The following is a 144,179-nucleotide window of genomic DNA, read 5'->3' on the forward strand; positions in this document are numbered from 1 at the left end:
GAACTCTGAACATGGCAGTGCTCTAGGGCTCACACTTGGGACCTCATCTTCTTTGCAGTATACATTCATTCTTTGGCGATCTCATCTGGTCCCTTGATGCTGAATACCTTCTATATGTCAATGATCGCCAAATTTCTATCTCCTGATCCATTTCCCCTGAAATGCAGATTCAGATAATCCAATTGTTAACTCTGCATGTTCACTTGGGTATCTGATAGAAGTCTCAAATTTAAGTCATATAAAACTGTACCCTTGATCTTCCCCTCAAGAGTTTTCCCACTTGCTCCCACTCTTGTTCATCTCAATAAAAGGTGACATCTCTCTTCTTATTGCTCAGTCCCAAATCCTTGGACTCAGGCTTGACTCTTCTCTTTTTCTCACATCACGCTATAATCTACCACAAACTTGGTCATGCTACTTTCAAATTAGATCCAGAATCCAATCATTTCTCACCACCTCCCACCATAGCTACTCAAGACCAAACCACTATAATATCACCTTTTTACTATTGCAATGACTATCCAAGGGCCTGCCCGCCTTCACCCTTGTCCCCTCAACCAGCTGTCCTCCACATATGGTAGAATCAATCTCTTTGAATACAGTCAGTTCACGATACTCCTCTGCTCCGAGTTTTCAGATGGCTCTATCTCCTCCAGAATAGAACTCAAAGTCTATATGCTATTCCTAGGCCCCGAAAGCACCATGAACTATGATGTATGCTTTGCCCTTAAGGAGCCCATTGTTTATTAGCTTAAATTCCAACTTTACTTCACTCTGTGACCCTCCTGCAAATACACGGTTAATCACAAGAAAGACTGGGGTGAGAATATGAATAATGGATTATACAAATCTAAGAACAAAGAAAGACAATTTGTGTGCAGCTGAAATCCTATTAGTCAGTTATGAACTGAAGCACGCTGCTTAAGGGCAACATAGTCCCTTTGAATGTATTGAGATGATTTCATTTTGGCTCCACTGACATCATAAGCCGACATCAAATCATATCTAATTTCGAACGTTCATGGCAAACACTCCAAATATCTTGAATAAATGAATGCTTAGGAAACAAACTTATTTTTTAGCTGGGATGATGGTGATGAGAGCTAAACTGTGTGATGTGAACTGAACATATACTCTGTGAGGTCTGGTATTTCGTTTATGTACAATTTTTTTTTAAATATTTTATTTATTTAATTGACAGATGGAGATCACAAGTAGGAAGAGAGGCAGGCAGAGAGAGAGAGAGAGGGAAGCAGGCTCCCCACCAAGCAGAAAGCCTGATGTGGGACTCGATCCCAGGACCCTGGGATCATGACCTGAGCTTAACCCACTGAGCCACCCAGGCACCTCCATAACTTTTCTTTTTATCCCAACTTTATTATCTCCATTTTAAAGGTGGAATTAAATGTCTTTATCAAAGTATAAGCGGCAGAGCTCCAGACTTGAACAGTGGTCTGAGTGGCTTCAATGCCTGTGCTTTCACCACAGGTGTCTTGTGATAAGTCACTCTCCTATCTCTGTGACTTTTTTTTCCTTGACAACTGATAATCAATTTATAGCAAAAGTAGATTCAAGCATCTGCCATGGTGATTTCAACCTCAAATCATATCTCCACGCTGACGGGTCATCTGCTTACCAATCTCATAAGGATGGTACAAATCAATGGTCCCTTGTAGAACCTCATCTGAGAAGGATCCCAAGTCTGAGAACCTTTTCTTGTAGTGACTCTCAGAGTCTTGGTGGGCCTTCATGATGAGATTCTTCTCCTTTGTGCCTCTGAGCAGGTCAGCACGTATCTTCTCCAGAGATTTTATGTTGTGGCTGGCTAAGGTAATTTGAATTTGGAAAATTGCCACCCCTGGTTCCCTGGGTGTCTTCCTCATGTCTTTAAAAGCTTGCTCCTTGGCAAGAGGGAAGAGTGGTGAGTCAGGAGCTGGAGTGAGGCACCCAGAGTTCTGTTATAGTTGCAAACACATCTTCCTCAAAGTCGTGTCTCTTCCTCTATGACTCTTTTTTTTTTTTAATTATTTTTATTAACATGTTTTCTTTGCCCCAGGGGTACAGGTCTGTGAATCCTCTGTGACTCTTTAAACATGATTTTTTAAAATTTATTTATTTATTTGAGAGAAAAGGAGAGAGAGATGGGGAAGGAGCAGAGGGAGACGGCAAGAGAGAATCCCAAGCAGACTCCCTGCTGAAAGTGGAGTCCCATGTGGGGCTCCATCTCATGACCCTGAGATCATGAGCTGAGGTGAAATCAAGAGCCAGACGCTTAACCCACTGAGCCATCCAGACACCCCAACACTTTTAACGTTAATGCTTCTGTCATTATTACTACCTCCACAAACCTCCAAGATCACTGAAAAGTGAGAGGCAGATCCTCTGTTCTTATTTTGTGGATGGGCATGCTAAGCTCCACAGAGGCTCAAGGTAAAGTAATGAGACAGAAAGCACAATCTCCTGCTTTCTTCTCTCCTGACCTTCTCATGTGTCTCATGCTACCTCTCCCATAGATTTCTTAGCTAAGTGCATTGTACCCACTGACACTTTAAGTTCCAAAGCAGATCTTCTAGAGTCTATAATCTCACATCTTTTATAGTTTATTAATCACCTTTCTCATAAAAAAATGCTTAAAAAAGCCAATTCCCCATTTCCTGGAAGGTAGAAATGTAACAACACTATTTTCTGAAGATGCTCTCAAGCCCGTGGGAAGCTGAGTCCAATTTATCAGTCTTCCAATGTCAAATTTCAATCGGGTATTTCCTTGTCATATGAAACACACCACAACAAATTCAAAACTTCTCCTCATGAACTTGTACATTCTAAAATAATCAAATTAAGAACCATATTCACTTGAAAATGAAATCCCTTAAATTTCGCTATTTTTTTGAGAATCAAATTTCTATTAACTACTCATGATTTACCCTATTCACACAAAAAAACACCCCCTTTTGTCAGTAGTCTCTGTGTTGAATGATCCTTCTGTGGTCAAGGGGAAGAGCCAAACAGGAGAATCCTATTAAGGAAACAACAGTAGAACGATGGTGGGTAGACTCTGCCTTCTAAAAGACTGATCTTCAAAGCCAAGTTGAAGCCCCAGCTGGCTCAGTGACCAAGATAAAAGTAGAGTTATTAGAAGAAGCATAGCTTCATTTTGGTTCTCCAAAGCAGAAAACAGTAATTCATACAAAGTTCTGTGATACAGTCAACTCCATGGAATGAATAAATGAATGAAAGATCATTCAGTCATTCAAGAGGTATGCCTGCTGTTTTCAAGGTGCTGTTGTCAGTGCTACAAAGGGAAATTCTTTGTGAAATGCTCCATTGTAAGTACAAGTTGTATATAAATAGCCACTTTCATTGAGCTTTGCTCCTAGGCACTTCAGTCCTTATAAAGCCATACAACCTGCTGAAGGAAAACCCTACTGGGAAAATATTAGAATGGTAACAATCCCTCCAGTACAGACCTCAGAAAGGATTTTAACACATATGAGTACACAATCAAGGCAACAAAAATAGGTCAACCTCTTTTAAATGAACTGCTAAGATTATAGGCTACTTAGAAGAAATATTTTGAGATAAAGACATGTCTAGTGGTTGCTCCAGCCTATGGTCCAGGACCCCCAAATAAATGCATTTTTTAAAAGTAGATTCATTCTGGGACACCTGGGTGGCTCAGTGGGTTAAGCCTCTGCTTTCAGCTCAGGTCATGATCTCAGGGTCCTGGGATCGAGCCCCACATCAGGATCTCTGCTTGGCAGGGAGCCTGCTTCCTCCTCTATCTCTGTCTGCCTCTCTGCCTACTTCTGATCTCTCTTTGTCAAATACATTTAAAAAAAAAAAAGTAGATTCGTTGTGATTTGGTTTACTAAAACTAATTCTGGAGCTGATGTTTCAGAGGTCAATTTTCTTAGGAGAGTATACCCTAGAAATACAGTTGATGTTATCACGTTCCTACAGTTAATGTGCTTTTCCTCTAAGTATTTTCTGCCTATGACCCATGATCAAGGAATTCCTGAGGGTAACATTGGAGGTGATTTTTTGGGAGCCTTCTTATCTTCCAGAATTTTATTAGTGCTTATGATGGAAAGAACTCTTACAGGAAGTCCAAAATCTGAATCAGTGGCCTCAGCAATGGAAACACTTCTATGGAACGGCAAAAGGTTACCATGACAGCAAAAACCAAGGTCATGTGTATGTCGGGGAGCTACCAATCACACAAGCCAGAACTAGTAACTTTTTAGTAGATCCAACCTGATCCTCCTGGTACCTCAATGAAGACTGTAGGACTCTGCAGAGAACAGATTGAACACAACTGACCCAGCCTACTTCATTTCTCAGAGCGAAACTAAGCCCAAGAAAGACAAAATGCCTCTTCCAAAATCACATAACCAATTATTGCTGAGCTAGAACTAGTTTTCTGATTCCCAAGATAGCACCTTTCCTCATACCAGACTCCTCTTAATTTCAGAGCCTACTGCAGTCTCCCTACAGCAAAAATTTCCTCTCTATTTCAGGCAACCAGAGCAGGCCAGGTTGGGTCTGAGCCACCCAAGACCATTTGTCAGTGCCAGTCTCCCACCAGGCAATGCCAACCCCAGCATCTGGTCCTGGTCCCTAGGACTTATGTTCTCATAATTAAAGAGCTGGCATATATAAACAAACCATAACCAGAGCACCGCATAGTCAGTGAATAGAGGTCAAACGTGGATGAGGGCTGACTCCCAAGGTGAGAAGGAGCCAGTTCCCTAATTTCCAGTCTTGTTTGTCTCTGGTGACAGGTACATAAATATTGCAATTGTTACAAAGAGCCCTTTATAACTCTTTAAACCCCAAATATCCCTCAACTCCACAGCAAGTTAAACAAAACTTACACTATCGCACTTTGGCTAGGTGGGACTCTACGTGAGCCAGGGGGTTGGAGTTATTTTCAGGTTTGAGTTAGGGCTTGCTTATTCATGGAGACATGCTGGGGGCAGCATGGGGAGAGGCACTCTTATGGCTCTTGAAGGAACACCAGGACAATTTTGGCTCAGACTACATATAATTCTATAGGACGTAACCACTCCCTTCCTGGGATAGGTACCACTCCCAAGAGACCCCACCCAGACAAGATCTGAAAGGTCTGCAGCAGTAGCCAGAGGATAATCTGAGACTTGTACTCTTTTCCCTATTGCTAGTGTGCTTGCGGTCATTTTGTTGCACTAACAAAATGTATCTCCCTCTTTGTGAAACAGTCTAGAGACAGATGACTCAAATTGGAGTCTAGTGCATCTGCCCCACTTGGGAGTTTTGTTAAACAGGTGTGTTCCCAAACCAACTCCAGATCCACTGAATCAACACCTGTAGTTTAGTAAGACCTCCAGGTGATCGGCATGCACCTTAAATTTGTGAAGGTCAAGAGATGAAGACCATGACTCTCCCGTTTGCCATTAGCCCCATGTACAAGGTTTCAGTTAGCAAACCTCCTTGTGTTTCCTGTGCTTTTAAATGGAGAAATAAAGTACCCCAGTGAAATCCCAAACTTCCTTAAAATATGCTTTCTTTTGCTCCAACAAGTTTTTCAACCCCAATTTCCATCTAACGGCCATTAGGGCAGGATTTGCTGCAGATCACCAATAAGGATCTGAAGGAGGAATATGCATTGTGGACTGTGATAACCAGCAGTAAATATATTTGGTATTAAGTACTTCTCCTTCACTTCTAGACATCCAGCTGGCTACCAAGTCCTTTTGATTTTACCTCCTAAAGGATTTTATTTATTAGTTTGTTTATCTATCTCAAGCATAATTAACATACAGCGTAATATTAATTTCAGATATATGCACCCCTATGATTATTGAAGCACTATTTACAATAGTCAACACACTGAAGCAACCAAGTGTCCATCAATAGATGAATGGGTAAGGAAAATGTGATATATATACACAGTGAAGTATTACTTAGCCATTAAAATAAATGGCTCTTGAAGGGTAAGGAAAATGTGATATATATATACAGTGAAGTATTACTCAGCCATTAAAATAAATGAAATCTTGCCTTTTGCAACCATATGGGTGCTCCTAAATTATTTTTCCATCCTCCTTTCTATCCCCACTGCTCCGCTTTAGCTCAGGTCCTTATAATATGTAACATGGACATTAAAATAATCTCTCAATTGCACACCTGGACTCCCCACGTAGTATTTTGCTCAACCACCGCATCCTCCAAACTGGCATCAGAAAGAACATTCTTTTTTTTTTTTTTAAGATTTTATTTATTTATTTGACAGAGAGAGAGAGATCACAAGTAGGCAGAGAGGCAGGCAGAGAGAGAGAGAGGGAAGCAGGGTCCCCGCTGACCTGAGAGCCCGATGTGGGGCTCGATCCCAGGAACCTGAGACCATGACCTGAGCCGAAGGCAGAGGCTTAACCCACTGAGCCACACAGGCGCCCCCAGAAAGAACATTCTTGAAGGCAAATCTGATCATATTGTCTTCTTGTTTCAAGTCCTCTAATGATGTCTGACAAATTCAATACTTTCAAGCTTTTCATGCAAGGTTTATGGTGATAGTGCTTTTATTTACTAACCTCACCCTATTTCTCCCACTTTCCTACTTTTATACCAATTCATGTGTTCCGTTCCTCTCCTTTCTCCCAAGCTGCCTCTTTGCTATGCATACTTTTTCTTTTGCTGCCAAATAAACCTCTTCTTGTTTTTTAAGATATTGTATAGACAGCCCCAAATCTGTCATGGTTCAGTTTAAGACAGTTTGACTTTATGACAGTGTGAGAGGTATCTACATTCAGTAGAAACCATCCATGGAATTTTAAATTTGGATCTTTTCCCTGACTAGGACTATGTAGTACTTTCCTCTCTTGTGGTACTGGGTTTCTGAAGCAGCCAGCCCCAGATCCCAGTCAGCTTCACAAACACCGGGTCAACAACCCAAACACTGACAACTGTTCTGTACCCACACAACCACTTTCAGTATAATATTCAATAAGTTATGGGAGATTTTCAACACTTCATTATAAAATAGGCTTCGCATTAAATGGTTTTGCCCAGCTGTAGGCTAATAAAAGTGTTCTGAGCATATTTAAGGTAGGCTAGGCTAAGCTACTATGTTTGGTGGGTTAGGTATATTAAGTGTAGTTTCAACTTATAATAGATTTACTGGGATGTAACCCCATCAAAAACCAAGGAAGGGGAGGCTGGGTGGCACAGTCAGTTAAGTGTCAGACTCTTGGTTTCTGCTCGGGTTGTATTTCAGGATCATGAGATGAGGCCCCCAACTTGGGCTCCCCACTCAACAGGGAGTCTGCTTAAAAGACTTTCTCTCCCTCTCCCTTTGACCCTCATGACCTCTGTGCTCTCCTTGGTTCTCAAATAAATACATCTTTTTTTGTTGTTGTTGTTGAAAAAAGTGGAGAAGATCTGGAGTTCTGTTTTAACACACTATCAGCTCTTCTTGACCATGACTCTCAACCACTGAGTAGAGGTGATCATCCCTGGATCCCAACACCACCTTGTGTTTGCACAATTAGCAGCACTTTCCCTGAAATATGCTTGTCAACTTGTCTCTGTCCTAGCACCAGTTTATGGCATCTTGAGGTCAGGAACAATGTCGCATTCTTCTTTTGCATCTTGAGTATCCAAGTACCATCACCAACATGTAGTAAGCATTCAGTGAATGTTTGACAAATGAAATAATTAAAGGAATATAGTCACTGTGTGAAGCTGGTACCACATTATCCCAGGGAACTGTGAAAAATACACAGCACATAGATCTAGTGGAAATATTCGCAATGGATTAATCTTTGAGATCCCCCAATGATGGATATTAAGGAATGGAATTGATGTTAATAGTGAAAATTACCTATGTTAGTTAGCTCTGCCACTACCCTAAAGGGAAATGATCTACTTCATGTCATTTATTAAATACCTAATCACCTGTGACATCTAATAATCAGAAGAATTATAGCCTAAGGCACAACCAAACCTTGCCTTCTGGGGACTGTCAGTCTATGACAGTTAATATGGACACCAGCCACTCTCCTAGATGGTCAGAGAACTCTTTCCCTTGGGGCATGACGGTGTTGTCAGAAGGAAAGAAAGTCAAGAGGTGAGGCTAAACACTTCTAGAAATTGGGTCTTAGCCTCTGCTACCCCATTTCCCCACAGCAGAGCTCTCATGACGCAGTGCTGCAAGCTCAGCTCAACTGGTCTCCAAGATCAATTTGGGACTCAAGCAGGGAAGATTTCAAGAGCTCCAACTCAGTATTCTTCATCAGAGGTCCAGCTACATTTGCATCCTGTCTTCCACCTTGCCTTCCTAGCCCCTGTTCCTAAGGCCCAGAATCCACCTTATACTCTGGATTCTGCTGATGAAGACAATAACAATAATGCTGTTTCACACATTAATCTAACCTTACTATGCACCAGGCGCCATTTGGGGTGCTTTACGTGTATGAAGCAAATTTAATCTTCACAACAAACTGATTTATTAAGTACTGAATTATCTACATTTTACAGATGAGGGAAACACAGACAAGTTTCCATCTATTGTTTGCTTGTTGGTTTCTCCTGATCATGTTCTGTCTAATTACTGCAGATTCCATGATGTTAACTACTTTGGGCTGCCTTACTTTTTGGATATTATGCTCTGAACTTTGCAGCTGGATCTGCATACACTCCGTCCCCTGACATATGTCCCCTGACACCTTCCATTCTGGCCATCCTATTACAGATTAATTTGCTCATTCCAGCCCTGTCCTGAAGAGGACAGCAAAAGAGAGATATAAGGTCATTTATTTCCCACTCTATTTAATATGGATACTTAATTAATGTTCATAGAATTAAACTCAGGGTATGTAATATGAATAAAACACCAAGTGATAACAGGCATCCATACCACATACTGTCTGAATTAGAGGAAGAGGAAAGATGAGGTGCCATTTTTAAGAATGTACAACCCTGCAAACATTCTCCTAGGCATCTAGACATCTATCTGGATCCCTTAAACTCTTTTTGTAATGAAACACAGGATGTCTATTCGCAAACTCAAGGATCTACACACCATAAGAAACAAACCATTGGTGCTCCATTACCTAGGAAAGAGAACTGTGGGAGCACCTGGTACAGATTCAGGATTTTGTCCCTCACAAGCCTTTTCAATGAAGTACACATTCATTGACTCTCATATTTGCATAGTTCAGATAATAACAGCTCTCTGTTTCACGTTCAGTGCTGAGGTCAATGTCACAAGAAGCTGTTGAGCAACAATCCCCCTTTCAGGCAGTCCTTTGATCAGGTAGAAGAGAAGACTTAGAGAAGAAGGAATAGAAGCAATTCACTGCCCTAGGTTTGGAGCTCTAAAGCAGACCACATTTCCAGACACACATATGGGGTAGGTTTCAGTACCCTCTGGAGAACTTTGAGAAACACAGATTAGATTTCATTCTCTTGGTCCAGATCTCTAAACCAGAACCAGCCAGCCAGATAGAAATATATGCAATATACATATAAATAAATAAATGTGTGTGTGTGTGTGTGTGTGTGTGTATATATATATAAAATTTTAAAGGGAGATTCAGATACATATTACTGATTAGGAAATACTGCTAAAATTTCCATCTTGGAAGAACAAGAACACTAATAGCATATGTATTTTCTCCTCCAATAATACCAAGAAATGTAAATGAGTTACCGCTAAATTAAGCCAAAAAAATTAGGACTACAGGGAGTGTCCTTAAATATAAAAAGAATTTGGTCACATTGAAATGGGTTCTGAAAAATCCCCTGAATGCTGACAGTTCCCCCAAAGGAATTCATTTGAAAAATTAGCGTACAGCAAGCCTTCATGGAAGAGAAACACATATTAAAAATTCTTAAAAATAATTCTTATTTTTATTCATATTAAATTTTATTTTATTATTTATTTATTTATTAGTATTTTATTCATATTAAAAATTCTTAAATAATAAGAGATAAATTCAGAGTATGAGAAGAGTTTTAGAAAAAATTCATAGCAAGGTTTTGGATTATAGTTCACTTACCAGTACATTTAAATTGTAATTTAATTTACAAATATTTGATAAGGATAATTTGAGAATGGATGTAGTCATCTATTTACTCTCTAAAAATAAACTGATGCCTGAAATGTAAGTGTCAAAATCCACAAAAGCGAATTTTACAAAGTCACAACACTGAACAGATTAACCTTCTCTTTGCCCATCACTATGGCCCCCCTGTTGATGACAGCAGTTGCTTAAGCCAAAAACATCATCTAGGACAAAGCTCCAATCATATGATGGATTGTGTGGGTCTTACACAAGCAGGACCTGCACAAGACTGCAGGAGCTTTGGGTCTTTTTTAACCAAGACAGGTCATTAAAAGAAATGAAAAGATGTCTTCTGGAGGTTTAATTAAGGAAGTTAATTCTAGGCCCCATCATAGGCCCATTAACCTTTCTCTGTTCCTAAAATACCTTATGTAATGTCAAAAAGAAGCAAAGATGGGAAAAGGAGCTGTGTAATTAAACCTACTTAACCTTAAAATGGAAATGTGTCAAGGGATAGAAGCAATTGGTATGAAGCTCCTAACCTGTATTTACGACCCCAAAACCCAGAACCCATATGCCTTCTCTTGCTGTGCTTGACTCACATTCTCTTTGCTATGGGCTGGACAACTTGGCTGGTGAATTTACTTACTGTGTCTGACCCAAACCATAAGTCAGTTGTCAAAATGCCGGAAGGGCAGTACTATTCTGGTACAAAGAACAAATAGCTTGCTGGTTTCTATACAGATTTCTTGCCACACAAACATTCTTCTAAGGTTCTTCAAGGAGATGGTTTTTCCTGGCCTAGGAATACCTTTCTTCCCTACCCCATGAGAACGTGGACAGGCTGGGGCTGAATCTGGTTCAAGATCCCAGAGAACACGAGGCATGTATTTTTTTTTCTATGACAGTACATTGTTATGCACATAAATTCTTCCAGAATGCCAACGTATGACTTGATATAAAAGGGCAGAGGCATAGCAAGAGTTTGGCTGCCTTCTCAATCCCAGCAGAACATTGCATGAGGAGTGTTACTGGTGGGATTTTGCCCAATCAGGAAACCACTGCAGGGCCAGGGAAAGGGGATTACGATGGTTTCTTTCTTTCTCTCTTTCTTTCTTTCATGTTTCAAGTTTTTAGTTAAATTCTAGTTGGTTAACATATAGTGTAATATTATCGGTTTCTGCTGCACTTAATCACCTAGCTTGTTCTGAGTTCTGTTCCTGGGGCTGTATCAGTAGGGATGGGAGCATTCAGAACCAGCCCCAAACCAATCTGAAATGTTGCAAGTTCCGAAACTTAACAGAAGCAGTCAGGTCTCTATTAAATACCAGCAGATTATGTACATTACAGATTATTCATGAGGACTTTGTTTTCTCAGGGGCCTCTCAGGGTATATGAGGGTTGACACACAATACAGGACACCTGTATTTTTATTTGCAAAATCTGGCAACCCTACCTGATATCCAACTGGTAATCATCACCCAACACCCTTAAAACAGGACATTTTAGAGAGAACTTGGAACCAGCCCTATTGACTCATTTTACATATGAGGAAACTCAGACTCCCCCAGAGATTTTTGACAGGTAGTGGGTGGTCTGCTTGTTCTTAAGATTCCTGGCCAGTCAGAGGCAGTGTTTGGACCAGAATTCAGCCTGTTTTATACCCATTTTATTCCTACCACCCAAGCTGTTTCTCTAATAACAATGCAATATTTTTATTGTTATTGTGTTGTTTAATTAGGCTTTCCAAAAATCTGCCATTTCTTGAACATCACCCTCTTTTAGGTTCTATGCTAAATTCTATAGACAAAAAAGGAGTACCATTCTCTCCCCTAAACCTGATAGCTTTTAGAATTTAAATTCGTTACGTGTTAAGGGAAATAAAAACTTGTATTTTTTGAATATGGGCAAAGAGCCGCATAATAATTTTTTCAAGCCCAAATAGAAAGATGCTCTTGCAGAGATACTATTTTTTAAGTATTTGGACCACTGTAACCCTCCATCAGTTAATCATAAATGCTGGTATTCCAGGCAAAGGTCGTAAATACAGTTGAATCTCAGCCAAACTTTAGATCACTCTGTTCTGCAAAATCCGCTGGGAGAGATTATTTAAGTCCATTTGGAACCTGCTTCATACCTTCAGTCACTATCCTTCCAGAACCTTCTTTATACACTTTTTTGCTAGGAGATATGGTATGAAAATCCATTATATCTAGAAGTCTCTCATTCACTTAGGAAATGGAAGAAACAGCCTTGGCTATGTTCAAGATAAATCTGTCCCTCTCTGGCTATCTCACGCTACTGTGACTATTATCTGTGCGAGTGCCCTTCTTATTTGTGATGATTTCCTCAGGTCTTTCTCTCAGAAATAACTGATTTTGCACCTCATTGTAAAATATAGTCTTGGACTTTGAAAAAACATAGGCATCCCATACTAATATAAATGAGTTTAATCTAGGACTTACACAATAGTAATATTAATCTGGGGGCACTTGGGTGGCTCAGTGAGTTGTCTCCTTTAGCTTGGGTCACGATCCTGGGGTCCTGGGATCAAGTCCCATATTGGACTCCCTGCTCAGCAGGGAGCTTTCTTCTCCCTTTCCCTCTCCCTCAGCTGTTTGTGTTCTCTCTCTCATAAAAGTAAATAAAATCTTTTAGAAAAATAGTAGTATTAATCCAGTTGGAAATCCAGCTTTTATTCACAACTTTCAAGAGTTCCTATTCTTAAATGATCAGTGTTATCTACCAAATTGTGCCCTCCCCAAATTTATACGTTGAAGCCCTAACCCTGGATGTGACTGTATTTGGAGACAGGGCCTTTAAAAAGGTATGGGCAGGGTCACCCAAGGGTTCAGTTGGTTAAGCGTTTGACTCTTGATTTCAGCTCTGGTCATGATCTCAGGGTTTGGGATTAAGCCCCGTGTCAGGCTCCATATTGGGCATGGAGTCCGCTTAGGATTCTCGCTCTGCCACTGCCCCTCCCCCAACAAACGTGCACGTACACTCTCTCTCAAAAAATAATAAATAAATTAACTAACTAAATAAATAAGTAAATAAAACTAAAAAGGTACAGGTAAACGGAGTCATAACATAAATGAAGCCCTAATTCACTATGACCCGTTTCCATAGAGGAAGCGGAAGAGATACCAGCGGTCCTCAGGTGTGAAGAAAAGGCCATGTGAGGATGCAGCAAGGGAGTGGCTCTCTGCAAACCAAAGAGAAAGGCTCAGAGGAAGCCATCCCTGCCAGCACCTTGATCTCGGACTTCTAGCCTCGAGCACTGTGAGGAGCTTAGTTTGTGTTATGTAAGCCACCAGTGTGCAGTATTTGTTATGGCCGCCTGAGCCCATGAACACCATCAGAATGAAGCGTGTGAGCATTAACCAAATAATTGCTGGAGTGTAAGAGAAGTGAAAGCAAGAATTCTACCTCATTCATAAAATTCACACCTCATATAGCGCCTTGCACACAACTGGTCCCAAATAAACAGCTGACAAAATAAAAGAATGAACGCGTGGATGGATTTAGACCCATGCCCCAGCAAAGCAGCACCAGCCATGCGACGTAACCACAGTGTGAGAGAGGAAAAGCAGAGGCTTCAGAGCCAGACAGACTGCTTTCACTCTTCTCTACCTGCCAACTTGGGAAGTTCCATAACCTTCTTAACCTTAGTTCCTTGTCTGTCAGTTGACAGGAGTAATGTTTGTATCATGTAGTTGTGGAGATGGAAGTGATATGCTGGTGTATATGACAGGTGCTATCGGGATGATATTAATGATGGTTGACCTTCCATGTGTTCATTCTTTTATTTATTCAACAACTTTTTATTGAGCAAGCCCCTTCTAGGCACCCAGCATTGTTCCTGGCACTGAGAATAAAATGGGTAATGACACAGTATCTTAGCTCACATGTGCATTGCATTCTAGAGAGCAGAGTCAAAGACAATGGGAAATAATCAAATGATTTCAGAGAGTGGTAAATACCACGAAGAAAATAAAGCATAATAATGTGGTGATGACTGTCTATGGCAAGCTCTCTGGGAAGGAGACATCTGAGGCTAAGTTCTGAGTGATGAGAAATCAGCCTGGAGAGTGTCTGAGGGAAGAGCATTCCAGAGTGAACAGCTGCTACAAAAGGCCTACGGAGGGATGGCTTTAGCATCTTCAGGAAACAGAAGAAGACCAGTGTGGCTGTAGTATAGTGAGAAATGTGGAGAGAGGTACCAGGTAAGTCAGAGAAATTAGCTGCAGCCAAATTATATAAGGACTTATAGGCCAGAGTGAGGTGTTTGAATTTTTTTCTAAATGTAATGGAAAATAGATTTTCAAGCAGGATAAGAAAGTGAGTTGATTTACGGTAAAAACATTATTCTGCTGCTGTCCCAGTGACAGGTGGTTGAGTGGGTGGAGGGGGTTCCTCAGGGGTCACGTCCAGTGGTCTGGGAAAGAGGGCACTGGCTTGGACTACGGTGGTGATGGAGCCAGACGATGGATGAATGGAAGATGTTATTTAAGTCCATTTAGGACCTGCTTCATACCTTCAGTCACTATCCTTCCAGAACCTTCTTTATATACTTCTTTGCTAGGAGATATGGTATGAAAATCCATTATGTCTAGAAGTCTCTCATTCACTTAGCAAACGGGAATGGAAGAAATAGCTTTGGCTATGTTCAAAATAAATCTGTCCCTCTCTGGCTATCCCGTGCTACTGTGACTATTACCTGTGCAAGTGCCCTTCTTATTTGTGATATGATTTCCTCAGGTCTTTCTCTCAGAAATAACTGATTTTGCACCTCATTGTAAAGTATACTCTTGGACTTTGAAATAGCATAGGCATCCCATACTAATGAAGGAAGATGGGCTAGAAATCTCCAATGGGCTGGATGTGGACAGAATGAGGGGCTCAAGGATGACCCCTAGGATTCAACTTCAAGAGCCAAATGAGATGGTTCTATTTATTGCGATCAGTTGGGGGTGGGAAGAGGCAGGAGAGTCAATGGAGATGACACTGACCCTGACTTTGTCTCCATTTATCAATACAGTTGATGCAGCTTCCATGGCCGAGCCAGTAGCAGCCTGTCTCTTAAGAAAAATCACTGGAGCTTAGTTGCCAATACTGCAGATTCATTATCAATTCATTGATCACTGCTAAGCTTCACACTTTAAGTAGTTGTGTGAAAAATGATCTGGGAGAAGCTCAGGTTTGTTATTATACTCCTCTTCCAGGGCTTGGTTTTCTTCCCTGTGGAATGAAGCTTTTTGTGTGTGTGTTTATTTTTGGGTATTTTCCCAACTGAACCACATTACCTCTCCTCACTCTGAAGAAACAAAACCAGAGCAGGGGGATCCCCTAGGAGCCACAAGGAAGGAAGAGCAGATGATGGTCAACACTTGGACCCTGTGCTCCTCGTACAGACTTAAGAGTTCTTGTGCGCCTGGCTCCTTCCTCACTGCTTCTCCTTTCTCTCTCAAGCATCAGGGTTCACTGCATCATCTCCTTCACAAAGGGTTCACATGGCTGCCAGTGGCTGGCTTTAATTAGAGTGTGGTACTGAGCATCATTACAATGTCGGTGGGTGTTAAATTTCAACGTGCTCAGATACCATGAGCTGAAGTCACAGCTCATGACAGCCACAGGGAAGTGAGTGTTGAACTTAACTGGGAGATGATTAAAACAGGCAGGAGCAGAGATTGTTCATATTGGCCTCTCCTGTACTCCGACCCAACCACCCCCTTTTGGGGTCATGTCTTCCTTCCTTTGTCTTATTCATTCTCTCTCCAGTAAAGGTTACTCTGAAAGTGGGCATCTAACAAGGATGACAATGCTACGAGCAAGAAAAGAAAGCAACTAGAAGTACAAAATGTTTGTCCTGAGAAGCTTGCCTCTTATGGTTTCAAAATCATTCTGAAATAAAACCAGAGTAAATTACCCAGGTAACAAGTATGCCTTCCTAGTTCAAAGACTTCATTAGTCTTTATATTGTGTCCACATGAGGGCAAGTAGAGTTTTCTTTCCATTATACTAAAGAGAGAGAAGAGACACACAAGTAGTAGCTAACTGAAAATCACTGACAAATGGTTTTGGAATTTAGTGAAAAGGCATCAGCCATAGGCAGTCACCAGGCACATTCTTTGTCACTTTTTCAGAAAGCCATGCGTCCCCCTGCCCATTAACCACTCCTGTCACCTAAGCTTCAGTAAAGTGCAAAGAGCTTTGATTGGCAAACAGAAGACTTGCCTCTATGTGGCTTATATAAATCAGTTAGCCTTGTTAGAAATCAAGGCAGGATTCTAGGAGAGGCCATTGTGAGTTATTGATACAAAAAGGCAAGTAGATGACTTAACATCAGGCCCTAAATAGGGAAATTTGGAAAACTGCCGGGATACACACAGACGATCCCAGTTTCAAATTGAAATCCTTTTAGACAAAAGTAAGCTCTAAGAAGAAAATCCACCAGGTGTGGTGACAGAGAAATAAGTAAGGGGAGGGGGTGACCAGGAGAGGTTAAATATAAAACGATGTGTGGAAAATGAGGAGGAACCAGGCTAAGAGCCAGAAAGGGAAAGAAAACAACAGGTGCAAAGCTCCTGGTGTAGGAAAGAGCTTGGTGTGTCAGAAAGCCAGGGAAGGCTGAACAATGGTGACAATGGAGACGGGAGCCCGGAATGAGATTGGGGAGTTTAGGCCATGGGCAGGAGCCATATCCTGCATGGTAATTAAGGCAGAGAAAAGAGTTTAAATGTCTTCTAAGTAGAATTGGAGATCATTAACAGATTTAAGCATAGGAAAGACACAAGTTGGTTTTGCTTTGTTTTGTTTTGCTATTTACAGATCTCTCTAGATACTATCTAGGGTTGTCAGGGATGGGTGGAAGGGCAGAGTGGGAGCAAGGTGATCTACTAGGGAGCCACTGCAGGCACATGGCCAGGAGGACAATGAGGACTGGGGCTAAGACGATGGCAAGAGGAGATTAGGAGGAAAAAACAGCTTGAAGTGTCTTGCACAACTGTGATGTAGAATTAAGAGGACTTGCTCGTAGACTAGATGTGGGCAATGATGGAAGCACAGAAATTAAGGGTTACTGCTAAGTTCCTGGTCTGAGCCCAGGGTGGCTAGTGAGGCCCTTTTTCTTTAGAGGTAGGATTGGGAGGGATGATGGGTGGGTACAGCAAAAATGAGTTTGAGAGCAGGAGGAAAATCAAGAGTTCCATTTTGGATGTCTTAACACAGCGATTCCTGCGAGGTACCTAATTACAGTATCAACTGTAGTTAGTTATATGGTAAAATATATGAATCCCCAGCTCAGATGAGAGAGTAGGGATGAAGATACAGATCTGGGAGTATCAACATGATGGTGATATGGAAAGTCATCGGAATGGATGAGCTCACCTCAGGAAAGAGTAGTCACAGAGACAAGAAGATGACCCAGAGCTCAAAGAGGGGAAGAGACTCTAACCTTTATGATAGGAAGGTTGTCTCTCAGAAATGAGAGATAACCAGAGAGAATATGTTTCCCACTCCAGTGTCCAGTACCTCCCTAGAAAACCACAATTAATCCTGAAGATTAAGAGAGAGAATGCACCGAAGAGCGGTTAGTGAACTACAACTTATTATTACATACACACTATAATTATTAGCTTACGGCCTGGTCCTGGATTTATTTCTGTCTTTACTGTCTTCTTACTATAAAGTAAATTCCTAAGGTCAAAGATGCCATCTGTCCACTGATGGTTCTAGAACAAGCCAATGTTGGCTGACAGACTGACAGTTACTCTTACGATATTCAGGAGATTAACTGGCCAAGGCCTGTTTCATGTTGGCTTCTGATAAACCTTCCTTCCATCCTGGCTACTTCCTGTAATTTCACATTTGCAGAGCAGACATCAGAACGCTTTAATCCTGATGAAAGTATGTGGCAGAAACTCCTTTTCTCAAATCGATATGAAGAGAAGAGATCCTCATCTGTTCAGGAGGAGTTTTTTTTTCCCGTTAGCTTTGCCAAGAAAATTCAAAATCACACACAGGAATAAAAGAACTCACTTGAACTAAAAGGAAACAAGCATTTCACAAGAAGTCTTGTAAGAGCTCTGGACTTCAGCATTCTTCGGTACGGGGAACATCGATATGGCAGGCTATCACTGAGAGCAGAGCAAATATTCCTGGAGAATTTTGTGAGGACCAATTAAAAAAAAAAAGAATTTTCTTACTTTTTCCTCAGTCCAGTTATTCTCGTCTATTTTTTCAAAGAAGATTTTTTTTTTCTGTCTCTTTCTCTAAGATGGATTTATTTGAGAGAGAGAGAAAGAGAGCACAAGAGGAACGGGCAGAGAGAGAGAGAGAGTATTTCAACCACACTCCACGCTAAGCCCTGAGCCTGACTAGGGACTCAATCTCAAGACCCTGAGATCACCACCTAAGTGGAAACCAAGCGTTGGAGGCTTAACTGACTGAGCCACCCAGACACCCCTGCTTCTGTCTTTTTAAGGCCAAATACAACCTCAAGAAACAAAAAGTGAGATACTCTCACTTTTATTAGGAATTCACCCTCTTCTCTCACAGAACTTCTCAACTTCTTCTCCAGGTACATGATTTTCAGGGAACCTGAGGTAAGAAAAGATCAATCTTTTACTGCCAAAGAGAAAGAGGTCTAGAGGTAAAGCCATCTCACCAGCGAACAATAGACTGTACTTCTAAAACATGTTTTGGGAAAATGCACGCCGCCCTCCCCTCCTTAATGACAAACTCCATGACAATAGATAACATCTGAAAGGTCTAGACTGTGAACTGTAAGTGATAACAAACTTAACATATATGGAAGTTGTCTAGATTTTGTAATCCAAGAGAATCCTGATTTGTTCACTGTGGACCTTGGACAAATTATTTCTTTGTGCCTATTTTTTTTCATCCTAGAGATGGACAGATACCACTTACCTTGCATGTTTGTTGTGAGGTTTAGATATAAAGCACAAAGAGCTGGTAAAAAGCACAGTGGAAGAAGATAAGGGATGGGGACAGAAAAACAAAACACAAGTGCCTGCTTCCTACACTGTGGTGGCTAGAAGGACTCAGAAAATAGGGAGATATAGTAACAACAACACAGAATGCTTTTGAGCACTTACTGTATGTTAGAACTGAGATAGTACTTTCATGAAAATTAAGACATTTTCAGACGGACTCAGGAGGAGGTGACCAGAGCTGGGACTGACACCCAGGCATGTAAAACCCAGAGTTCCTGGTCTTCCCCACTACAGTGTACTGCCTGCCTTCTAGGTATAGGGAAGACAAATACATGAAAATCAGGATACTTGAGCTCTAGTTTTCATTTCCCACAAATTAAGCCATTTGGCCCTGGGAAAGTCACCCAATTTCTGTGACCCTCAGTCTTCCCAACAATAAAATGGGGGTGCTGGATATTACTGGATTACCAAGGTCATGTCTCTTTTACAATCCTGTGGTCCTGTGATTTTTTTGCAGTTTTATTTAGATATGATTCACCTATAACACTGCATTAGTTTAAGGTTTACAACTAGTGATTCAATATGTAGATAATGTGAAATGATCACCACAACAAATTTAGTTAACACCCATTGCCACAAATAATTTCCATTTTGTGTGTGTGTGAGGAGAACTTTCAAGATCTATTATCTAAGCAACTTCCAAATATATAATACATCATTATAACTATAGTCCCCATGCTAGGACTTATTTAACTTATAGCTGGAAGTTTGTACCTTTTAATTGTGCTCAGATGCTTTTTACTTATTTTAATCAACTGAGGTCATTCAGCTTTTCAAAACTGGAGAATTACTTGGCTGCCAGAGTATTCACCATGAAAATCTGTAAGATAAATCAGGTCTCAAGCCCGCTAAAAACAAAACAAAACAATACAAAACCCAACTGGTTCTATCCTGAACCTGGAGAAATGAAAGGAAGTGGCAAATATCAGGTAACAACAGGATATTCTACAGTGCTTCTTTATCTCCTAGTCTTGACAGAGTTTCCTGCCACAGTCAGACGTGAAATGTCTTCTACAATGAACAGCAAGGAAAAGGGTCGGATCTGAAGAGTTAAGTGCAGATCCAGAAAGCAGCCAAAGCCACGATCACAGCCCCGTCATGACCCTACCCTTCAATCACACCTGTGCAAAAGCTGGGCCAATCTTCCCCTAGAAAACACAGCAGTCCTGGGGCAAAACTGGGGTTGGGAGCCAAATGTCTAACATGTTGATCCTTTCCTTTGACTTTTCTGCTGAACAGCATCAAGCAGGCATCAAAGCTCAGATTTTCTTGACCCAACATGATTTGGCCTCCGACTTTCGGGGACAGAAAGATGGTGCCCTCCAATCCTCGCTTCAGCACAATGATTAAGTCCCGTCAGAGATGGGTGACAGAAAAAACCCTGTCGTGGCTCCAATCTAAATTGTTGAAGCATCAGAATTATATGGTGCTTTTATTATCTTGTGGAATGCATGTCCCTGGGGTACTCCTTTGAGTTCAACTAAAATGACAGTTTAATTCTCAGTAAATGAGTGCTAATTAAAATGCTGGGGGAAAGACTGTCATAATTGAATAATGAGGATAAAGCAATGTACATTTGTTTAAAGGTTCCTGGAAGCTGAATTTAGGGATCAAAAAAATGGTCTCTAGGAGCTCACAGGCAAAACCAACTCCCTGAAAAGTGTTCATCGCTCTGTGTGTGTATTCGCTAAACTAAGTTTTTATCTTGCGTAGGAATTGTTTGAAAGTGGCTGTGAGCATGTAAGTCCTCCTTCCACATCTGTCTCTCGCAATGCTCCTCACCGTAGATTTTGTGACACGGAGGCTAGAGTGGAACCGGTGGGGATGGAAATCTGTGTCGTTTCACTCGTTCACAGGTAGCTGTGATCACCTCTCTCTCTCTCTCTCTCTTTTTTTTTTAATATGCTTTGAGTTTATTTTTATTTATTTATTTATTTATTTAGATTGTGTTTATTTATTTGACAGACAGAGATCACAAGTAGCCAGAGAGGCAGGCAGAAAGAGAGGAGGGGAAGCAGGCTCCCTGCTGAGCAGCGAACCCGATTCGGGGCTCGATCCCAGCACCCTGGGATCATGACCTGAGCTGAAGGCAGAGGCTTTAACCCACTGAGCCACCCAGGTGCCCCATGTGATCACCTCTCTTGACTCAGATCTCTGGAATGCAATACTCTTTGACACATGAACCCTTTTATAAAACTGCAGAATTAAGATAATGCCAAGAGGAGAAGCGTTTGGAAGGAAGGAGTATGGTTTCGTGGAAAGAGCATTAGATTCTAACCTTAGCCTTGCCGATAATTCTGAGAGTTTGTTGCAAATAATGTAATCTGGACCATGATCATTTAGTTGAACCTGTTTGGAGCATAAAATGAAATAATATACAATGAGTAACTTTAAAAGAAAAAAATTATAGAAATGAAATAAAACTTTAGCCTTTGGTTGACTCTGGCATAAATAATGTGAGCCTCTTATTTATTTTCCTAATTCAGATGACCCTATTATATGGATACATTTTAACAGGTTAGACCCACTGGGCCAAGCTCATTACAGTAGCATGTGACCAGGGAAATCTGAATTATCCTAAAATACAAAATTTATCCTTCATCCCACACAATGTCCAATTTATATGCCCACCCCGACCCCCAGCTGGCTGAGATAATTGGATTGACTTTCATGCTTCTGGGTTTCTCCATTTCCTTTAGCCCTTCCACTCTAGTAATAGTTCATTTCAAAGGCTTTGGGATTGTATTGAGTCCAACCTATTCAGTGAGTTTCTGTCCTGTCCTTAAAGATCTATGGGAAAAATAAATTCTATAACCTCCTTCTATGCCTAACAACTTTTTACAGTGAGTAAATTCTGTACAATCTGAATTCCTTGATTGTGAAAAAATGTCCCCAGGGCCACCCATTGGGAGGCCTCCCATGCACTTACTAATCCAGCACAGCTTAGAGGTCTTGACAGCTCCAGCAGTGCTGCTTAGACACCCCCCTTATGAATATGCAAAGACAATCTTTCACTTACAAAAGAAACTGATATAGCCATTATGGCCTGTGGTTAATCAAACCTCCATTCACTTCCCTCTGCTTTGAGAACCGTCATCAAGAAAACGTGTTGCTAAGCAAACTTAGCAATAAGGACCTGGTTCCCGTAAAAACGATTGCCTAGAGGCCAGCTTGTTTAGAAGTAAGGATCCTGGTGGGTTTTTTTTTTTTTTCAGCCTCTAATTTGATTTCCTATAAAATCTAAGCTCATCATTCAGTTAAAGGAAGATTTGGAAGTTGCTCACACATTCCTCATTTTAACAAGTTAGAGTTTACACACACACAAATACACATGCACACACACACTCACTCACACCAGGTCCTTCCACTTGCTTCTGTAACCGCTTCTTGGAAAACATCCAAGCTTAGGCCAAGGAAATGCATAATAGAGAAGCTGCTGACTTTCCAAGCATCTGGTGAATTCACAACTTTCATTGAGCCTTACATAATGTATCATCAATATTCATTCTTTCATAGACATCTATCTTAGTCATTCCCACCTCCCCCAGGAAACACGGTCAAGAGAAAACATAAAGGACACTCTATTACAAATTCTTAATGAACAGTACCTAGGAACAGAAATTCACTTTCTAGCTTTACAACTCATTTTCAGCATAATCTTAAGAGATCACTTAAAACTAGTTGTGCTATGGATTCCATAGCCCCAGAATAGTGAATAACACTTTTTAGGACACCAAGATGAGTCCTTAAGCCTACTCACACGATAGCATAACATCCTCTCAAACTACCTAGATTATTAGAATCCATCTAGGTTAGTCAAAAGCTCTGTTTTATAGGATCTAGGTACTAATTTCCTCTAGCAGGTGGTGGGCCAGTGGTACATGTGAGGTTCTGATTAATCAGTTTTTATTAAAGAAATGAGTAAGAAAACGGCTAATGTATTTACCATTATTCAATGGTGGCCACAGGATCAGTGTTTTTTGGAATGTAACCCTGACTCATCTGAGAACGTGTCAAAAAAGAAGATTCCCTAGCCTTGCTTGGGGCTTACTGAATCCCAGCCTCTCTTCGTGGGGTCCAGGAATGTGCAATTTTAATAATGATTTAACATGGTTTTCAGGCACATGTGGGTTATAGAGAACCTCTGCTTGGCTCTTTCCTCCCCCCCCCCGCCAAAAGCATTGTTTCTGGCTTTGCTGGAACTCTTCAGTCAACCTGAAGCAAGATGGTTCTAATCTCTGAGGAGCTCTCATTCCAAAGGCTTCATGTTCATACTGGATTTGAAGACCTATATATTTGATATTCCAAAAACCTGTCAGTAATGCCAATGCCTAGATGACTATTTGGTGTTCAATCCATCTCTGATGTCAGATGCATGAAATCATTCTCTTTTATCTGTTTTGCCATCTGACTGACATGGGTTGATTAGTTAAGGTTTTACAATAAAGAGAAGCTAATGGATCTTTGAGTTAAGCGGGGTGTGTGTGTGTGTGTGTGTGTGTGTGTAGTATGTGTGTGTGTATGTGTGTGTTCTTATGTGTGTGCATTTAAATACTTTGCTCTTCTTTTGTTTTGACTTTATTCAATTAACTCATCAGCTTGCAACTAGTCAAGTATGACTTCCTAATAGCATGGGTCATGCTTACTCTTTCAATCAACTCTTGGCATGTAACACTCCTATCTTCTTCTCCGAACATTTGTAGAAGACCTCTACCTGTTTTGTCAGCATCTTACAGAAAAGGTTCTTTGGGGGGGGCACTTGTAGATTTCTATATTCAGTCATGAGTAAAACATGTGAAAGCACACTCTAACAAATACTTAGGTATACATTCCTCAAAGTTATGCTCCTTAGCGGTGCTGTGGCATAGTTTTATGAAGGACCCCCTCTAATAACAGTTGGTGGGAGTCGGGATCTAATCTAAACCTTCAGAGAAGTTTTTCATCCCGTCTTCTCTCACGGAATTGACACATTTGGCACTTCTGTCAACACTGTACTTACAGCTTCTATGACATGACTGAAATTCCTCGAGGGTAGTGAATGACTTTTTTTTCTTTAATTCCACCCTGTCTCTCCCAAAAGCATCAGGAAAAATCCAAGAGGAGATGCTTAAGTGTATGCAGGTGGCAATGCAGTCCTGTGAATCAGTAATTAAATATAATTCAGTTTCTCAGACTCAAAGACCAGAGAGTTAAAGTCAAACATGGGGAGGGGAGTATACATACTGAGACCCTCTGGCAAATCTGCTAGAGCCTCAGCTCCTCCTGGACCACCTCAGGGCCTCTGGATAGCTCACTACTCTTCTTGAAAGGCTGCCGGTCCCCTCCAGTCTCTCCCCTGATCAGTCTCTCCCCTGCAGGATGGCCTACATTCAGGCTACCCTGGGATCTGTTGATTTCATTGTTGATCACCACTGTTGTTGATCTGCTCTCTCCCATACGGTCCATGATTCTACAGTCACTTTGGTCCATGTATGGTCTGGCCCACTTAAAACTCTGTACAGTGCAAGACTGGGGTGGAAAGGAAAGAAAAAAAGTAGAAGAAGGATTCTTCCTCCTCCCCCAGCCCCAGCATGAGAATGGCTTCCATAGGTCTGAAGAAAATGTCTTAGAAAGCCAGGTCTCTCACTGTGCCTCTGATGTGAAAATTACTTCATGTGGCTGATTTGTCAGTTACTTTCATGAAACTCCATCTCTCCAAGAACAAAAAAGTTAAAATTTGTACAAATTGGCCAATTGGCCCCTGGTTCTCTCTTACTGGGGCTCAGACAGCAATGTGAATTTGACCACACCCAAGACCAGGGCTCTCTGCTCCTCCTCCACTGGGGGCTCTGGGGGCAAGAAAAGGGCAGTGAGTACCCCCTCCTAGACCTCGCAGTTGCAGGGCGAGCTATTGACCTGACAGCTCTAGCCTGTCCACTCCCTGCTTCTCCTTTTATGAGACCCTGAGGAAGAAGGCATCCAGCAGCCTGCCCAGTGAGGCCCAAGTGTCCCAAAGCAGTTCCCTTCCACACCCTTTTACAACCTACAACTTAGCCAGATCTGCCAAAGATGAAAGCATGCCCCCTCCGGCTACCCGGCAAAATTGCCAATTAAATCAGAGAGACGAAATTGGATCGAGTCGATGTCTCTGACTCAGCTGGCCCTAGGGAAACAGTGACTGCCAGCAGGTGGTTCAGAGCGACTCTTTGTAATATTCATTTCATTTTGCTTAAAGATGTGAAAAAGACCAAGTCTACCAGCTTCTCGTGTTGGACAAACCAGGCTGCTGTTGGATAATATTTGAACAGACAGCTGTGTCTGAGTGTGCCAGGGAAAATCTTCCAGGCAATCAAGTAAGGTCAGCACAAATTCCCCAGACTAGCTAAGAACTAAGTTGTGCCTAATCCCACGAAAACTGAGTGGTGAGTTATGGGCACTGTTGGTTCTTTCATACACATACTGGTTCATTCACTCGTCATCCATTCACTAGTCGCTCAGCAATTATTTACAGAGCTCTAATCTGTGCCTGTCTCTGTCTTAAGTGCTGGGTACGCACTGTCCCGGGCACCACAAAGCCTGAAGGCTAGTAGCTGCTTTTGACAATGCATTTAGTTTCTCAAGCACTGGTCAGAACCTTTCCTGAAAAACCTACAGGACACAGTTCTTATTAATACAACAAGACCGTCAGAATTATTTAACTTTTTAACTGCATAACAAAGTGGTGGAATGAATGAAGCACGTATCCTTTGCATTCAAAGTCAAATAGAAGCTTTGTCTAAGCCAGGAATAGAGACAACATCGCCTAATACTCAATCTAGTCCTCGACTGATCCCTTTGCAAGAGGAGGCCTAATCTATAGATCAAGATTCCCGTAGCAAGAAGAACCTAACTTAGACTCAGTGTAGAAACCACACAAAACAAGAAGATCACAACCACATAAAAGGCAATATTTTGCCTTCTGTATCAAGTCCTGCAATAAGTAAGAGCAAACAATGTCTGAAATTCTGAATTCAATTTCATGAGAATGCATTCCTGACCTCTATCCCCTCCGGATACGGAGACACATGTCTGTATGTACTACTGGTCATACGCAGTAGGTCAGCCAGAGTCTTCCCAACACTCACTGACTGCAATATAATTCTAATCAGCTTCTTTACTTAGTTGTTCAGAACATATCAGATTATAGACAGACTAGAGGGGAAGGGAGGGGCGGGGCTTTTACACTAAGCATAATGACGGGAGAAGGTGCAAGTTGATAATGTGGTAAGAACTGACATGGGGCACCCAACTCTTCCCTGCAATTAATGCTCGTAAAAATACTCAAAGTTCAACCAATTGAAGGATTAAGAAGGCAACAAATTATATTCTACATTTTAAGATGTTTCCATCCAAAAATGATAAAATTCAGTCGTGTGCAAATTTTTAAGTACTGCTTCACTTCCAAGTAGCACTTTCCTCTAGAAGAGCAGCTTGGAAAGTTTGTTAAAGTTCTCAGATGCATCTTAAACCCCTTGACCCCCCCTAGCAATGCTGTGAGACAAGTAGATAGATATTTATTTTCTCCATTGTTCATCATTTTCATTATTTTCCTTTGTCCATTCATTCATTCATTCTATCAGCCAATGGGCATTCTTGAGTACCTCTCTGTTCTGGGTAGTGGGCTCCCCTAGTGTCCTGTACTTTCCAGTAATAGCAGCCCTAGCCACATGAGACTACTGAAAATAATTAAAACCACAATCCTGTGTCTATGCTGGATACAGGGGTGAAGGAGATGAGGAGGGTGAGAGTATCTGCTTGTCCTGGTCCAGGAGATGCTCGGCCTGGCTCCCACATCTACCTGTGATTTCCCTTATTCTGTCAGCTGTTCTCTGTTCTATCTCCAGGGCACCCCATCCACCTGCTTGCAAGGCAGCACATTGCCAAAACCAGCTAGACAGGTGACTGTCTCTTCTTTTTCTCAATGATTTCCAAGAACTCCGCAAACACAATGGGTAAGGTACCCTAATGACTCACTGATGCTTTAATTATTATCTTTATTGCTGGAACTGAGAATGCTCCTCTTGAAACAATCCAATTCTCTTTTCCTTCTTTGCCCTTTACCTCTATTTTTCAGATGAAAGAGGCTCAAGACAATAAAATTCTCAATTCCCCAAGATGAGCTACATCAACTTTCACCTCCTGCTGGGCGTGTCTCTGATATCCCCCTCCAGCATAAGATCGGCCTCATGAAGGACATCCAAGGCGCCTTCCCAGGGAATATCTGTGCTTTTCTCTCCACCAGGAAATTAAAGGTTGAAAATAAATGGTCTTTGGTGCCTTGGAGTTTTGAGAAGCTCGATTTCTTTTTAAGCAGGAAACAGAATCAAAATGCAGAGGAAGTGTTACTATACCCCAGCAAGAAAACCACGGAAAGAGAAAGAAGGCTAGGTAGGATCTAATAAGGGTGCTGGAGGCAAATCCTAAGGACAAGCTGAGGATTTAAAAGGATTAATGTTGCTTACGAAAGAACTACCAGAGAAGTGACAAAAATGTGAAGAGGTGACTGCATAGGCCAATCTGAAGATGCTTAAGGGAACTATGGAAAAGACCATATTAAGCTCAAAGGAAAATGTAGACTCCACTGTCACCCTCAGAGACTTAATCAAACACCTTCACCAGACATTGAATGCTGGGGAAGTACCTCAGCCTTAACGAAAAATAAAATAAAACAAAAGAAACAAAAGAAATTAAAATTAAGTTAAACTAAATTAAAATAAAATAAATAAGTGTCCCTCTGTGAGGGCCAGCATGCTGAATGAATGAAGGGACAGTTGTGGTTCAGCTTTTAATTTTAAAAACTCTTTTCTGACTAGGACCTTTTCCACTAAATACCAAGGATTGAACTCTGTGGCAACACAGTTCCCAGTGAAACAGGAAGCGGGTCCCCACTCAGAGGGAAAGAGCCTTGCTCTGAGGCTCAGAACAAACTCTGGATTCCAAAGGACCCCATCCAGCTACAGGTGTTGAAAACCATCAAACTCAGGGCTTTGCCCTGCCTGACCCTGAATTAATATGAGTCCTATGCAGCTCCATAGCAGATGCGGCCCGCAACGTCTCGTTCTGCCCTGAGTATACGTCAGTCTACCAAGAATGTAGCCTTCCTTCTTCCTCCCTGTTCCCAATTGCTGGATCCCTGAACATAAACCAGTTCCCTCCTGGACTGGAGTCCTGAGCACAGGTGATTTGTTAGCTGCCAGGAGGGTGGGAGAGGTTGGGGGTGGAAGGGCTGGACCCTGCGGGGTAGAGCTCCGACCTTAACATGCCTGGAATCAGTAGCCTGGGGAGTGCTGTCACCAAATTCGAGAGCCCTATTCTAGTACCCTGCTCCCAGACCGACCCCCTAAGAATACTGAATCCAGCCTGTGTTGGACCCAAATCTGCCACAGCCTTTGATGTTCCGATCCAACACATTCCTACAGCCGTGCTTATCCTTCTAGATCTGGTTTACCCTCTCCCAGCCAGCTGATAAGTAAGACACTAGCAAGTCTCCCATTCTGAAGCAGATACTAGCCCCTAATCATACATAAGAATGCAGTAAGGCTTGTAGGCCCAAGGAAGGAATCTGGATCTTATTCTAAGCATGACTGGAGAATTCTAAGCAGAAGAAAAGCATAATTTGCCATGCCTTTCAAAAATGTAGCTCTGGCTACAATGTGAAGACTGGATCTTGAAGTGGTAAGGAAAGATGCTTGGCAACGAGGGGAGGAGTCAAGATGGCGGAGAAGTAGCAGGCTGAGACTACCTCAACTAGCAGGAGATCAGCTAGAGAGCTTATCTAAAGATTGCAAACACCTGCAAATCCATCGGCAGATCGAAGAGTAGAAGAACAGCAATTCTAGAAACAGAAAAACAACCACTTTCTGAAAGGTAGGATTGGCAGAGAAGTGAATCCAAAGCGACGGGAAAGATGCTTGGCAACAAGTCAGAAGGCTAGCTAGTTCTCCAGTACTCAACTAGTACTCCCATGGTAGCCTGGTGAGAAATAATGGTGAGTGAGAGAGAAAAACAAGCTTTTGTTTAGAGATGTGTTTTGTTCCGTTTTGTTTTTAATTATTATTTTTACTATGTTATATTAGTCACTATATAGTACATAATTAGTTTTTGATGTAGTGTTCCATGATTCATTGTTTGTGTAGAACACCAAGTGCTCCATGCAATATGTGCCCTCCTTAGTACCCATCAACAGGCTCATTCATCCCCCCACCCCTTCCCCTCTGAAATCCTCAGCTTGTTTCCCAATGTTTTGAAGGTAGAGTTGATTGACATTGTTATGGGGGAGAGGAACTGATGGTCGCTACCCTTGTCCATGTCAGGGGCACATGGGTTTAAACTATGGTACATAAAGAGGACCTTGGTAAGACATAAGTAAACCTTATGTTCATTATTTATCCATATGTAGATGTTGGAATTTTCCAGGGATCTAATTGTCTAATGTAACCTATAAAATTTTAATCTTAACAGTAAGTTCTTCCCAGGACATAATAATGCTTGTTCTCAAAAGTATTCCTTCCCTAAACAGAAGTTTCACAGCTTGAGTAAGTGCAACAATAGAAGACTAATACATAAACTCTATGCTGTGACTTTTCAGCAGAATTCTGCAATGGAATTAAGAGCATCTTGAACCATTTTCTGAGAGTCTGCTAGAGTTTGTTTCAAAAATATATCTTGAGTGCCATCTATGAGTGTATTCGAAAAGTTCCACAAAATAATGTGGGTCATTGACAAAGACTCCTCTATTCCCCTGGAGAAAAAACCTTTGGTAGAATAAGCTGAATAGCTTGGAATATGTTAACACTCATTGACAGTATTTCCAATGTCATCATCAATTATACATCAACACATAAGGCATCTATTAATGTTCTCATTTGAATTCACTCAATTGCATGCAAATGGCTCAGCCAATGTAGGGATGAACGGCCTTCTGATGTAACAGTGCAGTTTTTCCACCATCCTTTATGTGCAAAAAAATCATTTTTATTGCTTATGAGCTTTTCCAGTTCTTCACAGAATTATTCCTTTGCCTACCCCCCCTTTTTTTTGGTTTAAGAGTAAATCAGTCTTATATCCTTTAAAATATGTTAGACAATTTTATCAACTTGAAGAGGTGAGTTGGGAATGTCTAACGGTAGCAAGCTTTGCGACATGCTTGAAGTACACTATGTGTATACAGACCACACCAGAAAACCTGGAGTGACACTGATATTCTCCCAGTTGTTCTCCCAGATGTGTAGGGAAGTGTGTGGACACATGTACTACTCAAAGTCTTCAAATGCAAAGTTGATTTTGTAAATACAATAAAAACCCATCATTGAATGAAAACCCATCATTGAATGAAACCCCCCAAAGAAATATACAAGCATCACCACTCCTCTCACAGCATATGTGGAATCTCTTAAGCACTACAGTAATAGCAAGGGTTCCCTCTCAATGTGGATTACAATTCTGTATTTATATAAACTATTCTTCAGTAGGAAATGATCAGGACCACAGGGCTCTCTGCTAGTTTGCAATCCTGTCCCTTTCCAACATATTCTCATTCTATCACCTTATACCATGTGTTTTGCAGATTTAGTCAAGAAATGCCACTCTTTCTCCACAATGAAATCTTAAAGAAATTCCCAAATTTATAGTTTGAGACAGATGGCTCAGTTATGCAGTATAAGCAACAAAGTCCTAACTAGATCATTGATTTCATTTATGAACTTTGCCTCTGAACAAAAACTGATGGTTCTTGGATTTTAAAACAAACAAACCAAAAACAAACAACAAAAAAATAGCACCCCAGTAATCCCAACCATGTATCAAATTATCAAATGTCTTAGAAGAACAATGACAGATACGATTGTTACCTATGTCTGTACCCCAGAAACCATCAGAAGCTAAGCATACTTGTGGCTTCAGAACTTTTATTTTATTTGCGTAGTCTATCACCACATGAATTCCAGAAATGAAGTTTAAGGGAAAAATGGCCAGCAGGCTCAAAGAAGTCATTTCAAACACAGGATCTACTCAGTTTCCAGCTGGAAGAAACATTCAGTTACTCTTAGTACCTGAGAGGGTATTTCCACTACCAACAGTTGCCAACTCTCTCCTAAAAAGGTCCTCTTCTGGTCGCTGAAGATTTCCTGCTATAGTAGGCAAGGGTGATGAGGTTTTCTGCCAACATCACTTAGTGGAGTCAAATACTCCAAAGCAACACTCCAATATGTGATACCATCAACTCCACAATATCAAAATAAACAAAAATCTCTACAGGGACCCATAATATACATGGCACACATGATGCCGATGGCAGTAAGCACACAGTCCCTTTTGGTTCCATCTACCTGGTACAATTGATTCTTGGTCCTTTTGACCCTGTTATTTGATAAATTGATTTCTTTCTTTATATTCTTCTTTCAATAGTCCTTTGGAGATAATATCACAAAATCATTGCTCTTGAAATGCCTTTATCCATTCTTGCTTTTGCCAAGTTTGAAAATTATGATGGGATATAAATTTACAAAGATAAGGCAGATATCAGAGAAGAGGACTTTGTTTTCATCAAAGCCAATCACCATGAACACACATCCAGCTCGTACAAGAGGGAGGAAGTTCTGGGGTCATAGTCCTAAAGCTATAAATAACATCCCTAGCCACTAACGGCATAACCCTGGAAAACTCCTCCAACATTTCCCTGTCTCAGTTGCCTCAGCTAGAAAATGGGAATAACCACCCTTCCTCAGCCTACTTCACAAGAAGATTATTGAAATATAATAATCCTTTGGCAAATTTTAATTTCAATTCATGTAGCTGTATGCATAATCAATCAATGATAAAACTTAGGTAACTTAAATAAGCAGAATAGATAAAACTCTCCTTTAGTGGACCTGGAAATATAACATGTCTCATCAATAGTCAGAGTCAAGAAAAAATGTTTTGTTTTGTTTTGTTTTTGTTTTAATTCTGAGAGATACATTTGGTAAGCAAGTTAATAGCTGAGCACTCACTATGTGAGCCTTCAATTCATTCGTGCCTCCTCTCATTGAATCCTCTCAGGAACCTTATAAGGGAGATACTCTCTTTTTAAACAAAAGTTGTATGTTTTATATGAAGCAGAGGAAGACTTATTTTTCCTAATCCTTTCCCATATTTTTAACCAATTATGTTTTTTTAGTAGACTGATAGGGGATAAGTCAAGCCCTTGCTCAGGTTTTTTGTTTGTTTGTTTTTTGCCTTTTTTTTTTTTTTTTTAATGTGACAACTGTTCTTTGTTATTTTTGGCTTCAGGTTTGACTTTTTTTTTTTCTTTTTAAAGATTTTATTTATTTATTTGACAGACAGAGATCACACGTAGGCAGAGAAGCTGGCAGAAAGAGAGGAGGAAGCAGGCTCCCCGCTAAGCAGAGAGCCGATGCCGGGCTCGATCCCAGGACCCTGAGATCATGACCTGACCTGAAGGCAGAGGCTTTAACCCACTGAGCCACCCAGGTGCCCCCAGGTTTGACTTTTTAAAAGTAAATCTGAAAAAAAAATAATAAAAATAAATCTGATGGACACACTCTAGTCCTGGTTCTAGTCTTTTTTCGTTTAACTGAAGTATGTTGGTGTACAATGTGATGCTAGTTTCAGATGTACAACTTAAGAGCGAGCTAGTCTTACTTCCAATTTCCAGGGAAGATGTCTGAGCCTTAGCAAGTTAAGTATTTTTGCCCACTGTCGCTTCCCAGCAGACAACCGAGCAAACAGTCAAACCCTGGGTATTCTGACTATAAAACCCTTAATGCTTAAAGAAAAGGAAACAGAGAATAGAAAAACAATAGAAAAAAAATTAACCAAACTAAGAGTTAAGCGAAACAAAAGATAAATAAAATTAACAAACCCTTAGCTAAGGAAAAAAAAAAGAGAAAAAAAAAACCCAAATCAATGAAATTATAAATGAAAAAGGAAACATTACCATAGATGCCACAGTAATTCAAAGGATCATAAGAAGTATAAACAATTATACTCCAACAAACTGGGCAACCCAGGAGAAATGGAAAAATTCTTAGAAACATATAAATTTACCAAGACTGAATAAAAAATAAATAGAAAACCCAAATAGACCAATTATTAGTGACAAGGTTGAATCAGTAATCCAAAGTTTCCTGCTGAAGAAAAGCCCAGGACCAGATGGATTCACTGGTGAATTTTTCTAAACATTTACAGAAGACTTAGCCCCGATACTTTTCAAACCCTTCCCCAAAAAACTGAAGAAGAGTGCACACTTCCAAACTCATTTTAGAAGGCCAGCATTATCCTGATACCAAAGCCAGAAAAGGAAATTACTAGAAAAGAAAAATACAAGCCAACATCCCTGATGAATATAGATGCAAATTTTTTAAACAAAATGCCGACAAACTGAATTCAGTCATTCACCAAACTAAAAGAGTCATTCACCATGATGCATGCAAGTACAGTTCAACATACACAGATCAATCAATATATCACATTAATAGTATATATGAAAAAAAAATATGGTCCTCCCAATAGAGATAAAAAAGCACTCAACAAAATTCAACACCCATTCATGAATTCTTTAAAAAACCTCAACAAATTAGGCAGATAGTTACAGAAGGGAGGGGGTGAGGGGATGGGACAATTAGGTGATGAGTATTAAGGAGGGCACATGAAGTGATGACCACTGGGTATTATACACAACTAATGATCATTGAACTTTACATCAAAACTAATGATGTACTATATGTTGGTGAATTGAACATAATAAATAGAAAAAAGAAGGAACAACCCCAACATAATAAAGGCCATATATGACAAACCCAGAGCTAACATCATCCTCAATGGTGAAAGGTTGAAAGCTTTTCCTCTAAGATCAGAAGCAAGACAAGTGCGCCCACTCTCACCACTCTTATTCAATATATTACTGTAAGTCCTATCTAGAGGAATAAGAAAAGAAAAAGAAATAAAAGGTATCAGAATTAGACAGGAAGAAATAAAATTACCTCTACTTGTAGATGACATAATTTTTTATTAACATATAATGTATTATTTGCCCCAGGGGTACAGGTCTGTGAATAGCCAGGTTTACACACTTCACAGCACTCACCATAGCACATACCCTCCCCAATGTCCATAACCCCACCACCCTCTCCCTACCCACCCCCAGCAACCCCAAGTTTGTTTAGAGAGATTAAGAATCTCTTATGGTGGGGTGCTTGGGTGGCTCAGTGGGTTAGAGCCTCTGCCTTTGGCTCAGGTCATGATCCCAGGGTCTTGGGATCGAGCCCTGCATCGGGCTCTCTGCTTGGCAGGGAGCTTGCTTCCCTTCCTCTCTCTCTGCCTGCCTCTCTGCCTACTTAAGATCTCTGTCAAATAAATAAATAAAATCTTAAAAAAAAAAATCTCTTATGGTTTGTCTCCCTCCTGATCTCATCTTGTTTCATTTTTTCCTTCCCTATCCCCCAAACTCTCTACATTGCCTCTCAAATTCCTCATATCAGGGAGACCATATGATAATTTTCTTTCTCTGATTGACTTATTTCACTCAGCATAATGCCCTCTAGTTCCATCCACATCATTGCAAATGGCAAGATTTCATTTCTTTTGATGGCTGCATAATATTTCATTGTATACATATACCACATCTTCTTTATCCATTCATCTGCTGATGGACATCTAGGTTCTTTCCATAGTTTGGCTATTGTGCACATTGTTGCTATAAACATTCGGGTGCATGTGCCCCTTCAGACCACTATATTTGTAGTAGATAACATAATTTTATATAAAGAATCCTAAAGACTTACCCCAAAACTGTTAGAGCTAATCAATGAATTCAATAAAGCTTCACCATACAAAATTAACTTACAAAAATTAGCCATGTTTCTATAGAATAACAACATAATTTCTGAAAAAGAAATGAATTCCAATTACAATAGCACCAAAAACAATAAAATATTTAGGAATAAAATAGCAAGAAACAATAAGAGTAACTCAATTATAAATTGTGCAAAGGACCTAAATGGACATTTCTCCAAAGAAGATATATGAAAGGCCAACAAGTACATGAAAAACACTCAATATCACTAGTCCTTAGGGAAATGCAAAACCACAATGTGAGCTTACCTCACACATGTAAGGATGACCATCACCAAAAAGACGAGATCCAAAATGCTAGCACAGATGTGGAAAAAAGGGAACCCTTGTGCACCACCGGAAGGAATGTAAATGGAAAGCAGTATGGAGAATGCCACTTCTGGGAACATATCCAAAGGAAATGAAAACACTAACTTGAAAAGATATCAGCCCTGCCATATCCATAGCAACATCATTTACAACAGCAGACACAGGGAAACAACTGAAGTGTCCGTCAATGGATGAACAGATATAGAAGCTGTGGTACATATACATACAATGGAATATTATTCACCTATTTAAAACAGGAAGGAAATCCTACCATTTGCAACACCATGGATGGACCTTGAAGGCATTATGCAAAGTGAAACACGTGAGACAAAGACAAATACTACATGATCTCACACGTGGAATCTAAAAAACAAAACCAAATTTGCAGAAAAAGAGATCAGAGGGCTGGTGGAAAGAGACAGGCATGGAGGAAGGTGGTCAGAAGATACAAATGTCTAGTATTCAGATGAGTAAGTGCTAGGAATACGATGTATGACATGATGACTATAGCTAGCACTACTGTATAACAGATAGAAAAGTTGGTAGGAAAGTAAAGAGTCTGCATCACAAAGAATTTTTTTCCTTTTCACTTTTCTTCTTGTCATATCTATAGGAGAAGGTGAATGTTAGCTCAACCTATTGTGGTACTCACTACACAATATATGGAAATGAAACCATCCTGTTGTATGCCTTAAATTTATACAGGGATGCATATCAATTATTTCCCAATAAAACAGGGGAGAAAAAAATCCATGCTCGTCACTACTGTTAGATGATCGTCTAGAGAGCTGTGAATTCTTTACTCAGAACCCTCCTCCCCATTCTACATCCACTCCCTGGGTGTTTTAGCGCTTTTTATTCCCATTCTTCTCACTTCCTAAATTAGTCTCCTCTGATTTACTGAATCCTCTAGATCCGGTCAAGCTCACCAAAAACCATGGCTTTGGCACATGTCTCTCTCACAAAATCCCGTTTCATACTGATCACTCTCTTAGGTTGCATTAATCTGTCAATCACGTCTTAGATGTGTCCTCCAGCTTGGCTTTTCCATGAAGGCACAGATTGTGTGACATGTGTCTCTTCTCTCTCTCTCTCTCTCTCTGTCTCCATCATGCTTAAGACTGTACTAGGTTAACAGAACACCCATTCATGAATTCTTTAAAAAACCTCAACAAATCAGGCAGATAGTTACAGAAGGGAGGGGGTGAGGGGATGGGACAATTAGGTGATGAGTATTAAGGAGCTCTTCAACAATGACTTGAAGACATTAACAAACCCTCTATTTGCCCTCCTCAAGTCCAGGCTGGCTTTCCTATTCCAGATGCCATCCAGGCAAATACCCACAAACAACATGCTGGGCCCAGGTAAGCAAGACCAACCTCTTCCATTGACTGGGAACCTGGCCAAACAAGCAACCGTGTGAGGCAAAAGAAGCACAGGTCCTAGCGAAGCCCAGAGTGGCACCAGCCACCCCAACCTGTGGGGCTACAAGAAGATTGTTTGGCCAGTGTGGTGTTTAGGCTGAACTTTTAAGGATTGTGTCATAATTACAATAAATTCTTACCAAATGTGCCTTCTCCTCCCAGCACTTTTAATGTGTCACCTCACATAATCCTCTCAATAACTCTATGAAAAAGATGCTAACGTTACTCCATTTTACCAGTAAGAAAAGAGGAGCTGAAGGAGAAGAATTAAGCCCAGGGTTCCTAGTCCGCGGAAGAAGGAAGACTGAAATGCAGGCAGGCTGGTGCCCAGAGACCACACCTTTAACCGGGAGTCCAGCCTTCCTCTCAGGTAGGTTAGTCACTGGGGAGGGAGAGGAAGGATGGTCCAGGCTGAAGGCCCTGCACACCTGAAGACACAGGAGGAGCTCAAGCAACCTACGTAGAGCAGCTGAAGGAGCTCTCTGTAGGCCTCTGACAGTCTCAGGTGAGGCTCTGGTTGCCCTGAGATGGACATTAGCCGTTTTCCAATTCAGGCATGGCACAAAAACTCGGTCCTAGGGTGGCCAACCTATCCCTGAGGGGAGTCTGAGCTGCCCAGAGGCTTTTGGTGAGCTGCGGGCCCCAGGAACTGTGCCTCACCATGACCCCCCTGCCTGCCTGCCCCAGTGGCCATAGAGTCCTCCCTGCCGTGCATCGGTTTTTCATTAGCTACTAATAAGCTACGTGACATTGGGCAAATTACTCAGCTTTTCAATGATTTAGGTTCTCATCTGTAAAATGGGCATAGTAACAGCGTTTACATGCAAACTTGGTCTTGAGGACTAAATGTAGACAAAAGACATAGCAGAGTGCCTAGCTCATCATAAATGCTGATCAAGCTGGGGCCTAAACATTGAAAAGGCTCATCTCATCCGCATCTGCAAATCTGTGCACGATCTGGGACAAACAAAGCTTTCAGATACCTTCGCCTTCTCCTTTTCTACCGGTGTGCAGAAATATTTTTTAAAAACAGTTATCTATCAGTTATATGTCAGTTATAAAAGTGTTAAATAAATCCGTGAAGGCAAACAAAAAAGGGAAAGAGACCAGAGCCATCCTGCTGTTGCCATGACAACGAGGCAGGTTACCTGGACAGAGATTTTGGAAATCTCTTAAAAGAATAGCCAGAGATGTTTCCGTCTCTTTGGGGAGGGACAAAGTCTTCCTTTATCCTCCACTAAAGCCACACATTGCTGAATATGTCCCAATTAACACAGGGCAAGATCTGAGAGGAGCGAGAACGTCCCGGGCAGGCAGGTGGCGGAATGGAAAGAGAGTTGGCAGGGGGCTACAAGGTAGGGGTCATATCCGTGGAAAATGCAAGATCAAACTGCCAGGATCTCTCCATTGTTTCACTTAAAATGCCCGAAGAGCATTCACCAAAAAGCATCATTCTCACACACGAAGACCCCCAACTGCTGCAGATTAACTTTAGAAGAAATTGAATCTTAACCAATAATGCTCGTTCTTACGAACAGTACTGACATGAAGAAAGTGATTAAAAACTCTGGCGGGCAGGACTTTTCTCCGCAAGTCATTTTTTATATGGAAAGGAATAAAGAGCTTAGCATTCATGACATGTGCACCCCCCTCCCCACATCTCCTCAGGGGTTGTATATAGGTCGTGTGTCTGTGTATGCGTGTGTTTCCCTCCTACGATCTGCAGTTTACACTTCACATAATAATCTTGCACACCTCTCTCTCATTTTTTCAGTTAATCGATAGTATTTTTAGAGCCACAAATAGGGGCTATTTGTAATAGTACTTCCTTTAATTGCATATTTTTCAAACATGAGACTATTAAAGTAGCTGTCCATGAAAGCAGTCATTCAATTCTCCTCTGAGGTGCCCCTTCATTCTGAAAGGGCTCACTCATCAAGCTCAATAGCATCTCTTGGCTGCCTGAGAAAAAGCAGTGGAGGAAAAAAAAAAAAAAAAAAAAAAAGCAACCTATTTTCCAGATCAAAGTAATCCCTACTCCATTGCCATGGCTGCAGACGTCTCTTTCTTCTTTTCATTGACCAGACAAGGTCCTTCTCAGAGCCCTGCTTGCTTTTTTTTTTTTTTTTTTTTTTTTTGCCTGAATTTGTTTTCTCGTTGGGAAAAGTGGTCATTAAGGTATTAGTTTAGGTTGATTGGTTCTTCAGCAACAGAAGAGGCTTCTGATGCTTTGTTATCTCTGACATGATCTCAAAACAGTGGCCTGATTATTATACAATATAGAAATAATAACTCAAGGCAGCAGGCTTCCCGTTGAAACCCACGCAGGGTAGCGAGTATATGACGACGCACCCAACCTGCTAGTCTTTTCACGGGTGTTTCTGGGGACCTCAGTGTCTGGCCACATCCCCGGACATTGCACGGGCCTTCACCTCCCTGCCCTAGCCATTGAGCCCCCCTCCCATGAATTCTCCCCAAGTTGTTGAGGCTACTGAGGACTTGCCTCCATTTATACCAACCAGTGGCGCATTCACTAGAAAGAATGGGGAGAGAGAGGGAAGGCTTTGATGTTTCCCGGGGCAGGAAATCACTTGGATGATTCTTCCAGGGCCACTTGGCAGCAGGTAGAGGGTGTGACAGCTGGTGGGAAGGTCGGCGGCTGGGATGTGACCGCTCAACCGTATCGGGAGACTGTGCTGCCCTTGCAAACTTAGAAGTTTGTTCCTATAGTCTGGTGGGGGGTAGAGACGAGAGAGAAAGATCAGAGGGCTTGGCACATACCACCTGGGAAAAGAGAATTCAAAATTATCAAATAACAAGCCGGAAGCTTTCATTACGTTTCAAGACCAAGTGACCTAAGTCGTCAAGTCTGATCTAATAAGAATGTATGACTGCCAATACCCAAGAGGTGGGATGCATGGTGATCAACCACGTAGAGCCTGAATCTGGTCTTCAAGCACCCCTCTACTCATCTGTCAAAATACAGTTGGTAACAGGCTGACTATGAGGATTGGTAATAATATTTACTGCAACCTCGCCATGTGCCAAACACTGTGCTTAGTACTCGACAAGCATTAACATCTCCTACCTCCAACAGGTCTATGGAACACTTCCTTACTGAATGCCCCTCTTTCTTACAAGGAAACAGGTATAGAGGCCTGAAGTAAGTTATCCAGATTCATACAGCTGGTGAGTGAAGCCAGGATTCAAATCCAATCAGCCCAAACTCTAGAGAACTCTTAGCCACCACTTAGGAATTAAATGAAATAATATGTAAACTATTGATTCTGGTACCACACACTCGGCAATATTACTGATCATTCATTTAACACAGCCAACATTATTACTGAACTCCCTCTGTTGCTTCATCCAAATGAAGAAAAGCGTATGACAGGGCTTCAGTAAGGGAAAGGCTTTATGAAAGCAAACGCGTCAAAAATAATTATGATAACTGGAACTGGCACACAGGAAAATTGACAATATTTCTTGATTTGAAAGTTCCATGGAGATACAGAACACTTGCAGGACTAACTGGGGGAAGCAGGAGGCTTGGGAGTGGGAGTTTGTTTCTAAAAACAACTCAGCCAAGGGGTATGGCCAAAGGTCTGGAGAATTGGCATCCTTGCTGCCTCGGCTGGGTGGAGGTGGAGATGGGGCTGGGTGCTTCCGCATTAGCCAGAGAGAGAGGGCAAGGAGAGCTGACAGACACAACCCACTCAGGCGACTAGAGAAAGCCTGACCACACACTCCCCGCCATCCGTACGCAGAAAATACATGCACAGAGCAGCTAAATCCTTCCCCTCTCCTGTGCGAAGACCTCAAGGAACCAAGCGATGCGGCCATCTGCAAAGTCTTAGGGAGAGCCAGAAAACTTATTAAAAAGCCTCCTTCATTCATTTATTGAATTAGTATTTATTGAGAATCTTCTACATGCCAAGCATTGTGAGGTGCAAAGAATATAAAAAGGATTGAGTAGGTCCCTGACCTGTAGTAGGAGTAGGAGTAAGTGGTCTAAACTGAAGAGGGTTGTACTGTGTCATTTGAAGGAGTGGTGCACAGAGAACCTGGGAGAGAAGGTGAAGACCAGGGGTACCTAGTTCTGATGTGAAGGTAGAAAGAAGTAGGGTGATGGAAGGGAGTGGGGTCCTAGACGTCTTCTCAGGGGAGGTGCCCAGTAAGGATGAGAGTGAGGGATCATGTGACCAAGGTCCTCCTCACCGCATCTCTGTCCAACTTTCTTCTTGCCTGTTGTGTGTATCAGCAAGGATTGCGTGAACACAGAGCTCCCTCAGACACTGCAGAGGACACATAAAATAAGTAAAAGATAGGGTCCCCCATCTTACAGATACTTAAAATGTGATCGTGAATCTGAAGAGGCATAAAAAAAATAATTAGATAAGCTAGGGGAGTGGGTAGCAACACAATCCCAACGTTGGCTTTACCACTCTAAAACTTGCTAACTTTTCACATGCTGCCTAGTGAGAGAGCTAAGTTTGTCATGGCTTGGACTGTTGGCCGGAAGCTGGGGAACATTCCTGAATACGTTAGTCAGTTGGCACCACAGAACACCTACAAAGAGCTCAGAAGTTAAGAGCCATCACCCTGGGGGTGCCAGAGTGGCTCAGTCAGTTGAGCCTCTGACTCTTGATTTCAGTTCAGGTCTTGACCTTAGGGGTCATGAGTTCAAGCCCTGCACTGGGCTCCACACTCGACATGAAGCCTATTTAAAAAAAAAAAAAAAGAGAGAGAGAACCATCACTCTGGAGTCAGGTCAGTTCCACAACACATTGTTTGAACTTGGGCAAGCCACTTAACCTCTCAGAGAGTGGGTCACCTCATCTGCAAAATGGAGATCATAATGGAGATCATTTCTGCAGTGGTAGTGAGAGAACTTGAGATAAAACAAGAAAAGTGCTTAGGTCAAAGTCTGCCAACCAAAAGCTCTCAATAATAATAATAATAATAATGAAGTTATAAAATATGTATTACTTATAATGGTTTACCTTTTAAATAAATGCATATAAGCAATATTAATACTGTTCTTGAGCTCAGTGCCACGGTAGAGGCAAATACAGTTAATTAACAACACTTTTAGACTCTTTACTATGAACCAGTCACTATTCTAAACACTCCATATGTTTTGACTCACTGGATTCTCACAATGACACTATAAGAAAAATATCATTATCCCCAGTTTACAGGTAAGAAAACTTGAGCACAGAGAGGTTAAGAAATTTACCCAAGGCGACACAGCAAAGCCAGGATTCAAACCCAGGCTGTTTGGCTCAGGTTGCACTCCCAACTGCTCAGCAATGCTGCTTCTTGTCATAATGAATCAGATACAGTTCTTGAAAAGAATGTTTATAAAGCAAGCTGACATATGATAAGACTCAGGAGAAGTAAAAATCATAAAAGTACCAAAGAAGAGCTGATGAGAGTTATCAAATCCAAATGGGAAAATCAAGGAAAGAGAACAGGAAAGAGAAGCAGTAGGATGCTGTGTCATGGAAGCCAGAGGAAAGAATTTTAAAGAAAGCAGGGGGATACTGGCTAGTCGTGTCAAATATTACAGTGATGGCAAAGTGGAGGAGCCTTGAGAACAAACAGGATGCAGCACAGTGAGGAACGCAGTTAAGGGAGAGAGATCTCATGGAGGGCGGAGGGTAAAGCCAAATGACGAGGGTTGGTAAGAAACTGACTCTAATCACTGTAGACTTAACTTTTTTTTTTTTAAGATTTTATTTATTTATTTATTTTATAGAAGAAATCACAAGTAGGCAGAGAGGCAGGCACGGAGAGAGGGGGAGGAAGGCTCCCCGCTGAGCAGAGAGCCTGATGCGGGGCCCAATACCAGGACCCCGGGACCGTGACCCAAGCCGAAGGCAGAGGCCCCAACCCACTGAGACACCTAGGCGCCCCTGCAGACTTAACTTTTGACAAGATTAGTAACAAAAGGAAGGCAAGAGAGAAATGTCAGTTCAAAGGATCCTTCCCCTCCCAGACAAGGGTCCTTGTTATCCCAATGGAACTTACACGTGCAGAGTGAAGATGCAAGAGATAGGTGTGGACAATTTACGACTGAGCAAAGAATATGGACAGCTTGTGTGGGGTGGCTCCACTGGGAGCTCCAGCCTTGGCAAAGAGGAACTGCCCTTCTGCCTCTGACTCAAGAAGGAAGAGGAGACAGATGGAGATACAGAGACATTTGGATATGGAGGGCAATGAGGCAATTCACATCAGCTGCTTCTGACCTTTTCAGCAAGGGAAGTTCTAGGAAGAGAAGCGTGGGTGTCATTGGACATTGGCTGGACAGCCCATTATGGAGATGCCATTTCCCCTTTCCGGCAGCCTGACAAACTCCTACCAACCCTTCAGGACTCTAACCACCTCCTCTGCCCTCCTAAGTGCCAAGGCAGAGTCGAGGCTGTGTCACCCACGCTTGTTCATTTATTTTTCTCTTACTACATCAGTCATGCCCGTTATAATTATTTTTGCTCCCATCTCGCTCATCTTTCAGTGTGAAGTCCTCGACGGTGGAGACTACATCATACATTATATACTAATTTCTCTGCCATCACATTAGTACAAAATGATATGCAGTAAATGTGTGTTGAATGAATAAATAAATTACTCCATAAGCCATACATAAAGGAATTGCAATTCAGACCCAGAAAGGGAATAACATTTTAGAACCAGCATCTTAAATGTCTAGGTTCATTTCAGATCGAAACAGTCTGCTCTTGGGCAATTACCCTAACCTCTCTGCATCTAATAACCCAAGCTCTGAAAAATGGGGAGCACAATCCATGGAACTGCGAGCTTCATTAGTGAATGCCAGTAAAGGGCTTTTTAAGTGGCAAAGCTGATAATTACAGAAAATGCCTCTGAGGGAGAAAGATGACAAAAATCTGTCTCAGGGACAATGAAGGAGCTTTCTTCTAGGATTTCCACCACATTTCACTCTGACACAAGCAGCCATGGAGGAGCCGGAGCCCTCTCAAAGGGCCTGCACCACTAGGCTCCAAGGTTATGTGTTCACCCAAGTTCATGAACTGCTGTGAAATCCTATTTGTTAGAAAGCACAAGGGAGCAAGGTCCTGTGACTCAGCACCTCCCAGCTCAGGCCCAATGTGCCCCCTACTTAACTTTCAGCCTTTTCCATTGTCCTGCCTTGTGGCTCCCGACTTCAGCCTTTAGAGAGCATCAATAGACGGCTCAATATGCTCGACCCCTGGAAATACACTTGCTCTCCCAGGAAGTACATGATAATTTATCACTGCCATTTTCCAAGTGCTAGCTTGATAAACAGATACGTGAGTGAGCCCTGAAAGCAGCCACCAGCTGACTGGCACAAGATGAGACACAGCCCAGTCCAGGTGAGCTCCAAAAAACAATGTGACATGGAATAAGAAGTTGAGTTGATGTTCTGGGACTTTTAAAAACAACAACTTCATGATTGGTGTATTTTATACTTATTTCTAAGGCCATAATCATATAAGGTATAATGTATTCTAGTTGGCTGGTCCTCAATGTAGAAGAACATTGCTGTGGAAAAGTTTAGTGAGATGATAATTCTAAAATGTGGATATTTGATTAATACTGTATGTAATTCATATCTACACAAAGGCACGCATGTTCGTACACACTTGCACACCCACACATACCCCCTCCCCCCAAAGCTCATTTTGTGGAAGGTAAATTCATAATGGATTTGTGCCCCAGATTCACACATTTCATATTAGCAATATGTGTGATTATAATGGGTAAAGATAGTCTAGAATTATTAACTGTCACAGTTAATCAAAAGGTGATTATATAGAGGAGATCAGATCGGAGTAAATGAGGAATGGGCATTAGAAGGGAAGAAAAGAATAGGACACAAAACACAGGGGTAAGACTAAGAATTGATGACAAGGTATCTGCATCCGTCAGTGGTCCCAGTTCTTTTCCAGACCGGTTATCAAACCACATTCAAACATTTCCAGAATAGGGGCACTTCCCGCTTGAAAAAGGCCTTGAATTGGTCACATACGTGATAGTGAAGGAGGTTTTCTTTTCCGATACTGCAGGCCGCTTTCTTACTATCCAAGCAGTTAACAGTCTGTAGATCCTCGTCAGTGCTAAATGTAGAAAATCTGCCACAGCTATAATTAAAACTCTGGTTGGTATCCACATTAGCCAGTTGATCTGAACATTAGCCACTCAAAGCTCTTCTTGAAACTTGTAATTAGTTGGGAGAGAAATAAAATGACAGCGTGTTCTTATTGACATGACTTCAGGGTCCACACAGAGGCTGAATGGCCCTTATTCAAGGATAGCATATGGGGAAGCCTTTCAACTGTTGGAAAGTCAGGCTAAATGACTTCTCATATCACCTGCAACTGTGAAATTGTAAAATTCATTGACCTCGAAGGAAAATTACAAGATTATTCTATGAGGTGGACATCACTGGAACATTCCATCCCTCCTGGGGAGCCCTCCCGTTGAGGACACGCAGAAGCTCTGGAAACAGTGTCAGCTGTCTTCTCACTGACCCACATACCTTGCAGGGGTCACCTGTGCTGTCTGAGCCCTGAAAGCCTACTCCAAGTACCCTGTACTTACCCAAGCACTCCCCAGGCCCCAGTTCATCCAATGAAATAGCTATCACTAATGGAATCTTGGCTTGCAACCTTTTCTGGGCAGAGTTGAGGTAAGTAATTTTGGAACCCATGATACCTTAGAAATTCGGGGTCATCTATCCCATCAACAATCAAAACAGAAAATAAAGCCTCAGTAAAAAGATTATATTGCTCAACCAGTATGCCATTAGTGTAACAGATATAAATTAAAAGAGTCAGGGAGAGATTTGGTCTCTCTCTCTGTTTTTTTTTTTTTTTTTTTTTTTTTTTAGGTCTAGAACCTCAAGGAAGTTGAGAGCTTAAAGGAAAGGGGGCAGGAGGGCAGAAGGGTCATATCATAATTAAAGCTTCCACCATGCAATTAATCAAATGTGAGGTATATCACAAGAAATCGTAATAAAAAGAACAAACCCTCAGTGCATACCCTTAGTATCTAAGAAGTAGAAAAATGTGTGATGTGGGACTTCATTTCAGCTATCCACTTAGGGATTTATGCAAACAAAGGCTCGGGCTGTCAAGTGTCTATTTTGGAGTAAAGAAGAAGCAAAGCGCCATGCTGAAAACCAAATAAAATTATGCAATTCCATTCTTTAAAAATCTTTCAAAAAGAAAAAACTAATCTGTTACATGACAAAATATATAAAAATATATAGTAACTCATAGGTAAGGGGTTTTGATCCAATTTATCTGAATTCGTACCTCAATTTCTATGCCTATTTCTATGTTTGCATTCATATTTTATCAGTTATTTTGTGTTTATTGGTTGCCTCCTAAACTAAACTCCAAATACCTCAGGATGATGTCTTTTTTTTTTTTAATCCACATCAATCTGTTGCCATGCTCACTGTGGTTGACTAGCATCCCATAGAATCACTAAAAATGTTTCACCCAAACCCAACTTCTGCTTTTCCTAAGGTAAGAGAGATTGGTTGAAGTGCTTTACATAAACGTCACTAGGGAAATTCTCCATTTGAAATATGGGTAACAATTACTCTGTACCTTGAAGTCATTGTAACTTTTCAGAACATTTTCATGGAGATCATTTCATTTCAGTATCTATTTCATGAACAGTCCCCAAAGAACATTACAACCACAAACCCACCAATCACCCCCACTCAACAGTGAAAGCTATGTCTGGAGTCTTGTGCCTTTTGGTAAACCAGCAACTGGAGGTCATTCCTCCTCCAGGCAAGAAAATGTCCATTGCAATTCACCTCGCTAGAATATAACAGCGATCAGCTAGAGATCAGCATAGAGAAAGACAGCGCTCAGGTGACATTATAGCAACTCAGACTATAGAAAGATCCAGAAGTCAAAACACAGGTCTTCCTAGTCCTTGCAAAGTTGAAGGAAGACACCTAAGTGTCCTTCAATCACCCACTTAAGTAAGGTGTCCACAGTGTTTATGGTTTTCTCCCATCCTTACATTTTGTCATAATTTAGCATTCCTGGGAAGGCTGAAATGAATGCTGAATTTTTCACTGGAGCTGGGTCATGCTGACAGTGATAGCAACTGACAGGAGATTAAAAGGAACCAAGGAGACTGTGCTGAAAATGTCTCATCAAGGTCACCCACTCATGATAAGGCAAGTGGAGGGTGAGGGACAAATACAGGCTTATCGCTTAAGAACCAGCTGGGACAACGACATTATCTAATTATTCCTCTTCATTCCCATCTCCTCCAGCCTCCCACTCCAACACACATGCTTTTAATCAAGTCTGTTATTTGAAAATTACTAGAAGATGGTTCTCCTCTTATCAGTTCAAGGTACAGCTACCATAAAGGCAATGCTACCAACCTTCCCAATCGTGCCAAGCAGAAATAGTCACCCCCAAGTCACTCGGCTCACCCCTTCACCACTGCACTTACTGGTTACATGACTTTTTCCCCCAAAGCTCTGAAACCCTCATGTGTCTGAAGCATGTCCTCCTCTTCTATTAACCTACACAGTGGCAGAGCTAGCTAGCTATCTACTGACACCCATGATTCTTCCTCTCTAACACAGAGTTGCTGCTGAGAAGTTCCTGCCAAGCCAGGAACTACTTTTTCCAGCTTCACTTCTATCTGGGTGTGGCCACTGGACCAGGTTTAGTCAGTGGAATATGAGCAGAAGTGATGTACTTCACCTTGAGGTTTTTGTAACATACCATACATCCACACTCTCTTCTGCCTACCACCAGCTATGTGCAAACCTTGATGAGACAAGATGTTGCTGGCTTGATGAGGGAATCAATGCATGGAAGAGAGCTACTGTGGACTAGAAACCATGTATTGGACTAGTGCAAGAAGGAGAAATATATATATATATTTATAATATAAATATATATATATTAAAAATATACATTAAAAAATATATATATATATATATTTTTTTTTAATGTGTATACGTTTTAGGGTCTATTTGTTACCAGAGCTTGCACTAACTAATACACAAGCCTAAACCAGTGGCATATACATCCATTCAAGGGATGGCAAATAACTAAATGGGGTATTCACCCATTTGCCTATGAAAGAGCCTGATTATTTTGTGCTTTTCAAGGAAAAGATTAACTATGGATTACATCTCATGAAATTATACCCAGTAATTGTTATTATGGAAATCATCTCAGAGTGCTATATGAAACAGACTGATGCTAGGAGGGTTTTATGTTTCTTCAAATTCATAGATACATATTTAAATTTTGTTAGTGTGGGAGAATGTTCAAGTTGCCATGGCAACAAGTTAAAGCAACAGAGGGCACGTGATGTACTGGGCTGCTTGGTGCTAGCCATGCCAGCAGAAACATAAAATGATGATATCATACGGGGAAAACTCTACTAAGGGTTATGGTGTGGTAGCCAACTATCTGTCTTTCACCTTCTAGGAACCATAGTGTAACACACTGATTTGTTCACAATTTTGATAATATTTCCAGTTCTGCAATGAAATGGATTTTGGAATAAAGATGAGATGACTGGTAGAAGATCAGCACTCTATCCCCACCCTTGTGAAAATACACACACACACACACACACGCACACACACACACGCACATGCACACACTGGGCCGACGCAAGTAGACTCTGACTGAGTTGATGAATTGAATGGACAATACATTTAAAGTAAGCAATCAAATTAAGCCCCTCCAAATTGAGCAGAGGTTTTGGAGCAAATTTCTTAAGTAATTACCCCAACTCTTTGATTTACTTCACCATGCACACATAGCCTTTATTGATCCCTTCTCTGTGGACCAGGAGCCTAATTCTCTGCAATATACTTGCTCCTTATTCAAGTTATCATCACTCTTCTTATGAAAATTAAATGTTTCAAGCAGGGCTAGTCTACCTCCCCCAGGGATATTACTCTTCTCTCTGAGTGACCTTAGGGCTTCTAAGTGTCTGGAAGCAATAATCGTGAGACAGCACAAAGGGCAGGTGGCTTGAATCCAAATTAAAAGAGAAAAGAAATAGGTTTGGCCTCATGAAATGTGGCAAGTTGGAGAAGAGATGTTTGATGGGCAAGAACGCTTTGGGGGGACTGATATCGCTGGCTGTTCTTTGAGTAGTAAAGGTAAAGAAAAACTCCCCTGACATCATTTCTCCTTAACACCCTAGCAAGTAATTCAGGAAAACTTTCAACTCTAAGAAGAAATAAAGAAAAAGGATGGCATCCTGACTTTTAGTCTAGACTCCCCTTTTCTTCCCCTTCTCTCACCCTATTGTTTCTAATTCTATGTGCGGATTCACTAGTGTCTTCTCCAGCCCCTTCTAGTTTCATTCTGAAACTATACTGGCCAACTTCTTGGAGAAGAGATGCAAGCTTCAAGAGTCCTTCCCTCCCTGGGACAGCAGGAGCCATGCAGGGAAGAGATTCCAATGGATAGAAGCCTTTACTGTAGTGAGAAGCGGGACAGAACGGAGGCGGACTCTGGACCCCACCTGCAGTGGTGCAAGGCACAACCATTTCAAGGCAGAACACGGCACAGGCAACATGAAGAGGAATCGAACTGAATCACAATGCCAGACAGTCTCAGGCGGCCCCTTGACTGCTCCTGGTACAAACCAGGGTCAAAGACGTCTGACGGGGCTCAGTAGACAGAGGAGATCAATAATGCTAAAGAGTAACGTCTGCAGTGAGAAACAAATCATTGCAAGTTCAAATAAAATGCTCTCCATGCTCAGGTCTGCGGACGGAAGCCCTACAGCTGCCATACTGGCGTTGCCCTCGGGATACCCCCTCTCTCCGCGGGAGGGGTAAGAGGGGGAGAGAGAAACAGCCAGAGCCAGGGGTGGTCTTCCAGCTCTTGTGTTGTCTGCCACTGAGAAACCCCAAATAGTTTAGCGTCCATCTGGCCGATTCAAGGAGAAAACACTGAGAGCATGAACTATTTTGAGAATGATGAGAATAAAGCACACTTCAGTCTCAGAAGAGGTTGGGAGGTAGCTAAATGAAGTTATGAGCAGCAGAATAAGCAGAAAGCAAATTGTATTCAATGACTTAAACCTACTGAGAACTTATTACACAAGCCAGGTCCATTTACTACTAAGGAAACTAAAGCATGGAGCTGTGAAGCCACATTCCGAACATCCCAGGATTGTCCATGGAAACTCCAGGACTCACACCGAGGCTGACTCGCTACAGAGTCAGACAGTGGCCTTAACTCCATGCCACACAGCTCTGTACAGGGCTCACTTCTAACTGCAACTAAGTATGTTTCTCTAGGCCTTTCTCTTTCTAGCGGTCTTCATCACGCCAGGGTCGCTGGTGTGCACTTGACCCATCCTGATGCACAGAAACAAGGACATGTATTTCTAAAGGCCATCCAGCTGTCTGGGTGGAGGCTGGAGGCATCATGCAGTGGATCACAGGGAAAGGCAGAGGGCATGGGCATTGCAGCATAGTATCCTGCCATTTACTCCTCTTGGGGAAGTCTGCTAGGGGAGAGTTGAGTTCTTGAATCAAGAGGACAAACTGGCAAATTGCACTGTGGGTTACTCACACCTCTATAGTTTTGTTATTATTGTTGTTGTTCAATATATGGCACATTGTTTTGAGAACCTACACCAACAGAAGCAAAAATAATGTAAAAGGCAGAGTCCATGGCCAGGACTTAAATTCTACATTGGGAGCATGCTGTCAGGGTCCTTCTGGGGACATAAATTCTCTGTGGCTCCCCAACCCTCTTGACCCATTTCACAGATGCTGTACTAATGGTAAAAATGGAAGAACTTCAAAATGACTGGTATCCATTTTGCTCTACCTGTGGTTAAAAATTACTCTTCCGCCTTAGGAAGAAAACTAGGATTGACTCAGCAGGGCCAACACTTAGCACCTGGTACTAGGTGATTTGTCCACACCCTAGCTTACTGATTTCTCACAACCATCTTTTGAGGTACCACACACCTACCTTCTAGCTGATGGAACTGAAGTTACAGTGATCAGTTTGCCCAGGGCCAGGCCCTAGGTGGTAGCACAGGGACGCACGCCTATATTCTCATGACATTCGTAATCAGTAGTCTTTCGTCTATGTTCTTCTTGGCCTCTTTAATGATTAAGATCCTTGCCACACCTCTGGGTTATCATTATAACCTTGAGCAGTCATAGTTCCATGAAGTAGAAGGTATAGGGTATTGAGCTGAGAAATTATACCAAGATCAATGTAAACTCCAGAAGGTAATGCTTTGTCAAAACTCCTTAACTAAGTGGTTTACCTCTCCTCTGTCTGTCTCCCCTAAAACGGACATAGAGAAAAATCATTCTGATTACTTGAAAGTTGATTAGTTGATGAGTTGGTCGGTTGGTTGATTCCAGATTTCCAGAGACTTAAAGAGAAGCATTTCATGTCAAAATAAACTTTTGTGGATAACGTCTACTTGGGAAAGGATCTCAGATGAGCGGACGTAATGTGCTCGGGGATGGGTCCACCTCTGGAAACACAGGGTGGAGTGGAAAGGGTAGGAGCTTGGGAGTCATCCAGACCCAAATGAGAATCCTGGCTCCCCAACCGGGGAAAGTGGAGGAAGTCATTTTCCTTCTCTGAGGCTCAGTGTCTTCATCTTTAAAATCATAATGATGCCACCAACCTCAAAGAGGCAAGATGAGGAACAAATGAGATGACCTACATGAAAAGCTGATCATCACACTCGGCACAACAGACACTCATTCAGGAAAGCAGAGTTTCTTTCTCAGTCCTTTCTGACTACCTCTTTAATGTCCTTGAAGGAGATGGGGCGAGGGCACGAGTAGCGCCCCCTGCTGGTTGAGTGCAGAGTCCATCTAAGGAAGAAAGGCATCGACTTTTGGGATTCTCACCATCTGCAACTTAAATTGGCTGGAGGAAGAGGCAATTCATACTCTTGCCATTTATCCTTGGGTACCCTGGTGTTGGTGGCCAGGAAGGTGGCATTTCAAACAAAGGATGTCTGACAATTGTAAGGCCAGATGATTCCTTTACTACTATTTGGTGTGTTGTGTAACAGATCTCCATATTGTGCCATTCAGAGTCTCTCACAACTGCCTGAATCCCACAGATGGCGTCTCCGCTTTCATACCGCCCTACTTTCCCAGAATTTCTACATCTCCAGGGCCATTACCGCCTCCTGACTCTCTCACACTTATCCTATTATGCTATTATCCTGCACCCAGCACTGGCTGCTTTATTTTCTACTTTCTGCCACAATATTATGGGGCCTGAGTTGCCGACTCTCAGATAGTGTCTGTCTGCTTGCTGTTTGTGTGCTCTACTGGGGAAAGGGAGGTGTGGAATATCCATTTGTGTACATATCAGGCGAGAGACAATGCCAAAGCATTTCAGCAAGCAGAAAGCATTCTAACGGGGATGCCGCAGGCAGAGGAAGGGGTTGCCTGTCCCACTAAAATAATTAAACCCCATCATTTCAAGTCCCCCCAACACCCTGTTATGTATATAATCCGAACGGCAAGGGAGGATGAGCAGTTAGCTGGTGAATTATCTTTGCATGTGTTCCCCTTTAAGAAAATAAACCACACACAAAAATTTTTTAATCACTTTACAGTATCAACTGTTCAAGTGGCTCCCTACACAGAATTCTCTACCTCCGTGACAGCTCCTTTTCTGTGTCGATGGAATAGGCTAGAACCTGAGAGTTGTTCAGATCCAGTGCTAGGTTCAATACTTAGATTTCCAAATCCTAGTTGTATCGCCCGGGCTATTGTCTTCGCACTGCAACCAACTTGGCAAAAGACTCAGTTCTTGGAGCTTCTATTTCCTCGTCTATTATACGGGGATGACACTGCGTACCTGGCCTCATTTGGGGGAAAATAACTGAAGAACGGGGAAGCTGGTGATATCGTGCCCACGATCAGAGGAACTGAGACTTATTTATCCCGCTCCCTTCTTCAACACTCAAACACGCCATCAACGTGTTTATGGCTCTCTCCCATAATTCCAGTGGCCTATCTTCCTAGGTAAACTGGTTTCCGTGGGGCTGTTTTCATTCCCTCTTACTCAGCCCGGGGACTTAGAATAAGGGCTTAACAAATATTAGTGGAACTGGGAACAAGTCGAATTACAAACCTACAGAACAATTGGTGGGTTCAAAGGAAGAGAGGATCACAGTTTCTTTCAATTTGATTCTTTTCAGCCATACCCTTACAGATCGCCATTCATAGTACTGTCTTAAAAAATGATCATGCTTCCATCTGACATACAAAAAATAAAGAGAGAGAGAGAGAGACAGAGACAGAGAAATGAAGAAAGATGGAGGGAGGGACAGAGGGAGGGCAGAGGAAGAAAGGGAGGGAAGAAAAAAAGAAGACAACACCTGGGAGCTTCTGATGTCAAACAACAGTCCCTGACTACCCATCTTAAGCACAATGCTCGTAGAATACAAATCAACTTCACTACTAGCTACACCTAAAGGATAATTAAGAAGTACAATGTGATTTGGGAAAGAGGGAGGAGAGAATCCCTAACTCCCACGGCTAACCAGAAATGACTTGAATCCTCTGACATGTTATATTATCGGTGTAACTATCCCATCCCAGCAATAAGACAGATGGAAAGTAAAAGTGGATCTTTTATGGAGTCCCAAATAGATCATCATCAGACATCATCTTTCTTTACTGAGCACCTACTATGTGTTTATAGCTCAGTTGCCCAGAAACTAATTCAGATCAGCTTAGCCCCAGTGGAATAAAGTTTGAGCCATGCATGATAAAGCTTGAATTAAATGCTTATTTAGAAAGAAAAAACAAGCAAGCTGCCTCTAAAAGAAGGAAAAGGGCACCGGCCCCCATTCTGGGAGGGACAACGTCTAGACCTCCCCTCAAAGAAAGTCTTATGTGTGGACCCAGGTGCTGCTGAGGGGGGCCTGGCGGGGTGGTGAGGGATGAAAGGCTTTCTGGAGGCCCTCTGACCCCAGCCGTCCCACGGGAAATGAGCGAGGAGGCTGCTGGCTGGCAGACAAGCAGGTGTGCCCTTAAGAAGCCATGGAGATTAGCCGGGGCTTATCCAAACCTCTGCAGGAGGCAAATCTCTCCTGGCTCTCTCAGGAGACCTCAGCCCTCCTCTGGCATCAAATAAGCCAGATGCAGAATGGACGTCAACTTGGCCTTTGTGAGTCCCGGGCCCCAGAGCAGGAATCTGGACACCATGACACTCACCAGAGCCCCCAGTGAGAATGGGTTTCTGAACAATATGTTTAGAAAAAGGAAAAGGGGGCAAAAGAAATGACCACAAGTCGGAATCACAGACAAACGAAGCTTCACTTATACTCACATCTTTGTCTTTGGGGCAGTCTTTACGCCGCATCCACCCCACCTCAACCCACCCCCAGCCCCACATTTGACAATTTGACCGTAAGTTTCTTTTTTCTCAAGAAACTATGGCTTCTGGGGCAAGTAGCTGGTATCTGCTCTTTGGCAAAGGTAAAAGCCAAAAGGCTCAAAGATTGAGACCCTCATTCTCAGGAGCCCTAAGGAAAGCAAATTAGCAACATAAGCAGTGGAAGGAAGAAAAGAGGGGTTCCCATCAGTGTGGAATACATCCATTTAATTCCATGCCAAGGTCCAATGATGTAGGGCAAAGAACACTGGCTTTAGAGTCAGCAGATATGCATTAGAATCCTGATTCTGCTGTGTACAAGCTGTGTGACTCTGAACAAATTACCTAACCTCTCTGAGCATTGATTTTCCCATCCCAAGGAGAGCATTAAACAGAATAATTATACAAGCAGCTGGCAGAGTACCTTACTTATAAAAGGTGCTCAATAAACTTAGTCCCTTCTACTCTTCCCTCTTTCAATAACCCAATTCATTACATAAAACAGTAGATAAAATCCCTACTATTTTACACTTCTCGAAACCCATTCCTAGGGAGGGTCATTCACTTGCCCAAACCTCACCTAGATGGAAAGAGTAGAATGCAGAATCCAGATTTCCCCGATGCCCTTGCTAGGCCTTTTGCTGTTTGATGGGCACCATAAAGATGACCCAGTGCCCAGTCTCAGAAAGGTCCAAACATGGGTGTAGCAGAGGGGAGACATCAGCATCCGATGCTAGTACAAACCAGGGAGGCTGGAGCTGTACTTGTCTCTCAAATATGCTTGAAACTCACCAGGAAACACAAGGCATGTATGGGATTGGGCGGGGGGGCGATGCGGGTGGGCTTCACAACTTTAACTAACAGTGTAACCAAGAGTCCTCTCATCTTTTAAACTGGTTGTACCACACACACACTCAAGTACAAGACCACTGGCTCTGGAATGTCTGAAATGGGGAGATGTCCTTGACACAATGACAACAATAATGGGACTTTTTTCTTCAATTCACCACCTTCCCTGCCAGTGCATGCCAGGCCAGCGGGAACGTCCCTCCGGACCGTGGGCACTGCCTCCTCTCCACCTGACTCTCAGACCATCTCTGGGGCAGGAAGGTTCTCTGCAACCCAGACTGCGGTCCATCTTATCTTGGTTTCTTCCCAAAGGTAGTTAAATTTCTGTTTCCGTTTGAAATACCCTATCACCCGTACCTAAACGGATAATTTTAGAACTAGGACTCTCACATGCGTTCTCTTGTTTTATAAATGAAGAAACTGAAGGAGGCTCAGAGATGTGGAAAACTTGTCCCAGGTCATGAAGCTAACGTGGTCAGTGCTGTGTCGATTCGGCGCCCGCCCCCTCCACTGACTGACCCAGGGTTTGGGGACCACGTGGATGGGAGAAACAATCTTTTTGCACAGTTTCATCAGTCTAGAGCTAACTGTGCACAGAGCTCCTGAGAAAGGCATTCAAGGTCAAGTGTAGTAAGAACACAACCTGTATAATAGTCAAATATTCCATTAAATATCCTCAAGGAAAAAAATAAATAAATAAAATGCCAAAAAGCCCTTGCAAGAAGTACTTCTTTTTAAATTCAGAGACTTCTTTGTTGGTCCCAAAGGCAGTGTGCTATAATTATTAATGGAGAAGTCAAATCACTATAAATACATTCTTTGCTTTTGTCTCTTCATGTCTGAAAAAGTTGTTTCTTTCAGCTATAATTTACTGATCAACTACTCTGTTCCAGGTATACGCTAAGGCCAAGAATATGCAAATGGACAGCCACAGCCTCTGTGCTCAAGAAACTATCTGAGAAAGGGTAAAAACAGGTACTACATAAGATAAATCAAAGACCTAAATGTAGGGCCTAAAGCTTTAAAACACTTCAGAGAAAATATAGGGAAAACTTTCATGACGTTGGATTTGGCAATGATTTCTTGGACGTAGCAACAAAAGCCAAATAAAAAAAGGAAAAAGAAAAAAAAAGATAAATCAAAATTTAAAACCTCTGTGCATTAAATGACATGATCAGCAAAAAGGCAACCCTCTGAAAGGAAGAAATTATTTGCAAATCATCTATCTGAGGAGGAATCTCAAATCGATGAAAAACTACAACTCAAAAAAAAACACAAACAAACAAACAAAAAAACCTTGATTCAAAAATGGGCAAAGAACTTGAATTTTGGCAAAGAAGGCATACAAATGGCCAGTAAGGATGTGAAAATATCACCACTCCTCAGGGAAATGCAAAATTTACACTACAATGAAATACTACCTCCCCCTCCTTAAGAGAGTTGCTACCCAAAGCAGAAAATAGGCACTGAAGAAGGTATGGAGAACTCAGAAACCATGTGCCCTGTTGGTGGGATGTAAAATGGGATTGCCAGTGTGGAAAATAGTGTGGTGGTGCCTTCCATACTTAGAAACAGAGCTACTGTATGATTCCACAATCATACTTGTGGGTACGTATCCAAGAGAACTGAAAACAGGGTCTTGAAGAGATATTTGTACATCTGTGTTCATAGCAGACTTACTCATGGGATCCAAAAAGTGGAAATGACCCAAGTGCCCACTGACAGATGAACGGATAAGTAAAATGTGGTCTCTACGTACCCTTGGAATACTACTCAACCTTACAAAAGAAGGAAATCCTCATACATGCTACACTATGGATGGTCTAGTGGACATTATGCTAAGGCACAGAAGCCAGTCACAACACAACTTCACAACTATTTGTGAAGACAAATAGTGTATGATATCACTTATACCTGGAAACTAAAAAACAAAACAAATGAACAGACAAAAAAGACAGAAACAGATTCATAAGCACTGAAAACAAACTGGCAGTTTTCAAAGAGGAGGAAAATTGGGAGGTGGGGGCTGATATCAGGGAAGGAGAGGTAGAGGTATGAACTTCCAATTATAAGTCACAGGGATCAAAACCACAGCATAGGAAACATAGTCAATAATATTATAATAACTTTGTTAAAAATGATGAAGATAGTAATTTTTATGTTGTATATATTTGCTAAAAAATTAAAAAAAAAATAAGACAAGAAATACAGGCAACGTCATCGCCATCAGTAAACTTAGCAGGAGCGAATGGAAATCTCTAGTACCCTAGAAAACACTGCAAAGGACCATGAAGCCACTATAAAACAACAAAGAAATGCTAAGATTCTGTGTGAAAACATCCTGAGAGGAGAAGAGGGAAAGCCTTGATGAAGATGGTGAACTCTAGATCCCGACTGAGTCTTTCCTCACAAGACCATAAGCCTCACCACGTGTTCATAAAACCAACAATGTTAAATTTCTCCATCCAGTTAGACATTGCTTGAGGCACCATCTTGATAGAACAGACATATAAGAACAACCTAAAAATTTCTAAATTGTTAACCTTGGCTTGTGACTGTTAAGAGGTTTTGCCTCCTATCTTCAAGCAGGGCCAATGGGTATGGAGGAGCCCTCTGCCGTGATTTGATACATTTTTGAAACAAAACATTAAGCTCTTAAGGACTTACCGGTTGACTTCATCTGACCAATAGTCTAGATCTTGGTTCCCCTTCCACAGGGCAGATCTCCTGCAGCATCACCGTCTTGGACAGACAGGAACAACGGAAGGTGAAACAGCAGCATCTTTAGTGAGAGGGAAGACAAGAAAGACGGATTACCCCAGGTAAAGGGAGAGTAATTTCCCCACGGTCCGGACACTTACATACCTCACCCAGCTTATGGGTGACCTTCAAACACCATGCCTCTCTCCTTAGCATTTAATGAGCTCCCTTGCTGTGTGTCTGTGGGCTCAGGGTTGTGCTAAGGCTGGGAGTGCCTGGAGATGTGGTGCAGCCCCTCCACTCGGGAATGTCCCATCCTAGGGAGTGAGAAAGCATGAAAGACCGAACCACGTTGTCAGAACGCAGGATGTCTTGTGGTTCTGTGCCTCAACTAAAGGACACGCACCGCCTCCCCTCCTGCCCCTGTCAGCAAAGAAAGCTGGAGTCCAGAGGAACAGAACGTTCACCAGGGAGTGCCTCCTGACTCCCTTGGCCCAATGAGGTGACGTCCTCAAACCCACGCGCCCTGGTGCTCAGCCTCCCTCTCATTACACGCCTAGTCTCTTCTGGACTTGGTCAGAGCCCGCTGATGAGTCCGAGAGCACAGGACTCCATCCCTATTCTTGCTGGTAAACACTCCCCATCCCTTGGCCACGGAACACACAACCATACCCCAGGTGAAAAGGCAAGTGGCCAGCGAGCGCCCACGTCAAGCCCGTCAGCACCACGGTCCGAAATGCAAGGCTGGCAGCACTGTCTTCATGAACAAAATACGACGCATCACCATGATCCCACGGCTCTGCTAGACCTCCCTGCCTGACCTGCTGGGTCAGCCGCACCCCCACCGTTTCAGACGCCCCAACAAATCTGCGCATGCTCCCTGATGACGCAAAACTCCGTGGGCACACGCGCATGTGCACATGTGTTGTTGAAGCTCCCGTGCCACTGCATGGTCCTGGATTGAAAATTCCTCTGCCCTCCACTGACCTAGAAGGGGGAGGCGCCGTCAGTCGGCCCCTGAGCATCTGCATCCGCTCGTTCTAAAGTCAGCCTCTCACCCCAGCCCGTGGAACGTATTTAAACCTCAGTGAAGGGCCCTCACTGTCTTTTGTACTGGATCCATCCACCAGGCTGAATGAAGCTTTTAGAACCAGCAAGGACCAGATGGCCCTCCAAGATCATTTCTGAATGTTTCCATCTGAGTCATTTGTATGCGGAAGTCTTCACAAAATAGCAATCTGGGTAGCAGGCTCCAGGCTGAGTCCAGCTTTCCAGACAGCCCATCTTTGCCTACAATTGAGAAGACAAGCACAATATTGTAGGGTTCCACAAAAATATTACAGCATTTATCTATATGTGTAGCATCAAATACACGAAGTGTCCCTGTCAGGCTGTCACTACAATGGTAGTGTGCCACAGCTACCTCCTTCCCCAACTTACTTGTCTTTCTCCCACTGCACCTACCCCTTCTCCCCCTGCGCAGGCTGAAAGCCAGCTTTGCCAATCAGCCAGCAAAGGGTACTGCAGCACTGGGGCAAGAATTCGATTCCCGGTTCTGGGCCAATCCAGAGCCCGGAGAGATTAAGACTCATGAAAATGGGCTCTAGCCTTATCACCTGCTGGGAGCTCCCAGCCAGAAAGCTGGGGTGGGGTGGAAGATATGGAGCCAGCAGGGCACTGGGAGCCAGCAGGGCACTGGGAGCCAGCAGGGCACTGGCCTGCTCGTCTCAGCAAGTGTGAGCACAGTACCAGGAGTCCCAGAATAGGGCCAAGGGGGGGTTCCTGAGGGGGAGGCAAATCCATATGAAGGGAGTCAACCTAGCATTCCCCAGCCTGGGGAATCTACCCTAGAGAAGAGGAAACTTAGGCTCATGCAAACACTCATACGGAGATATTTATGGCAGCTCTGCTCGTCATCATCCCAAACTGGGAATGATCCAAATGTCCTCCTACCACTGAATGTAGAAACCAAATGTGGTGTATCCATACAACAGAAAACCACTCAGCATTTAAAAAAAAAAAAAAAAAAAAAAGTAAATTATGGATACATACGGTAATGTCGATGAACCCCCAAAGGCATTATGTTGAGGGAATGAAGCCATTCTCAAAAATTCCATTTGCGCGATGACATTTATACAAGATTTTCAACATCTCAGCATTGTCAGGAACCAGGGGTGAGGGAAGGGTACGACGGCAAAGGAATAGTATGAAAGAATGTTTTGGAGTTGATGAAATGTTCTGGATCTTGCTTTTGGTGATGATTACATGAATTTATGGCTGTGTCAGAATTCATAGAACTGTATACTCAGGTCAGATTCATGATATGTTAATTAAAAACAAAAATTTCAAAAGAAAAAAATGTATTAAAAAATCAAAGGGATATAACATGAGGGGCAGGATGGGATATGCAGATGAAGAGTGAAATCAACGAATGGTCATCATCAAGAATGTAGAGTTGGGGTACAGCACAGAAGACCAGATCAGAGTCCAGCCAGGAGGACAGGCTGATGGGGATGGGCCCAGAAGATCAGGCTGATGGGACAGAGAGGCCATCTGGACCCTCGTGATGTTGGCTGAGCAAGGAGTCTGTCACTCAATGTTCATGTGGCTCCAGAGACTCTGCTCACCCTTAAGAACCAATATTCATGGTAGTGCAGAGCAGGCTCAAGTTATTTCTACACTTCCCTTGCTGAGAAGAAGGGGCTCCTCAGCTTTGGGCTGGGCTTTAGTTGAGAAGGGTAAGTGACAAACAAAAGCCAGACACATCTAATCTAACCTTCTCATTTACAGATGGGGAATCTGGGAGAACCCCCAAATCTCACTGCCGGCTAGTGCCCTCAGAGGTCCTGGATCCCAGCCCTGGACCCTTTCCACCATGACTCACACCACTCCCTTGTTAGTTCTCCAGCCTGGGGACAGTATTGGTCTGCATCTGCTTTGGGCAGGAGAGATTATGTTTTCCCATTTAAAAAACAGCAGAACAAAGGTGACACTATTGCATCCAATCACAACACATTGAAACATTTACTATCTTCCTTAACCTTTTACTTGCTGTTCTTTTCTCAAATGAATTGCTCACTAAATCCCATATCAAAATCTTGTGTCATCCTTCTCTTACTCAAGCCATTAAATATAATGATTAGACTGGATGATAAAAAGATAGTCAAAGATCTTACCTATCAAATAACCTTCTATATCCTATCCACATGTCTCATTTCCACCTAACTCTGTAGAGCTCAGAGAAGGGAGGATAGCCTCACACTTTGAGCTTATGACTCTTGGATTCAATGGTATGCAAGATAAGCCCGAGTTGAAGAAAGAGTGGATTGGAGGTCCTGATTCACTCCACTGATAAGAGATTTGAGATTTTATGATATGAAATGGGACATGGATGTGAAATTCTAGGTAAGTTACTTCCTCTCCTGAGATTTAACTTGCTCCCTTATAATGTGAGCTGACTGAGTTAGAAAATCACCACGGTACTTTCTGGTCCTACAATGTTAACGTTCCATGTTTAGCCTTAAGTATAGATTGAGAATAATTAAAGCAGTGCACACAAATTTGAGAAGTTTAATTTAGTAAATAGTTATTGAGGGTCTACTCTATTTTTAGGCTACATGCTAGCCAGGAGGTATTTAAGAATATGTAAAAAATGAACCCTGACTTTAAGGACACATAGCCTAATGGATCAGAACAAGACTCTAGATTTAAAGGCTCCACAGTCAAGGCACAGTTTCCCCTGTAACCATCTGGGACATTTGTTTAACCTCTCCAAACTTATTTCTTCATCTATAAATTGCAAATAATAATGGTTCCAGCTATGAGTGAGAAATAAATAAGAGTATATTAAGTTTTATTATTAAGCCATTTATATTACTTTTCTATCCTCTTGAAACAGCATTTTTCTTTCTCCCTCCCATACTCTTTTTTTTGCAAATGATCTCCATTTTTAATTTCCTTTCTTGAAGTTGAATTTCCTATTAATGGTTTGAGATGCAATTCAAGTTCTACTTCTCCATGAAGACTTATCTATCTGTTCCAGCCAATACAGATCTCTCTGTCTCTGGGTTTTTGTTGCCTTTTTAAAACATTAAATGGTATTTCTTATTGTTTTATAATTGAGTCAGGTATGAATGGTTGTAAGCTTTTTTGAACTCCAGCTTCTTCTGCACACAGGGACCTCAGATTCTACAGGTATCAAGTTGAACCCATGATCTTATCCAAAGATACCACTCCTCTCCTTGGGTTCATTCAATTCATGGTTTCTCAATTGTTTATACTAAATACTCAAGTATTTATCATGTTTCCTTTCCAATATACCCACCTCCAGTCCATCCTATTAATTCCAATGTATGTGCATTGCTCTGATCATCCTCTCTCATCTCCATGAGCATCTCTTGACAGGGTTAATGCAATGGCGGAAGGCAGGATGTCTTAGTCTCACCTAGCAAGTTTTTCAAAATATCCTTATTAACCTTCCCATCACCCTGTATCAGAGCAGAAACTTGGTTGAGGTGAGGGAAGAAACAGAAGACTAGGCAGGGAAAAAGCCTGCGTATTTTGCAAAAGCTTCCCAGATTATTCTGATATATTGCCCATCACTGTTGAACACCATCATGTTAAACTTCCTCCTTTCCAATCCTTTCTCCCTCTACTGACCAAATTACTTTTCAAAATTTCCAGTAATAACAGTTCCTCATTGCCTTTCAGGAACAAACAACAGATTCTTTAACCTGGCTTTCACATGGCTCCAGGCCACCTTCCTGACCTGATTTCCTCCAATTTCTTCCATGCCCAGTAGGTTCCAGACAAACAAACCAGACCTTGTTGTCCTAGACACACCATACCCTTTCATAACCCCTTCCCTGATTCACATTTTACCTTGGAATTCCCTTCTGTTCTAATGTCATTAATCTACCTGAAAAAATGCCACTTAACTTTCAATGCACAAACCAATGCTGCCTCCTCCATGAAGTCTACCCCAATTCCTTCCCCTTTCCGGGCAGAATTAGCTGTTCCCTCCTCTAGACCTTCATATCATTCTGTTCACAGTGTTAATCCACTGACCAACAGTTTGGGTAGGCTAACTTCCTTGACTCCCTCCAAAAGGTTACAGGTCTTTCTTTTGGTCTCCTACATAACTGTTTAACTCTGTTACAGTTACACCCTATTGCATTCTGTGTGTGTGTGTATGTAAGTACATGTTGAGTTTCCTGACCCATTTATCTACCAAATTAACATAATCTCCTCAAAGATAGATGCCACCTTATCTTTCATTGAATCCCTAGCACCAACCAAGGGTGCAGAATTTTAGTGGCCCCTAAATAAATAAATCTTGGGTCAAAATTCAAATTAGACATCATCCCCTAGTCAGTCTTCCCCAGCTCTAAGAAGTTGCCTTGCTTCACCACAGCACACTGTACATACCACTTTGTACCAAAATTATCTGTTAACCAGTCCATGTCCTTAACTAAGACTTTAACTTCATTAGGGATATAAACCATAATTTTTCCCTCTTTCTTACCCATGGCATAGGGCACAGTGTCTGACAAATGGCGCTACTCGCCAATGTTCTAGAACAACTAAACTGAATGCACTGTTGTTTCTTTGCAGGGATCTTCACTGTATCTTTTACCACTCTTACATTTTGACACCTCCAGCCTTGGACTGAGAGCAAGCATTCAGCAAATATTTGTCAAGTGACATAGTCATATGGAATGTTCCAGAATAAGTGGAGAGGATTCAGTGCCCTTCTTAGTTGTGTTTCCAGGAAAGGACAGATTGAGTCTTTCAGGCCATCATCCCAATCCTAGCCATTGTCCTCCCTGGTATTTCAAGTCAAGTCACCAAAAACAAGGATCTGTCATTGTTCTAATTTCTAGCTTATTTATCCGGTCAAATACCAGGCATTTTGCTCCTCTCCAGTTGTCCCAATATATTCACCAGATTGGCCTGTGTCATATTAACCTTACCCAGGACTAGAAAAGAAAAAAGAATGGAGGGGACACAGAAATAAAATTCTCAGGAAAATTAAAAGTAATGCCTACTTATGTGACAAATTCAAAGCTGAGGTTTGGATCACTGGTTAATGTGTTCCTAATACACAGGCCTACTGGATAATGAAAACTTTTAACATTACTTTATCCACAACTGAAAAGTTTTGAAATTTTGAAATATTTGAAATTTTGTTTTTAAAAACGACACCAAAATATCAGGATATTTATGGGCATACACTCAATTGCAACTTATTATTAAAAGCTTTGAAAACAATGTGTGGTATGTTTTCCTTTACATAGTAATAATAATTACCATGTTTTTAAAAAGCATAAACCTGATAAAGTCTTTTTCTCCATATTTAAGTATAATAACACAAATACCCTTTTAGAAGTTTATAAATTGCCCAAACATTTTGAAAGCTGAGGCACAATCAGCTGAAACCATTATATAAAGCACGGTTAGCTAGTGAGCAACCCCCAAGAAACCATTTTCCTAGAAGTTGGAAAGTAGCACTAACTAGAGTTAAGTAAAAAGAACGAGTTCAACATTGGTCATAGCACACAGACTGGGAGGAGAGGCAGAAAGCATGGTTGCCATGAAAATAGGAGTTACTTTCCAGATAGGTTTGTATGTGAAATTGCTCAGAGGAAAAAATATAATGAACCTGCCCTTCTTATTTAAGATAAAAGGTAGAGGGATACTGGTGAACTTGAATTCACATTGTATGATTTTATTTAAAAGTCCCCAGAGTCAGGATTATTCTCAATTTCTAGAATCGAGGATAGATGATTGTCTTTCTACAGTGAGGTCATTTGTGTGATTAGGTGTAATGCAGTATTTTAAGGCTCCATCGAGAAGAATGAAATGAAGTCAAGAATTGAGAGGGCCTGGTTCAGATTCATCTTACAAATCTGACACCAGAAAAAAAAAAAATGAGTCTGGACTTGAGTGATTCTAACTGATTATCCATTCCACCAAATTTCACTGGTATGAAATGAAGTGATGTGGGATATCCAAAATAATTAGTCCTCATCAGGGAAGGATGGGCCCCAGTGATGATGACCACACTGAGTTGCCATTTAAGGTCATTTCCCAGATGAGCAAGTAGTAGGGGGAGGTGGGTGGAAACCATTTTGAGAAGATTCAATGCTTCTAATATCATCCATCCTAATGTCTGCATGTTCTGGCTATATATGAAAAGAAAGGAAAGTTCAAAACTATCTCAAATGTCTCCAATGTGCAGAAAAACTGATTCTCCTTACCAGAGAATAGGTCCCTGAAACCAGCAAAGTGCATCCTATTGAAACAACTTTCCTCTTCAACTGTCAGCTTTTAAGGGAAGGCTAGGATCCTACTAACCAGCCCAGAGTTGTTCTGAGATGTCAAGAGCAACCATGCAAACTGATGAACATTGGCACAAGGAGCTGAACAAGAAAGCTTAGATCTTCCCTTTGGTCCATTGATGGAGCACCATGGGTTTCCCAGCACTGGGCAAGCCCAAACTCTCTCTGGTTCTCATTATCCCCTTATGCATATCAGGGGGAGAAAAGCCACTCCTTTCAAGAGTATGAAGACCAATGAGATTGTGATGATCAAATGACTTGAGCATTTGCGGGGACAAAAGTTTTGCAATAAGGACAATAAGTGGTTTCCTTTAAGGGGTTAAACAATGCAAATAAATTATATTTATTCCATGCATTCTTGGAAGCTTGGATGACCTGGTTTCACTGGGCAAATGGCACTGGTGTTTCTGGTCAGGCTTTATTTGTCTTACCTTGCCAGTCGCTGGAGTTGAAGAGGGAAAGATGAGAGGGCCCAAAGGGACAGGGACTTGTAAAAGGGATTGAAGAAAGTTAGAGGGCCCTTACAATATCACTAACTGTTTGAAGGATGACTAATCTGAGACATCCCTTTTAATACCCTCCCACAAACTTTCAAACAATAGTCCTGGAGTAGGCATTCTATGGATTGCATTTTCATGGATAGGTGTGTAAATAATATTACATATTCTTTTCTCATCCCTCCAGATCTGCTCTCGGAGAAGTGGGTAGAGGAGGAACTTTTCTCCACACCATCAGTGTTTCTTTTGCATAGAACTTCACATTAAATGAATGTGGGAGAGGGGCGGGGGAAAGCCCTGGATTGCCACATAACTTCTCCTAGAATATTCTTAGGATTCTTACACTGTGCTTAAAAGGTCAACTGTCAAAATAATATAATTATTTTTCAAGGACATCCCAAACATCTGCAGTTAGCCTAGCAAGTCTACATAAATGAAATAGTACACACCTCCTTCCCACCCCCAAAAAATAAATCCAGGGAGAAAACAGAGTTCAGTCAAAGCATCCTTTGTCAATGGCATCCTCCTTCTCCACATTTGCTTATTTTTAAACCCAACTCCTGAACATAAAACATTGTATCCAAATGCCACCTCTTGGCTAATGTAACAAACCATTAGGAGCTTTCTAGTTACTTCCCCAAATGCAACAAGAGCAGTTTGTCGTGCTGGTTGATTAGCATGGTAGAAAGTCTTCATCTTGCTATTATGTTCTACACTTCTTATGAGCACTTACAGTCCTATGTCACAAAGGAAGTTAAATGAGCAATTCGATCTCTGAAGGCCTTGTCCAGTTAGGTAGAAGGAGGTGTGCTATTCATTCAGAAAGGGTTAGCACAACTGTCCTCCAAATTTAGAAGAGAAAAAAGAAATTCGGAAGAGTTTAAAAGGTGGTGACCGTGAGAGGTGTGTCTGCAACTTAACTGTAGAGTCTCCACAAATGAAATGCTTTTGAGGGGGGGGGAGTTTTCAGTTGATTAAGATCTTTGGAATTAATGAGTGGATTGAACATGATTTAGCACCTTGGGCCATCCCCTACCATTTTAATGGTTATATTAAGTCAGCCTAAGGGTCTACGGGCAAATAGAAGTAGAAGAGCTACAACTTCTTTTATCATTTACACACACATCTATGTGATCTTTTGCTTGATTTATGGTAAGGTGTTCTTCCAAAACACCAAAAGATTCTATTCTTCCCTTTGTTTTTGTTTTTGTTTTTTTAAATATTTATATTTATAAGGCCCAGAAGATAAAAGGCACAAATAATATTTTAACCACATTGCGTTCAAAATATAAAATATTAAAGATGGAGTTTTTATTTTTTCAGAAATGTCGAGGTTAGGTCTTCTGTAAGATTTTGCAAGTTCTGGATCCACTGGAACAACTCTCAGCAGTTGTGTAAAATATTTGGATTAATGGTTGAACTTGAACTTGTGCCTTTAAAATATCTGGGGATTGACCTTGGCCACAAGAGCAGTTGTTCCTTTCAAGTTGATCCAGCAGAAATTAAATATCTGCAGGGGGCACAGGCTGAAAGATGGGGTTCTCTCCAAGTCTGTTCTCCCATGGGACGGAGCGTTCCTTCCGGCTCCTTGGAGAACCACTGTTTGGAGGGCCAAAGGGACTTGTTTACAACACTTCCATCCTAGAGACCCTGAGCTTTTCATTAACCTCTTTGTCTTCGGCATTTTCAAGTGGAAATCCTAGCTGGCCTTGTGATAGTACAGCCATTTGCCCCTCACTTCACATTTTGCCCCAGCAGATTGGTCAGAAGCTGGAGATCTCCATCCCTCTCAGCTCAAAACACTCTGAAGACCAACTTTCTCATACACAAAGGCTTTGGGAACATTTATTTAAATTTGACTTTTGAATCAATCCCAAGTGACTGTTCCTTGGCAAAAGATATGTAACTTTATCACAGATAAATTTTCCTTGCTCACAATTCCTGGCCCCGAGTTGCTGTAAGGATCATGTAGATGTGTGTTGGAAATTAAACAGTGCGCTACCAGGGTGGCCGCAATTAAATTCAGACTTGCATTCAAACCATGCCCTGTTCTGCATTTCTTCGAGAAGTTTGCTTTCTATAGACATTTCAAAATGTTCCTTCACAAAAGAAAGAGGCAGGGTGGCTGGGCCCAAGTCCCCTAAATCAGGGCAGTGAGAACAGAAAGGGGGGGGTGGATTTATTTGCAGGGTACCAAAGTAGCTGTTAATATACAGGGATCCTCAGACTTCTCATTTAAGGTGTTTTCTTAGGGAGCCCAAAAGTTATTCTCCCCCACTTTCACGGACAGACTACACCCGTTATTTGGAAAAGAAAGAAATTATGAGCTCATATTGACCATCAATCCACCAGCACGCATTATAACATGCAATGGTTCCTAGAAAGAAACATTTTCTTCCTCTGCTTAAAATACATTTTAGGATTGAAAGGCTGAATGTTAGCAACTTCTGATAGTAGTGAAGTGTCCCAGACTCACAGTTAGAAGTTAGATGGCTTAAGTGGGGGGGGGGGGTGATCAATTTGGAATAATTTTCTATGTAAGTACAGATAGTACAATATTTAGAAAGAAGAAAACTATGGGGAATCAATTACAGACATGGTTTTTCTACACTGCAACTAAGTTTATAAAATTTGCAAGTTTGTTTGTTTGTTGGCAAAATTGCTTGAATACGGAATTCAAATTTAAATATGCTTTCTGGTTCTATGTTGAATCTAATCACTTTTATTCAGTTGAAGAAATAGACATTACATGAAGTTAAAGTTGCTGGAAAGAATTCCTAGCATTTTCATGCTTATGCCAAATGGCCATTTGAAATACTTGCCTAAAAATCTATTTGAGCATGTGCCTTTGTAACCTTTGAAAAGTTTGGAAGTTATCAGAGGAGTTGGCCTGCTCAGAGCAGATAATCACTTTTGCATAAATGTTGCCCAAAGGAACAGCTCTCTGGTTAAGGTGCAAAATAACATAATCCTAAGATTTATAACCACACCAATGATGGTCAAAAACATCTTATTTTTTTTTTGTAATGTACATTGGAAAGTTACCACACACATTTCACATGCAAGCTTAAATGATCCTGAAAAAGACAATCACCGATTTCAGGCTGAACCAATTCCAACATTTGAGCAAATCACAAACAGCAGATCTGGCCTTGCTTAAATTTTTCCATCTCGTTGTTGAACTGAACAAAAATAAACAAATGGAAAGCCTGACAGATGAATATGACTTTTCTCATGATTTTTTAAAACCAAAAATGCAGCAGAAAACAAAGACGCCGCCCCCCCCACCCCACCCAGAAGTCCTTGCAAAGAAACTGCCTTTGGCATGTAGTCTGGAGCAGTCTCCCCAGACCACCCCCCTCACACTCCCACCAGAGCCTTTCCATTCTTGCTTTATCTCCTAATTTCGTGGACTGGATCGCTGAGCTGTTTATCAAAGAGCATGCAATAAAAACGGCTTCACTCTACTACTCTGTGAACTCTTGCAATTTTCTCCCTCCTCCTGGACAGAGGCCACTAGTAAGGGAAAGCCTCAGGAAAGGGAAAAAAAAAAAAAAAAGCAGATCAGTGAAAGCAAAGAAACAATAGCTGACCGTGGCTTTGACAATGTCTTCCCTCAACCCTCTTTCTGCTCCTGCTGTGACACTCGCATTCAAGAGCAAGGGCGGCTGCCATCGGATGCATGGGCAATGGACTGAGGAATACAAGGCAGGGGGGAAAAAAGGAAATTAGATGAATTCTGAGCTAAGATGGCAGGGCTCTCACCTTTTCCGTGTTTTTGCGAATAGTCTGGATGGAGGCGTCCCGCAGAGAAGAAATAAAAAGGGTGTCTGAATTGTTGGATGGTGCTGAAGCCTTCTGCATTTTGCAAACGCATTTTAGAACTATTTGCGGCGGCATACTTGCTACCAGCCATTTCTCTCTCTCTCTCTCTCTCTCCCTCTTCTGTTTTATGTCCTGCTATCTCCATCACACCTCCATTAGTATGAAGACTTTCTGCTTGTAAGTAAGTGAGAGTGCATTCCTTAGTGCTTGAATCAAGACCCACGTCCGCATGCATTTCTAATCTAAGGAGCCTACAGCAGTTACTACAACTGTCAATTAGTCAGCAATAGCAGAGACCCTCAACGCCTCTGAAGGAACAAAGGTGGAAAGACATGCAAATACTCCAGCACCTAGATCACGCAACTTCCTTGCTACAAAGATCGGCACCTATTGCTGGGTGTTTTTTTTTTTGTTTTTTGTTTCTTGTTGTTTTTTTGTTTGGTTTGGCTTTTTTGGTTTTTTTGTTTGTTTGTTTGTTTTTCTGTTTCACTCCCAAATCTATGTGATACTACAGGCTTCTAATGTATCCACCTGCATAATCAGGGATGGGAGTGCCTCTGGGTATATATGTTCCCTTGGCATCACCGAAATGCATTAAGCTGAACTTAAAGGAAACACCTGGGGACAAATCAGAGTTTATGACATATTTGATCCATGCTCCATTTTAACAACTGCAAGCAGAACTTAAATTAAGTACACGGTAGAGTTCTTTGTCCATGGCAATGGCTTTTACGAAAGAAGCTCATAAAATAGTGATAAAAAGCAGGGGGGGTTGTATTCAGCTATAGAAAAGCATGTATGAAGATTCATTCTCCTCCATAACAGATAAAATTATTTTGATTTAAATTCATGTTCGGATATTAACATTGAGTGGTTTGCTAGAGTGTGCGTGCAGGTGTTTTGTTTTTGCTTTTTTTTTTTTTTTTTTAAATTGTATGTGTTTGCTGAGTACCAGCACACATTGGAGCTATCTGTGGTAACTTTCTTTGGATGCATTCTGTGCTAACACTCTGAAGCAACAGAAAGTATTCTTTTATCTCATTTTGCAGAAACCTAAAAAAAAAAAAAAAAAGACCCTTTTGAAAAACAATGCTTTGCCTTACAGTTTTCAAGGACATCCAAATATTGCTAACTTGAATACACACGCAGAAAGAGGGGGTATGAGTATAAGTAAGAGCTGATCTGACTCACTTGTGAATACCGGTATTTCAAAGGGGAAGGGTGTACTCTGGATCTGATGTTCTCTGTGATTTTTCCCTCTTTTCTGGGGCACCAAAAGCTGTTGTTTCTCCCCTCAGCACTTCTTGCTAGAATCGAAGCTCTTTCCAGACAAGGCACAGCACCCATGCTGTCAGTTAACAACCTCCTCTAACTCTGTAAACAAGACAGAAAGTCTCACCTGAAGACACGCATTTACAGCCGAGCTGTGGCAGGAGCTGCAACACAGTACCACCTTATTTCCCTCTGCTATTTATTCCTCTTCTGGGGACTGCCCCTCTACAGAGCAGTTTCTGTTTTCTTTCTTGCTAGACAAAATGGCTCAAGCCATAATTTTACCCCTTTTAATCTGTCAGGGAGCTACAGCAGCGGAGCTATTTGGAAATCCCCCCCTCTAAGAGGGCACCCCCGCCACAGAGCCTGAGCCCGGAGTCGCAGGGACGGGCGGTGAGTCTAGCAAAGCTTTCACAATGGGCAGAGAGAGGAGGTGTTAGAAAGGAGCACAGACCAGGTCCCTAGCACGATAAAGCAGGGGTAGAGACGGAGGCTCAGGAAGCCCACCCCCGCCCCTCCAACAGACCCTGTCACTTCAGAAAGAAAAAGAGAGAGAGCGATCCTAACGAGGTGGAGAGGGAGAAGGGAAATCGTGCTAAATAGTTGGCGAGGTGACCCACCGTCCTGTTTGCTCCTTGGCGCTTGCCGAGGGGAGTAACAGCCATAGCCGTGACATCGGCGTTGTCATGTGCCAAGTACAACCTCTGCCCAGTGCTCTCTGCCTCCCGAAAAGGAAAGAAAAGCATGCCTCAGACAGAACACAACGGGAACGAGCAGGCGCCATCGTCAAGTCACGGACCCTATCAGCACCGGCTGGTCTCTGAAAGCCCCGTATCCAGGGTCCCATTCAAAGGCAACGAAGAAGCAGAGACAATGGCAAATCAAAAACTGGCAGGGCTTCCGGAATAATTTAACTCCTCACTCCAGAATTTAGATGGGTAGAGCAAGACACACAGGCGAGAGCTCCTTCACACCAAGGCGCCGAGCATATGCCTGCCTCTCTGTGGATGTATTTTTAGACATAATATCAGGGCTAAGGCAGCCTATGCACTCATTGATAGCATGCGCTTCTCTTTTTCACTCTGAGACTAGCTGATGACTGCAGGAGGCAGCCCACATTTCTCCCAAGCCAAAGGTCGGTTAGGAGCACCCCAAGCCCTAACCCATTGTCTCTGAGCATAGAGAGCATTAAATACATTTATTGTCAAGGTATGTTCCCGAAATGAGGTCACGCCTTGTGGCAAATTGTTCACTTCCCATCTTTCCATGAATGACTTAATTCCAACATCTAGAATCCCAACCAGGAGAAGAAATCACACCTTGACAAAGGTGATTCAAATACCGTAGACTGAGGATTTAAAAACACATGTATTTAGCTGGACACGTATTATCAGTAACATGCACTGCACTTCTAAATTTCTCTAAACAACATGTTTATTAAAAGCAAGAGATGGTTGATATTTTATATCCTTTGGATGGGCTTTTACATGTGAGTATTCCTCTAGTTCACCTGAAGCTTCAAATATTCCAAATAATAAACACAACAGAAAAACTGGATAAGCAGAAAGCAAAGGAGACATCCTCTGCCTTCGTGAACAAATCAAATATAATGTAGTATGCACTTGTCCAAGCCTAAGAATTTTTCCCCCATGTGGAGGATTAAAATATTTAAACACATTCCTTTAAATCTTTCATATTAGAGTACACTTATTAAATATGTATGGGCACATATCTACACATATACAAAATTCTCAAGTTAATTTAAATTTATGGGAGAAATCCAAAGGATACTAGGGCAAACAATCCAAAAAAAAAAAAAAAAAACCAACCACAGAGTCATAAAAAACAATCTCTAACCACACACCATCTCTCTAAAGTTTCACACAGCACTTGAAAGAGACCATCGGACGTGAGGGTGCTGAATGAAAACAATGTTTCACAATCATGATATTCCAAATGAAATTACTGGAAACGAAAAGCAAAATGCCCACTTCCATATTTTGGGGTCAGAATTTGTTTCTGTCAGAACTGGAGGCTGTTTTTTGTTTTGTTTTGTTTTTGATGTCATATACATGTAATCTGTAAATGCGAATTACAACATGGATGATTTCCAACTCCACAATAAGCATTCTGAGTTTTGATTTGCCTTTTAAGAGTAGAAACAGTTTATAATTTCGCATTGTAAATCTCACTAGGACGGAATGCTCTTACAAGGACTGACAGAGAAAGAATAATTCATGTCAGACCAAAAGACTGCTTTCGGTCGGCTTCACACAACCTTTTTTCCAACAGCTCTGGGCCAAAATGCGTGTAGAATCTTGAGCTGAACTATCCATCACATTTCCCTAGCCTTTCAATTAATGACACTGCAATCAGATCGATAGAATGTAATAAGAAAAGAGCTTTGCATTTCTATACCTATTAATTCGTTGAGAAACTCCAGCAGTAAGACGTGACTTGAAAGGAAAAACACTCAAAGAAAATGAATTCTCTTAGCATACTGAGCAATGACACCCTGACCCAAAAGTGAACGTGGGAGTTTCCACCTTCCAGCCAGGGTTGTTAGGACCCGAAGATCGTATTGTTTGTCAGAAGCAAACAGACTCTTTTCCACCAGGTTCTCTGTGGGACACACTCATACCACCACAGGGCTTGTCTGTCACACAAGTCAGTCTGGGGAATTGGGGAACAAATATCCTTGAAAGGCGAGTCAGAGAAAAGGTTGGGGCCTTCGTTGCTCTGCACTGCCAAATTCGTGATCTTCGTTTTTCTAGGGCATTCTGCCTAGAGGAATTGAGTTTTAGAAAGAGTAGGGTAGGGGAAGAATGATCAGAAGGCTAATTGAGTTTGGCCCCATCCCGAATCACTGCCTTGGTCTGAGACCACGTGAACAGTGACAGAGAACAACACGACAGAGTTGGCACTCTCTGTGGTTATCACCAGTGACAGAGGACGGGGCAGGTGAAGTGTGAGTTCTCTGTGGGAAGGAGGAGGCCAAAAAAAAAAAAAAAGGCTGTCCCCCTCTATGTCCTGCAGGATCATGTGCACATCCAGACCTTAATGTCACTAGAGGTGAAGCAACAGTGACTTCAAGAACTCAGAAGCAGAGAAAAGAGGGGCAGTTGCCAGGAACGGGGGAATGGGGGACACAGGTTAAGGAGACTGCATTGTATAGGAGACTATTGTAGAAGGAGACTATGGTTACGGAGACTGTGTTGTATACTTGAAATTTGCCAAGAGAGTAGACCAAAGTGTTCTTATCACACACACACACACACACACACACACACACACACTCACACACACACACACACACACACAAATGGCATGTGAGGTAGAAGATGTCTTAATTACCTTGATTGTAGTAACTTCCACAGTGTACACATTATTTGCCAATTATACCTCATAAAGGTGGAGGAAAAAACACTAATTTCAGTCCTAAGATGTAGACTCTACTACATGCAGGTTCCAATAGGGTTCACTCAACCACTGGTATCACAGGAAAAATAGGCCTGTTAAGCAAACAAATTAGAGTTTGAATCTCAGTTGTACTGACGTACCTGTTAGCATCTCTGAACCTTAGGTTTGTGCTGGTAAAATACAGATATTACTGCTTAACTCAAGGGTGGCTATGAGGCTGAATGAGATCATGAGTGCAAAGTACATGCACATACAAGGTAAACCTTGCTCCTACCACCTTTCAGATTTCTGTGCATAAAATAACAATAAAAATACAAGCTTATCGTACAGACTAAATGAAATATCAGGACACTCTATAAACCGCTCCAAAATGTAAAACAAAAGAGTAGTAGTAGTAGTAGTAGTAGAAAATAACACTAAAGCTTTTTTTTTTTTTTTAAAGATTTTATTTATTTGACACACAGAGGGAGAAATCACAAGTAGGCAGAGAGGCCAGCAGAGAGAGGGGGAAAGGCACTGAGCAGAGAGCCTGATGGACTCGATCCCAGGACTCCAAGATCATGACCTGAGCTGAAGGCAGAGGCCCAACCCATTGAGCCAATCAGGCGCCCCAACACTAAAGCTTTTTAAAACTGAATACATCATTCAGTGTAAGGCATGAAAGATGAATAGTGCAGTCCAGTACCTCGCCGTGTGTCAAATCCATGGGGGAGTATCCACAGTCACGTCTACCAATGGAGGCATGCCAAGTGCCTTGGTCACTGCCAACCCGCCTTCCAGTGGACTCTTCCTTAGTGGCACTGCTTCCCCATAGGAAATAAGAATGAAATCACGGGATGGGATCTAGCGATGTGTCAGAGACACCTGTGCTAAGAGGAAGAATATACCATTCAGGGGACACCTGGGTGGCTTAGCCGGTTAGGCCTCCAGCTCTTGATTTTTGCATCAGGTCATGATCTCAGGGTTCTGGGATCAAACCCCACATTCACCCTCAGTGAAGAGCCTGCTTAAGATTCTTGCTCTCCTCTCCCTCTGCCCCTTCCCCCCACTTGCATATGCTTTCTCTTTCTCCCTCTCTCTCTTAAGCAAATAAACAAATCGTTTTTAAAAAATCACTGTTCAGTATTTTCTGTGTTTACAATACACGGAGAAAGGATCTCATTATTCATTTGATAAATATGTGTACGTCAATAAGATAGACATGAAGAGCACTCTAGGTAGGAGGTACAAAAAGAAAGATTGGGCCTTCCAAGAGCTTAAAGCCCAGAAAAAAAAATTTTTTTAAATCATAAAATGAAAATAATCGCAAAGTGTTAAGTGAGAAAAGGACTGCAGGTCTTGGCATCAATTTTGTGGTCGCTGGTATCTGGCATCTGCAGTACCAGAAGTATTTGTGAAGGACCCTTCTTATTACTTTGTCATGGCAGTTATTATCTAATGAGATGAGACAGTAGATGAGGAGCTTAAAATAGTTGCTACAAACACGAAGCTCTATGAAGACGTCAGGCTCATTATCTATGCATGGTTTGCATGGAAAACACTGGGAGGCTTCTAAAGACTAAAAATCTGTTTCAATAGCTATGGTTAACTAAAGAGGATGTCTGCTGCTTTTTAGGGAAATAATGGTAAGGATAATAATGATGACGATGATGATAATAATTAATAATAATAATAGTGACTACTTACAGAGCACTTAAGCAGTGCCCAGCAATGTGCTAAGTGTTTCGGGCCTGGTAACCCACTCCATCCCCACAGGATCCCTATGAGGTACATCCTATTGTTATCATCATCGTTTGACAGATGAGCAAACTAAAGCACAGAGAAGTCAAGTGACTCGCCCAAGATCACACAGCTAGTTCACAGCAGCCACCAAATTTCATGCCCAGGCAATGTCATGCCTGAGCCCACGCTCTCGACCAGTTTGCACTTAATCGTCTTTCATCTTTCATTTCCTCTGTCCTTATATTCTCATCAATTCTAGCTTTCAGTACAAAGTGGGACGGAATGGCCAGCAAGCCAAGCCTCCTTTGGGTGAGCTCTAAGAGAAAAAGGGAAATAAAACATATGGTCAAGGAAAACACAGAGAAGCAGCGAAATGTATGAGTGTGAAGCTGCAAGAAAGCCTGCCTTCTTTTCTCTAGTTTCGTTTTCCAGCACACACACTGGGGCATTTATTTATTCAGAAAATGCCGCTGAGCATGACTACCTACCAGACATAGCAGGCTCCCACCCCATCGAAACTTACAGGCTGATATAAGAGACTGCCATTAACACAGTGACAACACAGGGGCCTTAGCAGAAAAACTAGAATTGAGAAATCAGAATATTGGTTTTCCATCCGGGATGCTTTCATGAGATCAGAAATGTGTGGTTCGAGAAATTTCTCAGAGAGGAACACATCTCAGTAGAACTTTCTTCTGGTATAGGGCTCACCCTAGTCCCTTCTTTTAATTTGCCTTCATGTTCTCTATCGTAGTGTGATGTGCGCTACTCACCTGAACTCCCTCCGAACTACTTTGAAGATGCAGGTCCTCTGCTTCTCAACCTACCCTAGTCCCCTACTACAAGTGAGGGAAGGAAGACACTTTTCCCTCTGCCTCTCTCCCTTGATGTTTAACAGACACTCAAAAAAAATTTTTTTTCAAATAATGCAGGTATGCACATTTTAATAATGTTTATGACTTTTCCTGGTTATAACAGTAAAATGTTTGCTACCAAATTTTCATAAGAAAATAGCAAAACCTAAAGATTACAGTTAAAAGTGATATTCTACATTGGCTAACTGAACTAACTAAATAAATAAGTAAATAAATAAAATGATCCAAAGTAATAACAATTAAAGATAACCACATTTGCTATTTCATCAGATTTTCTTCTCATCTTTTACAGATTAGAACTTGTAGAACATTTGGATCATAATGTAAATAGCTTTGCTTCCCACCCTTTTAATTTGACATCATATTAGGAGCATTTTTGGTGTTTAGTATCTTTTGTAACATTATGTAATATACTATTCTAAAGAAATGTGAGGGGTGCCTGGGTGGCTCAGTTGGTTAAGCAACTGCCTTCGGCCCAGATCATGATCCCAGGGTCCTGGGATCGAGGCCCACATCAGGCTCCTTGCTCAGTGGGATCCTGCTTCCCCCTCTCCCTCTGCCAGCTGATCCCCCTGCTTGTACTCTTTCTCCCTCTGTCAAATAAATAAGTAAAATCTTTTTTTTAAATGTGATTTAACTATTTCCCCAATATTGCATATTTAGGATGTATTTTGGATTTATATTATACATAAGGTTGTAACAGACATCTTTTTACAAAACTATTTGAGCATTTTCCTTAGTATAGATTAGGAATGGGACAACTGGATCAAAGTGTTTTCTTTTATGTCTTTCAAGACCACTTTCCAAAAAAGTTTTGCCAATTAGCATACTTAACTATTGGAGGAAATTCTCAATTCTCTGCAGTATCACAAGCCTCAAGTTTTGTTCTATTTACTTTACTATCTACTATTTGCTTAGCAATGCTGCTTCATTTTTTATTTCTGTGAATCTATTAAGTTCGGATTGATATTTTAAGAACTCATTGACCATTTAAAAATTTTTATTAACTACCTGTGTCTTTTCTATACACATATATACGTATATCTTACACGCACACATTGTCAACTATTGCAAATACATTTTCCAAGTTGCTTATGACGTTTTAGTGTACTGAACTTTAGTATTCTATATACAAACTGATATTTTCTTTTGTGATATCAGCAGATGCTTTTATATCCTGAGGTATTTCCCACTCAAAATTAAACACCTATGTTGTCTTCAAGTTCTCTTACATGTAATCTGCCTAAAATATATTTGGGTGCATTTTGTAAGATAAGGATATAACTTGAGGGTTTTATTTTCCTTAAACTGGCGATTTTCCCAGTATCCATCCCCATTGCTACCGATATTTTAAGTATGATAAAGTACATATTTTCAAACCTATTTCAGAGCCACCTTTTCTGCTCAGATATTTATGCATTTAAATTCTTTCCAGTAAACGAGCTATCAGAGCATTTTTCTATTTCATCATCTCTAGGACTGAAAGACTCCTGCTCTCAGGGTGAGAGACAAAAATAGCCTATTATTAAAGACTGGGCTGAGTTGTATGGCCGATTTTAGGTGTGATAAGAACGCTGCTAAAACTAGCCAGCTCAGGAGTGGCCTCGATGGCCAAAGGGCTGAAATTGAATTCGAAGGAGTTGAGATTAGGGCAGAAGATTCCACCTTAAGGCAACAGGGAAAGGCAAGAGTCAAAGGGGTTAATCAAATAAAAATCTACAGGAGAAAGTCAAGACCCAGGCACTGACAAGAGCACTTATAAATTAAAGTTTGAAGAGACCAGACCAGGCTTGAGCTCATTCTCACAGAACCAAATGAAGTCAAGAGGCAAAGCATCTCCAAGAGAGGAAGATAGAATATGAAAGTTTGCAGGGATGGGGGGCCCGGGCTGACATCCCAAGATGGCACAGGGACAATGCACGGACAGTCAGAGTGGGTCAAGGCCAAGGTCAGATCGCTTGGGCACCTTCACTACAGTGAGTATTTTGCCTGAAACAAATCAATGTATTATAGAGAACAGATGGGGGGCACCTGGGTGGCTCAGTGGGTTAAGCCGCTGCCTTCGGCTCAGGTCATGATCTCAGGGTCCTGGGATCGAGTCCCGCATCGGGCTCTCTGCTGGGCAGGGAGCCTGCTTCTCTCTCTCTCTCTGCCTGCCTCTCCGTCTGCTTGTGATTTCTCTCTGTCAAAAAAAAAAAAAAAAAAAAAAAAATCTATAGAGAACAAATGGGTCATTTATATTCCCTTCTCTTTCTTCGGTACCAAGATTGAGTTTGGATGGAAATAAACAGAGGGCATTCCTGCCTCAGTTCACCTTCTCCCGTGCAGTGCCAGAATCAGTTCCAGCGGAAAGCAAGAACAGTGAGCAGCTCATTTACCTGAAGTATGCTGGTATTGCAAATGTGAAAGTTTCTGGTGGGGGGAAACAGGTCAATTTGATGATGCAAGGTTGTCAAAAGAAAGAACATTTGCCCTTTCCAAGGTACAGGGAGGAAAAGGCTGTGGCATAATGGTGGAGAAACTTGTCAGCTCTCTACTGCCGTTTTGATGGACCATCTGTCTGGCACACAATTAACTAGTCACCCATTGCCACCTCACTGAACGGTCCACACAGGGCATCTCTGGGCGTGTGTGTGTGGGGTGGGGGTAATGAACTGTGGCTAGAAACACGGCCTCTAGAGTGAGCTGACCAAAGCTTGAGTCTTACTATAGCAGTAACTTGCTGTGTGATCTTTGTTTTTTAAGATTTATTTATTTGAGAGAGAGAGAGAGAAAAAAAGCAGGGGCAGAGGGAGAAAATCCTCAAGCAGACTCCCTGCTGGGCACAGACCCCGACGCAGGACTCGATCTCACAACCCATGAGGTCATGACCTGAGCTGAAACCAAGAGTCAGAAGCTCAACCGACTGAGTCACCCAGATGCCCTTGCTGTGTGATCCTGAGTAAGTTCCTTAACCTCTCTGAGCATCAGTCTTGTCACCAGCAATGTGAGCATAGTACTGCCATTCCCCTCACAGGGTTATTGTAACAGTAAAAAAGAAAACACCTATGAACCATACAGATGATATGAGACAGATAACTGAACTGCATTCAAATAAATATTAAACTGTATTAGAAGGCAATACAGGGAATGCAAGCTACAGAGCTAAACCTGAGTTCACCAGCTCTCTCACTTGTTTGTTCTGATCCATCCCTCTGTGCCTCATCTACCAAATGGGTATACGCATACAGCAATCCCCACTCCATAGACTGCTACAAAGGTTAAATGAAGTGATACATTCATACAGGCACTTGGAACAGTGCTTGTCTCTATAAAAATTAGCTGTTATTGCTGTTGTTTTAGGATCCAGAATGTACAGCTGGATTCCCCAGGTCAAAAGTCAGTCAGAGACTGAAAACATGAAATAAGTGGAAATGTCTTTCCTGCTGGAAATACACTATAACCAAATCTGATTTTTTGAGTCGATTCTCCCATCCCTAATGAAAAATCCACATTGCAATAAAATGGATTCCTGTGGCAATGCTAGGGGCATCCAGCATGTAATCACAGACAAGGCAGCACCTCTAAAACAGCTGGGATGACAGTTCCAAGGGTCTTCTGAGTTCATCCAGAGGGCATAGAGATGTCTTTATGCTAGACTGTCACAGCAGGCATTCTCTCTCAACTGCTTTCGGGGAGATCCTATGGGTGGTCTCCCAGCCAGCAGCCAGGACTTGCCTCTGATGATAATCTCAAGGAGATCCTACAATGTCCTGACTATGCATCTCTGCCCACACTTTTACTTTAAAATTCATTCAACTATCCAACTATCAAGCATTTATTTCCATGCCTAGGCTAGGGGCTAAGTATATAAAATGAACAAAGCAAACTCGGTTCCTGACTTATGGAGCTTACCATTCTAGCAGGAGCACCAAACACGACTCTGGTAACCGCCCAGCTAAATACGTAATTGCAAATCAAGAGCGAGGTTCAAGTGAGAAGAGGAAGAGCTAACATGGGGATCTGCAGGGGAACATCTCCCTGAGCAAGTGGCACCTAAGCTGATGTGAAACACAATATAGAAGAAGCAACAGCAGCTCTGAGAATAAAATGTTCATAAACACTGACTCGAAGGAAGCAATCCACAAGGTTGAAGAAGTTACTGATACTGCCCACCGGAAGTTATGCTGTCACTAGTGAGCACAGGTTCAAGAATGCAAGAACTCCGATGACTTGAGCATACCAGCCCTTGGATGAAAGAGATAAAGGAAAAAGCAGACAGCAGCCTAGTACCACCGACAAAGCAAGGTGGGCAGACATAGAGGCTTTGCCATAGAGACAGTTCCCCCTTAGAGCCCCTGATCTGCATCCCAGAGACACAGGGTCTGGTTTGGAGAACCAGCAGCACAAAGCACTGTCCATGTGATTTACAGAAGCCATGGCAGTTGAGGAAGGTTGGAGACTGTGGGTCATAGGTAGATGGGACAGTCCCCATAGCTTGGCTCAGAACAGGCTTGGAGGAAGAAAGGAATGGAAGCTTAAATCCCTAGGCAGTCTTCATGGAAGTTAAGATGTTCCTTCCAAACTCCTTTCATCCTCCCCAAAGCCAATTCAAGACTGCCCTCATTCCATGAGATTCCCCACTCCCCTGAGCATGTGTCATCGCCCCAAGTACCATACTTCCATGGTTCTGTGCTGCCTTGCTCTCTAGTCGCTTCCTGACTTCTTTTTGTGCCCACTCAATATAATATACTTCTCAAGGACAAGGACTATCCCTTCCGTTCTTTTGTGCTTCCCACGGTGCCTGGTTTAGTATTGTGCCCACTCAAGGCACTTAACATATCAGTGTCTGTTGGAGAAATGAATGGTTTAATTAATCCTTATATCTGGAAGATTTCAGTATGTTAAAGGAAGAAAGAAAGAGAAAGAACAAGCTTTGAGTATAACAAAACCGAGCCATCCCTTGCTAGGGCTGGAGAGTCATTTCAGAGAGTGTTTAATACTGCATATTGGTTATTTAAATGGAGGGCACAAGGTCTTACAGGTGGAAATTTTCATCTATCTGAGGTAATTAAAGAGCTTCTTCACCTAGCAACATGTGATGGACAAGAAAGACCTTCCAAAGTCTTTCCATTTCTAATTCTGATTCTATGGATTCTGACTTGTCACCATCTCAATCCAACAGTCCACGGTGTGAACGTTAGGCGGCCCTTAGAACAGGCCCTGAACCATCTCACTCAAAGGACACTCTGAACACATCAGAGCCTTCTCGGCTCTAGAACGGAAGGCCCACTTCCACCACCTCCACCAGCGCCGGCACTGGGACACCCACCAAACCAAAGTGCATACTCCCAACCCACCCGAGTGCAGCCATTGGTTTAATTTCCTTACTGCTGGGCTTATATGGAGGGCGGGGGGGGAGGGGGGGAAGAATTGCCATCTTACACAATTTGTTTAAAAATAGAACAAGGACTACTCGGACTGCTGTGCAATGCCGTTTTACTCTCTTCCTGTCCTAATAAAGGTACTGCATCAGGAAACCTTTGGAAAAGTCTTGCAGGGGGCAGGGGGAGATAAAAGAGATTTTATTGTAGTTGTGTTGTTATTATTCTCATTTTAAAGTTTTAACTTTTACTCCCAGGTAGGCTTCAAGCACTCCTTTCTAGTTAGCTCTAACGAGCATTAATAAAAAACTATCAGAACATAAAACTTGCCTCTCAAAAGGCGCCCATGGCCATCAACTCTGATGTCACTGCTTCCAGAAGCCACTGAAAACAAAAGGCCAGGCTTCTCCGAGCCAGTCATGTCACAGGGTCCCGCGGCAGCCAGGCTGCGGGACAGAAAGGTCTGAGTCTCCATACAGAAAGCATCCATCACTCCCTGGACTCGTGCCCCAGGACAAAGGCCTCGGTTCTCTCTCGTTAGGCAGCACAGTATGCCCTCTCACAGACCCCTTGTCACACTCCGTGACCTCCTCTGTCGGTGTATTCTTTGTTTCCTCCTCTTACTTCAAAATAACTCAGCCAGGACAGAATTGAAGCCCAGCCAAGTTTTTATTTTACATGTTGCCCCTCTCTCTTGAGAGTCTTGGATGAGTTTTCTGGTTAGGCAGGAGCTAGGCTTTCACGTTGGAGGAAGTCACTGTTTTTGTGTGGAGTGTCTACCTGTAGTAAGGGGAAAGAAAAATACACACAGCCTCGCCACAAAGAAGCAGAAGTGCATTTTCCCAGGACAGCTGCTGGGAGCCTACCAGTGTGGAATTATTTGACTCCCTTAGACTGTTCTAGTCCTGCTGAGTACCTACTCCCATGCTCAGGCACCCTTCACCCCCCACCCAACAAACCCAAACTCCAGTCAGAGTTCAACGAAATCAATTCACAGATGAAGGAAGACAGTATTTAGAGAGACAGATTGCCCCCACACAGCAGAAACTGGCAGCATAAATCACAGGAAATGATTCGAAGGGGCCATGAAAAGCCCAGTGAGCTTCTTGGTCTATTATGCATTCAGCCTGGAATAATGACCCCTAATTTATTTTAGCCACATTCCTCTTTGGTGGGGATGCCCTTAATCTCACTCTGAAGATTTCAGAACACTTTTCTGTTGTTCTTCTTGCCTTTAAACCAGGGAATCTGGCTCATTTTCTAGCCGTGGAGTAGTTAATCTACTCAAATGTTTCCCCCTACAGAACCATCTGTTCTACCTCGCATTTTCTACCTTTTCACGCTATCTCGGCCTCAGCCTGCTCTTCCGGCTCATTCAGTGATCTTTAATTTCTCCTCTGCCTTTATGTCTGGTTGCTTATGTTTTGAGGCAGACAATGGAGGTGATATAGGCCATTATTCATGAGTAGCTTCAAGGGTAACGTGAGAAGGGCCTCATCTCCTGACCCCTCTTAGCATAAGAATTGCTGATAAAATTCTGAACTGAAAAGACAAGTTCTGAGGAAAATATCAGAGCACTACTCACTCTGGAGCAGCTTTCTAGAGAAAGAACCTTGGGGAGAGGAGTCAAAAAAAATTTTTTTTCTACTAAATTTTAAAAAGCTTGCCTCATGCAAAGTTGCAAATAGACTGTAATCAAAACTGCCATTTTTCTACCAACAGCCAACTGTTTAATGGGTTCATCTCCAAACCTAATAAACTGTGGGTCGCTCCCACGTAGCCAAGCGGACACTTTCGTTTTTTCCCTCTTCACCTTTGCTTGATTCAGCTCGAATGCACAGTGGCACGGCAGAAGGTGAGCAGTGGGGAGGAGAAAGCCTAAATCACCTACTGGCTACCTAATCGCTTCCGTATAATTACTCAGGAGTTGCCAGTTGGAGAAGTGTGGGGACCCTGTGAAATGCCTGGAACTGTGGTTCTTTGAGGAGCTTCATCCAACAATTATCATTCATGTGGTAATGTCCCTGGTCTCTGTAAACACAGGCAAAACAAAGTGACTCCTTGCTACCCATCTTCCCTGGGGCATCTTTTCCAGAACAGAAGCTTCAGATCTTCCTACTTCAATGTTATCTCCCATTCACGTGGTCTCTCTCTGGAACAGCAACCAGATACTGCGGAAGTTTTACTAGACTTCTCCTGGTGCTAACAGTGGCCAACTACCCACCCTGTGGCCCAATCCAGAAACCTGGGAGTCACCCAGCTTCCTCCTCGAAATTACTCTCACGCCCAAGAACCAATCCTCCCAAGTATCTCCAAATGACCCACTTGGGTCAATTTTCCAGGGCCCTGCTGCACTCTCAAACCATATCTGCAGTTCCTCTTGCTTAGAGGATCCAAACTCTGCTTCTGATGATGGTATTCTCCAATCCTTCTCCACAGAAACACCAGAATGTTCTCTTTTAAATAAATTTAAAAAAAGAGCCCGCCATTTTGTTGTTATTTAAAACATGTGCTATTCCTTGGTTACTTTAAGATGAATGTCCATCCCCTTAGCGTGGCATACAATCCCTTTGCAATCTGACTCCTACCCACTTCCTCAGACTCAATTTCTGTCAACCCCTCAGACTCTCACTGAGGTGCAAACATATGGAAGTACTTGCATCCTCTGCGTGCGCCATGTTCTCTCACAGTTCTTTCCTGTGTAGACACTGTTCCCCCTATTCATAATGTCCTCTCTTCCTTTGGCCTTCTGTCTAGCTAACACCCGCTCTTCAGTCAGGACTCACCTCATGCATAACGGTCAAACTCCCCTGGCACTTAGGGGCCTCCTTCCTTATGTGTGCCAAAGCACCTTGTACTTTCTTTCATTATTCGTCTGAAAAATTTCTATGAAATGCCTGACACATTGTTTTTTATATACTCGCCACACCCACTAGATGTGCACTCTCTGAGAACAAAGGTTGTGCTACCCTTGTGTTTTAGGATCTTCAATGACTAGCACGGTGCCTAACCCAGAGCAGGTGACTCTCAGAGCCCAGTGGGTGAATATACTGGGCATGTATAGACCCAGTATTAAAGTCAATGGTCCACTCTTTGCCCAGAAGAAACGTTCCTTCTAGTTTTCTTACACACCTCCAAGAACAGTACAATGTAGCACTCTTTTTTGAGTTAGAACCCCTAGGTTCTAGTCCAGCTCCATTATCAGGAAGGTGTGAAATCTGGAGCAAACCACCAAAAAACAGCCAACATTCATTCAACAGTGATTATATGGGAGGCTCCCTGCTAAGCATGTTATGGGCGAGATTTTCTTTTTTCCTCACAGCCAATGGAGGAGATAGATATTAATATATACACACTTTATCGATGAAGAATTTAAGACACTCAAACCCCTGTTTGAAATTGCCCCCCTTTATCTAGGCTATTGAGGGACAAATTGAGACTTGGTATATAAAGGAGCTTTACCAACTGTTGAGAGCTATACACACATAAGTCACTGTAATCATGGAAAGCAATGAAGATTGTCTAAGTATAATGGATATTCTGTGACTCTAGTGAGAAGGCAGATTCTACCAGGTGAAGATCCAGATTACAGAGCTGAATGAAGAAGACATAGCTGAAACACACTGCCAAATCTGAGATATGTAATAAAACCATGAGCCAAGGAACACAACGTGCCCAACCCCTTTGCATTTTGTGATGGTAGAAAACCAATGTTGAAAGCTGCAGAAAGCCACACAGCTCATTTGTACATAGGTTGGTATTCCTGGGTCAACACTGAACTATTTTTAGCCCACTGTGTGTGGGGGAAAGTTCGTGAATATGATTATGAAGTTTAGAGAATGACACTGATGGATCCGAGTGTTCCCTTTAGAGAGCACCCGGGTACTTCAGAGCCAACATTAAACTCACAACATGCTCCTGACCTCTCTCCTCACGGGCATTTTTAAACCATGTCTGTCTTTATTAGGCATCCAACAGGTAGCATATTCAACAGGGCCAACACATAAAAGGCAAAAATAACATTTATCCAGGAAACTGAGCTTAATAAGAAGCATTAGGATGTACTAGAAAGAGAAAATTCTTTCATACCAACAGATGTGATGGGAAACCCTAAACTCTACCACTTCACTGGGTCGCCAGTAATCAAGCAAACCATTTTCCTGAACTTTGGTTTTCTCACCTCTGAAATGAAGAAATGATACCTTGTTATCGAAGGAATAAAATCTTTGCCACAGTGGGCAAATACAGGTTGGCTTCTCTTCTGTCCATCAGCCATGTTCAGGTGATATATGAAGAGCCTTGGCCAATCTGCCAACTCTACTTACCTCCCTACTCTTAAGAAGTGACAATGTTGGTCTGCTGTCACTCTGTGTAAATATAGAACCATCAAAGACATAAAACATGTTTCTCCTTTTCTTATCACAAATAGAAAATCTACATCTGGGCAACTTGAGGGTACTTAGAACCACCTTATTGAATAATGGGTTTAGTGTGTGTTGAGTGGTGCTGAGTTCTCCTGCATGGCTCTTTTCAGAAGTCTAAAGAGGTTGATCGAATATGGTGAAGAACATAAACATCGGTTGGATACGCTTTGAGGCCAGATTGTATGGACTACAGGGCTCTGAAATCAGACTGACAGAGTTCAAATTTCACCCCAGCACATACTAGCTGCCTGGTCTTGGGAAAGTTACTTTTCTTCAGACATGGAACGTGTCATCTGCAGAATGGGCAGAATAATGGAACCTATTTACAGATACACAGTAAGAGTTAAATAAGTCATTGCAGATAAAGTCGTTGGCACCAGGCTTCATGCATAGTTAAGCACTTAATAAATGCAAATGGTCGTCAATACTCATGTCACATGCATCCTTAAGTGGGGAAGAAAAATCAAAATAAGAGAAACATAGGCTTGATTTTGTGGAAAGAGTTGTATTTTTGTCATCGTTTATTTGTATTATTTGGCAGCTGATACCATAACTATACGTATTTTGTATGGGGAGTTCTTCAAGAAGTTAACTTGTTCTCATGTCCTCCCACGATTCTCAAATTACATCATTTGCCTGGGAAATTCCCAACTCCGGTCTACCTTTCATCCATTAGGAAGCCCTTAAAATGCCTCCTGATGACTCCTCGCTCCACAAAACCTTCCAGGAATCCCCAAAGGAAAATAGCAGCTGGTCCCACTTGTGTCTTATCTAAAACTGACGTTCTAGAGATCAACCACTCCCTTATCACAACCCCATCAAGTGCACTTGGCTTTGGTATTGAACCCTGTTTGAACCACCCATTACTATCTCAGCTGAAGTCACTGGATCCATGGCAATAGCATTCCAGTTGGCATCAAGAGATTTGGAGTTCAAACCTTGGCTCTCTGCTCACTTTGACTTTTGTATGCTTTATCTCACTGAACCTTGTTTTCATCAAATGAAAATGGACATCATAACATCCAGACAATAGAACATTACTCAGTGCTAAAAAGAAAGATGCTATCAAGCCATGAAAAGACTTGGAGGAAACATAAATACCTAAAGTAAGAGGAAGAAGCTAACCTGAAAAGGCTATACACTATACGGGGCCAACAACATAATATGAGAGAAATGGCAATACTGTGGAGAGAGGGAAAAGATCAGGGGTTGCATAGGTTAAGGATGGAGGGAAGAACAGGCAGAGCATAGCAGATTTTCAGAGCAGTGATTCTCTCTCTGATACCCAAGTAGTGGACTCACATCATTATATATTTGTTCAAACCCTCATACCATCCAGAGTGAACCCTGATATGAACGATGGACTCTGGGTGATGACGATGTGGCAATGGGGGTTCACCGATTGTAACAAATATGCCATTCTGGTGGGAGATGTTGACCACAGCATTCTAGAAAACACTAACAGAATTCTAAAAACAATTATTCCCTAAATATTGATAGTATGAGGATAACAATTATTCTGTGACTTTCCAGGCTATGTTGTTTAAGTTCATTATCTTCTCCATCAAGGAAGCATGCACTTTTTCTATCATTGAGACAAGCTTTTTTTTTTTTTTTTTTTGCTTGGTTGGGGTTTTTTTGTTTGTTGGTTTGTTTTTTATAAGGCACTTGCTACCAGTGCACACACAGATACACAGATTAAAATCAAGTGAATTAGGGCTGGGACTAGGGTCACAATCTGTGAGGCACTTGCCTCAGGCACAGATTTAAGGTAGATAAAAAAATCTCAATAATCAAGATAAATAATATATTAATGCAGCATGGTAAGAAGTAAAATTAATGCAAAAATTCCTGTAGAAAAAGACAGGCTTAGTATTAGTGATTTGTCTTTTTGACTTAGGTCCTGACATGTCTTGGCACAGAACTGAAAAACCCTTGGACACCTGCCTCCGCTATTCCACAAAGGCAAAACTTAATGAGATCTTATTCAGGCATCCCAGCGTCATCACTGTCCTTCATTTGAGGATCTGTTCATTTTATAATAATGTCCAGAACTACTCTTTAATTTGGCAGTGTTGTTCATTAGAGGGCACATTTTAGGTGGTGATTTTAGTACAACACTAAAAATAAGAGCTGCAAAGCTCTCTGTCCCCAATTTCTAACTCCAGCTCTCTTATTCTCCCTCCATAACATCCTGGAATAGTTCACTGGCCTTCGTCACTTTTGCCATAACCAAGACAATATGTTCAGTCCGGTAACACATCCCAGGTCTTTGACTTGGGCAGAGGGCCCAGTGGCTTTACCACACACAAGCACTCAAGGAAAATGAATAGCAGACATTCACCATCCTGCTTTCTACTCTCTAAAACTCAGTGACAGCCAGGAAGAACTAGGAACAAGCAGGTGTGGGTGTGAGTGTATCAGGGAGGTTGAGGGAAGAGAAACTTGAGAGGAGAATGTGGGCAAACCTCCATGATCTCATATTTCTAGATGATCCCTAGTCTCCTTTGTCAACAAACAAACCCTACAAGGACAATTAGCTGGCCCACTCTCTTTCCTGTGGAGATGATTCATCATTCATTCAACAGATACTTCCTGAGCACCTGTGATAAGCAGGGCACCAAGCTTTAAAGTGTTCAGGATACAAAGGGAAAGTGTTAGGTACAAGAGACAGGTTTGCCTTTCATAAACCTAGCAAACCGACATAAAGGATAAAGTGTGTAACAAGAGCCTCCTTCCTGTTTATGACAATTTCACACAAATACCATTTTCATACTTGGTCTTTATCATTCTCTAACAAAAGATCAGTAAGTATCTATCACCACTCCCATTTCAAAGATGAGTAAGTCACTTTCACTTATAAAGAATGAAGCTAGAATTAGGACCCAAATGTTCTGGCTTCTGCAAGATCATGCATATATGACAAGGTCCAGGGAGGTAGTATAAAGCACCGAAGTGTTGTAGAAGGAGATTAGAAATGCTAGAATTACTTCCGAGTGGGGTACAGAAAGAGGAATCACGAAGAAGAAAGAGGACAGGCAAAAGGATATGGCAGAAGAGTTCCAGCAAGATGAGAATGGAAATGAAAGACAGACACTCCGAGTAAAAGAGGCTGCTGTGGGCAAAGGCGAGCAGGTAAGCAATGGAGGTACACATCAGCCCTAGAAAGCCACACCGATGGTACAGCAGGAAAGGCCTGCTTGGGAAGTGTTGGCTAACGTGGAAAAATAAAGTCATGGAAGCAGTACATACAGGGCTAAGGAGTTCGCAGTTTATGAGGTAGAAGAATGGAAGATTAAAGTTTTATACAGAAAAGTGGAATTTAAGGAGAATGATCTAATTTTAAGGAGAATGATCTGCTTGTGGATGGGATGCAGGGTGGTTTGGTGGAGAGAAACTCTGGACCCAGGAAACCCCGAAGGAGGCCATTTCAGAGGTCCAAGTAATAAGATCCTCAGCTGGTGATGGAAAGGGAGAAAAATCAAAAGGAGTGCTGGTCAGAAAACCTGGTTTCAATTCTCTTTTACTGTATTCATTTCCAAAAGGACTGGGGAAAACTAATACGGGCATGTCATTTGATGTATATTTTTATTAATCAAATTTCATAATGTACCACATGCCAGATGTTATAGTAAAGCATCGGGATACTGGGGTGAAGAAGACAAGTCCTTGCCTTTGAAAGGCCAAGAGAGAAAGCTCAAGAAAAAGCAGCCAGCTGTCCCAGGTGAGTCAGGGAAGGCTTTATAGGACTGATGCTTGAACTAAGATTTAAAGCATGTGTAGGAAGTTTGTTAGGCAGAAAAAAAGGAGTGAGTATATTTTGTAAAGAAGGAGAGAGACAGGGTATATGGAAAGATATTAAAGCAGAAACAGCATAGGGAGTTTTAAGGAATCCAAGTAATTGGGTAGGGCTAGAATAAGGGTGACTTTGGGGGATTTTTTTTCAGCTTTATTGAGATAGAATGACATGAAACACTGTGTAAGTTTAAGGTATACACTGCGATGATTTGATGTATGTATACACTGTGAAATGATCATCATAATAAGGTTAGTTAACACATACACTAGCTCACATAGTTACCTGTTTCTTATGTCTGGTGAAAATATTTAAGATCTGCTCTCAGCACCTTTCAAGTATATAATACGGTACTGTTACAGTCAACACGCTGTCTGAATGTCAGATCCCCAAAAGATAATCATCTTATACCAGAAGTCTGCACCCTTTGACCAGCATCTCCCCATTTCCCACGCCCTCCCCACTGGCTCCTGGCAACCACCATACTGCTCTGTTTCTATGAGTTCAGCTTTTTTAAGATTCTCCATGTAAGTGAGAATATACAGATTTAGGGTGAATTGGGGCAAATGAGAGCAAGCAGGAGGAAAATGAGAAGTGGCCGTAGTGTCCACACAGTACTGGGGCTTGCTTCTGAAGAGGAAGTGTAGCCATTAGAGCATTCCAGTGGGGTGATAGCACGATCAGGGTGCGGGTAGAGAAGGGTAAAGGACAAGGCCATGAAGAAAGGATGAGAAGCGATCAAGGCTGGAGACCAGAGTCTGTTAGGGGAAACTTATCAATTTTCTGGGCAAAAACAGATGAGAGGCAGGGCAGTCGAAGCAACAGTGATGGAGTGATATTTAGAAGGAAGAATCACTATTCCTCAAGGGACATGGCAAAATCCACTAACCATGGAGGACAAACACCTTCTAACTTGTATCCTACCTTCAACTGCTTGAAGTTTCCTCAATTTCCTGAAATCCTGTCTTGATTATCTGGGACCAGAGCAGCCTTCCAAGAGAAAGAGCGCAGGGTCATCGGTCGTGCTGGCTGCCACAGGTGTGGCACAGGGGACTGGTGAAGACTCGTGTATCTGTCATTTCTGATGGCCAGGACACTCCCTGGGGACAAAGTGAACCTAAACTAAGATAGGTAACACAATCTGAGCTTTTTTAAATCCGAGGGTCCTTTAAAATAACCCTCAGATTTAAAAAAAAAAAAAAAAAAAAAGCAAGGTGTCACACAAAATCTCATTCTATGGTCTCACAATTTTGATTGCTCAAAAACTTAATCTCGGGGGGGAACCTGGGTGGCTCAGTCGGCTGAGCGACCGACTTTTGGTTTCGGCTCAGGTCATGATCTCAGGGTTCTGGGATCGAGCCCCATGTCAGTCTCCGTGCTCAGCGGGGAATCTGGTTAAGGGTTCTCTCCCCTTTACTCTCTGTCCTTCCCCCAACTCATACTCTCCCTCTCTCTAAATAAATGTTTTTTTTTTTTTAAATGGGTAGGAAAATACCTATTTTATAAGATTGCATGAGGACTGACTGAAACAACGCACAAAGATTTTAGTATACAATAAATTACATTAGCTCTAGCAATAATTGTATTGTTATTATAACCCAATACTCTCTTGGAACTAAAGGAACTTTATTTATTTTGTAAAGAGTCTGGAACTGCAGAGACCCTTTACTCCAATCTCGTCATCTCGTAGAGGGCCTGTCTCTGAGAAAGTTGACATGGCTCAGCAAGGCCGCCCATTCAGCCAGGAGTCAGAACTAGAATCTAGTCCCTCAGACCTCCAGATCTTCTTCCCACTCTATCCCCTGGGATTAGCTATTTGCCTTTTTTTTTTTTTCTCCTCTGCATACCATGTAATCCCTTCTAAACAATCTAGTGCACCAAAACCTAGCGCTCTTCCTTCATACCTTTGAAGTTCTCAGGTCCCTGTCCACATCCTAAGCCCTGTCAGCACCCTCTAGAGACCTACAACAGCACTCGGGGTACAGCATGGGCACAAGCAGTGTGATTGCCTCTCTAATGTTTCAAAAATGTTTCCTTTGAAGTCCTGCTACACAGGTGTGAATGTTTGTAATAAAAATTGCTGTTTTATCTGTGGTAACAACAACTGACCAAGCTTTTAGTGCAACATTTGGTATTTTCTGTTTCGGCTAGTTGTTTTCCATGAGCCATATAGTATTTCGTGTCTGAGGCCGTGAAGCAGCTAGTGAGGGGTGGTTTCATGTCATTTATTTATTCAGAAAAGTTTCCCTCGACAGCTATAAATTGAGTAGAAGCAGCAAAGATCAGTTTCAGTCCCAGAATAGCGAGTCAAAACAAACCTTTTAGGTCACAGTCTTTGAGGCTAATGAGAACTGTTTTTTGTTTTTTGTTTTTTGTTTTAAGATTTATTTATTTATTTGGAAGAGAGAAAGAGAGGAAGGGCATAGGGAGACAGAATCTTCAACCAGACTCCCCGCTGAGCGCAGAGCCCAGCATGGGGCTTGATCTCAGGACCCTGAATGAGATCAGGACCCGGGGTGACATGAAGAGTCACTTAACTGTCTGAGCCACCCAGCTGCCCCAGAGGCTAATGAGATCCTTCTTGAGCAGACTCTCTCTTTCTCCGTATCTTGGCATCATGGTGCCAATCCAGGTGGCAGCCTGGATTCAGGCATCTAACTATGGGTTTCATTTTATTCTTCTCTTGTTGCCTCCCCTCTCATTCTACCCTTTGTTTTTTTCCTCCTTCCCTCCATCCCTCTCTTCCGTCCTGCCTGCCTGCCTTGGCTATGTCATGTATTTCAAAAAGGCCTCACCTTACATGTGTAAAGTTTTTCTTTTTTTTTTTTTTTTTAAAGATTTTATTTTATTTATTTGAGAGAGAGAGACAGTGAGAGAGAGAATGAGCGAGGAGAAGGTCAGAGAGCGAAGCAGACTCCCCATGGAGCTGGGAGCCTGATGTGGGACTCGATCCCGGGACTCCAGGATCACGCCCTGAGCCGGAGGCAGTCGTTTAACCAACTGCGCCACCCAGGCGTCCCACATGTGTAAAGTTTTTCAAGTCATTAAGATATTTCCAAATGTTTCCTTGGTTTTCTGGCTTGATCTTTCCCCTCAGCCCCAAAGAAATAAGACAGAGCAGCCGTTTTTACAACTATTATAAAGGAAAGCCTAGGAGGTCATCCAACGAGTTGGTAACAAAGCTAAGGAAAAGGACCCACATCATGGATTCATTCATTCATATTGAGATCTGCAACGTAAACGTTATTATGGAAGTCAGACTCTGTCTACGTCAGATTTCTACACCAGGGCACTACCAGCAACAGGTGCTCCTATACCCCCAGCACTGGGAAGTCAGCAAGGTGGGATGAAGGCTTTTCCCAACAGTTACTAAGAAACACTAAGGGAATTTCTGGGAAAGGACAAAGCGCTTCTAAGAGAACACCAGACTTTCCATTTCTATCTTAATCCCTTGGTGCGACCAGGCATAGTGTACCTTTCATCAATCCAGAGATCATCCATTTATCCCCATCAGTCCTACATATTTTTAATTAGAGTATATACAATACTTCTGTCTAACTTCTTACGTCTATGTTTATCCTAAACTCTATTCAGGAGCCAAACTCTTAGCTCTTAAATAGTGAGACTTGGCCTGGCACCTCGCATACTATGAGCACCTAGACAGTGTTTTGAATGAGTAAGTGGATTACTTGGTTAATTAATGCACTACTATACCATACCATACTTCTTCCAGGGTAAAGCAGGAAGCTGGAAGCAGAAAGAAGGGCACAGTCTGAAATATCCTCTTTCCTACTGGTATTGAAGTCTCAAGTGAATGGCAAATGGACTGATTTTCATCATTGGACTTAGCAAGGGACTCAGTGGGACAATACCAGAGGACAGCTTGATGTTTGGCTCTTTGCTGATGTGGAGACAAAAAGGCAAAGGGAAAGAGTTCTTATCAGAGTATTTAATTATCTAGACTCCCCCAGGACGTATATTATTCTTCCACAGATCTCTGAACGCTTCAAAAATGTTCAGTCACAGATCTCCACTTAGAAGCTAGGAAGTTTGAAGGAGCGCCTACATGGCTCAGTCAGTTTAGTGTCTGACACTCACTTTCAGCTCAGGTTATGGTCTCAGGGTGGTGGGATCGAGCCCTCCACCGGCCTCCAAGCTGGGTGCAGAGCCTGCATAAGAGTCTCTCCCTCTGCCCGCCCCCAACTCACACGTGCAAGCTCCCTCTCTCCCTCTGAAGAAGAAGAAGGAGGAAGAGGAGGAGGAGGAGAAGAAGAAGTTAGGAAGTTTGAGAATGTTCTGGTACCTTCTTGAGTGTGAAAAAATTAGCATTGATTCTAAAGGAAATTAACTTCTTCTAGAAAGTATCTTTTACACTGGGGGACTCTATTCCCCACTCTTAGGGCAATGTTTATGAAAAATCATCAAGCTAGAAATAACTCTGGAGCAAAAAGAAGAGAGGATGGTTCTCAGGATTTGGGATTAAGGAAGGCTCTGCCAATGAACACTTCAGCCTCCTTCTATTTCTTCTGGCTCTCAGTTCAATTAATTTGAAATGTGGGGAAGGAGGCTGGTGGATATACAGAAAGACACCTAATATGTCATCCAGTGAAGTTCACTTCCACTCTGACCACAGTCAAATATGTGACTTACAACAGACACAGGCTGCAGGGCTGGAGAGGAGAGATGTTATACTCCCTAAGACGGTCCTGAGATGAGCAGGAAGCAGGGAGATAAATGCTAGAGAATGCAAATGAGATTGCCTGTGTGTTGAAGCCCTGGGAGAACAGGAAGGGATATGAATTATAATTTTTTTGGCTTAATGCACAAATCTCTCAGATGAGGCAGCCCTGAGACATTTCCACAAGCTAGTGAAGGGGAAAATAAAAAAAGCAACTTTTGCGGAAACCCACAAGTGAATACTTGATCTTGCTCAATTTCAATCTGTTTCTTTAGGAACTTTTTTTCCATAAACGCAGGCCTAGGAGCTGAGCAGTACGTGCACAGGCCACATCTTCCAAGGGCTCAGAGAAAGACCTCCATGTTCTATACCCAAGCCAAGGAAAACAGACTGAGAAAATGATCCTTTCCAAGGAGCTGCTTTCCATCATCCTGTACTTTATGTCAGGGGGAAACATGCTTTCACAAAACCCCAGGGACCCAGACTGTGTATTGCCATCTTCCCTAGCAGAGTCCAAAAAGAGTCGAATCAGGTTTGGTTGAGCCACAGTTAAGCTTCCAACCCAGGCAGAACTAGACGTGAAAATTTTAGGCACTGCCTATAACCAAAAAGATTGCCTTGTTGCATCATTTCATTGGCACAGAGTTCCCATCGGCCCAGCCCCAAGATGACATCCCTGACAACAGACTGTTCAAAATGCAAACAACTTTGTCAGCTAAAACACTAGAGTCCTTGAAACTGAGGAGTAATGGATCATAGAAACAATTCCAGGGTTGGAAAGGGCTTTAGGAAATGATCTAAGGACACCTGAGGCACAAGCAACAAAATAAAAAAAAACAAGTGGCACTACAGCAAACTAAAAAGCTCCTGCACAGCCAAAGAAACCATCCACAAAGCAAAAAGACAACCTACAAAGTGGGAAATAATATGAGCAAACCATGTATCTGATAAAGGGTTAATATCCAAAACATACAAAGAACTCATACACCTGAATAGCAAACAAACAATTAACTAAAAAGTGTACAAATGACCCAAATAAACATTTCTCCAAAGAGGACATACAACCGGCCAACAAAGACATGAAAAGATATTCAAGATCACTAGTTTTCAGGGAAATGCAAACTAAAACCATGAGATGTCATCTCACGCATTAGAATTGCCATCATCAAAAAGATAAGAGATAATATTAGAATGCTGGTGTGAACCCAGAGAAGAGAAAAGCATCATGCATTGTTGGTGGGAACACAAAGTAGTGCCGTCCCTCAAAAAATTAAAAACAGAAATCCTACATAATCTAGCTATTCCACTTTTAGGAATATAACCAAAGGAAACAGAACCCTCAACCAAAAAGCTACCTGCACCCCATGTTTTTAGTGGCATTATTCACCCACGATATGGAAACCACCTACATGTCCATTGATGGATGAATGGATTAAGAAGTCGTGTTGTATGTGTACAGTGGAATATTACTCAGCTGTAAAAAAACACAAGGAAATCTCACATCTGCAACCACACGGATGGACCTTGCTATTAAGTGAAATAAGTCAGGCAAAGACAAATACGATATGATCTCACTTATATATGGAATAAAAAAAAAAAAACCAAAAAGCCAAATTCATAGAAAAAGAAATCAGACTTGTGTTTAACAGAGGTGGGGGTGGGGAGAGGGGGAGTTGGAGGAAAGGTGGTCAAAGAGTACAAACTTCAAGTGATAAGATAAATAAATACTGGGGATGTCATATACAGCATGACAGCTATAGGTAACACTGCTACATGATATAGAGGAAAGTTGATAAGAAAGTCCTAAGAGTTCTCATCACAGAGAGGTTTTTTTTTTTCTTTCCTCTTTTTTTCTTACTGTTGTTTCTGTTTTATCTCTATGAGAAGATGGAATTTAGCTGAACACACTATGGTAATCATTTTGAAATATATGTAAATCAAATCATCATGCCATATACCTTAAACTTGCCCAGTGAGGTATGTCAATTATTTCTCAATAAAACTGGGGAAAAACAAAAACAAAAGAAATGAAATGACCTAGGTCAGCGCATAACATCTCGCTAACGTGGTGTCTAAGCAACGCCCATGAGCTGGATGTTAGTCTAATTTTAATAGTTCTTTACGGAGTGAGTTAAGACTGAGAAAGTCACTTTCTTGGCTGTCATCTTGCGTTCACTGTGCATCTTTCCTTAGATAAACGCGACCTTGAAGGGTTCACACAACTGAGATCATTCAACCCACCTGAATAGGACTTAATACCAAGTTACACTAAGAGCCATTAATTCTTTTTTTCTTGACTTCATACAAAATAGTTCAAACAGAACAAGACCCAATAGAAAAGCTTTAAAAATAAGTACATAAAATGATGTTTGCTGCAAATGAACCCTCCATTCTGTAAGAAAATGCTAAGCGAATGTTCTTTAGAAGGTCATGCTATAGACAAGTAATAAAAGGGAAAGGAACAATTTTGTAAGAGACATGCAAAATTGATTGTCAAGGCATTATTTGAAACCTTCCTTGACTTTAGGATAATATCAAACAGAACATCTCCTTCATGGTGATACTAATCTCTTCTAAAAAGAATCAAAGTAAAATCCCATTAATTTGGGTCACACTAATTCAAATTGAGGATAATTCAAACCAGACAGATAAACTTACTTTCATATTGCCAATTCTCTTTAAAAAAGTCAATTAGAGGTTCTGCACAGCAAAGGAAGCCATCAACAACAGAACAAATGAGACCTAAAGAATAGCATTCTTTAGGTCACTGGCAAACCACATACCCAAAAGGGGTTAAAAAGCAAAATACACAAGGAAAGCTACAGCTCAACAGTAAAAAAACAAATAAACCAATTTAAAAATGGGCAAAGGAACCGAACAGTTGTTCTTCCAAAGAAGACAAACAGCCAACAGGTACATGAAAAGGTGCTCAACATCACTAGTCTGGAGGAAAACGCAAACCCAAAAACACAATGGGAAGATCATCTTACACCTGTTGGAATGACTATCATCAAGTAGACAAGAGATGACAAATGCTATGAGCATGTGGAGGAAAAGGAACCCTTGTGCGCTGTTGGTGGGAATGTAAACTGGTACAGCCATTACGGGAAAAAAACAGTATGAAGTTTCTTTAAGAAATTTCTTTAAACAATTAAGAATAAAACTGCCATATGATTCACCGATCTCACTTCTGGATATATATCCAAACGAAATGAAATCACTATGTTCAAGAGATATCGGTGCTCCTATATTCACAGCAACATTATTAGCAACAGCCAAGATATGGAAACAATCCAACTGTCCAACGATGGATGAATGTGTAAAGAAAATGTGATGTATACATATAATAGAATATTACATAATAGAATATTATTCAGCCTTTATAAAGAAGGAAATCCTGCCATTTGCAATAGTAATGGCCTTGGAGGGCATTATGCAAAGTGAAATAAACCAGACAGAAAAAGACAAATACTAGGTGGTAATGCTTTTTTGAGGAATCTACAAACAAACAAAAACAAAACAAAACAAAAAACAAAAAGTCATAGAAACAGAGTAGAATGGGGGTTGTCAAGGACCAGAAAGGGTGAGGAAAATAGGGAAAGTTTGGTAAAAGGGTACAAACTTCAACTATAAGAAGGAATAATGTCTGAAGACCTAATGTATAACATGATAACTAGTTAATAATACTGTATTATATAATTGAAATTTGCTAAGAGGTTACAACTTAAGTGTTCTCAACACACACACACAAATAAGGTAAGTATATGAGGTAATAGATTTGTTAATTAACTCCACGGTGGGAATCTTTTCACAATGTATACGTTTATCAAATCATCAGGGTGTATACTTTAAATATGTTATCATCTCTATTTGTCAAGTATATTACACTTAAATTTTTAAAAAGCCACATAGTACCAACAAGAAAAAACTAAAACCCAAGTTGGTTTAAAGCACTTTTGCAGCACCAATCACATACAAATGAGTGTCCCATCATACATTTTTTTAATCCATTCATGAAAAGTGACACAAAACTTCTAAATGGTGGTACTTCGTTCATTCTCAATACAGCACAGAGGGTAGCAGACAGCTTTGTTCTAGGAAGACCAGATTCTGGCATGACTTGGGCCATGTACCAGCCGCACACCCTTGGAGAAAGCCATTTGATGTCCCTGGGTCTCCATTTCTCTGGAAAAAGACACCCTAGTCTTGCATGACTCAGGGACCAGAAGTCTTCTTGAGCCCTCCAGCTTCTAGATCTCTAGTAAAAACTGCCTGTGAGTATCAAAAATGTATTTCTTTTAGATCCCTTCTTTGGTTCAAATTTCATATTCCTTCAGCTTGACCTTCCCACCAATTAATTTGAACTAACAAGATTTTGTTGGAGTACTACACATCTTTCAGGCTGTAATGTGAAGCACAGATCAACCAAAAGGATGTATTTCTCTTCAGTGCTTCTCTGAGCACAAAGAGATCAGCAAGCTAAACGCTGCTTGGTGAGGATAATGTTCTTTCTTCTCTTCATTTCTGTGGCAATCTCCGCCATTTGGAATCTAGCGGGTCCCTACCATCACGGAATGATGTTCCTTGCTGGTTAGCACTTGTCTCCTTGCTATGTCATAACCAACTTACAGTTGACATTTGAGAAACCTCTTCATAAGCCAGCACCTATATGAATAATTCAAGTGAAACTTCATGCTCAAAAATCTCATATACCAGAGTAAGATTTACTATAGGTTAAAGCAGGTTTCCCATGTATATGATAGTATATAGTGAAATTCTCACTTGAACCAGGAAAATTGATGCCACAACATGACTTACTTCTCACAGAGGAGAGCCTCTACATCCAATGAATTATAGTGTAAATAAGACGGGGGGATGGGATTTGAACCACAAAAATGTCTTTGAAATCTAGTTGCCAACTTCTTTTTTTTTTTTTTCAGGTAAATTCTTTTTTTTTTTTCCAATTTATTTATTTTCAGAAAAACAGTATTCATTATTTTTTTCACCACACCCAGTGCTCCATGCAAGCTGTGCCCTCTATAATACCCACCACCTGGTACCCCAACCTCCCACCCCCCCCACCACTTCAAACCCCTCAGATTGTTTTTCAGAGTCCATAGTCTCTCATGGTTCATCTCCCCTTCCAATTTACCCAAAAGCACATACCCTCCCCAATGTCCATAACCCTACCCCCCTTCTCCCAACCCCCCTCCTCCCAGCAACCCACAGTTTGTTTCGTGAGATTAAGAGTCACTTATGGTTCTAACTGAAGTTGTTAACTCTGCAGCTTTGGGCTAATTCCTTAAACTCTCTGTGCTTTAGCTTCTTTACCTATGAAGTGGGCTTCATAGGTATACACCTGACTCACGGTGAAATTAGGGACTCAATGAGATAAGAGATAAGACAGCGCCTAGCATGCTCTCTGCCCCAGAAGCAGTATTTGTGAATAGTACTTCCCTTTCCTACAGAAGCCTGAAGAATGGACAAATATTCATCTGCAAGTGTGACGGGTAGGAAATGACCCTCAAGTAAGCATTTTTATGAAGTTAGGCATTTTCAGAAAGCTTTTCTTTGATGTAATCAGAAGAATTAGACATATCCACAATGCGCAAAGCCAAGAAAACAAGTTTCCTGACTGTTTTCAGCCCCGGGTGTTGGTATTTGTTTCATTCCCTCTACTTGACTGTTGGCTCTTAAAGGGCAGTCAGGAGCGTTATCTTGTCTCCTGCTGTGCCTTGCAGAATCCTTACATATAATATGTGTTATGTGAATATTTGTTGAGCCGAATTTATCTTAGGAATCTTCTGTCAATCAAGACCTAGACTGTTTCTAACTAATTTGGTATTTAGATAAAAAATGGTCAATTTCCATGGCCCCGGATGGGTCAGTAGACCAGACACTACACAAAGAAAATACCTGATATCTGTGAATTCCAAATAAAATATTCATCGAGTTTGGCCCTGTGTCAAAATACCTTTGTCTAAATAGAAAAAAAAAAAAGGCTAGTGTTCTGAAGGCATGGGGAGGTTCCTATTTGGTCCCTCTCCAGCTCACAGTGGGCGCTCCATTTGCTGGTGACCGAAGACCAGACTAATTTATTACAGAATTCTGACCTACCAACCACTTGCAAGAGTCGTGAAAACTATGTCTTCCCTTGGCCTTTCAAGCACCCCCTTCCAAAGGAAGAGCTTCCACCCTTGGCCAACCAAATATCCTTTCTCTTTAAAGTATCATCAAAATTCATATTAATGAAATTTTGTGATGTCTGAAGATCAAGCATTGACCCAATATAAATTTGAGTGACTACTGCATGCCAGGCCATGTTCTAGATGCTGGAAATTACATATGAACAAAACACGCACAGGTGCACACACACACATACACACCACGCCCTCTTATGACATACATTCCAGCAGGGCAGGGACAAACAGCAAATAAATAAGTTAAATATGCAATAAATCCAATGGTGAGATGTACTTTACTTAGAAGAAAATAGAGGGGAGAGGGACCAGAAAAGCAGATGGAAAGTGAACTCTTATAAATGGCAAAACTACAGTCAGAAACAACAAAAACACTGGACCTCTATACATATATAATACACATATATATACATGTATATGGTGTATGGACACACATATATATATACATACACATGTATTATTTATGTATAGAGGTCATATGTATAGAGAACATACACCATATACATGTATATACATATGAAGATATATAGACTACTCTGTGTGTGTATGTGTGTGTGTGTATTTATAAAACCACCCCTGGTGATTACTGCAACAATTATTATTCCTATTAAAATCTTTCTAAAAGGTATAACAACTAAGCTTAAATACAATGATAAGCAGAAGTCAGGCTAATGATTACACCTAACACTTATTGAGCATCAGGCTTTCTACCAAGCAATTACATGTTACCATATTAATCTTCACAAGACTACAAAGAACTCATGTTCTCTTTTAATCCGCAAGAATAAGAAAACAGCACCCATGAAGCCATCGGCCTGAAGTCGCAAAATTAGTGGCATGGTTGGTTGTGACTCGAGGCCCCAGGTTCTTGATACCAAACTGCCCTTTGCCCCAAGTCTGCTATTATTTGACAGATTTAAATAACCATCTCCAAGATCTGTAAGAAATTCCCTATTTTCCACAAGATAGAGTATATTTTTGACGTTCTACTTACGGAGAGAATCCCATCACTTCATTCTAAATTACAATAAATGATATCGGATTTTCTGGGGTGAAAGCACACAGCATGTCACAGCTTTGAATTCTTCCTTAAGCTTCTCTGTTTTAAAAAAAAAAAAATCTGTTGCAATTTATGAAGACAAGATAAGACAAACCCAAAGAGTAAATGAACAATGAACGCAAGACAAAAGAAACACAAGGCCGATTAAATGAAGGTTATTTGTAAAGATGTGGGGAGGACTATAAGCCAAGACTCTATTCTCTGCTCCCTGCACACCCTAAATTCTGGACTGGCAACTTGCAAATGAGAGCTGGAGTTCTAGGGGAGACCGAGTGAAAGTACATGGACTGGTGCAAATTCTCTCCTCAGCTGCAGAGAACAGCAAAGCACAGAGCGTAAATTCTATGCTATGCTCAGGTAACTCAATTACATTTTAATTATTTATATCCTGCTTTGGTCCAGAAATGATAAGACAAACTAGATGTGGGAGAGAAAAAGGAGAAAAAAGAAGGCTAATAACCATAAAATGGAGACAAGAATGGGGCTAATACAGAGAGACATACCTTAAAGACCTATACATTTGTAGGGGGACATGGGGTTCAAAGTTAGCTCTAAGCTGGCTGGCCATCAATCAAAGAGGAAAACCTGATCAGTTATACAACTCACAGTATCTGGAAGATAGAATATCTCTGTAGTCTCCATATAAAAGGAATTTTTATTAAAAATTTGTCTTCTCCCCACAGAGCAATCTTCTCCAACTGTGACAGAAGGCAGAAGAGGATGAGCCCTGTTCTTTATGAGAAAGGAGACAGGATGGAGTAAAAAGAACACAGGTCCCCACCCTTCTAGAAGATTCTGATTGTTGCAAGGACTAAATGACACCATACTTGGGGAGTGCCTGCTAGTATCTGACCCATGGGAGAGGCTCAACAACATCATGACCACAATCAGGAAGGTGAGGCTAGAGGCGAGGAGAAGGGTCAGGAGTTGGGGGGAGACTACTTTGAGACTCAGTTCTAGCTCATTAGTCACTAAGTAATCTTGGTAAAAGCCCCCGTATCCCTGACCCTCATCCATAAAATCAGGATAACGTGATCTACTCCACGAGTTCATTGTGAAAATTAAATGACATAATGTGTGTGAAAATTTCTTAAATGAAAGTACTTTTTACAAGTAGGGAACCATTGGTGGGCAACTGGTGGGCAGTCAGCACAAAGCCACACACACCACTGGTCCTGAGGGGACGCCTTCTTTCCATGGTGACGAAGAGCTGCTGAAGTAAGACTTCTCCCCTCTCTGCACTCTCTGCTCTAGTCATGTTTGTTCTCTGTCATCTGAAGACCTCCCTCCATTCTGCTCCTTCTGCTAAGAATAATCTTTGATTGCCACCCTTCACCTGGAACCATGTACTCACCACTCAGAGCTCAGACGAGACTACCCTTCCCCAGGGGTCTTCCCTACCCTTCCTGATTAGGCTCTATGAATTCCTAAACTGCCCTACTTGTCTCTGGTAAGAAACTGTCTTATGATACTCAGTTTGGGGCAGACCATTCCAGGGGACTGGAAACTCTTCCAAAGCAGGAAATGCATCTCTCCTCTATTATCATACCTGCAACATGGAGCCTCGTGACAGCTCATAGAAGGCACTCGACAAATACTGAGTTGTGCGACCAAAGTGGATTCAAAACCCAGAAGGCTGGTCACATGGTTCTCCTTTTTCTTAAGGTGCCACGATGCTTAACTGACTGCTATTCTTTCTTGCCCTAATGTTGTAGCGTCCCCGGCCTCAAATGGAAATATCAAGGGCTAGAAATTATAGTTAAACTTCTGCACATTCAAGATTCAAAGCCATCTTCTAGGACGCTTAGCAACATTAAAAAAAAAAAAAAAAGTAGTTCAGATTAGAAATTTTTTATCCAAGAGCATTTAGAAGGGATTGATAAATCAGTTCAACAAACATTTACCTTGAATCAAGTCCTTTCTCTTCAAGCTTTGTATATCTTTGTATAATTCAAAAGAAACATAATCCCTGATAGTCTCCCTTCATTTGTTCATAAAGCATTAATATGCTGGTTTGAATGAACTTTTTAAGATGAAGAAAATTGCCCTCTCATTGAAGTTGAAAGCAGCTTTTCCTCTTAAATATAGACATCAGTGTTTTACTGAACAGAAACTTAATATATAAGATATTGTTGCCTCCTAATACCAAGTTTGTTGCCTATGAATTCAAAGGCTCAGATTGGACTAAATTCATTTTCCTGTTGTTTATTTATATTTTTAGGGTATAGCGAAGATTGCAGTGGGCTATTGCAAACTACTCAGCAAGTCAGCTCTCAAAGCCCTCAGACAATGGTAAAATTTTCAGCGAAGAGTGAAAGGGGAGTCAAGTTTTGGTCATCTACAGCAACAAAGAGCTGTTGAATGGAAAAATAAAATCACTTGTGCTGCTCAACGCAGCTCACACCCAACATATGACCTTTCCTCCCAGCCTTATAAATATCTTCTGCATCACAAGGACTGCCAGAATTGACGAGAGACATTAAAACAAGGCTCTTTATAGACAATGAGCTATTATCCTCTAGGACTTAACAAACTGGCTGTCAGCCAACCTTATATTTGGATACTCCTGGAAAGATAAAATATGACAGTTAATTGGTTTATGTGAGAAGAGTAAAATATCTTAAACAAAAATATAACCCATGCCAGTCAAACGTTCTAGAAAGAGTATTTTCTCAGGAAGTCACGTCAACAGTATCAGACAGATGGAAGCAAAATAGCTTAAGTAATAGCTAATGATGTATTTCCTTTGGGTGTTCTGTCTCTCTCCCTTTACTTACAAGTTATGAACATGTACAATTCCTTCAAATGAACCAATCTTCATTCGGTATCCCCAAACCACTGCAGTTGATAGATAACCAAGCCAATCTAATAGACTGCTACAATGAATTCCCGCAGATATGTTATCCCAAATCCATGCTAAGTTGGTCTATCTTGTACAGACCCAATCTGTAAAAGACCCCAGTGTCTAATGATTCAATTTGGCAACTTGGCAATTTGTAGCTAAGATTTCAGAGAGGCTGTGTCTTGTCCTTTGTCACACAGCAATGGCTACTAGCAAAGCTAGGTACAGGATTCAGGTCTCCCCATCTTTGCCAAGGTCTTAGTCCACTACTCCGCTCTGAGTCTGCCAGTCTAAATCTCTATTCTGCAGCTGTGTTTAAACACACATACACACTCACGTGCATGCACACATAAACACACACAACACAAAAGAATATCCACTGTTTATAGATTAAGGAATAATTTATCCATTTTCCTGAATCTACCCAAAAGGAGTGGAGTAAACTATCACTTGAATGGGAAGTGTCATGGGAAAGTTTCTGGAAGCAAAAGAAGAGATTATCGCCTGACACTTGGTGATCATACTGAACAGGAGAAACAAAGGTAAAGCCAGAAGGGAAACCCCAGTCAGAGAAGATGGATAGTATGCCTAGTCAGAAAAGTAAGAGGACAGTTATGGGCAATAAGGTCAGTGGAGAAGATGAGGTAAGAGTTAGGGAATGTTGAATTCTTGATCCTAAAATGGCAAGTTGTGGAGAGGAGGTACAGTATTCCTTGGAGAAAAGTTCCATGCATCTCACTCGTATTGGGGAGGACAGTATTCCCAATGCAGGCAATTTGTTCAGAACATACTCCTTGGTCCCTGACATGGGGAAGCCTCCCTGTGTCATCACATGTTGTTCCTGTGATTCTGTGATGGACAGCATGGTCCCTGCATCAAGTGCCGAATGAAGAGTCCAGTCCCGGCCCTCCCCTTGCAAGTTCAGACTTGCAGCTCATCTGTTAAAACGATCAATGCCCAAACTCCATAGAGACCAAGGCCAAACACCAGGTCTAAGACCCACAGGAAGAATGGAGTTTAAGGCTGCCAAGCCAAGCATTTGGAGATGGGCTGAGATCAGATCGGAACAAAAGCCAGCTGAAAACAGCTAATAATATGTTTGCGATGGGTGTTGAAGCTGGGTTAGGAGGCAGAGGAGGGAAGGTATTCAGCAGGCTTTCGGGAGCATTCAGCATGGTAGGCATGTCAAGGATGCCAGACAGGAAAATGTTTTTACTTAGAATCATTCTTCTGTACGTCTTTAAAAGAGACTGAATACCCTGTAGAGCTACCTGTTATGGAGAGATAGCTTCTGATTTGCAATCTGCTGTAGGATAACGTGCTCCCAACTCAGAGCTGTTCTTCTTGGTTCAGAGAAGCAAGATAATAGGTTTAATTTTCTGTACTTCCAGTGGTTCCAGTTATTTCCAGTAAGGAACCTTAACCTAACCCAGGAGCCCTGATGAGTCCTGAGGTCTCGAACCCCCAGGCACTTTACTTCTCTAAGTCCCTCTGGCCTCATCTGCAAAGTTAAGGCACTGGCTCCAAAGACCTCTCAGATCCTTCCCCTCCAGCTTGCCTCCATCTGGGAATACAGTCCATGTTTGGCCCAAGTACGTCTTTACGTAGGTATGTTATCTATCTTACTACAATAACAAGCACATGCCCCAGATGGGAAAACTATGCTGGAAAAAAAAAAAACAAAAAACAAGGCTCTGTCAGCACAATGTATGGGTGTGGTGAAAACAGGCAACTAGATTGTGTGCAAGTCCAAAAAAAAAAAAATTACAAAAAAGCATACTCTGATAAATAGCTCAAGCTAATGGAAATGGAACATGGTTAAGAAAGAGAACATATTAAATATTCCAAAGATTCAGATCTGTTATCCCATGGATCACACAGGGTAGAAAAAAATAAAATAAGAGAAGGGAAAAGGTGATCTGAGAATGACCATAGAGTAAAGTATGGCTCACGTTACAGTCTATACTACCCTCATGTAGGTGGTTTTTACATTTTCTCAATCCCATAGTATCTGGTCAAAACGCATCGTAGCTTATTTCCCTCCCTCCAAAATTCTGCATTATTCTGGAGTGTGCCGTTTGCCTTTGAGGAAATTCTAAGCCATCAAGTGATTAGATTAGATTTGGATAAAAATAAGAAGGGGAAAAAACCTCCTTCCTAATTATTTCCACTCTCCATGTGTAAAAAAGATAGTCGCAAAGAACAGGGAAATTCTCAGGGCACCTGGGTGGCTCAGTGGGTTAAGCTGCTGCCTTCGGCTCAGGTCATGATCTCAGGGTCCTGGGATTGAGTCCCGCATCGGGCTCTCTGCTCAGCAGGGAGCCTGCTTCCTTCTCTCTCTCTGCCTGCCTCTCCATCTACTTGTGATTTCTCTCTGTCAAATAAATAAATAAAATCTTAAAAAAAAAAAAAAAAAGAACAGGGAAATTTTCATAATCCCCACCGTTCCCTAAAAATTTTCTCATAGTTTTGTTTCAGAGTTTGGAAGGGAAAAGAAACCACTCCTCAGCCCCAGTGCATGATGCAACAATCCCAGGTTCAAAGATGTCAAAGAGCTTGACCACAGTCCCGCAGCTGAAAACAGGGGCTCAATCCTCTGGCTCTAGGTTTCTCCGAGACTATACTACCTGGCTTGACTCTTGTTTGGAGCAAAATGCTAGGCAACAGAGCTCCCACAGGCAGCCTGTTGGCAGAAACCTGCTTCTGTTGGGGGTGAAAGTGTTGAACCCCAATTGCTAAGAATAGCTCAAAGCACCTTGGAAGGAGGGCTGGTTTCTAAAGAAATCCCTGCTTGGAGCATGTTCCTCCTTCTCTTCGGCCCATCTGTCGTTATGTATCTCGGGTAACGCATCAGAGATCGTGCAATATATGGAAACATATTGAAGGTATTATATGTGTCAGAGTCATCTTCTCTCCTATTTCCATTAAAAGCTCTCAGCTATGCCAAAACTTTCTCATTCCCAAATGAGGTACATTTCAGTAAATGAGATGATGGATAGAACTTAAAGATCCCTCTAAGGAAGAGACAGAGCTGCAAAAAGACAGGAAGAACTTGCCAAAACAAAATTACAGGCAATCTCAGAAGCACGGATTTATTTCTCTAATGATACACAGTCTTTTAAGGCCTAAAACCTGCAACGTACAACTTCCAATTCATGTCACTTTCCTAACGTCTTTTTCTAAACTAGATCACAAAGATCCGAGGACCCAAAAGCAGAGAGAAGGGAGTCTGTGTGGGCACATGTGTGTAGACATAACGCGCGTGGATGCTTTCGTGATAGGGGGATCCCGTCTGTTGGAAGGAACGCGATGATTCCAAAAGGGTTCATTTCCAAATCTTTTTCAGACTTAACTGATGGCCTCAGAATTTTACAATATGCATTTAAGCTTCAAAGAAATTTTTTGCTTCAGGGAAGACCATTCTCCGGCAAGTGTGTGGTTTTTTTACTGACCTTATTCCCATTCTGTTTTGGACACAGTGTGAGGAACCGGAAATGCAGGCAGACCTAGTCCTGCCCTCATGGGGATTCTATTCTCTTAAGAAGGTCTCAAGATCACGTCTTCAAGGCATTTGGTTACAGATCTATCAAGCAGATCTAAAGAAAGTGTGTACATCCTAGAGGCGGGAAGGAGTAGCTGCCCACCCATACCCCATGGTCTCTAGCTAACCTCAACACTCCCAGTGCAGAAATGGATCAAGGTCTGAGCGTATCCATCACAACCCAACTGCCAGAAAAAAAGCAACAAAAACTACTTGGGTCAGTCCGCTTCCCATTCATCTGAAATGGTTTTTTTCACTAATGCCTTAGGAATTACTAACTCCTGATTACTGCTCAGTTTTTATCTTGCTTGAGCGCACTCTATCATCAGCTAATGAAACATTCCTTCGCATATGCTTCAGTGTGCTTCCACATAGTAGATGCTCAGTAAATACAATGTATGATACAAAAAATAGACAATAGTAAGAAATAGAAATGGCAGTTGCTATCATGGAGATGTGCTGTAGTCATGATGCACTCAATTTTTTAAATGATCCCTTATTTTGGATGGCACAATTAACACTAAAACAAATGCCTAAGGGATGCCTGCATGGCCCAGTAGGTTAAGCATTTCCCTTTGGCTCAGATCAGGATCTCAGGGTCCTGGGATCAAGCCTTGCATCGGGCTCCCTGTTCAGCGGGGAGCCTGCTTCTGCTCCACCTGTCACTCCCCCTGCTCTCACTCTCTCCCTGAAAAATAAACAAAATATTTAAAATAAATGCCTGTGACATGCTGTTAGATAAGCAATCCTTTGTTACTCTGAATTTCACTACTCCATTTACTTGATGCTTTTTTACCCTCTACCTTCATTCTCTCTTTCAACGACTTTCTGTTCCAGCTTCTGAAAGTACTCTTTGGAGCAAATTAGCAAATGTTTGCTTTGTTTACTGACCACCCAAGGACACCTAGAACACACACGGGGGATGAGGGATGGCATCGGGGTAAGTTCACATGGCCATGTGACGCATCATAGGCTGAGCACCCAAAATGCTAACAAAACCAAAACTGGTTCCCCAGCTTAGTTTTAAGGTGCTGCAGGATATTTGCTCACTATATTAATATTTTTCAAACTTTCCTCTGGTTCTAGGATCTATCTTCCTCCAATAACCTCCCGAAGGTCTCTCACTGCCCCACTGCCCCCCCCAAACCAGCATACATGAGTCAAATAGCCCAATCTCCCCTTCTCGCACTAGCATTTAAGTCATGACTTCCACACTAATAATCACTTGACTATATAATCAGCAGTCCACTGTCCTCTCTACATTATAGAAGAGCCAGCAATCTATCCAATTCATATCTATATTCTATAAACCAACTTCTCAATATTATAACCTTATTTTATACTGAAGCATTAGTTCTACTAATTAACACTGCCACTTGATGAATGTAGCCTAACTTGGTGTCCATAAAGGTAATTTAATTTTATCCTTGCTACTACATGAATAGAGATTGCAATAAAGTTACATCATTTTTAAATGCCCCAGCATTCCCTTCATTCTTCGCTTTTTAAAGTTTATTTATTTATTTATTTGACAGAGGGAGAGAGAGCACGCAAGTAGGCAGAGAGGCAGGCAGAGAGAGAGGAGGAAGCAGGCTCCCCGCTGAGCAGAGAGCCCGATGAGGGCTTGATCTCAGGACCCTGAGATCATGACCTGAGCTGAAGGCAGGGGCTTAACCCACTGAGCCACTCAGGTGCCCCATTCCCTTCATTCTTTATTCTGGAACTAAATAAATGGTTTTAAACTATTCTTCATCCAGAATTCCAAAGGCCCTGGCTGGCCATCCTCTGACCAACACAGCACTCTCGTAACTGTCCTTCCAAAACTTTCAGAGAAGTTTCCTCCTCCAAAGGTAGCTAGAACAATATTGCTTTCCTATCTATAAGGAGGGATGAAAATACAGAAAGTTTCTAAACTGTCATTTTTTATTCCCCCTCTTTCATAAGGAAAAGTCATTATTACACCCATTTTATAGATCAGAAAACTGACTTCAAACAAGTTCAAAGACCTGCTCTCATTGAAGTAGCGAGTAAGTGATGAGTTAAGAAGCAACCCCAGGTCTTTCTACGTTGTCAGTCCAGAGACCTTCCCACATGCCAGTCAACTTTCCATGCTCCCCTGGGCCCCCTCAGGTGTTCAGAACATGCTTTCTCCCTAAAACACCTGTTCTTAAGGAAAAAAAGCTTTGTTCTTTCTTCCCTGTAAACTGACTACTTTTAAGAATTCCTTTTAAATTCGAAGACATATTTAAAGCAAAGATCTAAGGGGAATTTTTCTTTTCTATATCTGCTGTCTTAAGAATTCTACTTCCTGGGAGATATTAACTGTTTCTCAAATGCCATCCAGTGCTTGGCCTATGTGTGGAGTTTCAACATAATTTATACTCACTGAGGAATGAAACGTCAGACAGGATGTCCCTAGAGAACGGGGTGTAAGGACGGAAGGCGGACCTTAGGATCTCCTGTCTCTAATCACTAGGCACCTCTGCAATGGTGCTATAAAATCTCCAGCATTTTCAGTTATCTGGCATATTCAAACACTGTAAAGAAAAGCCCTGACCAGGAGTCTGCAGCACTACACGACAATAGCTCCCCTGGAGGCAGCCACATTCCCCCTTCAACATCAAGGTCGGGTCTCCCTCTGACTCTGACTCTGGTGGGTCATAGGGCAGAAACTCTGCCTGATTGCTGAGCCCAAGAGCTGTATCTTATTCATTTCTGGGCCTTCAGTGCCTCGCTTGGTGCCTAGAATGCATGTAATTAGAATTAAAACTTGTGGGAAAAGAATTACTCTTCCAGTGCGTTGGCCAAAGGTTTTCTACCTAAGGTGAATTAGACAACCACCTAACACTGGCCCGTACAGGGCTTTTCTAGGTCTCAGACCTGGAGCCCATCACATAATAAAACTCTTTCAAACTAACATAGGATCACAGACCATCCTAGATGAAAAGAAACGTAAGAGGCACTGAATAGACCTTGTTTGTGTCTTGATTCTAACAAATTAACTCAAAAAGCCACTTGGGGACAAATGGGAACATTTGAATGTGAATGGAATATAGCAAAAAAGATTATTGTGGGTGGGATGGCACTTGTGGTTATGTAAGAAAATATACTTTCTAAATGTTAAACCAAATATTCGGGCTTGAAACGCCATGATTTCTGGGATTTCCTTTAAAATACGCTAACCCCATAAAATAGTTAAAATCTAAATGATGACTATGTGCTGGATATACGGTGAACTATTCTTTCCTTCTATGCCTATTTGGAATTTTTCTTAATAAGCAATTTTTACATGAACGCAAAGCAACCACTCATTATGAGAGCATTCTGCTTTTACTGACAAAAGTGGTATTTTCACATATGATCCAATATTAATGTACACGTATTCCCTTAGAAGCAACTTGTGTTTCCAGATATTTCAAATGCAAGTTCTTCAAAGCGGAAAATTTAGGCATTTAGAGCAATTAAATGCATTTTAGTATGTACCAAAATAAATAAAGCTTATACAATTCTACTGCAAATATGTCGGCTGTAGTCTGCATTCAGCGGTATACACCACAGGCCAATTTCAGACTAGCTATACTACAAGCAAAGTCGTTTCTTCAAAAAATTTTTCTACAAAACCCAAATCAACAATTCTCTGATCACATGCCAGTCACACGGAGAGCTGTTTGCTTTTGCAACCCCTATCAGTTTACATACCACCATCATTAGATTTAACAAACATTTAGGATCCTTTCCATGAACCAGACACTCACCTATGTCCTTTCCAAATCTCAACTCATTGTTTTCCTAATAATCGCCCTTGAAGCCAGTACTATTATTATTTCCCAGTTTGCAGATGAGGAAGCTGAAGTGCTGAGAGGCTCAGTAGCAGAGTTGGAGTAGGGGGGCAGAGTTGGAGTTGTGGGGGCAGAGTTGGAGTTGAGGGGCAGAGTTGGAATTGGGACACAGAGTTGGAATTTGAATCTGGGTAGCCCTTCTTCCAGAGTCAGTGCTGAAGCTCCATGACATGGCACCTCTCTACTACAGTGATTAAATTAACAGCCCTTGATGTGCTTGCTACTTTTTAAATAAATGTGAAAATTTCAATGATCCATCTTTAGCAACTTACAATAATTTTTCAAACACCCAAGAACTGTAGAGAACACATCACGGGCAGAGTTTGAATCGAGTATCCTAAGAGAGAATCCAATGGCTTTAAGAGAACACAGCTTACTTAAGTATGACTTTTCTCCAGGGCTCAACAGCCCTCGAAATGCCTTGGCCTACACTCTTGCCCCCGTCTTTCCAGGCGTCTCTCCTCTCCCTTTCTTGCCAAGGAACTATTTTGAAAACCAGCCTGTCATCATTGCCTGTGAAGACCTGACCCCAACTTGGACTAGAGGTCTTAGTCTCACCTTCCTCTGCATTTCTGGAGTTCTTGTTCCCTGTTATATCATATCTCAAAGGACATGGTAGATGGCCGCTCCTTACCCCCATCTCATGGTAGTTTTGTGGATTCTCAGAAAGAGAAACCATGTCTTCATTGTTACTGGAATCTGGTAACTCTCTGGTCTTGGAATGGGGCCTTGGCAAATATTTATTTGTTCACTGTATCTTGCAGTACATCAGGGTCATTGGAGCTGATATTTCTGCCTTAAAACTTTAAAAGCTTGACTAGGACTCCGTGTACCAAACTTCTCTTCACCATCAGGCTAAGTGCCTTGGGGACAAGGGAGGAGGCCACCACTTTCTTGTATCCCTCACAGCACCTGCCACAGTGCTTTGCTCATGGTCAATGCTCAAAGATAAATAATTACCAACATTAATTAATTCCACTGTAGGTATGTAAAAGTGCCAATGACTAAAGTTTCAGTTGATGAAGGACAGATAGACCAAATACTTGTGATGCTGTTCTCAAAAAAAAAAAAAAAAAATGAGGTCTTTAGCCCAGGGATGGGGTGCCAGGCCTCTGGGACGTGATCTGCAGCCACCTTTATGCCTCAGTCTCCTTCGGTCATGACTGCTGCCCTTTAGAATGATTTCAGTTGAGCCAAGATGAGAAGCTACAATAGAAGCAAAAGCCTTTTTCTTCATGAGAACACAAACACATACAAAGAAGCACAGAAGAGTATCTTGGGGGATGCTGACACCAAAAACTAAGAGAATGTGGGAACTGTGTACAGGGCAGCTGCCACAGGATTGGCTCAAATCAAACACGGTCAAATACTAACTACTATCTGAAATCGACAGTCTTGTCATTGCTTGGTTCAGGTATACTGGAGCTCAAGGTACAGTAAAACATAAAGCAAAATGAGGAGGAAGAGACCATAATTCATTCATGCTACTGTTAATTTCAATACTGAGCATAACCATCAGAGTCAACCATAGTTTTCAGAAAATATATATTAACACCGTCTCTGCTGGGACCCTTTAACTTCTTCCCATCCCTGAAAAAACCAAGAGATACTTTACTTGACAAGGAGAAAACCTTGAAAACTTGAGGTAATTTACCTCAGAATTTGACTTTGTGATAAATAATTCAGAATGCTTTTTCATTTGAAAATACATGTTAAAATATTGTCTACCCATACCTATAGGCCTGTACTGTCCAAAGGAATGGCCACCAGCCATACTTGAAATGTGGCTAGTCCAAATGGACATGTTATAAGTATAAAACACACATCAAAATTCATTGATTTGGTTAAAGAAATGGATAATATCTCATTCACTTTTTATATTGATTACATATGGCAGTGATAATATTTTGGATAAAGTGGGTTAAATGAAATGTATTATTAAAATTAATTTCACCTGTTTATTTTTACTTTTTTAGCGCAGTTACCATAAAATTTAAAATTAGACATGTGGCTCACATTTGTGTTGTGGGCCTGTTGGAGAACACTACTATAAACTATAAGACAGCAAAAACCTAGTAAGACATAGCTCATGCTATAAATCATCTTCCCTTAACCCCCTTCCCCAGACACGTGCAACTAGGTTCTAGGAGTAGTTTAAGTATGCGTAGTGCAATTCACCACAGCAGGAACTGGGAAAATCATAGCCAAGTCTAAATGGAACAAACTAAGATGATACAGGGGAGAAGTGCGGATAATACAAAAGAATAGAAAATTCAAAAACCATACCCTTTGGCCCTAGAAATCAGAGATATGAAGGTCACTGAAAACCCACGCTCAGTCAGAAACCACTTCCTCCCAGCTCAACTCTACTGTATTCATCTCCCTGATGAAGACTCCCCCCCACCACCAAGGCTTCTTTCCAGTTCCCTGTCCCCAAGAGACACTACACAGTTCAAAGTTTGGTAATGGGAGACAGACGTGCCTTCTGTTACCATAGTTGGGTAGTTGCTGAAGGTCCTTAATTTCTGCGGTAAATTTCCAGGTGCTCTATATGGAAGGAATGGGAGTCCTTGGTCCTTTCAAACGAATTGGTATCATTTATTTCTTACATTTCCATTAAAAGCACAAGAGGGGAAGCCCCAAAGGAAATAATACTTACGAAATAGAAAGCGATTATCTTTCTTTTTACTCCAACTTCCAAGACGAGGAGGAAAATTCATTGATGAGTACTTATTAACTAATGATGAAAGAGCACTTCAAAAATGAAAATGGCCCTGAAATGCACTGCATTATTCTGATTGCAGAAAATGGGAGACTAAAGAGAAAGAGCGCTCTATAAAATGTCCTCTGCAATTGGCTCCATCTCTCATGGGCCTCTCAGATTCCTTTGTCCCTCCCACGATAATAACTTGTCTTCATGTCCATAGCCAAGAACACATTCTTTGTTTGGTTACATAAGCTTCTAAAAATAACAATTTATCATGGAAATGCTAAATGACCCTTGAAGATGGTGTTCTGATCGGCTATTAAGTTATTGCTGTGTCTATCTTCTGATACGTATTATAATTAACGATAAAAAATCCTTTCTGATGCTTTTCAAACCTTAAAAGTATATCAATTTCATGCTTTGGGCATTTTTATCTTAAAAAAACATGAAGAAAAGTTTCCCGCAGTCAAAGTAGTTTTACTACAGATATGGAGATGAATTTTTCTCCTTATTAATGAGGTTTTAATGAAAAAAAAAAAAGAGACTAATTCAAAGAGTAATTTTTTTTTCTGTCTAGCTAGGTTTGATAAATGAATTCAAAGTAAAAGAATCAGAGAAATTAATTGGCAGAATAGTTAAAGGAAACCTAATAATGCACTGCTCATTTCTTAAATCTAGCACTTTGAAACTGAAAGTCCCAAGAAGTAATCTAGTTGATGTCTCCCTAAGACCAGAGAGGTTGCGATGCTTGCCAAAGTTACACAGCAGTGCCAGCTTGCGTCCCCTGCCCTGGATCACACATTAATTAACATTCTCTTTGACACCAAGTGAATGAATGAAAAAAGTGCCTCAGACAGAAGTTGCATACTCTTGGAGATAGAGAAAACCAAGGTTTTAAGACAGGCCTACCAAAGCCAGAAAAAAAAAAAAAAGTAGGAAAGTCAGGGAGACTTCCTTCACAATGTTCACCAAATACCAAGATTATATAAAGATTCAGAAAGGCTTCCTATATAGTAAACTTATTCAGGTGTGGGTCTGGGTTTTTTTGGGGGGGCTGGAGCATTTTTTTGACTGAGGTAAAATGTACATAAAAATTAACCATTTTCAAGTGAACCATTCATATTTAGCACATTCTCAATGCTGTGTTCATCTAATTCTAACACATTTTTATCATTCCAAAAGAAAACCCTATACCCATTACACTGCTACTCCCCATATCCCTCTCCCCCTAGACCCAGGCAACCACCAAACTGCTCTCTGTTTCTATGTATTTACCTCTTCTGGGTATTTTATATAAATACAGTCACACCATACATGACGTTTTGTAACTGACTTCTTTCACTTAGTATGTTTTCGAGGTTCATGTACATTGTAACTTGTTCCAGTGCTTCCTCCCTTTTTATGGCTGAATAGTATTCCATTGTGTGTCTCTAAGACAATTTTGTCAACTCTTTATCCTACATAAAGTATTTCTGGTAATTTTTGATCTTCAGTACTGTCTGAACGTCTTACCCTCAATTAACACACTCTAAAGAATCCTGGCTCAGAAGCCACTCATTTCTTGATCAACAAAATGGAAAGGAGTTGTTAATCCTGCACTAAGTCAGGGCACCTGGGTGGCTCAATCAGTTAAGCATCCAACTTGTGAATTTTGGCTCAGGTCATGACCTAATGGGTTGTGGGATCAAGCCCTGTGTAGGGCTCTGTGCTCAGCAGGGAATCTGCTTGAGGTTCTCTCCCTCTTCCCCCTCTCTCTTTCTCTCTCAAACAAGTAAGTCTTTTAAAAAAAGTGCTGCACTAAGTCAGTGTCATAGGTCTCTTTGTGTAATGGCTATATTCTATGAAGAATTTCTAACAACAACCACCCTGTAGATAGAGAACTATTATCATCATCTTTATTTTATAGGTGAGGAAGCCAGGACATAAAGAGCTTAAGTGGTTGTCCAGTGTCACAGCAGGTAAATGGCCGAAGCAGGACTGGTCCTCCTCCCTCCCTCTCCAGTCACCCAGCATCAGAGGTCACTCAGCAACCCACACTAACCAAGAACTATCTCCTCTCACGGATTATAAATTGCTTCTACAAATTAAATTCAGAAGCCAGGTCCATACATTCAGACCAAGAAAAGCCTCCAGTCATAACCAAGCTGAGCTCTGAATGTATGTCTGAAGTCAGTCCTTGCAATTCATAAGGCATTTTCCCAGTTGTATAAATGGCTTGTAGGTTCTCGCTTTAGCCCACCAAAAACCTAACCCATCAGGTACCAAAACCACATCATTCTTACATTCAGACTTAAACTTTATGTATTCTTTTAGTTTTACAACACACCACGTTCCAAGCTGACAATGGAGACGTCTGAAGCTCAGCTCCCCTTCCCCACAGGGGTGCCCCCTGCTCACAGCCCAGCCCCTCCCCACAGCACTTTGCTCCAGTACTTACGGAAATTCCAGGAGCCGTAAGATGGTGTCTCCTGATGAGGGTGCTTATATTAAAGAGGTTCCCAGGCAAACCTCCAAAGAAGAACAGGACCAGGTGCAGGAGTGGAACATACTCTCAGAGCAAAGAGGCAGGATATTTATTTAGTGTGGGGAGACACAGAACAGAGTAGGGACAAGGTTTGTGTTTGGCATTTAGTGGTGAACTGTAGGTTGACGCCAAACCATAGCCCCAAATAAGTTTTAATATGAAATAGAAACATGCTGGAACATTATGTCATGATGATAGCAGAGATAAATGAGATAACACCAACTGTCCATATGTTTTAAGAACTCAAAGTAACACCAGACAAATTCTTTCCAGCATAGTGCTTTTGAGTTTACAAAACATCTTAGCACCCATTGTCACTTGAGGGTCACGCCAACAACCCTGTGAGTAAGGGTAGATATTAATATACCCATTTTACAGATGCAGAAATTAATTATGGCAATTAAATGCCATAGCCACAGCCAAGCCATTAGCTTATTATAGCTAATAAGTTGTGGAACAAGTACTCAGATGCAGGCCTTTCAAAAAAAATCTGTGAGTCCTGAGTTCTCTCTGTAACAACAGGCCACCTCAGGCCAACTTATTTTGTAGCTCATTCATCCCTTCTCAAAAGCCCTAAATTCCGAGACAAAGGTTACCTCAGAGTGGGCGGGAATATAGTCAGCCACATAGAGAGAAAGAGAGTCAAGTTTCTTTTGAAAGACCAGACATTGCCAGACCAAAATGACATCTGTTTTCCAGTGATATTTACAGTTACTTTTTATTCCTACACACTGGACTTTTTAAATTTATCTACAAGATTATCCCTTCTTCTTTAATTCCAAGTATTTCCTCAGGATAGAAGACTTTCCACGACACCATCGTGCTACATGTTTTTAAAAATGGAGTGGCTCAAGTCCAGGGCCTCCTGACTGAGGCTCTGAGGCTCTTTCAGGCTCCAAGGTGGGTGCTGCGAAGATTTGCCTGGCCATCGTGACAGGCGAACCCTGCTCTTCCTCAGGGTTAGGCAGTCACTGGTAGCCTAGGCCCCAATGATGAAAAACCTCCCAGCCCCGCCATCTTGTTCTCCAACTAACATCATAGGAGCCCCTTCTACATTACACTGTGGAAAAGGAAGAGGTTCTAAGAGTGTCAGGCATTTATAGACAAGAACTTCATCAGCCAGCCTCATAAAGAATTGCTATTCTAATTCCCAGCCCAAGATACATTATAATTAATGATCACACATGTGGAGATGACTGACTTTATTTTATTCCCTATAAAGAGTGAGAGAATCCGCAGGTATGTTGGGATGGGGCTGGAGGCTGGTACATGAGAAGGAGAGAGAAAATGGTCACTAGTGAATGTTCTACCCTCCTTGCTAAGCTTTCTTATACCTCAGATAGACTGACCATAAGCATAAATCCTATGAGTGGACACATCGAAGCCTGTATATTTCGTTCAGTTCTGATCTATCCGTTTAGTGTCTTTCTAAGTGGTTGGGCAAATTTTGGTCCTCATGCCTCCTATGGCCCAGCTTCTACTACTCAGTGGGTGATCTTGGGAAAGAATTGTGGGCTCTGAACTTCTCTAAATCTAAATCTAAACTAAATCTGGAAGCAGAAGCCCTAGACTTGAATCTTGTATTTGCTATTGATTAGCCATGTGACCTTGGCAGGTAACAAGCTGGCTAGCATTTCTTCGATTATGCACAGAAAAAAACAATACCTTAGCATTGTTATGAAAATGAAATAAAATAATATATATGGAAAAGGTCTTGAGAACTCTCAAGCCCTCTTCAAATATGACTTATCTACTCACTTAACAAACGTGAGTCATTATCCAGGCAAAAATAATAAATAATGACATCCCATATTTTCTAAGACAGAAGTTGCTCCACAGTTGGGGGGGTGGGGGGCAGGAACAAAGTGGACATTCGAATCATTCTCTGGTAAAATCAGGCCCTGGAAAGGGTCACTTGGTGTGTTCTAGGCATGGAGGGCAAGGGAGGTTTATGTTAAAGTGGTTTGATTTAATATCTGACATGTCCGTCACTATAATAACAGTGGCAGAGACTGACACATGAATGCCCCGTTGTTGAAAATCCCATAATGAAGAAGAGAATATGACTTCACTAGTCGCCTCCCTGACCCTAGTAGGAGTTTTCCATCGTTTCATTAAAAAAAAAAAAAGAAAAAGAAAAAGAAAAAAAAAATGGCCACATACTGCTCAATATGGTGACTGGCTCCTGAACAGTCAAGACGTTATTTTCAAACACATTCTTTCGTTGCTTTTCCGTCCCCATGGGGCCCTGCTATAATTCCTGGCCTTCTGAAACCCCATGGCTGAGCTTCCATCGTGCTGAGCAGATTTTCAAACAAAGTCCCCTCGCTGTGTGCATAGAACTGCCCTCCAGAGCCGCAGGCATGCCTGTCGGGGGCTCCGATGCTGAATTTACTTCCCACATCTTGGACACATCACTCTCTCCCGACCCTCCCTCCCTCCAGTCCCCACCCCTCCTTACCTCCCCTCCCCCTTCATTCCTAAATCCTACAGCCATGACAGAAATAAATTAGCTAGAGGTACAGGTCACACCTTGGAGAGCAGTAAACGTTCTGTGGGAAATCAATAGAGAAGATGGGATTCTCAAACAGCTGAAGCAGAAAGAATGATGCATTGATGGCTATACATAAACCAAACAAAGGAGCCTGAGAACAGCCTTCCAAGGAGGGGGCCGGTGCGCTCGGGTTCATTTATTCCAACACCTGAACCCGAGATAGCACCACAGAAAAGACGCTCCCCAGACACCTGTGCCTCTGGAGGCTTTTTTTTTTTTTCCCCTTCTAGAAGGTTAAATGTTGCCATGCGAATATTTGTGAAAATTAAAAATGATGTTCATATTGTGGATGCTAAAGATGCCCCCTTCCACCCCACAAAGCCTCCTGGAGGATCCTAAGCTGTATGGGGGAGACATGTATCTGTTCCAGAAAAACCTCCCTCCATGGCTGCTGACAGCGAAGGCAGCGGGCGGGGGGCGGGGGGAGAAGTGGAGGGGGTGGCTGGTCTACATAGTTAACTGAAGCAATGTAATTCCTAAAGCCTGAAGTGTGATGAAACCCAATAAACTTCAGGCTCTTACAGACCTGGGTTCTAGTCTTGGCTTCGCCACCCTGTTGGTAAAAGGACCTTGGAAAGGCCGCCCTTATAAAATCAGGCCAGAGGCAATTGAGGGGATTAAACGTGTGGTGTACATAAACACCTGGTACAAAGCAGGCACCCAGCCCCTGCTAGCTGCTGTTCCTCCCCTCCTCCACCTGCCTCTGAGCAGCTGTTTCATTTCTCTTGACTTCTGCATTTTTTTTCTCACCACAGACCTTTCACAAAGGTAGCCCCTGATAAGGATTTAATCCAACAGGAAATTCAAGGTCTAGCAAAAAGAGGGGCCCAGGAATGCTTTCGGCCCCTCCACCTCGGTATCAGTGACCAAATGTCACCCCCAAAGGAGAGTGGCACCCTGGCTGTGTGAATGCAACATCGAAAGAGAACCTTACCCCTCAGAACCTCACGTTCAGGAATTCTGGAAGTTGTATTTTTCTGTACCAAGAGCCTTTCTGTCTCCTTTATTTTCTCTCTCTCTTTTTTTCCCCTCACTTCCACAAAGTGCATGTATTTTTTTTTTTTAAAGGTTTTGTTGTTCTTTTGTTCTCCTCTGTTTGAGCCTAAGTTTCCTTCCCACACCTGAATTTCAGGAATGAAACAAATAACGTCTAGTGGGTAAGCCCTTACAAACTATCTCATATACTGACTTTTTCACATTGTCATTTTTTTTTTTCATTTTCGATTGTAGTGGAATATACAGAATGTAAAATTTACCATCCTCACCCATTTTTAAATAAACAGGTCAGGAGCACTAAGCACGTTCACAATTTTGGGCAACCATTGCTACCATCCAACCCCAGAACTTTCTCATCATCCCAAACTGAAACTCTATACCCACTGCCCCAGCCCTCACCCCGTGGCAACCTCCATTCTACTTTCGGTCTTTGTGAACTCTAGGTACTCCATATAAGTGGAATCATAAGGTATTTGTGGGGGGGCGGGAATGTGTCTGCTTTGTTTCACTTAGCATAATGTCCTCAAGGTTCATCCATGTCGTAGCATGTGTCAGAACGTCCTTTTTTAAGGCTGAATAATATTCCATTGTATGTGTATGTGCCACATTCTGTTTATCCATTCATCCATTGACAAACACTTGGGTTCCTTCCATCATTTGGCTCCTATGAATAATGCTGCCATGAATATGGGTATTTAAATACCTCTTTGAAACCCTGCTCTCAATTATTTGGGGGTACACACTGAGAAGTAGAATTGCTAAATGGGATGAAATCCTATGTGTATCTTTATCTTTTTGAGGAACCGCCATATTGTTTTCCTCAGCCACAGCACCATTTTGCATTCTCACCAACATTGTCTGGGATTCCAATTTTCCACATCCTCACCAACACTTGTTATTTTCTTTTAAGTAGTGACCCTAATGGGGGTGGTGTTTCTCCCATCATCTCAGGGAGCATGTGGAAATATATGTGTGTCAACAATTTGTCTGGTACCCTGATTCGCTGTTTATCTCTCATTGCATATGGGAACTACTTATGGTCAACCAAATTCTGCTCTGGCTGTATTTTCTGCCTAGTTCCCTGTCTTTTCAAAGACTTCCATCTTTTGCTAATCTGGGAAATATAAAGTTAATTTGGGCAATAAAAGATTTTCCAATATTCCAATATTTTGGAGTAGTAAGTGAGGGAGAATCGTTTTCAGAACAGAAAAGCAGAATGCATGAGAACCCTCAGCAGCCACAGGGGTAAAACAGGCTAAATTTTTAAAATTCACTTTAACATTTCATCATCCCACCTGAGGAAATTCTCTCTGCCCTTCCAATTTTCAGGTGTGAAAAGTGAGGCACGATGAATTGGAATAATTTACTCCAAGTCACACAGCTAGGAAATGCCAAGGTCAGAACCCAAATCTCAGGCATTTCACTCCAAATTCTGTTTTTAAGTTACATGATACTACCTAATAATTACTGGGGTTTTCACTTCTAAAGCTGAAAAACTTGTAGGGACCTATTTGTGGGCAAAAAAAGATGCATTTCGATTTGCTGTTCAAGTAGAGTGGCTTCCCAAAAGCAGGTGGTGTGCATAGAGCCAAGAAAGCAGTAGCCCTTCATGGTAACAGACTTGTCCAACTCCGGGCAGTACATGTTAATGGATCCAGAATTGGGCGAGTCTGGCATCTCCCATCGAAGGAACTTCCGGAAATGACAGTAGCTGAGAGACTCCTGGACCACAGCTGTCCACCTAAAATGCTTCCTGGAGGTCTTCCTATTACACAAGGTACAGTATGTCAGCTGGTCAATCGTATGAACCCTCTTATGAACCCTCTTCACTTCAGTGGCCATATACACTTGTCTCCCAGCCAACTTCCTCCTCTTTAAACTTTTTAGGGATATTGTGAACTTTCAAGAAGCTAATGTTGGTAAAGCATAAAATCTAGTGGAGGGTACATAATAGATGCTCAAGAAACCAACACCTGTCTACATTCCCCACTCCCCTACAGTGGACAAGTGACCAAAGGTCATGGTAAAGCCTCTGAACACTAAAGAATTTAGAATTGTAAATAGACATTTAAAAATCTTTACTCCTCATCCAATTGTCCCTGGAGTTGGCTTCACACTTCAGTGTCCACACAACTATTTTGTGTCACAGTGCTCTGTGCCTTTCTATATACCATTTATTCAGTCAGACGAACGTGCTCTGAGGGGAGTGGCTCTGCCCTCTGGTTTTACAGCCCTGTTATGGTGTGCTTACAGTTCTCAACTCAACTACAAAGCACTGATTTGGTCAGCCGTGGACCTTGGTGTTTTCTCTCTTCAAGAAGATCTTTCTAACATAATGCCATGTTAAGTTCAGAGACTCCATCAGCCTCCACAGCCCAGTCAGTGCTGGTCTTGAAGGGCCAAGAAATACAAAACTTGTGCCTGTGAGCACAAGGGCCTTCACTTGTTTTTCAATACTCACTGGAGCTATGAGCCTAGAACAACCTCTGACGAGACATTCTTCCCCTCAGAGAGGCTTCTCACATGCAAGAAGTCTGTCAGCAGCCAGTGAAGGCCACCAAAGATGACTAGATTTGACTCAGCCCATACTGCTTATCCCAGTCACATCTGCCTGTGTAACCTCCCTCCAGCCACTCCCCGGGTGGAGACAAAGAACTCTGCTTTTGCCCTTGTTAGCTCCCTGCCAGCAGTCGGCACAGTTTTTGTATTTTCAATAAATATGCCTTGAGTGCCATTCAAAGAATGACACTAAGTCGCCAACACAATTGCCCTGAAAATCTGGGAGCTGAGCTAAGATCTGATTGGGATTCACAGTGAGTGTAACTGGCTCTCACCTTGGGTGATAAAAAAACACAGACAAGAACAGGCCCCATTCAGAATGCTGTAGGGTTTTACTGTGCTCAAAGCACCATACTAAGTACTTTATATATGTCCTCTAGTAAAATCCTCACAGCACCCCCATGCTAGGTATCCCCTTTCTACCTACAAGTGGAAAAAAGATGCAGAGAAACCTACCAAAGCCCAGAGGCTTCCTCACTGAGCCATCTGGCACATACCTTAGGGTCCTAACCATAGGATCCAGAGCCAGCTTCCCAACTCCCTAAGTGTAGGTTTGGATGAAGCACATGACTTTTCTGAGTTTTCTCCTTCGTGAGGGGACTCACAGTATTTAAAGCTTCTGACACACTTTGCACCTTCATGGACCACAGGACTCCTCTTTAGGTACCCTCCCTACCTCAGTACCCCCGAGTTCCCCACATAGATTCAGGAGGGTCTAGAATTTCAAACCTTGAGTTGGGCAACCTGAACTCCCATCCAGCCTCTACCTGACCCGACGTAGCAGCTCATCCAGGCTTTCCGTATCATGCTTTGTCTGGAGAAAATGTGAACACTGGTCCAATCAATTCTGATGGCCAGTACTGAAGATAAAAAGACAGACGAGAAAGTTCCCTGGAAGGTCTCAAGTGCTTCTCCCACTTAAGAAACCATTATGGTAATGGAGTCCATTGGAGAGATTATTGCACAGAAAAACTGCCATTGTCCAAAACCTCCAAGCGAATGGGAAACTGAGGCTAAGATGCAGAAATTCGCCTCAGATCATCCCTTCTAGCATGTAAGAGAAGTCTTATACCGGAGCTTGAGAGCTCTGTGTGCTGATTCGAACTCGGCCACTACTTTGGATAAGCCACTGGACTTCACTATAAAATAAGGATATGATACCTGCCTGCCCCAAGACCAGTGGGCAGGGTGTGGGCAGGACACAAAAACACCCAGAAAACTTGAGACAAGGAAACCTCTAGGAAGTCAGTTACTACCTTTTTAAAAAATATGACGTCAGGCTTTTTTTTTTTTTCTCCCCCTCACTTTCCCTTGTCACAATCTAAATTTTATCCAGATGTGAACATGAAGAGGCTTCTGGGTTTCCTTTGTCCCTCGAAAGGTTTCATGCCATTCTTTGAGACGTAGGTCATGAAGGGGAACAGTGTTGGGGAGGAGGACAGTGACAGGAAAGGGGAGTCGGGGGAAAGAAAGCTCCAGAATGTGTGCCTCCTCTCTTTCTATACAGACAGCCAAGGCAGTGAAAGGGTCCCTGACGCCAGACAAATGCCCTTGGCCATGCAAAGTCTCCCAAGCTGCACTGTTCCGCAGCCCAGCCCCAGGCGCATGCGCGCACTCACGTTCGTGGAGAACTGTACTCTCCCATCCTAGAAAGGATTTGTTGTTTCCATTAAACTTATCAAGATCTATGCCACATGTTAGGTAAGAAAGGAAAAACCAAAACAAGACTGAATTACTGAGGCTATCTCCTTGGGGATCAATCTGTAACAAATAAACCACCGTTTCTGCATCGAGGAGCTTTTACTTATGAAAAGCAGAGGCAGGTGCAGAATTGCGGCAATTGGTACTAAATCAAAGCCCTGGGAGCAGAAGGAAGTGGATTTAGATGCAATCACTTAGCTTCTCTGCTTAGGTCTAAATCACAGGATGGGGAGCGGATCAGAGGCCTGGCGGGGTCTGGCCCCTTCTTCCTCATCTCCCCTGAGGTCCCTTCCCACGTTGCTCACGGTTTCAGCTGCCCAGTAAGAGCAGATGGACAGAAGTTTAAAAAGAGCAAAGTCAGCTCACCAGGGAAGCCTTATTTCACACCCTGCCCCACCTCTTATCGGCCCTTTCTGGGACATAAAGATGGAGAATGAAGGGCAGGGGTGCTCCCGCATCTGACTCCGAATGGAACTACGGTGTTTTCATTTCCATCCCCTGAATAGCTTGCTGGTCAGTCTGATTTACACATTGGTAATATGTGATGCTTTGTATCCCAGCAAATATTTAATCCCCGACTGATCAATAATCCTCGCCTGGCTGTTCTGATTTTGAAAAGAAATAAATCCCCCTTTCACTCTTAAAATTCTTGAATAAAATTAAACTGCTTTAGCCCAGGATGCTCTGTTCCTTCATGAAGCCATGTGGCTTCCTAACCTCAGTCCTCAGATGCATGCTTTCAAGGGACCGTCTTTGCGAACTTGCTTTCTCTGAGATCCTAATGTCTTTCTCACTGGAGTTTTTGGTGTCATCACAATAGATATGTAAGACAGCACACTTTAGAGTCTAATCTCTTTGCTTTTAATTCAAAAGTAAAATTATTAATCTAAACTAAACCAGGGAGTACATGACATGCAATATTTCTTTGCATTCACTACTTATATTGACCAAGAAGGTCTTGATTTAATTTCTTCATGACAAACCTTGCTTCTGCCTTTCTTAAGTACTGTTTCCCTCCAAAACCACATTAAAAAAAAAAAAAAAAAAAAAAAAAACTTGACTCCTACACAGATTCTGAAAAAAACTGTGTCCCCTTCTCAGAGTTAGAGTTGAACACTGTGCAAAACGCACATTACGCACAGAAAGAGATGACTTTCCTCTCCAGCAAGGGGCTCACAATGCAGACCCCAAAGCCCACCAAAAGTTCCAAAAACAACAGCAACAAAAAACAAGCTCTCTTTCATCTTTGGCAGTAACAAAAGCAGTAACTTTCACCAAACCAGCCCACGCCAAGAATTAATATAACACAGAACACAACCACATTCAGACCATTATGGCTACATCAGCTCACCACAATATTTGTTTGAAAAACACATAGTTTGTGGTAGAGAGAGAGAGAGAGAGAACTTCTAATACAAAAAGAGGTTCTTTCAAATGCAAATTAACCCAAAGACATATTTTCCCTGTGTTTGGAAAATCACTCCAACATATGAAAAACATACTTTTTCTGTGAGAAAAAAAAAATTGGTGTACACCCACTCACTTGAAAAAGCAATTAAATTTGCTGTAGATTACCTTCACAGTTGAGAAAAGTTAACTCCTGGTTCCATAAGTCCTTAAGGACTTTATTAGCAGTCACTGACCTAAGCAGTCTTCAGCTTTCAGGTAGCAAAGTTTCTTTTCTTCTCCACTGAAATGCTCAAGTGGACACTGAAGGTATTGTATTACTGAACTGATCGGAAAAGGATATTGTTTCCAATCTTCTGCCAGGAAGAAAGAAAGAAAGGAAGAAAGAAAGAAAGAGAAAAACAGGGCAAAATGCAGTCTAATCGAGCATTCTTCCTGGTGGTGGAAAAAAAAAAAAAAAGTAAATCCAGTATTCTGGAACGAGTTCAAACATAGCTTGACAGGCTACAGGAGAATTTACACTGAGCATGCTTAGCCCCGCACTGCTTGCATGAGACACTCTTAATGAATATTACTTCCTTCCCACTGGCTATTCCTGCTGGAAGTCCACACCCACTCCTCTTTCAGAAGTCAGGAATTCAGCTTCAACCAAAGTCCAGAAAACATGCTTGTGCAGAAGCAAGGCCTCACCAATCCATAAACTTTCAGGTTGTGACCTGCAGGTCAGTTTGACAAACAGAACAGGGGGGTGAATTTTTTTCTGCCCTTGGTTGTGTTCCCAGCTTTGTGTCTGTCCTAAACTGCGGCGCCCCCGGAGAAAAGAAAAATAGACAGCTTTCTTGCTAAAGAACACTGCGTCCTAAATGCCAGTGAAAGGCCTATCCCATCAGGCTTCCAAACCCAGATCAGAATGGGAGTCGTTTGCATATTCAAACACAACGTGAGGATTTAGCTTCTGGATAAAACTGTTAAAAATTTTCTACATAAAATGGATTCTTTCCAATGACTTAGTCATCATCACTCTCTAAAATGCTACACACCGGGGCACAACCTAAAAATACGTTCAAAATTCAGATTCATCTGGGGTGCTGTCTAGGTCACACTAAAAAACAGCTGTTGTTGTTGTTGTTGTTGTTTTTAAACAGTGCTTCCCCTTTGCCTTTTCCTAAATCTCTCTGTCATCCTCAATGACAGGAGACCTGAAATTCCGGAAATTTAAAAATAGACGACTTCTCTGACAGTCAAAAGGCAGGATTCACACTCTGCAAATGGAAAGGGTTAAGGGGAGGAAAAGAAGAGAGAGAGTCAAAGAGAAGACCTAATCTAGACAGCAGAGGAATGAATGGAAAGGCATTTTATATTTAAAATGATTAATAATAATAATAGTAATAAATATCTTTTGTTGTCCTTCTGGTATTTTCAGGGTGTCATTTGTATGTGTCTATACTCTATCAAATTGCAAATGATAAAGATTATTAAATAATCATCTGAAATTAAAGTGCTTGTTTGCCTAGAGATAGACACACACACACACACACACACAGGCCAATTTGTGTTTGAAAAGATGTTGCAGGGATTCAAAGGAAACAACAATTCTCTAGGTGTTATAAAGAAACACAGTGTCCCCCAGCCTCTAATACAATGCCTGCCCAGCCAGCATCGATTGCTTCGATGAATAAAAGGGACTTCGATGTACCTTACGAGTAAACCCACTGCCTCTCCCTACCTGTACCCCATTCAGCAGCTACCACTGAACAGCTACGACGTGTTCCCCTTATCTGAGATCCTTGCCTGCTGTTGAATAAATAAAATTTCCTCAGACATATTTTCCTTCCTGTAATTATGAGGTTTTTGGAGAGTTTAGGCATGGGGGGGTTGTTTGTTTTTATGCTTTGCCAAAGGGAAGAATAAAATGTAGCCCCCGGTGCCCCCCCCACCCCGTTCCAAATCTGTTTATTTATACTGTTCCAGAGCACACTAAGTTTTCAGCAGTTAGATGAAGCCCAAGAGAAACTGAGTTTTGAAAGGCTAAATAATCCTCATGGCCCAGCATAAGTAAGAGTAAAATAAGAAGGATATTTTTTCGTTTGGCCTAAAATCATTGCCTAGAGATCAGAGAGGCCCCACAGCCTTGATGGAGGCTGGTGGTCTGACCTGTGGACAGCCTTGCCTCCCTGCCATCAGGGTACACAGCTTTATGGTCTTCTCCCACGAGGAGAGGACGAGCACACATCCCTAATTCTTAGAGTTCCGAGTATGTAAGCTGCCGTGCTTTTTCCAGCTTGAATTTTAGGACAATGCTATGATGGTCTTTACGATGACATCACACTATATAGTCAATTAACAAGTATTTCATAAGCCCCTCCCAAGACACTTAACTGACCTCGGGAATTGGGTAATGACTAAGATGGATATAGCTCCCGTCCTTGGGGAGCTTACACTCTGTTGAGAATGAAAATACATATAGGGATATGTAAACAAACAATAACGCATATATTTGCAATCCGTAGTATGCGAAGAGAGAAGTAAAAAGGAAACGCTGAAAGAGTAAGTCACGGAAACCAAGGCATGTGTGTCAGAGGTGAGGAGCCACAGAATCAGGAAAATGGGAGGCATGTTTGGGGTAATAATCATTAGCCAATCCAACATATGTTAAAGAGAAAAATACATTTTGATTAAGGCCCTGAATGCAAGATTAAGGCATCTGGATTTAATACAGTATGTAATGAGAAGACACTGAAGGATTTTTAGGGTAAGAATTTTAAGTACCACTGTTCTTTTAAGAAACTGAAATGCTGGGGTGCCTGGGTGGCTCAGTGGGTTAAGCCTCTGCCTTCAGCTCAGGTCATGATCTCAGGGTCCTGGGATCGAGCCCCACATCGGGCTCTCTGCTCAGCGGGGAGCTTGCTTCCCCCTCTCTCTGCCTGCCTCTCTGCCTACTTGTGACCAATCTCTCTGTGTCAAATAAAAAAAAGAAAAAGAAAAGAAAAGAAAAAAAAGAAAGAAACTGAAATGTTAGGGGTGCCTGGGTGGCTCAGTCGATCAAGCACTCAACTCTTATTTCAGCTAAGGTCATGATCTCATGCCCGCTTGGGATTTTTTCTCTCTGCCTCTCCCTCTACCCTTCCCTGTCCCCAATCAGGTGTTCTCTCCCTCCCTCTTAAAAAAAAATTGTTTTGAAATATTAGTAGAATATAACTATTTAGAGGATACAACAGGGATTAACAACATGAAAAGACCAGTTTTTGTAATAACCTAGATGAGAGACAGAGACAGAGAGAGGACCCAGTCCAAGGTAGTGCAACAGTGACAGAAGATATGGATGCAGAATCGACAGGCTTTGACAACTGGACAACTCACTGGACATGCAAATGAAAATGAGAGAGCATTTTAGGGGAACTGCAAGAGTTCTGGCCTCAGAAGCCCTGAAACTGAACAGAGATCAGGAAATCAGGGAGTAGGAAGGATCATGTCGGGCATATGGCAGCTTCAACATTTACTGGACCACAGAATGCTGAGTTGTAGAGTTACAAGTCTATCCGGCCTACACTGTTATTTAGTCAGGAATTACGTTTAGATAGTAATATGACCCTGATTACAGTCTCTTCAACATGCTACAGGTTTATTTCCAGTCCTCTGAAAGAAATTCTGAGGCTGATGTCCCAAAATGTGGCTGCCAGGGACCCAAGGCTTTCTACCTTTTTGATCTGTCACCCCTAATGCATGGTATCCATCCTCAGGTTTGCTTTATGGTCCACTATGAATGATGAAGCTCCAACCATCACATCTGCATCCCAGCAATTAGAAGGAAGCAGGGAGGAGGAAAAAGTAAAGATGATTGCTGTATTAGTTTTCTACTGCTGCTGTAACAAACTACCTCCAACTTAGCGGCTTAGAAAAAAGCACACACAAATGTATTACCTTACAGTTTTATAGGTTTAGAAACCTGACAGGGGTCTCACTGGAGTATCACAAGGTGTCAGTAGGGCTATGTTTCCTTGTGGAACCTGCAGGAGACTACCTATTTCCTTCACTTTTCCATCCTCTATAGGCTACTGCATTCCTTGGCTCCAGGTCCCCTGCCCCATTTTCAAAGCCAGCAGCAGTAGGTAGAGTTCCCACATTGGGGCACACGGAACTCTTAACTGTTCTCCCTCCTCTTTGCACTTTCAGAGATCACTGTAATTACACTGGGCCTGCCCAGGTAATCTGGGATGCTGGTTAACATCATGAATGACATCTGCAGCCTAAGATAACATATTTATAGGTTCTGGGGATTAGGACAGGGACATCTCGGGGAGCATTCCACACTTGCCTTCTGCAGATTTAAACATCATAACACAGTCTTCTCAAAAATCTTACAATATTCTATGATGCCTCCTATCTGCAAGGAAGGCAAACACAATTTTTTCCCTTTGACACCACAGAGACCTATTCCTAAGGAATAAGGGAGAGGGGATATTGGATAGGCAGTTATCAGTGTCTGATGCAAATACCTAGCTTATGGAGCCAGAACTACCCCTGGACCATTGTGGTAGCATCTTAATTTGTTGGGCTTACTCTAGACGATCTGTGTTGTCCACACTCCTGCAAGGAAACCCCATATGATTAAGACAAATTAGTGTTGTAAAATCTCCATTAGCTATGTATTTTCTACGGGGCCAAATTCTGTAGCTGGATGCTGAGGGCCTTTTGCATGCCGGCCCTAAACTACCTTTTCAGATTATTTTCCACCTTTGTCACCATATATATGCGCTCTGGCTCATTCCATTCCCCACTATTCCTTGAACATACTAAGCCCTTTCACATCTAAGTACTAAACAGTTCAGTTCTATGATGCCTCCATCCCCCTGCCTCTCAATTCCTCCCTCTGTTGTCTTCCGTTGATCCTGTCCTCTACCCTACCTCAACCATTCAGCCCAATGGCAAATTCTTGACCTTATCATTACAGGTAAATGTAACTTCTCTAGAATGCTCAACATCCCATTCATCCTATTCAATTAGGAAAGAATGAAATCCTGAGACCTGGGATGGGGATGTCTGTGTTGATGTACTTGGAAATCTAGAATTCCCAGGTTACCCCGGACCACCTGAACCTGCAGTGGTGACTCCTTCTGGCATTTTATGGGGCGCCTGGGTGGCTCAGTCGGTTGAGCATCCAACTCTTTATCTCAGCCCAGGTCATGATCTCAGGTTCATGAGATTGAGCCCCACATAAGGCTCTTTTCATGAGATGAGCCCCATATCAGGCTCTGTGTTTAGCACAGAGTCTGCCTGAGATTCTTTCTCTTTACCCCTCTGCCCCTCCCCCAGCTCGAGCACTTTCGTTCACTCTCTCTCTCAAATATGTGTGTGTGTATTAAAAGTTGGCATTATGCCTTTTTTAAGACAATCAAGAGGCCTTGGCTTTGCAAAGGACTGCATGCTTCCTACATGACCTATAGACAGCCATGGAGGTGGTTAATAAAAGATGCCTTTCGTTAATCCTAAGGTAAAGGTGATGGGCGGCCAACAAGGAAGTTGCTTAACTCATAGGACAAAAAAAAAAAAAAAAGTCAAAGACAGGTGATCAGGAAACTGAAGGTAACCACCCCAGTAAAAAGTCAAAATCTTTTCAGCAGTTTCTAGAATAGATCCAGAACCCACTGACTGAAGGAAAGGCTAAGCTCCCATGAAGAAAATTAATGGAACACAGCAAGTATATATGGAAATAATATTCCCAGTTCTTTCCCCCAAAGGCAAAGTGATAGAAAGAAAGTCCTTTGTTAAGAAAAGGGACTGAGTAGGTACTTTGAGAACACACAGAAAGCTGAGCCTTCATGGCTACCCCACTGGAGTGGGGCTTTGGGGACCAGGGAATATATGGAGTTTTGTCCCAAGTTCAAATTACAATAACTCCATTTATCCACAGACCTACCCAGTGATCATTTCTCTGATAATCAAATGGATGATGAGAACTTTATAATTGGCAGGAGGCACACATTGGCTCCTTGGACTGTGGAGTAAGAGTTACCTAGTGAGGAATCTAAGGAATCCTCTAAATCATATTCTCTGGCTGAAATAGTAAATCCAAACAATACTTTATCCCAGGGGGCAACAGCAGAGATAACATATCCTCAAGACCCAAAGAATGCAGGGGTGATGATCCCCATCATCTCCCATTTCATTTACCATTCTGGAACCTACAAAACCCAGATGGACTGTGATGGATGACATGATACACAGAAAATGTGACCAAGGAGTAACCCCAATTGCAGCAACTCTGCCAGATGTGGGATCCTTGCTAGATATACAGCCTTAAATACATGGCATTTAGAAAGCCACTTATCTGACAAATGAGTTCTTTTCCATCCCTATCAAAACGTAGGATTAGAAACAGTTTGCATCCATGTGCAACAGACAAAGTACACATATATATATTGGCCCCAAAGGTACTCTACTTCTTTAATACCATCTAAAATTACCTATACATCTTGGACATTTCATAGACCATTCCATTATTCCAGTCTATGGATGGCGTCTTTGTTCATCCAGCTGGAAGAACAAGAAATGGCAAGTATCAGAAGTCTTAATAAGACATATGCTTCTGACAGCTGGGAATAAATATTACAAAGAATTAGTGGACTACCACACCAGTGATGGTTTTAGGGGATCAGTGTTTTGGACCATGCTGGAACTCCCCCTCTGAATTAAAGTACACATCACTGCATTGTGAGCCTTGTGCTGCTAAAAAGGAAGACATGCCTAGTAAATCTCTTCACATTCCACAGGCAGCATTTTCCACTTTTAGGATGCTGCTCTGACCCATTTATTGGGTAACATAGAAGTTCTCCAGCTTCTAGGGAGCCCTGGCACAGGAATTGAGACCACACTGCCGGGAAAACCAGCCACTTGGCCATATGCTGCAGAAGAACCAATGATACTAGATGTTTCTACTGCTATAAGAAAAGGCATCATATGGACTTCATAGCAAACTTGGATGGAAGAATCACAACACAAACTCGTAGGGATCTGGAGCAAGGCTATGCTTTCTGTAACAGATACCTATAATTACTTCGACACAACACTGCTCGCATTGCTACTGGACCCTTTTAGACATAGAGAATTGGACATTAAGTGACCATGTGGCCAGGATGACCCATTATGGACTGGATTCTATCAACCAGCTGTAAGAACTGGGGGGAGCCTATGTTTCATAAGGTCAAGAGGCCCCAGGAGCAATTCACTGTAAGCTGGAAATGGTTCACCAAGATCAGGCATACACAGTACTGAAGGCACAAGCAAGCTTCCTGAGCAGATGGCCCAGACCCCGGGTCATCTGCCATTGCTGCACGATGTCTATCTCTGACCCATGCCCCATAACCTATGGCTGCCTGAGATGGAGGATTCCTCGGCAGAGGATAAAGAAGGCTAAGTTTGGTTCACGGCTGTGCTGGCTCAGTATATGGTCACAAGAGAAACATGGGCTGCTCTAGAAGGTGGCATCAAAAGACAGGGGTGAGTGGACCTTCTCCTAATAGGTGGGCTTCAGGTGGAGAACCCATCCATCTGCTTTGTGTGGAAAGAGAGGTGGTCAGAGGTGAAAATACACGTGGACTTGGAGGCAGTGATGATTGACTTGGCTTACTCATCAGAACATAGTTAAGTCTGGAAGATTTGGGGAAGGGGGTCAGGGGAAAGGTCATGTGAATGGGAATATGGGAAAACTCACAAAATGTGAACATCTTTATTGCTGAATGTGCCCACAAGAGGGCATCCACATGGAGTAGACATTAATAACCAAGTGGACAGAAGAATTCCTGCAGCCACTATTAAGCTACCCCAGGATCAGCCCAACAGGCTTATTACTGGAACAGCAATGATGCTATTGGATGGAGGCTATTCATGGGCCCAGGAGCATGGAGTACCACTCAAGAGTGCCGCTCGAACTACTGATGCTGCCAAACACCCAACCAGTCAGTCACAGAGACAAACAGCCACCCCTTGTGGCTAGAGAAGACCAAGAAGACACTAGTGGCAAATTTATTATACCAAATCTCTTTTACGCTGGAAGGAACAGCAATTCCTCTCCACAGAAAACCCCCAAACCCAGTATGGGTCCAAAAGGCCTTGGCTAGCACCAAGAGCATAGAAAACTTGATCTACAGCACAAAATGCCATACAGCATTGACTTGTACCAAAAACCTTTATGTAAAATGAAGTATGGCAAAGGGCATATGGCAAAGGGCACATGACCATCGGATCAACTAGTCCTTTCATATACTGTAGCACTCTAATCTACCAAACTGATAGAGCAGTAGAACGACCTTTCAAAAGTGTAGCTAAGGCATTGGCTTGGAGATGGTACTCTGAATGGATGGGGTGCTCTCCTCCAGGACACAGTATATACCACAATTCCAAGACTACCTTATGACCCATGCCCCCAGTGTTAGGGTGCATGGGTCTGGGCACCAAGGAGCCTTACCTTACCTGCACTCCCAGTGACCCACTTGGGAACCCACAGTTCTTCCCCACAAATGTAAAGGTCCCTGTTCCCAGAATGGAAATCAACCATGGAACACATTACAGCCCCATTAAGCCCTAAGCTATGCCTGTCACCTTGTCACATTGAGCTCTTTGTACCAAAATACCAGCAGTTGAGAAAAGATGTCACCAAACTGGTTGAAGAAATTGACCCCAAACATCACCAGAAGAAAAGGTGGTTCTGGGGCGCCTGGGTGGCTCAGTGGGTTGTGCCGCTGCCTTCGGTTCAGGTCATGAGCTCAGGGTCCTGGATGGAGTCCCGCATCGGGCTCTCTGCTCAGCAGGGAGCCTGCTTCCCCGCCCCCCTCTCTCTCTGCCTGCCTCTCCGTCTACTTGTGATCTCTCTCTGTCAAATAAATAAATTAAATCTTAAAAAAAAAAAAATTCTAAAAAAAAAAAAGAAAAGAAAAGAAAAGGTGGTTCTTCCATAAGGGAAAAGGGAAAACTGTGCTGGGCAACTAGGTGATCCAATATTGCATTCTTGGTACTTCCCTGCCCAATTTTAATGGTAAATGGACAAATGCAACAGCCAAATCCCAAGAACAGCTTGATCACCCAAGAGCCAGATTACTCATATATAAAAATATGGGTCATACCACTAAGCAAGCCATCTACATAAGCAGAGGTGTGAGCCAGGAGAAGAGCATCTAGAATGGGTTTAGATTAGGGAGATGATGAATATTAATGGCAACCTCTAGACCAGCTACAGAGGTGGGATTAGTCTCAGTAACCTTCTTTTTCTAAGTTTGCCCAGAAAAACAAATGGAGTAGAATCCTTCTAGCTCTTTCTAGAAGTAGCAAACTGAGTAATACAAGCAAGCAGTGCAAAGGGTGAACTGTAGTGAATTCTATGGAATGTTATCTGTTACCTCCCCTTAAGTCTAAGCACTCATTACCTCAGATCCTACGTGGACTGCTGCCATCTCACAGTGAGGTCCCTGTTGGAGAATTCCCCTCTCCCAAAGGAAGCCTCCTTACCCAAGGCTGTGTCTCTTCCCCAGAGGAATCCCTATCTAAATATCTCCAAAGGTGCACAGATGCCCAACCCCCTTGCCTCAATCTGGGACCACTCTGAAGGTTCCCGTCTCCCTATAAGATTGTCTGAGACCCCAGTTGCCACAGTATCACCGTTCACCCTGTCCTCTGCCAAGTGCTCCCTTCCTTCCCTTCTTCACAGATGTTTCTTCTGAAAGAGATTATGGCTCAGCAAACTTCCTGAACATAGATCTCCAACTCAGAGTCCGTTTTCTTGGAACCCAATTGAATCTGGCAAAATTTTAAAACCCTAGCTAAATCCAATTCTTCACTTAGTCCAGGCCTGAACCCATGCAATCAAAGATAGCCGGAGAAAAAGACTGTAAGCATGCCAACTGGTCTCCTGACTCTCCTGCTCACTAAACTGCATACAAGTCCTTCCCTCTCCCCAGAAATCATTCTCTTCTCTCCTAAACCACTCTTTTTTCACTCTCCAGGACAACTATTTCAGTGTCTCCTCTAATTTCCAGCCTCTCCTCTCTCATCCTCATTCTTGGCTCATCAATCTTGCCTTCTACTATCATGGAGGAAAAATGAAGCAATTAAAAGAAAATTTGTGAAAGTTCCAACCCCAAATCTACCCACCTACTGGAATAAGAATGCATATACTCTACTTCCTCTGTTATAACTGTAGACAAACTATCCAGACTCCCAGCAAGGCAAATCCCTCCACCTACGTGCTAAATTTCCATCTTCTCTTGACTACCCAAAAACATTGTTCCACCACGTCTCCTCTCTCCTGTATGACCAAACTTCCTCTTCCCCTTAGATCAACTGCAACATTATAAAATATGCTGATATCCCTCTGATCTTAAAAAGGAAAAAAAACTCCTTCTGTAATCCAATTTCCCCATCCCACTACTGCCTTATTTTTCTCCTTTCCTCAAACCTCAAAATTCCTCAAAGAATTTTTGAAAGACTTCTCTCCTAGTTCTTCCTAGTACCTTTCTCCCATTCTTTCTTTTTGTAAATTTTTATTGAGATGTCATTTATATACCATAAAACTCACCCATTTAAAATAGGCAATTCAGGGGCACCTGGGTGGCTCAGTTGGTTAAGCAACTGCCTTCAGCTCAGGTCATGATCCGGGAGTCCTGGGATTGAGTCCCACATTGGGCTCCCTGCTCAGCGGGGAGTCTGCTTCTCCTGCTGACCTCTCTCCTCTCATGCTCTCTCTCTCTCTCTCTCAAATAAATAAGTAAAATCATTTAAAAAATAAATAAAATAAAATAGACAATTCAATGGTTTTTAGAATTCACAGAATTGTGGAACTATTAACACAATCAAATTTTAGAAGATTTTTATCAGCCCAAAATGAAAACTCCTACCAATTCGCTTTTATTCCCTATTCATCCCTGTCTCCTATCCTCCAGACCCAGGCAACCATCAATCTACTTTTTGCCTGTACAGACTTGACTATTCTGGACTTTTCATAAAAATGAGATCAACACATGGTCTTTTGTAACTACATTCTTTCACTTACCATAATGTTTTCAAGGTCCATCCATGTTGTATCATGTATCAGTGATGCATTCCTTTTAACTGCCCAAGTAATATCCTCTGGTAAGGATGAACCACATTTTATTTATCCATTCATCAGCTGATGGGCATTTCAATTGTTTCTACTTTGGGACTATTATGGAAAATGCTGCTATGAACATTCATGTAGCAAGTCTTCAGGCAGACATATGTTTTCATGTCTCATGAGTAGATAGGAAGAATGGAATTCCTAGGTCATGTGATAACTCCATGATTAACTTTTTGAGGAACTTCCAGGCTACTTTCCAAGGTGGCAACACCGTTTTGTTTTCTCAGCAGCAATGTATGAGGGTCCTAATTCTCTAAATCCCTTCCTTTCCAATTCATGTTACTATCTATCCTTTCTGTTATATCCATTCTAGGGGGTATAAAGTGATAGTTCATTAGGTTTTGGTGCTTTTCTTTGATGGCTAACAATGGTGAACATCTATCTTTCTATGTGCTCCCTTATTTCTCAAGCACACTCCAATCAAGTTTTTGTCCCCATCGCTTCCCTGAATTGGCTCTTCACAAGGCCACCAATGACCCGCACACTGCTGTCTTCAAAGGTCATTTCTCAGTCCTTACATGTGTTTACCTAGCAGTAGCTTTTGACGTAAATGAAAACTCTCTTTGAAACACTTCATATTCTTGGCTTCCAGGACAACATATCATTTTTGTTTCCCTCCTCCGTTTCTGGTTGCATCTATTTATTTTCTTTTCCTGGCTTGATCTCATCTCTCTGACTTCTAAATGTCAGATTCCTCCAAAGGGCCCATCTACAATGTCTTCTTTCTCACCCTCTGTCTTTTTATGTGATCTCATCTATGATCTACATAACCTCCTCTAGATTCATTACTTTAAACGTCATCTACATGGTTATGAGACTCTATATTGGAATGATGACCCTCAATATTATATTCTCTTCAGCCTGGATCTCTCCCCATATATTTAAAATTGCCTATGTAACATCAGCACTTGGATGTTTAAGAGGCATTCCCAAACTGAGTTCCTCTTGTTTTTCCCAAAGCTAGTTCCTTTCCTTTCTTAATGTATGGCAACTTACACAGGCTTAAAAATTGGAAGCTATTCTTGATTCTTCTCACTCTGACCTCTCATGTCCAAAGTACTGTGAACCTCTGCGGCTCAACCTTCATGATCAATCTAGAATTTGACCACTTGTCCCCCACCGCCACTCTTCTGGTTCAAGTCACTACCATCTCTCACCTGGATTGTCAAAATAAGCTCCCAAACGGTCCTCCTGTTTCTGTCCTTGACTTCCCGCAAACATCTCTCAACACAATAGCCAGAGTGCTTCTGTTAAAACCTAAATCAGAATATATTTCTCTTTACTCAGATTCCTCTAATTGTTTCCCATCCTGCTTGGAGTGAAAGCTGGAATCCTTACGGTGACCCACAAAGCCCCAAATTATCTGCCTCCTCCTTACATCTCTGGGCTCATAGTCCCCTCTCAATCTTTGCATTCTGGGCATTCTGACCTCCTTTCTGTCCCTCCAAGACTCCACGTCCATCCTTAGCTCAGGCCTTTGCTCTTTCTATTTCCTCTGCTTAAAGCATTCTTACCCCTGATATCCATACAATTAGTTCCCTAACTTCCTTTAGAGTTTTACTCAAAAGTTAACTAACAACAAAAGTTTCCTGACTGCCCCCCCACCTAAAATATCAGTCCCCATCGCAACATTTCATATCTCTCATGCCTGCTTCATTCTTTGTCATTACCACATATCGTATGTAAGTTATTACATATTTTAATTATTCGTATTTCTTATTTTCTGTCTCCCTAACTAATATTGAACTCCATGATCATGGAATCTCATCTGTTCATTCACTGATACATCCTAGGCAATCAGAAAAATACTCAGCACATAGTAGGTACCCAATAAATACTCTCTGGGAAAATCCCTTTGCCACATCTTCCCTCCTTAGAATGTCTTCCCTCCTTTTCTCCACCCAGAAAACATATTTACCCATTTAGACAGAAACTGAGTATTACCTTTTCTCTGCATCTTCCCTATTTTGCTGACTTCGTTTCCCTGTCAGAGTCAGTGGCTCCTTCCTCTATGCTCCAAGAGCATATTATATTTAACCTCTGCCACTGTAGTTAAAATATAGCTTTGTGCCTTTCAGTTTCTAATTTTCCCACAAGATAATGAGTTCCTGTAATGGAGAATCATCACCTTATTTTTTTTTTTTAATCAGCCTTGGTGTCTGGCCTATAGTAAAATTCAATAAAAATGCTCAATGAACCACCAAACATACTCTGTCTTCTTTTGACTTCCTCCCTCCCCTTTTCATGACCTCATAACACTGCTCAAAATGCTGGCTAACTACTCTGCTCCCAAATTACCCATGAACCCCCACTCTGACCAGACTTCATACATGGTACCTGTTCCCAGATTGTCCCCTTGGCCGTCCCTACCTCTGATCAGACAGTTATTTCCTCAAGGCTTTGCTAAGTATCATAATATGACAAACTAATAAATGCTTAGATTCCCAGCAAGATTTAATAGATCGACTGTTGAATATTATACTATAAAGATACCACATATTTTTTAACCCAGGCAACTGGAACAACATGGTGCTGTAGGAAGAAATTTGAGGATCAGAGACCCAAGTAGGCTATTTGAAGGTGCTGTCTGATGGCTTCCTGACTCCTGTGATTTAGAAGGTTCTAAAGGAAGAATTGCTTTGAGCATTATTGACCATTCACCTCTGGGTGAATTAACATCAGATTATTTCCTGAGAACAGAAAAGTTTGGAGATTTTTAAATTTTTTTTTGGGGGGGGGGGAGAAGAAAAGAGAGGGACGGAGATAAAGAATCTCAAGCAGGCTCCATACCTACTGTGGAGCCTGTCACAGGGTTTGATCCTAGGACCTTGAGATTGTGACCTAAGCTGAAATCAAGAGTCACACACTTAACTGACTGAGCCACCCAGACACCCGAGAAAGGTTGTTTTTTTGAGAAGAAAATAAAGAAGAAGGACAGGGACATACTGCCTATCTGAGGAAAAGAGAGGGTAGTTCCACCAAAAAGCTAAAATGAGAAGCTGGGTTATATCATCCCCAAAGATAGACCCAGGGGTGTTCTGGCTTCCTTTCCAGCCACTCTACTTTGGCCTTCAGTAGGCTCAATCCTAGGGAAAACCACTGTCCAAAAAATCCAATACAGAAATGGCCCATTTAAAGGAAGAGGACACATACTATGAATTCTGTAAAAATGCCTTGGAAACCAGAGAGCATATTAATTCACACACACACACACACACACACACACATTCATTGAGCCCTGAAAGATCAAAGCATCTCCAAATATATATTGAGTATTGAGTTTGAGGGTTAGGTACATGAAAGAATCAGGCACCAGGGTTACAAAGAGTAAAACAAATCCTTAGTCTGAAAAGAACTTAAAGTCTAAAAGCAGACATCATTTCAAACTAGTAGAATAAGTACTGGATAATAGACGTAGAAACACATTATACTACAGTAGCAGCACTCAGCTCTCATTAGGCAGCTCTGGCTATAGGAGAAACCGTTACGTAGTAGGAAACAGTTGAGGTAGGTCCTCAAGGATGAGTAGGAGTAGGAAAACGGTACAAGAAACAGCATATAAATGGCAGAGAGTCACAGGAAGCACCTGGCTTGGGCGGAAATATTAGTCATATGATAAAGCTGGATTATAGGCTTTGAAATGGTGTATGGTGGTAGATGAAATTCAGAAAAAGTAAGGGATCCAGTTATGAAAGATCTTGAATGTCCTTTGAAAAGTTGTGGACTTTAACTTTTTAGACAATGATGAGCCACTTAAGGATCCTATGCAAGGAATTAACACATGCTGAAGTTCGTTTGTGGAAGATAAGTCCAGCTATCGTAAGGAGAATGGATTAGAAAGTAAAGAAGACCAGAATCAGGAAGACCAACTGAGAACTGCATTATCCAAGTGCAGGTGAATGAGAGTCTGAGTTAGGTAATAATAGTAGAGATGGACAAGAATGGACAGTCTAAACACTTCACAACCAATTGGCTATGATAGGGAAGAGTCATGACTGGCATGGTCAATTGTTTTCACTGATCTCATGAATTTGCTGATACAGGCAATACTGAATGCAGAGAGTCTTTCCTTGGACAGTTCTATTTCTGAGTCGGGGTATATGGAGTCTGATGTTCCTGTCAAACACCAAGGTGGAAGTTTGGAAGACAAATGGAATATGGAGAGTCAGTCAGGAGACAGATCTGATTTGGAGACTTAAATTTCAGAATCACACCAACTTATGATATAGGTGGAAGCTGGTTATAGGCAAATTGTCCAAAGGGAGTATGTTTAGAGACAACCCAATACACTCAGCCCAAATGTGCAGACTGGTTGAAAAGAGGGAGCCAGGCAAGAGACTCAGATTATATGGAGACATGAAGAAAATATAGAGTTCTCACAAAGAAAAGAGAGGAGAGTTTAAATGGAGGAGCATCGAACACAGAGGGAGGCCAAAAAAGAGATCTTAAAAGGCTAAAAATGTCTGTTGGATATCAAAGTATACAGGTCATTGAGACCTTGGTGGAAACACACTTGTGAAGGAATGGGGACTTGGTGAGGGAAGAAAGGCATCCAGGGAACAAAATTTAAGGTGAAACTGACTCTCAAAGTTGTGCGAGGGCAGGATCAGCATCTGGTAGTGAGTATAGCCTTAAATCTGAAACCCTAGGTGCCTCTTTTGCGTTACACTGGTCCTATCCACACTAAAGAGCAAATGAGAAGGAAGGGAGTAGAATGAGCAAATGTAGTCTCACTGCTGATCTCCACCCTCATCTCCTAGAAATGACCCTGAAAAGTAGGCTTCAGTTACCACTGTTTGTCCTGTATATGAACCCCAATACAGAACTCATTCAACTGGCCCAGTCCTGGACATCTAATCCAAGGGCAGCTAATCCAAACTGTCAGCATACCAGACTAATTATATTTGCTCTCCTGAGACTCTGAGGAAGGAAATATCAAAAGAATTTATTAGTTGACAGTACAAGAAAAAGTAAAGAAAACTTATCTTTTAGAGGCCAGAACAGCCATAATGGGCCACATTAGGCCAAAGTTATGGGAAGACTGACTTCTAAGTAAAGCTAAGGAACCTACTGGTAGAGAGAGAAATGGAATCCAGTAGTAAAGTGGGTCCACCACAAAAGGCAGAAGGAATCACCTGTCTCTGCAACCCCCTCACAGAGCTTTTCTTCACGGTGCAAAACAATTTTATATTAAGCTCCTTTTTCCTCAAATTATTTTGAGTTGAACACCTCTCTTCTTTCAAAGCAGTAGAACCTAAAGTTATTTTTAAGGGAGCGTCATCTGCGAAACAAGCAAACAACCAAACAAAAAAGGTAAGGCAATACAAAACAGGATTATGTGAAACAAGGGCCAGTTGAGGTCTCTGTGGAGGAACGGGCTGAGATATGCTTCTTTGACTAACTTGACCAGTTTTTTCGTCTTACAGATTGCTCCTGAAACTCTGCACTGGGAGACAAAATGTCCAATGTTTGCCCAACTCATTCGGTTATTTACTAGGTGATTTCACTTGGGTCTTAGTCTCCTTACCTACAAAATGGGGATATAAACATCGACCTACTTGTCTCATGGAAGAGATAGTTCTTTTGAAAGATGGTGGATCTTATTGAAGAGTAACATGTCAGGTGTTAATAATGAGACTACCTCAATTTATAGAAGTAATGGTTTCCATTTTCTCTGGAGTAAGATCAGTCCAGAATTTCCTAAATGGTGCTACACCCACCCCCATCTCACCTACCTGCCACCTGTTTCTGTGTCTCTTGTACAGTGCTTGAAACCCTTTGTTTATTCTGTCACTGCTATCTTTCACTTCGGGCTGAGTTTTACGAATTCCCAGTAACTGAATAATTAATAAATCTCACCTGGAAAAGCTCCACCATTATTCGTTCACCTGAAAACCTTTTAGGAATGACCCCTGGGAGGTGGTTGTGGCCATAGCAGTGATGGGAGTGGGTGCAGTTGATAAGATTAGTAGTAGTTCCGCCGTGTCTACACTCTAGGAAATTACATGTGGTAATCTGAAATTGAGCTTAACTCTTACTTCCTTATGCCTTACAAAGAAGCCTGTGTTGACCCTAAAGGGGAGCAGATTTTGCTACCCCCAAATATTTCTCTTTGGCATAAGGATATTTTGATCCCGAGGGAATCAAAACCCAGAAGATTCAGGAAAAAGTTCTTTAACTCCCTATCAATTGCCTAAATTTACTTTGGAAAAGGGGGTCTCTACCAGAAAGACAACTATTGTCAGCAATATCTTTTCACCTAAAAACTAATCTG

At 41.8% G+C, this 144,179-nt stretch overlaps 1 pseudogene; it reads right to left on the bottom strand.

Annotated features, from left to right (window-relative positions):
• Positions 1-1,570: 1,570 nt before the first annotated feature.
• On the bottom strand, positions 1,571-45,376 carry LOC122913445 (annotated as a pseudogene).
• Positions 45,377-144,179: the final 98,803 nt, after the last annotated feature.

This window comes from Neovison vison, chromosome 7 (genome assembly GCF_020171115.1).
Source record: "Neovison vison isolate M4711 chromosome 7, ASM_NN_V1, whole genome shotgun sequence".
Lineage (NCBI taxonomy): Eukaryota > Metazoa > Chordata > Mammalia > Carnivora > Mustelidae > Neogale > Neogale vison.